The following is a 144,179-nucleotide window of genomic DNA, read 5'->3' on the forward strand; positions in this document are numbered from 1 at the left end:
TATATATATATATATATATATATATATATGGGAAAAGGTACTATGCGCTCGACCTCTCGAGTCCGTCCCATGAGGTCGAGCTGTGTGGGCCCCACTGTGATGCGTTTCGAACATCTACCCCATCAGTCAGATGCACCATTCCAACATGGGCCTAGGTCTCAAAAATCAAGTCAATCAGTGAGTTGTGTGGGCCACACCACATACAGAAGTGGGGAGGGTCCGTGCACCATTAAAACATTCATAATCATTTTTTGGGCCCACTGAGATGTGGTTTGCAAATCCAGCCCATCCATTATGTGTGTCCCACTTGGATGAGGGTTCAGACCAAGTTTCAACAGCATTAAAAACTCAGGTGGGCCCCACAAAGTGCTTTTATATGTTTTAACGATGTCTTTATATGATTTTAGATGGTATGGCCCACCTGAGTTCCGTATACAGCTGATTTTTGGGATATCCCATAATTTAGAGGGGACCCATCAAATGCACGGTGTTGATGGTCGACACGCATCACGGTGGGGCTCACACAGCTCGACCTCACGGGAGCTTATCGTGAGGTCGAGCGCATAGTACCTTTTCCTTTTATATATATATATATATATATATAGGATTTTTGACAATCCAAAATAGAAAAAATTCAGGATGTTACACCTGACTCGATTCGGTTTTGAAATAGGCCTGACCCGAACTCGACCCGACTCGATACCGAGTCCAGCATGCCTAACCTGATCCGAGTCCAGGTCTGTCCTGGATTAATCCAGACTGAATCTGAACCGATCACAAGTACCGATTTGGGTCGAGTCTTAAAATAATATGAGAAAACGGATGGATGGAGTAGATATACAACGCATAGATCAATGTCGCAGCTAATATTCCTTGCTAATCAAGCAGATTTTGTAAATATTTTTTTTATCTTATAAAATTGTCGTGAGATGACATGACCTAATTAAATTTTAGAAGAACGAAATTAGAGGCGAATTAGCTACCGACACGTTGAGTAGCTAGACTCGCTACTGAAGTGACGCCATCAAGTTCTGTGGGGGCCACCATGATGTATGTGTTGTATCCACACTGTACATCCATTTGGAGAGATCATTTTAGGGCATGATCAAGAGAATGAGGTAGATCCAAAGCTGGAGTAAACCCCACCATAGAAAATAGTGAGGAGAGTGACGTCCACCGTTGAAGCCTTCATAAGGTCCACCGTGATTTTTATTTGAGATCTAACATGTTCATAAGTTAACACATATATTAAAGAAGCAGAGACACAAATATCAGCTTAATCTTAAACTTTTGTGGCCCTTAGAAGTTTTTAATGGTGAGCGTACTCTCTTCACTGTTTTCTGTGGTGGGGTCCACTCGAGTTTTGGATCTAATTCATTCTTTAGCTCATGCCCTAAAATGGTCTCTCCAAAGGGATGGACAGTGTGGATACAAAACATACATCATAGTGGGACCGGCATAACTACGTGACGTCACTTTAACAGCGACTCCTACTACTAAACCTGTGCGCTGAATCTCCAAATGAAAACTTAAATAAAAATCACTATAGACCTTAAGTTAACACAAACATTGAAGAAGGGAAAACACAAATATTAGCTTGATGGAAAACTTTTGACCCATAGAAGTTTTTAATGGTGGGCGTGACTCTCTCCACTGTTTTCTATGGTGGCGTCCACTCGAGTTTTGGATCTGATTCATTCTATGGCTCGTGCCCTAAAATGATCTCTCCAAATGGATGGACGGTGTGGATACAAAACATACATCATGGTGGGACCTACATAACTAAGTGACGTCACTTGAGTAGCGAATCTCACTACTCAACCTGTGCGCTGAATCCCCGAATGGAAGGAAGGGGATTACGCAGTGATAAACTCCCTACGTTAGCGTACAGTGTGGATACAAGGTGGGCCCAACTGAGTTTACTCAGTACGGTAAGAGCAAGAGCATACCGTAATCAGTATGCAATCCGATTTCCAAGCGAAACCGTCTAACAGTGTTAGACTTGTCCTGAAATGTAAAAAATTTTAATATATTTAAAAAAAAAACCGGTGACGTGGCACTTATAGTGACGTGGACCAATAATAATATTGGATTCAGCTACTCGCTATTTCCATGAAACAGTGGATTCGCCCTCCCTTTTCCTTATGTCTTCGGCCCAGTTTGTTAAATCTGAAGTTTAAATCCTGAATCTAAAGTCCGAAGCTGAATTTGGAATCTGAAGCCTAAATCTGAAATCTGAAGTCAAAAAACTTGTTTGATAATTATGGTTGTAGTCTGAAAATTAAGTATTGAATTTGAAACAATTTGTTTGTTAACAAACATCTGAAATGTCTGAAATATGTTAATTTAACACATTTGCCCCCATCTCCTATTTGGAAATATTTTACATTATAAAGAAATTATTTTTTATTAAATATTACCATGAGGGGGTAATGAAAATTTCTTTGTTGGATCAAGCACAGCATCCATAAGGACCCTTGAATCATGTGCCACCCCTTCCCATCCAGTTATAACATATGTAAAAATCATATTAAAGTCATATGGTCATAACATTCTTAGCACATTCACCCCTTCCTCTTCCTCTATAAGGTATTTGTTTATCTGTTGGAATAATGTCAAATAAACAGTACAGTGGACCATAGGAGGATTTTAATGGTAGATGTTCAATCCCCAGTGATGTTTATTTGTCATCCAAACTGTGGAAGCATTGATTTCCACCGTTGAAACATTTCTAAGGCCCCCAATGATGTTTATTTGTCATCCAAACTGTTCATAAGATCACGCCGACATGGATGAATGGAAAACACAAATATCATCTTGATCTAAAACTTCCGTGGGCCTCCAAGAACTTTTCAATGGTAGACTTCAATTCACACTATTTCAGGTGGTGTGGTCTACTTAAACTTTGGATATGATTAATTTTTGGTTGAAAGCCCTAAATTTATATGATAAAGCGGATGTACGGAGTTGATACAATGCACGAATGATGGCGGGCCCCACAGAGTTTACTGAGTACGAGTAGCGTACTCCTCGAGTTACTCAGTACGCAATCTGCTTCCGTTTCAAAAGGAGATCAAAGTTACATGGGCCTTACAATAATGTATTAATGTATTTATTGTATTCACATCGTTCATAAAAGTTTTGAGATTATTTTAGAGCGTTTTCCAAAAAATGAATCGTATCCAACACTCAAATGGACCACACCAAAAATAGCAGCGAGATAATGATTTTCACCGTTAAAAAATTCGCAGGCCCCACTATAACGTTTATTTTCCACCTAATTTATTCATAAGGTCAAAAATATCTAGATAAAGAAGAAAAACAAATTTCATATTGATCCAAAACTTTTGTGACCCCAAAAGGGTTTCAATGATAGACGTTCAGTCCCCTACTGCTTTTTGCAGTGTAGTCTAGTTTATCTTTAGATCTGTTTTATTTTTCGGCTCAAGTCTTACGACAAGCTCACAAAATGGATGGACGGTTTGGATATAATAAATACATCATGATGCGACCCACAGAACTTGCTAGAGTCAATGCACCAGCCGATCCACTTCCAATCCCGTCCCTGACTCGAGACGGATTGGCTACTACCCCTGACACCAGCCGGCTGGTGGTCAGTGCTCCGTGGGCCCAACTATGATGTACGTACGTGTTTCATCCATTCCGCTCGTCCATTTTTACATATTATTTTAGTGCTTGATACAAAAATGACAGGGATATAAATCTTAGGTAGGCTATACCACAAGGTAAAGAAATGAATGGATATCCACCATTAAAATTCTTCTAAGGCCCACTGTATTGTTTATTTGTCATCCAATCTGTTGATTAGTTCATAAAGACCCAGTTGAAAGGAAACAATAAATATCAACCTTATTCAAAACTTTTATGGCCCTTAAAACGTTTTTAATGGTCAAAGTTCATTCAACACTGTTTCTTGTAATGTGGTCCACTTGAGATTAATATATAGTTCATTTTTTTTCCTCTTACCATAAAATGATATATAAAAATAGATGAACGGCATAGATGAAACACATAAAATAATATTTAGGCATAAAGAAGTTTCACAAGTTAAAGGTTGATTTTATATTGCCCAAACAATTTAAAAGAAAAAATTGCCCTAGTAACTTGAAAAAAGATACTTTTGGAAGCAAAAATTTTTTGTTTTATGAAAAATCACGGAGCGCATTCCACGTTCCCCATTAAGCCAGACTCCTATCACGGAAAAAATTCAGTAAAAAACCACTTAGCACTTCCATCTAACAATGTATTAACAAACACCACTAAACATAGAAAATTTTCCCCATTCTATGTTAAGTGCAAAAATTCAGCAGCCTTTGTCTCTTTTGATTGAAGTTGATATTAGTGGGAAAAATGTTTTGGTGCAAAACAGAAGTGGAATGTATTTTGGATGCAAAAGTTGTCGGCCCATTGTATTATATAAGTCATATCAATGCCATCCATACATTCTGCCAGCTCATTTTAGGGGATATCATTTTAGGGGATAAGCCCAAAAATGAGAGGCAGATCTAAAGCTCAAGTAAACCACACCGGATGAAATAGTGAGAATTGAACGCCAATTGTTGATAATTGCTTGTCATCACATAAATTTTGAATCAAGCTAACTTACATATTTTTACCTTTTATCTCTATTAGTATGATCTTATGAACATTTTGGATGACAAATAAACATCAGTGTGGGCCCTGTGAAGGTATTGACTTTCAATTGATGGGGTCCGTTAGGACCAATGTTTCATGTGGTGTGGTCCATTTGAATTATGGATTTATCTCATTTTTTTACGGCTACTCTAAAATAAGATTATGAAAAGGATGAACGGCATGGATATAGCATATTCATCATGGGGTGCTTCATATTTTTGTGCGTATAGAAACGCATGGAATCCATTTACCACGTGGGCCGGATTCCTGTGTTCCAATTAATCCATGGGAGATTGTCTACGAATGGATCCCACCCGTTCATTCACCATGCCACGTTCCAATTAATCCACGGGAGATTGTCTACTGATGGATCCCATCCGTTTATTCACCATGCCACGCCTATTCTGTGCCCCGTACCAATTTGGATGTGCATGGATATATCATAGATGACTGATCACGTACAACTGTTTGTAGGTTAACTTCCCCTCCCCAATTTTAACTAAAATTCTGAACGTGTAAAAATTTGGTAAGCACCTTATTACCAATACAACAAGCATTTGTATCAGGGATTAGAGATGTTAAAAGAGTTCGACCTCCTTTTTTTTTCATATTTGTTCCTTCCTTTTCATTATACAAGACGAAATACCTCTCCTTTTCATATTTGTAAATAACACCTTCAATATTTGTACCGAATTTTTTGCTAGTGTTACATGACTACCAAATTACATTTTAGCCAAGTTATTAAGGTTGATACACATGATGTCAGAAATCACATGAGTGGCGTGGCCTAACTTAAATTGAACTATTCATATCACAAGTCCTTATTTAGATATAACTTAAACTAATAATTAGAATAATTTAATTTATTAAATAGCCAATTGATCTTTTTTTTATGGTTAGTGAAAAAAGTGGATAGACTGATGTGAACACCATACCCTATAGACATATGTTATATAGGCTACACATTGCACATCACCAACGTTTCATAACTGACAATGGATACTTCGGTCTTAGTGTGTATGAGTCGTTGAAGGATCATATCCATACCCAACTTCGTGATACAACAAGAAGTTGGGTATTGATCCAATCGAATCTGTAGTGTTTTACTCACATTATTAATTTTGCCATTTTCATTTCTTTATTTCAACCTAGAAAACATTATTATTGGTTGGTTCATGTATAAGACCTTACCACTGTAAAATGCATGTTATCCCACCAAAACCTTTAACAACTTAAAAGTAACGGCATTCGCACATTCTCTCATCATCCACTGGGAGAATTTAACTAGGGAACTCACAAATACATAAAAGGTTGGGTGCTGTTTACAAATATTAGAAGGTGAGGGTCTTTTTTTTTTTTATTGCATAGATAAAACTCCTCTCCTTTTCATATTTGTAAATAACATCTTTAATTTTTGTCTATTGCATGCAAATGCCCAAATTTTCTCTATTATTAAATGAAAGCTTAACTTGTTAGTTAAGATACCAAATTACATTTTACCCCTTAGTTGAAAAAGCTAGTTATTCAGCTAAGTTGTTAAAGACGATACACAAGATAGAAGAAATTGCACAATTGACATTGTCACGATTTGAAGTGAACTATTCATATCACTGGTCCTAATTTATATAAAACTTAAATTCATAATTACAATAATTTAATTTATTAATTAGCCAGTTAATCTACATTTTTTGGATGGCTAGACAGAAAACTGTATGAACCGTTCCTAAATGGTTAAGGAACGGTTTTCAACCGTGGCTAAATAAGGCGTCGCAAAAAAAATTAGCGACGGTTGAAAACCGTCGCAAATTTTCAATTTCCAACCCATTTCTAAATCATAAAAATGAAAAGTTCTTTAGCAACAGGCATATCTAAACATTAAGTGCATCGAGTGAAAAGATTCACATCAAATCAGTTCCTTACACACGGAATAAAAAGTATAAATTGGATGGATGCAACTAAGAATCTGAGATAACAGAAATTGAGAATAAAAGTGCCCCTCCATGATCATGATCATTACAGAGAACAGTGAGGAAAATGTACTGGTAGCTTCACTGTTAAAGAAGACTGACATTGAGGAAGAAAACAATCGAGTAATGTGGAGGAAAAGTTGTCAGTTGTGATGATAATTCCTTGATATGATCCTTTATCACAAACAGTGCTGATGACAATACTGACAAAGTTATTAGTATAAACATATAAATTCAACCTATTTTATTTGGAAAAGAAATTAAACAACATACATATGCAAAGCATAATTTGTGCCCAGGATATTTTATTACTTCAAACTGCTCGCCAAGGCCAGGTATTTAACGCATGTTAGACCACAAAATTATATTCTGTGTTTTCCATGTAGGTCTAACACTAAATCTTACATGACACTAGGCAGAAGGTGACTTTTAACTGTAACTGGTAGAATAAATTTGAGGTACCTTGCACATACAAGGAGTGGCCCCGAAAGGAAGGAATTTTCAACTCTTCTCAAACTAGGATCTTTTGGATTTGCATGAGATATTAACGAACAAACACCCTGAAAATATGCAAATCCACAATCCAAACTCAATTCCAGTTCTATCCTGTAAAGACATATATTCTTAGAAGTAAAAAGGAATACCAGCAAAAAAAAGTAGGAGCTACAACAGGTGTACCCCTGGTGTGAGCCAGCGATAATCAGATGGTTAGGATCATTCAACATGATCAATTTTTGAAAAGGGATAGAAAATAAAAGGTGGGCATCAGCATTCATTGGAGATAGGCACAATGCTTGTATGTCCCCAAACAAGAACTCATGACATATATCACAGAAAATTAAGAAAGTAAATACGGTGAAAGAACCAAAAAAAAGAAAGTAGGATCGTCAATGGCCCTGGTTTGAGATGGGCTAGCAACATCATATTGAATTGTGATGAATCTTTGTTCAACTAAGTATATATGATGGGATTTAGATAATTTGTCTTTTTAAAAATATTTTATTAAAATGGATGGTCAGAATTAGAATAATGAATGATTAAGACTAAATCAAAGTTTGCTTGGAAAAAAGTATATATGCATGTAATGACTTTTTTATGACTGAATGATGAATGGAACTTTAGTTTACTTGTCCTAACTCATTTTATTTCTGTTTCATTTTGGTCTACTGACTTGTTTTGTTGCTAGATGACAAGACAACTATGGCTGTACTTCAATCCCGACATTTGATTAACTAATCTTAGAAGGTATTTACACAATTACCAGAACAATGCCTTCTGGAAATCTAAACATGGCAGACCATAACATAAATGCTTATTATCAAAAGCATAAACAGTCTATGTGATAGATTGTAGAAATTATTATGATCAACAAAGCAGCATTTTGACCCAACCCAAGCTATTACAAATTAAAGAATAATCGTATGATTAGAATAAAGCCAGTCTTTTTTTCACCTCTTAAGCATTTGTCCAAGCAAATGGGTCATGGATTTTCAAACACTTTAATAAGTTCTGCAAGCTCTGCAACTGGAAACATCTGAATTTAAGAAAAAATAAAATAAAATTATATCATAGCAATGCTGAAAATGATATAATTAGTAAAAGGTATCAATCCAAAAATTATAATGAGAGAGAGAGAGAGGAGAAAATGCAGAAGATCAACGGAGAGATAGCACACTCCCTTTTATTATGCGCTGAAGATTTTGGAAATCTGGTGGTCACTGTGCCTCTTCTTGAAGCTCCTAAAGGAAAATCATAAGAGCAAGTTTCCAAATTCAAAATGAACCAGGAGAACTTCAAAGTAGAATTAATGGAGAAGTGCCTCTTCTGTAGGCAATTTAAACTCATCTGATTTGTCTTTGATATTGAGCTGCAATTCTACCTCTGTATCTTTTAGTTCTCTTGCCTTTTCCTTATCAATTGCTCTGGGATATTTGATCCATCCGAATACAAAGTCAGAACCTGAATCTGAATCTTTCTCTACAACGTGAAAGAAAAACCCATAAGAAACAAATTCAAGGAGATATTATACAATTCCACTGGAATAACCAGCATTTCCATATGGGCTAGCATTCCATACTATTTCTTGTGGTGTGGCCACTTGAGTATTTTATCTGCCTCACTTTTTGTCTCACATCAAAAAAGGATACAATGAAACTGATGGACAGAGTGGACGTCATATGGACATCACAGTGGGCCTCATAGAGCTTTCAGTTATGAGAGCCTGAAAGTACTTGTACCATATCCACAATTTGTTCCTCCTGAGGAGCAAGCACCATAACAGGCAAGAAAGACTTGTTGCTTGTGTAACTGTGAACACATTCAATTAGAAATTTCACAGGCATAAAATGTAAATAGATTCAACATTACCAAGCTTGAATTAAAATCCAATCATGCACTAAGCTATAGATATCTTTTTCCCTAAATAAAAGCTTGCATGTATATTAATAGAAGGAGATTTACCACGTAGTGCCCATCCATGTATTCAAGAGTGGCACCAATTGGAACTTGTGAATCATACATTACCAGTCCAACCTGCCATTGATTGTATATTTTACTTAAAATGCTCAATGTGCAGTGACAACTGACAAATGAAAAAGTAAATGAATATCAGGCAATTCTTAACTTTGATCACTTGCTTAATGGGTCTAGATTGACTCCTCTATTTATAAAAACACCAGTCAAATCTTGTCTACGAGTCTGTACAAAAACAGGGGAAAGAAAAGACGTGAAGAAAAGAAATTCCATAAAACATAATCAAACAAATGCATCTTTTAAGCCAACTACAGTGATCTGTCACGAATAATTGTACAGATGCCTCTACTAGGTGACCCACTGATTCAGAGGGGCCACAAAAAAGGAGATTTTCCAACAAGGGCGAGAGCATTACACAAATGAAAATTTCTGTGAACTTCAAAGATCAAAGATCATAAGGGAAGACATAATTCAGTCAGCATTAACAATAAATTCTGCTTACAGAGTTCACCATCTGAAGAGTCATTTGGGTGTAAATCTCATCAATATCTCTCTCTGCCTGTTGTTCCAAGCAATATATGCAGAGAGATTGAGGATAACTTGTGCCTACGAACGCTGCACAAATTTTTAACATGAAAGAGAAAAGTTTGCTGAAAATAAAATTCAGAATTAAATGAAACCAGATAGTTATAAATCCTGAAAAGAAAAAGTAAATTTTGAATAGGATAAGAAACCATAAATAAATGATTATCACCCGAGGGTTTAGAGCAACCCATAATCATTTATTTTGCAATTACAAACCATCTCTTTTAGTTTTAGCATCAGAACACATCATCTATTTATTATGGGGAGAAATTGCAAAGGCAAAAGAGTTAATAATCAAATCAAAATGAAAAAAAAAAAAAAGCATTTCTAGTAAAGGTCAACTCTGGTTCTTGCAACGAACAAATCTTGATTCATTGCCAGTTGCCACCGTCCACTGTACATGTGGCTGTGTGGTCAGTGGATCTAGACTGTCAATGGATCTTGTGGTGTAATGTCAATCAAAGTCTCCATAAGAAGGCCGGACTGATTCACCTCAATTGATGAATTTTGAGGTATAATTATTTTATCGTCTTCAACCTGCAAGCAAAATGGTACCTTAAACAACTTTCAATGAAGTTCAGGAAAAGAAACACTCAAAGCGGTTTCACAAACAATAAGCACTAAAGAAGAAACAGCAAGCACTAAAGAAGAGCAGCCCCCTTCCCAAATAAGAAAGAGATCCTTCATAACCTGCACATCCCACATAACCTGCAAGTTGCTCCAAGCAACACCTTGGGTATCCTTTATCCAAAGGCCTTCAGACAATCCCAATTTGCTGATCAGCCATCTAAACAACAAGCTTCAATGTGATCATTGGACGAGATCTGAAAACAAGGCCTTAAAGCAGCTGCAGCAGCATCTCAGACCACACCCAGGTACAATCCCATCTGGCAGCCTACACATCCCTAGAATGTCGAACCAGCAGAAGCATCATGATCTCTTCTGCACATCCATCAGGATGGTGGAAGAGCACAGGGGAGGCCTACACCACAATAAATCAATCATCCTCCAAACTTATCTCAGCCAGCGTCCCTCCAACTCCAGCAGGCGAGCACATCTCATAGACTTCTAACAGATTAAATGGAGAGCTTGTAAACCATAGAAGAAGGAAGATGACTTCTATCATATCGGCCCCAATCTTGTTGAGCCAAACCCCATGGACTTGCAGCTGCAGCAGATGTCTTTATCATTTTATAATGTTAAATAAAGAAAGAAATATCCAAAACAATCTAAAACGTTCATATTTGCAGCCTTTCTGAATCTTCAAGAGATCTAGAAACAAAATGCTAATCATCTTCCTTTCTGCAATCAGGCATCTTGGAATTTCTTCTTACCATTTCTTGTAGTAAGAAAGAAAATGTCTCCTGTTGTGTTCCAAGCAATCTCGTTTACCTGACAACAAAGCATTTTGTGTCTAAGCAGCAACTAACTTGGAAATAATGAATATCAGTGAGTTCAAAAGACAGGACTTATCCTTGAAAGGCAACGGTAGCAAGAAGAATTCTACAATATGAAGGTGTGCCTTGCAAACTTTTCTGTTATAGAAATGTACACTGTTGAAAACTTTCTGAATCTGACCATGATGTTTACATGTTTCTCAATCTGCACAGACCATGTAAAAGGAATGCTTGTGCAAAAAGAATAAGAAAAACACTTGATTAGATGAGACCTGCCAAGAAGTTCAAACGAAAAGAAAAAAAGAAACAAGTTTTTCACCTTCTGTGCAAGTCCTATCTGATCGAAGTTATTGTGCATATCAATTGACTCCCGCAGCCTCTCATAGTCCTCCTCTTCAACATAGATTTCATTCAAAGCCTCATTTACAACAGCTATGTTGTTGCTCTGGACTGCAATCATGTATGGCTTAAACAAGAAGCAGATGACCAGCCTGAAACCCACAAAGAAGGAATACATAACCAAAATGAATATGGACAATACGAGTGACTATCTTTCTCATGTCAATACAATACCCTTACACTTTCAATGAAAGACAGGTATTGATATGATATGAAAAATACACAAAAATCACTGGGTTCAATAGAGTATTGAAAGTTCATCTCAATGTATGATATGGTGGAAGGATTGATACATGCTTGCTAGCCCTTGGGTAGAAAAGGCATACCTTTGCACAACATCACGTGCCAGGTGACATTTGAAGGGATATCAGATGTCAAAGCTGTCCATCAGGTTGGCCTAAATGCCAAATGTTCTCATCCAACAATCAGAAATGCTCACTGATCACGTTGCCATGGTAGAGATTTCAGTAAAGAATAGTGTAAGTGTCAATTAAAAACAAGAGGAAGCATCCCATGATTGAAAATAATATATATTTTTATTTCTAAAATGGTAGAGATTTCAGTATGTTATAGTACATCCAAAAGGTAAGAAGACAATCTTTTCCAGTCCTTACCATAATTAAGTAGCTTATATGCAAGTTCAATCCATGTAAAATACATTGGAGAGGTTCTACATTGAGTTTTTCATTACTAAACTTGACAGGTTGAGAGAGTTATCTTGTTTCCTTCAAAAAAAAAAAAAGAACAACTAAATTTATGTGCATGTTCAGTACATCTGTGAATTCTTAACTATTTCTTGATTGAAGTAGTCAGAGCAACTACATGTTATGTGCATGCAGCCTTCTTGGAATTTCTCTACTAGGCTGCATGAATTTTGTCAAATGCATGCAAATGCACGCTTGTACTTGAATCAGAAACATCTTTTTGGATTGAAAGTACTAACTTCCGTGTTAATTTAAATTTTTCTTTGTATAAAATCAGCCAATGAGCGACACTCAAGGAATGTTAGAATAATGAAAGGAATAGAAAGCTCGCTTTGATGTGAGCTGAACTGAGTGACAAAGCTGTATATATTTGTCACAAAAAGTTCATGATTGGACTCAAACAGGTCCTCGAGAAGTCAGGATCTCTTCCAGATCAATCAACTCCAATCACCATGGAAGTGGGACGGGCAGAATTTTCATTGAAAAATCAGAAGGGCAGAGCAAACAAATGTGAGATTGAGTTGTTTTGAATCATCCACCACTACATATGTATTATTATTATTAGGAGTTGGTCACTGGCAGCCATAGTAACAAGAACATACTCCAATACAACCGATGGACTGCATGAGTCTACAACAAATATAATGTACTTCTCAAAGAATGATACAATTTTAATACAGCAATGATGTGAATGCGTCCATGCCTCTATAAAGCTCAAGGTAAGACATGATTAACATCCAAATATAATTCTTACAAGATGCAATCAAAGTAACAAAGTGATTATTCACAACAATTATAGATAAGAGATGGACAGGGAATTACCAGTTGCAAACTATACAGCATCTGCAACCAATTCCTCTCCATTGTCTGTGAAAACACGTATGCCATCTTCTGTTTTGATCAACTAAAATCAGAAGCATAGTAGGAACAGGTTGAGTGTTGTCTATTGGGTTAGCAAGATGGTGCAAAGGAACCTGTTCCAGAATAACATGTGCCTTCACCAAGATTATACTAATTTCAACCCCGTTAACATAACCCAACAACACAAAAAAGAGAAAGAACCTCACAAGAATTTTCTAGAGAATCCTCAGAGCCTGTTCAGGTGCTACTTAAACATGAGTTTATTTCATTTTAATTAATTGTAATAATGTATTAGAATCAGATTTTCAAAAATGAGGTTCTGCAAGAGAATGTGGCCCATATTCAAAACATAGAAACAAAAATGAGTCTATGCGAGATTGATTTTTGCACACCACCAGTGCCAATTTTCTTAAACCCCATTTGCACACCACATCTTGAGGAATTTCATCAAACATGTAGATAGCATGAAATTCAACCTGCACTGAATCTTCCCTTCACAAACCCCCACGCTCCAGTTTTTCATTAATTTCACCCTCTTTTTTTCTTGTCTTTTGAGAAGACAACAAAATGTTAATAAGGCTAACAAAAGGGAATAGAATTCCCAATACAAACAGAAATACCCCTGCACGTGCTCTCTCTACAGTTCTGATTCTGTTTCCCCAACAATCACTAACCAAAAGGAAAACAACATTCTCAGAAATCAGAATCCGTGCAAAATCCAATCCAACATAAAAAGGGAAAAAAGAAAAAAAGAAAGAAAAAGAAAACAAGAATCAAGAAAGAAATCTCACCTCTGTAGTACAAGACACGCAAGGATCTATTGTTGAGCCGTATATCTGGATTTGAGGAAGAAACCCTCTGTCGTCGAGCCATATATCTGTCATCGAGCCGTATATCTGTCGTTGATCCAAAAGCCTGGAAGACCAAACAGAGACTGAACAGTGAGATTTGAGTCAAATACCATATGTAGATCAAATGTCGTGTGATTTTTTCTTCAGTCGGTAAATAAACAAATATAAGGTGAGGATGACACCACCAATTGATTATTGAAATTGATAATTTGACCTAAATTTCAATTATTCTATCTATCCAAATACACCAGATGTTGCCTATTCAATCTCTCACACAAAGTCGTAACAAAGCTTTTCTTCAAATCTTTGTCAAGCCCAGTTCGGTGAGTCACAATCACTCCACATACCAAACATATCATGAGATCAAACCAGCCACCCAAGCAATGCACAAAGCAGAAACAGATGCAGCTTAAACAACAACAAAAAGCCGGGAAGATAACAACTATCTAGCAGTGTCATCACATTCTGCAAAAATAGTGGCAAAAAAAAAATCCATGGGTCCAGAGGGGGGCCACAACCCATCAAACAAGTGGTTGACAAAAATAGTTGGGCAAACTAGTGCATGGACTGACCGGCTCTCTAGGCCAGAAAGTGGGGCACGTCGGATCTTCATAAGATGTGCCACTGCATACGAAACAAATGTATGGATATAAATAGAATTGTTTAACCATCAGTCTACTTGTATATAATGGCCCACCTGAAAAGTGAAACTGCCTGATTTTTTAGGTATAACATCTAAGCATTACACCCTAAATTGTAAAGGAAAAAAGTGGGAGCAAACATTATGAGCTTGGTTTTCAATTACAATTTTTATGATAGAAAGTCGTACATGGTACCTTAACCATTCCAGTTCAATTACAATAACAATTACTTGGTTTTCAAATATTTGTTGACTAAAAATTCTGAAATCATTACAAACAAATACCACCAGTGGTGAAACAAAATGGTTTATGAAACAACCAATGATTTTATTTTATTTTTTTAAATAGAAAGATAATAAGTGGATCAGGCTTTTCACAGTAGGATGGCGCAATCATATACATTTCAACTCAAATCCATCGGATCTCAAACCCACAAGACAAATAGGACGATTGGTTATTCTTAAATCCAAATGAAGGGTCCAAGATCCATAAACTAAATCCTTAAAGCCACCACATTGACAACAACAAAATTTTCCAGCAATGCTTCAAAGCAATGAATTATTAAAACTGAGCAAGAAAAATCAGGAATCAAGCCAAAATGAAATCAAATGAAAAAATAACGAAATCATATATGATGCACTGAAATTGCAAATGGCTTAGCATTTATTGCCAAATTGCACATTCATGACTATAAGCATTTGTGGACAACCCACACTCAATGTGCATGGATGATCTATCACAATGTAAGAGTAGCCTGTACTTTGTGCCAGGGTAGTTATACAATGGGCTATACCTGATGAGCAGCTTTGATCATTTACATCTATAAAAACTCTCATTGGTGGACCCTGAGTCTGGTCTGGGGAAAATTGCTTCTTCTTTGAAAAAGGTATATTACATCCAAACATAGATAAAGTAAGACAAATCAAATATTATAGATATCAAGTTACCTCACATCACATGTGACAACAGAGCTTCTCCTATAAATGAAATCAAAAGTAATGTGCTACTATTTGCACTACAACCTGAAAAGTGATGGGCCGAGTTCCAAATAGGACCATTCCAAGGTAGGCTTGGTAAGGTTTGATGGGAATTTACAACACCGGGTAGCTTTTTTAACTTTCCACAAAAATATAACTTACATGACTAGAGAAGATGTAAATTGAAATACGATAGGATTGATACAAATAATAGCACATTGTAGCATGTTGAAAGATAGGTAGCAAAAGCTATAAAATGTCTTTGTGATGCAATTTGAAAACTATGTCATCGAAACATCTCACTGCCATTTATAAAAAAGGTACCATTAGAGGAAAATGGTCTCACGTTCCACCATTCTCCACATCAATCTTATTACTTCACAAGTGTAGGTCATTCTCTCCTGTGCGTAAAACAAAATGTACATTACATGCTAGGATTTGTTTTCTTAAAAACTATAGAATCAGTTGAAGAAACTACTTACTTTAAAACTAGTCAAGGATAAAATAGGAGGAAGAATGAGTTCCTGTCCTTGTGCGAGCATTCCGTGCCAGTGGAGCTGTTGTTTGGAGATCCAGACTATGTTTGATTGGGTCTAATATAGATAGAAGATGCTTGAAACAACTTTTTGATTGAAGCTCCTAATCTGTCGATCAATGTCCCACAAAATATGGGAAAAAAAATAATTCATACATTGTCTGTGAAAATAATGGCATAAATATTGGCAAGGAACTCCTGTTTAGATTTGGTTGAAATGTTACTGACATAAATTTTAGGCCACAACACATATACATTGGGGCCCACCTAGTTAAAGACGTGGAAGACCACATTCATGCACATGTTGTCATTTGTGTGGGAAGACTAGTCATCACCTTTGTGGTATGAACTGAGGCCCTGGGATGTTGATGCAGGAGCCACTACAAGTGCACAAATCCAGGTTTCACAGTTAGGAAACACCTGGATCTTAATAAAAATTAAAGCATACTTACCACTATGATAAACCCAATTTTCTCTGTTGGCATGCATTCAATGCATTTCTGTATTACATGGTTTCCATTTTGATCGTGCACACATTGCATAACATGTCCATCAAGTTGAATTTTGGCCCACAATCCATCCACAATATGGACGTTCTGGATCAAGGAGTATAACCACAGAGAAGAAAGAAAGAAAAGATCTCATCTATACATAAATTCAGACTGTCCAAATTGCTGACCCAGTGGTGGATGAAGCATAACCAACAAAAAAAAAAAAAAAAAAATGTAATGAGAAAATAACATCTGATTTTCACCTTTGAAGTTGGACCACTTACTATCTTACTTCTAGCATCGAGGACAACCAAGCAGCTCCTAGCATCAACAATCCTTTCCAACAGGCACTCCAAAGCAGATGAAGCAACAAGCATAATAAAGCCCTACCTAAACAGAGCAAGGCAAACACCAAATCGTTTTGACATCAGAGGGGCCGCAATGTACATAGAAACTGGACCATCATTGATAGGTGAGTCACTAGGGCATGTTTGGATGATAAGTTACTTATGCCTCAAGTTCCTACTTATGTATCTCATCTATGAGGAATTTCACCAAACGTCTGGTAGGCATCTCCAATTCCTCCACAAACACAATAAAATGAAGAATAGAATAACAAAACATTTCATCTGATCCTTTTATAGAAAATATGGATTTGGAAACATACATTCAAATACAAGTACTCACTCTACATTCAATTGGGAAAAACAACAAACGAAATATGAAGTTTAGGATTTGAGAGGAATGAATTACCTCAAACAAACTAGTATCTCGTGGAGACTCCCTGAAACGCGTGAGCTAGAAAGATAAACCCGACCAACTAAGATAGAGAAATAGAGGGAGAGAGAGAGAGCAGCGTCAATCATAGTGGGGTGTCGAGAGATGGAGAGAAATAGAGAGAGAGAGAGAGAGAGAGAGAGAGAGCAGCGTCGATCATAGTGGGGCGTCGAGAGATGGAAAGAAATAGAGAGAGAGAGAGGAGCGTCGAGAGAGATAGAGGTGTAGAGAGTGAGAAGGTCGAGAGAGAGAGAGAGAGAGAGAGAGAGAGAGAGAGAGAGAGAGAGAGGGAATTTGATGAGTCGCCCTGGAGTACCAATTCGAGCGAGTGGAATTAGAGATGGGCAGTCATGTCAGGAGCTCCGTGGGGCCCATCATGATGGATGTGGTTTATCCATGCCATCCATTCTTTTTAATAGATCATTTTAGAGATAAACCAAAAAAAAAGGTATATTAAAGGCCCAAGTGGACCACACCAAAAGAAGCAATCGTGAAAATAACACCCACCGTTGAAACCTCTCTAGGGGTGACCGTGATGTTTATTTACCATCCAACCTATTCATAAGATTGCTAATTTCAGCTTAATCTGGAATTTCTGTAGTTGCCAGTAAGTTTTTTACAGAGCGTTCAATCTCCACTTTGTGGCCCACCTAAACATTGATTTTGCCTCATTTTTGGGTTCATGCTATAAAATGATCTTAGAAAAGGGATAAATGGTGTGGATAAAATCTTTACATTATGGTGGGACCTATAGAGAGCAGGGGTAGGACGCAATGTGTTGTACTAAGAATTAGGAACAGTTTAAAACCATTCCTAATTAGGAACGGTTTACAACCGTTCCTGAACAAAAAAGCCGTTCCTATTTAGCGATTTTAGTGCAATGAGAGCGAGCAGTGATTTGAACGATGTCCCTAATCCATATACATGTCACACGAGCTCACATTGCATACCATCAAGAGTTAAATAGCAATTTAAACATGCTAACAACTCAAAAGTAAAACCATTTATGTATTTTCACATCATCCTAGGGTAGAATTTCACCAAGGTTTTTACCCTACCAGGGGATTCGCAAATACATGAGGTTGGGAGCTGTTTACAAACATTAAAAACTGAGGGTGCGTTTTTTTTTGTGCGTAAGAAAGCAAGGAATCCACATGAAAAGAACTTTTACAAATAAGATCAAGATTATCCATGCTGGTACAAGCAGCTCTTGTACACGCAACACATGTTACGTTGGTACCGGATACCACTGTAGATTGTTACCCAAGAATCACGTTGGTACGAGACACCACTATGTAGACGATCTTGCCCAAGAATCGGGATGGTTGTGAGCTACAATCTATCAAATAAATATATGGGTGAGAAATACATGGCTGGATTTCTTTTAACCGTCCAATTAACTGCTAAAATCGTCAAGCACCTGCTTGATGGATGATCTACACAGTTGGATGTACCTAATGGACAGATTGGATATTGTATCTACATAGGCCGTGCGAGCAAATGTGGTGTCATGTACAGAGCTGCCATATACACGCGTGTGATGTGTGGTTAGAAAATTCCCCATCGAGCTTGCAGACTTTCAACCGGCGCGGCTTCGGTGGATCCTGGTGGGTGAATCCCTGACTGAGGAGCCCTCTTGATGTATTTACCTTAAATCCATTCCTTCCATCCGTTTTTACAGCTCATTTTAGGTTATGATCCTGAAAATGAAGCAGATCCAAATCTCAGGTGGACCATACTACATGAAACAGTGGTGATTGACCATTAAAAACTTTTTATTGGCCAAAAAAGTTTTCAATCAAGCTAATTGTTGATGCAGTTTTTTGGAAGACACTCTCTCGTCCTTGTACGCCTGCACCGAAAACAAACAAGGAAGACCCTAACTAATGCAAGGGACTCTCCGATGCCAAAGCCAGGAATCCGGGTCTTTGTAGGGATAATATTGCGTGAAGGGTTAAAGGTATAAGAGTCCATGTACCTTTTACCAATGAGGATTCTCTCTATTTATAGTAGAGGGAAGATCACACCGTCTAGCGATCTTTTTTGTTTGACTGGTACATATTGTAATCGAATTAGAACTTCTAATGTGTCAAAGATCTTCCTAATATCCTTGGTTCCCGAGATCCTTGGAATTCTGAACTTATCCCCCGGAATCCTCATAAAGAACTTCAGGTCGTTTCCTTGGACAAGGTTGGACGTCAGTTGGAAGCCGGTAAACTCATCCGACCTATAGATAAGGTTGGACGATAGAGGCAACGGTGCATCAGAGATATGTTAGTCGAGCTAATAGAAGGTCTGCGTCATTCTGATGATAAAACCGACAAAGTATACTTATGATGTCCTTATGATCACTAACTTCAATAACCCTTAGCTTCTTTGCCTTCACGGGAGTTGATAGCTCTACTAAGTTATTCCTCAGGAGAGTCTGTTGAAGGTCGTGCTTACCTATAATGTGCCAACTATGGTCGTGCTGACCTATTGTCGTCCCAACTTTGACCTTAAGTATAAGTCGAATGGCTTGGCTCTTTCCTCACCATCAGCCCATTAGGTCGTGCTGGTTGCCGGTCCGACCTTCTCTCACGGGTCGGCCCAATTTTTCCATAACACTAATATTTGTGTGGTCCCTTCATCCAGGTCCCTGTGACTTTATCAACAGGTTGGATGGTAAATAAACATTCCATTGCCTCAAGATAATTTTAATGGTGGGTATTCAATCACCACTGTTTCCTGTGTTCTAGTCCACCTAAGATTTGGATCTATTTCATTTTGAAACAATGCTATAAAATAATCTGTAAAAAGGGATGGACGGTGGGGATTTAAGGTACATACATCAGGTGCCCCACGGGCAAGGGATCTACCCACCCGGTGGATCCGGGGGTCCACTGGACCGCGCCCACTTTCACTTTCAACTACTGGGAGGTGCGACGGTGGGGATTTAAGGTACATACATCAGGTGCCCCACAGTCAAGGCATCTACCCACCCGGTGGATCCGGGGGTCCACTGGACCGTGCCCACTTTCACTTTCAACTACTGGGAGGTGCAGGAAAAATAAAATAAAATAAGAGAGATTGGAAGAAGAGAGCAGGAAAACATCGAGTCTGTTAGGAAACGGAATGGCTACTCTTCCACCAGCCAATGGCAGATAGTCGGTGCTTTGTGGGCCCCACCATGATGTATATGTTCCATCCATGTCGTACATCTATTTTTCAAGATAATTTTATGGCATAAGCCAAAAATGAGGTATATCCCAATCTCAAGTGGACCACATTACAGGAAACAGTGTTGAATGAACGTCGAACATTAGAAACTTTTTGGGGGCATAAAAGTCTTGGATCAAGCTCATCTTTGTTTTTTTTTTTTCCCCTTCATCTAGGTCTGTATGGCCTAATCAACAGATTGGATGTCAAATAAACAGTACAGCGAACCTTAGGAGGATTTTAATGGTGGATATCCAATCACTATTTTTTCCTGTGGTGTGGTCCACCTGATTTTTATATCCCTCTCGTTTTTGGGATGAAGCCCTAAAATGATCTTTAAAAATGGATGAACGGAATGGATGAAACATATACATCATGGTGGGTCCCACAGAGCACTGACCATCAGCCACGGGGCTGGTGGCAAGGGGAGTAGCCAATCCGTTTCCAATCTGTTATCCTCCGGCAGATCGACTTATGCAAGCGGTGAGCTTTGACCACTAAAAAAGAATGTATCGTGATCAAGGGAAAATGGACGGCAGTCGATATTAGTTGGCTCCTTCTGGTTCCATCGTGTCCTTGTTTTCTCTGATAATGGTGGGACCCACTTGTGAAATGATGGGATCCGCCCGTCAGAATATGGGTCCGCGTTGGTTATAGAAATAATCGAATAACGTCCACTTGTCTGGACTGGACTCCACTCGACACAATGGCAGAACGTTACTGTATGAAGATTTGTACGTATGCACCTACCATGGAAACACGTGGCATATAAGAACGCAATCCAAACTGTCCAAGCTGTGGGTCCTAGAGTACATAGGTCATATCACAAAAATCAGTTTGATTGGACAATCTTAACTTATTAATGGGATTCGTCTTGCTGAATTTGGATTGCTTCCTATTTTCATTTAAACCAACCATTGACTGCTTACCAACTGTGGAACCCTGACCCCGGATTGTCCACTTGCTGCCATGCAGGTCCTATATTCAATGAAGATCCTTATTAGCCGTTGGAACAAATCCATACCGTTTTAATTTTACCATTGCATGATTCTGGTAAAATTTTAGGTAAAAGTTTGAAAAGGCTTCCCCAATCAAGCTCACCCCGCCCTTCATTCAAATTGGGAAGGACAAGAAACTTCCGTGGACTCCTCACATAGAAATCTTGAATCCATAAGAAAAAAAATATATATAAATAATTCTAAAACATTCAAAATAATTTTATTGATACTTGACCAATTTGTATGTGCCCGCTACATCATTAATATAGAAAACAAAAACTAAAATTGATAATTACCAAAAATAATAAATTTCTAACTTTAATAAAAAATTTAATTCTACTAAAACTCTTCTAAAACCTAATTTCTAAAAAAATAAATTTCAAATAAACTTTTGCTAGAAAAGTCCTAATATGATTACAAGTTGTTTCTAAAAAAGAAGAAAAATCTAAAACTCTAAAAATAAAAAAATATTAAAAAATCAGAATTACTAAAAATAAATTCATTTTTCAGCTGAAAGCGCATGTTTTCTGACGAAATAGATAAATGAGACCCACTTTGTGGGTTGGTTCACCTCGGATGGCCCATTTCAATAAAGATTGATAGGTTGTGCGTCCCATAATGATACCCAGATCAAAAGTTATGACCAATTTACAATCCACCTTCTTTTGGCCCAACCTTGCTAGGAATGTATATGTGACATGTTATACATCAACTTTTAAGTGCTTCCAAATAACACATTAAGATGCCATAATTCCCGTGAATACTCAACAAGTGGGCCGCCAAAGATCACGTGGCGTGCATAGGTTATGGTGGCATACAAATGTTCATATGCATCATCGTACCATAACTATCATTCAATGTCTTGTTTCATCATCATTCACTATACCATCACAAGCATGTGTTTTCAACATGCACATGCATGGAATGTGTAGCATAGAAGGATTCACATGCATTATCATTTTTGTGGCCATCATCAATACTATTATCATACACGTCAAAGGTATTGGGCACATGGTCCTCATCACGCATATAGTTTTCTTGCATTCATCATCATCAATTTTGTTATATAATCCAATAAACCAATATCAAGTAATCATGGTGTTCATATACATATCATCATCATGACCACCAACACATGCATTCATTATCATATCATGTTTAATATGTATACTACCATAACTAGTTCATCCACAACCACATTACGTTAAACGTAAGTTACCACTACCAAAACCACCATTAACTAAATCATACCAATCATCATCATGTTGCCACACGTATCTTCTCAACCATCAATAGGTGCATATCGCCCAAGCGTGACCTCCACATTGACCTTGGACTATGTGCAAGGCACACGATCCTATAAGTTAAGCATGACTCCCATTTAGCGAACCGCAATGCCAACTCCAATGGACAAGGCTTCCAACCACTACAAAAAAAATAAGGCAACGCCGACAGCTTTTAGCCATCAGAAAGGAAGGGATTTGGACCCCATAATCGTCGGCACTGGCCGCCGGTAATGCTGACAGGTTTAAACTGTCGGCAAGTTATGCTGATGACCCCTTTGCCGACGGTCTGTCTGACCAACGCTGACAGTTAAAAGCCGTCGGCGTTTCTCAAAAAATAATTCACATTATTTAATACATGCAATCTTTTACTTATGGAAAAATCTTTAACATAAACCTATTTCATATGATTTTACAGAAATTTGTGGTGGAAACCATTCTTAATAGTGTCGTTGATGAAAGGGTTGTGATGCATACCAAAACTATGGCTAGGCTAATGATTGCATATTTCAAAATTTCGTACATTATGCAATATAGCAATTTGGTAGACTTGGGATAGGCAATTCAAATCAAGGGCAAGTAAACATGAGAATTTCCGCTAATTACATTGGAATAATTACTTCAATCTCAACTAACCCAAGCTAGGAACTATGTAGATTTCCCCAAGCTAGGAACTATGCAGATTTCCCCTGTAGGAGACCCGTTATCTACCCAATCTGAGTAGCTGGTTTTGTCTTAGCCTCCCTGACTTCATCCCTCAACTAATTAAAAGCTAACTAGGAGTCCCCATCATAGGAGCCACTCACACAGTGATATGCAATTTCCTGACTCTTGCCCTGGCACCCAAAAGAGGGAGGGATCGATGCTTAATCTCAATCCCCCTTGCAGCTGAACAAACTTTTCAAGAGTGACCCTTCCACCCTCCAATGAGCTTGGAACCATAGCATGCAAGCAAGCATCTGTATTCAATGGATGTCTACTAGAAAGAAGGCTGGTACGGGAGGAAAAAATCATCTCCCAAAGGGGAGCTACCAATCGAGCGAGGTCTGACTCTTTTTCTCACATCATTGCCTAGAGTTCGATTCGAAGGGGCGTCCCTTAGAAGATGCTATGAGCTTAAGAGGCACTGAACATCCCCTATTATGTCTTCCCACAACTTTTTTTTTACACGCGTACACACCCCCACACACTCACGCCATGATGGGCTTTCACCACCTATGGATACTCGAACCCGTGACCGGGTGTTGAAACTCCTGAGAGTCTACCACCTGAGCAAGAGCAAGGATCCATGTCTTCCCACAACCTTAATTGTCTTGCATCCTCGACTATTACCACTACATTGGTAGCCAAAGGAGTAAGGGTTGGGAAATTGCACGAGTCTTTCAACAGCAATCTTCATTTCCCCTTGTGCAGAAAATCCCCTTTCTCCTTTGCTAGAAAATGACCTTCCTCCTTCCATAGGTTTATGGGGCTGGCTCTAACCATTGTTAGCTCTTGGATTCTTAGATTGGAGCTCCTCTGATTGAAGAGTTAGTAGAGGCTTGCTCTAAATCCCTTCAACTCACGAAGCAGGTAGGGGATGCACTTGGGGGTCAACTGGTTGGGCCTTTTCTCTGATGTAACACCTCAGTTCTCGAAACCCAAGTATACTAATCGTTTTTCAAAAACCTGAGTGTTAAAATTTAAAGATAGCCAAAATTTCACGAATATATTTCTTTTTCCTTTTCTTTTCTATTTCAGAGTTTGCTATTTAGCATAATAGAAACAAATCAAACGTAAAAGGAAGTCCAAATGTACATATCCAATTATTCCAACAACTGCCTGAAGGCTTATAAAAACCAATGTCTCAATACTAACAATTACAGGAAACAACAATTCAACATATGACACAAAATAAAAATGCATCCAGGCTTAAGCTGTACAATCTCGTAGCAACTTCTTCTTCTTCTTCCTCTCTTTTCCTTCAATTTTTTTCTTTCATTGATGGGTGACCAATAGCCCTAGACCCGAACTAGACTCATCCCGCTCCCGACCTGACTCGGCAGTAAACTCAGACTGACTCATGACTCGGTCTGAGTCAACTAATGCAGAAGGAAGAAACGACACACCTTTCCTCTCTCTAAGGCTTTCCATTTTTGGAAAGCATAGTCCTAAAAATAGCAATTTTAAAGGCTCTATTAACCTCATTCTAGAGGGTTCAAATCTTAACTAATCAAAGGATTGGTTACATTTTTTGTTGTTTAATATGTGTTGTTTTATGACCATGTAACTGAATCTATCTTGCATGGGTTCGATCAAGTGTCATGGATGCACTTTTAGGACCCTGACCCACCCATCTAACGTCTTAGATCGGCAATCTGCGATCAAACCCGATGGTGGGTGTTTTCGGTCGGATGAAGATGGCACGGTCGTCCATGACGATTTTTTATCCATGGCCCCATCAAATGATATGTTTCTTCTTAACGGGTTGGATGACTCCACTGATCATCGTGGGGCCCACCGTTCATCCCTACATTATACCACAGGTAGTGGGTATCAAAATTCTCAGCCACGACCAATATCTCACACGAGGAAAGATTTCTCGTGGAGCTTTTTATCTGGCGGGAAGGACTGCTGCTTGCCCTAAAATGGGTGCTCCGGATGTGTCGGAAATGCTTCTAGAAGCTTGTAGACGCTCATGATTAATCCTCGCTTTATAATGGAAAGATTCCTTTCGTTTGCTTTTGTAGCCACGAAAACCCTAAGACACGGAATTCATGGAGGGTTGGGATCTCTTGAAATGGATGGTTAGGATGTGGAAAATGTTAGCATGGTAATGAGGAATGGTCGGGGTTTCCATTTTTGAAAAAATGGCCGCACACATCCAATTACACCCACGTTGTGTGTATGTACGGGGTCTAGCACGTGACTTTTTACTCGGATTTTGGGCTGCTTCGGGCGCTCTGTCAGATGGACGGTTTTGATCATTAAGATGATCCGTAGTGGTGGGCCTCAATGAGCTCAAAACGGATGGTGTCCGTTTGCTGGCTGAAATTTCGAAAGGGATGAAGAATCCTCCTTCATTCGGAATTCATTGGGTTAAACCCGGTCTGACTATGGGTTTAGCTCGGTGCTCCGCGGTTGTGCACACACACTCTAGATGTGAGGCTCACTGTGAGGTCTTTGATGAATCCAGTCCATCAATTCGTTTTGCAAGACCACTTAGGACAGGGGATTGAAGATGAGATAAATCCAAAGCTTAGGTGGGCCATACCAATTGATTTATAATTTTTAAGTGTTGATTATGTCAATTCGATGGGCGGATTAATTCCAATCCGACCATCGGAGGTCAAAAGGTCCTACGAGATTATTTGTATATTCAAGATCGTCGTAATATGTTACTATTCAAATATTAATATTTATTTTAATTACTCTTATATAAATTATCTCACTTTTATTTTATATATGCATGTATTTTTAATCGTGTAGCGGGTCCCATTCTGATCTCAATCCATTCATATTCAAAAGGTCTTAGGGGTTGCTCATGTGAAAATCAATGGAAATCTCAATGATTAAATGATTTAATGGTGATGATTAAGTGATGGATTGGTGGATTAAGGGTTGTGGGCCATATATTATTATTTTAGTATTATTATTATTATTATTTGGTATTTAATTATGGATTCTCATTGAGCTGATGGCCAGGTTGCTGTTAAATCTTATTATCAATGGTTATCGACGTCAATAGTCCATTTTATAGTCAATTTTATAATTATTTCTATAATTAGTTGCTCGTATATCTCAATTGAATAGACGATCATAAATATGAACAACTGAATCATTTCAGGATAGATCTGCAATGATCGAGGAGTCCTTTAGAGTATGTAGACGTGCATGATGGATGATTTTAATAATTAGACCCCTCGTCGAATGATGTGAGGTCTTAGTTTAATTACTGATCTCAAATCCAATGATTTATTTTTGACTTCAACATTCAAATCGATCCTAAACCTGAACATCAGGGTTTCCAAGGGTTCTGGCTCAATGTAAAGGAATTCCAATGATTGTTTTCAAACTATGATGGTTCAATGGTTGTCAACAGCTGATCGATAGTTAGATTAAGTATTATGGGCCTGATGGACAATGGATTTGGTGACGTGATGGTCCATCTTGAACATCAACAAATGGATGGCTTGATCCATGGGTGAAGACTACTTCCAACAGTCAAATTTAGGCTAGAATGAAAGTGATCGTCTAAACAAACTATATTTAAGTTACTAAGTTAGGTCTATTTGATAACACCCGAGAACTGAAAAGTACAAGGTGTTACATCTGACCTCCTCTAGTTCCTATAATAGGTAGTGGACCTACTTGGGGATCAGTAGAGGCCGGGCAAGAAAGCCCATAAGAGAAAGAGATTGGTTAGCTGACAGGTGCATTTTTTACAAACACCAATGATGGGGGCTGAAGGCTGGTGAGCTGAGACATGGAAGAAAACATTTGAGGAAGTAAGTTGGGGACCAAATTGGGGATCAGCAGGGGCAGGGCAACAAAGAATAGTAGAGAGAGTGGCTGGTTAGCAAGGGCATTTAGACAAAAAGTCATGATGGCAGGTTGAAGGTTGTTCAACTTGGACATTTAAGCAAACATCTGTCGTGCAATCTTTAATGCCCTTTTCTGATTAAAATAATATCTTCTCCTCCCAATCTCTTGTCGATACTCCCCCCTGAATTGGTGTCTGGCCCTTCTGAACTCCACCTCCTCCCCTTAAATCAATTGCAATTTGCTTAATCTCTGCGAAAACAGGAAAAGAGCTTCCTAAAACCATGAGATTTAGAACCCTATGAACATCGCAGCCCAGACAAAGCTTAACTTTGATTCTCATGAACATTTAGAAAATACCATAATGTGTCCTCGGATCAGTTTCCTCCACTGTCCCAAAGTACTCACCCAGGATTTAGAAAACCAATTCTATCCAACCATGGAATGGAATGCGAAACAATCTCATCCAAACACCCAAACTACCTAGCACAGCCTCTGGGTTCCATGGTTTGACCATATCTAGGCCCATGGCTCGATGCATATCCCTATTTGAAAAGAAATCCAGGTAATCTACTTTAGTTTTGAAAATTAACAGGAAGCGGTTTGGCACTAATGCTACAAATATGGAATCGTGGGTGGTGTCAGTGAGCTGGATGAGGGAGACAAATGTATATGTAGTTGTACCCACTAGCGCCAGTTCCAAATCCTTCAGCTTCCTCCCCACAAATAGCAAATCTATTAGGGTAGTGAAGCCTTTGTCATTTGGTCCATTAGCAAGTTGAATAGAGGCTCCTGTACTTTTTGCTACTTGGATGTTAGAGGACTGCCGAGCGAGGTTTTCAAATTGGCGAGACTGAGATAGCTGGGATTTCTCAGTGGGTGTAGGAACATCGCCCCTCGTAGAACGATTAGGGATAAGAGGTCTTGTTTTTGCATCCTTAACATATACCACTCTGCCATTGATTCTCTTTTTGTCTAGCACACCCTTTGTCGCTCTTGCATCATCTGCATAAAGGAAGTGAAGGAAGGTAAAACCCCGAGGTGGAGAGAAGGTCGGATCCACAAGAATGTGGACATCCACCGCTTTCCCATACCTACCAAAGATTGCAGAAATATCTTCTCTAGAGTTGTATGGAAGATTCCCTACGAAGAGACTAAGCTCTCCCACTCTGGAACCATTTGCATATGCCGATCTTGCTCTTTGAGGTGGAGCTCTACCGCTAGGGTGGCCCCTCATCTAGTAGGAAACCCTAGCATGATTCCTAGCAAGAGATGTTCAGTCTCTTTTGATCAAGAATTGGCAGCCACTAGGAAATTAATATATTCAAGTGAAGTCCAGTTCATGCTAAGACGCACACCCAAACATAGCCGGTTTGGATGCCTATATTTTTTTTAGTTGTAAACACATTACACCGAAAAAGAGTTTCAGGAGTAATCGGTTTATATGCTATTCCGTTTAGCTTTTTAATGGAGACTTTGTGTTTGGCTAGCCTGTAAAGGGTTTATAATAAGCTCAAGCATGCTAGCGATCACCTTGGGCTCGTCCAAGGGCAAAGGATGGTCAAACCTCAGCCTGTCTGAGAAGGAGTGTGGAAAGGGCTCAATCACTTAAAAAATTTCAATAATACCAGAAGGGATGACTCGTACTTAGAAATGATGTTAGGAAAGACAGCAGGCAATAAAGAGAAGGCAACTAGCCGTTGTATGGGACGAATCTCAGATGAAGTACCTGCCAACCCAATCGAGCCTAGAAATACCAGAGGCAGAAAGAGAAGAATAAATATCAGTCAATATGGTTGAGCTTTATATGGGATTTAACTCAGTTGAAAACCAGAATTACTATAAGGCAGGAATGGATGTGGAAGGATCGACCGAATACTTAAGCGATGAGAAGTTCTTGGATGATCTTTTGATTGAAGAATTGCTTGTTAAAGTAAAAACATTAGAACCAACTTCTTTTAAACTGAATGAAGGAATCAACAATGAAGTTATAAATTAACCAAATTTGAAGACACCTAGGGGGACAATGTCCAAATTCGGCCATACAGTTTGGATTGTTCTCACTAATTACATTAAATTGTAATATATTTTTAACACTGCCATTGAGTTTCCAAACTAAACCATCTCAACCAAATAGGATGAAAGGAGATGTGGAAGAGCTAGGCCCTCCATAATCATACAACAAGGTTCCTTTGATTCCTATGAGGAAGCCAAAAAGGTGTCGACCGTGACTGTTGAACCGGGATCCCCTTCTGAAATAATAATTATTGAAAGGTCGACTCCTATAATGACCCAACATTTGAAGTAGTTGTATATCTTATTACACTTGGAAGGTGTCCAATCACTCAGGTTTTGGTTGATTATGGAGCTTCCATTAACATTCTCCTAGCCATACTGATGGCTATATTAGAAAAGACTTAAGCTTACTTTATTCCGACCGATGTCACAATGAGTAATTTTATTGGAGGTGTAACACAAACACATGGTGTTTTATTGGTCGAACCAATGGTGGGAACAAAGAAGGTGTTGGCTATTTTTTTATAGTTGATACTTCATCAAATTATAATGATTTGCTTGGACGAGATTGGATCCCTTCATTCTCATACGTTCACTTCACCAATTCGTGATATTTTGGAATCAAGATAGAGTAAAATTGGTTTTGGCTGATAACAAACCGTTCTTAGCCATGTCAGATGCAACCGAAGCTTATTTCTATGAAAATGAGATCGAATCAATATGATTTATAGGATGAGACAAGAATGGCAAACTAACTGAAATTGATATCAAACTCAACCCTGATAATCTCGTATAGGATATTTCTCCATGATTCAACTAAATGAAGAGTTGTTGAGTACTATAATTCCCCTCTATACAACTATAAGTTGTACGATTGAAGAAATCCCATGATGGACCGATCATCGATCAAGACCGAGTTCACAGTCAAGGCAAGTCATGTAGAAGAGAGTTTGCAAAAGCATAATAATGGATGTTTTGTTGATATAACCGAGATAGTAGTACCAACCGACCATATAGCTAAAGATGGTATGAAAATGAAGGATTTGAAACCAGCCCCAGAGAAATTGGAGGATTCCCAAGCTTAGGTTCAAGATCCTCTAATAAAGGCAAATTTAAGGATGGAACAACATTCCAAGCCTATTTTTATCTATGGATTATTGGATTCTCAAATACAGACCAAACTTATTAACTTAAAGAGTTCACCGATTGCTTTGCTTAAGATTATCATGAGTTACCTGGATTAGACCAAAATCTAGTTAAACATATACATGAACAACCATCTAGGAGGATGACAGCCAAAGTGACACCAAAGATAATGGAAGAAATCGAATGGCTTTTGAAAGAAGGTTTCATTAAACCTATCAAATATTCCGAATAGATTTTGAACATAGTACATGTTATTAAGAAGAACGATAAGCTAAAAGTATGCATTGATTTTCAAATTTTAAATCAAGCTTCACCAAAAGATGAATATCCTATGCCTTTGGTCAATCAGCTAATCGATCAGGCTATTGGATATTAAACAATATCATTTATAAATGTCCATTTAAAATATAATCAAATAAACATTACAGTGGAGGATGTTCCAAAGACAGCCTTCATATGTCTTAGTCCTTTGGGTATGTTTTGTTGGGTTGTAGTGTTATTTCGGCTTAAAATTGTGGGAGCTACTTATCAAAGAGCTATAAACATCATTTTTCATAACATGGTTGGCCAAGTCATGAATATTTATAGCGATAACATGGTGGTCAAATTCGCCAATTTGACCGAACATTTTAACCACTTACAAAAGTCATTTGAAAGAATGGGGATTCATAAGTTAAATATGAACCTGCTTGAATATGATTTTGGTGTATCAGTCAAAAATTTTCTAAGATTCATAGTACGTCAAAGATGAATTGAAATCGATCAGCATAAGGTGCAAGCAATAATAGAAGCTCGGCCACTAAGAACTAAAACTGAGTTACAAAGGCTTTTTGGCATTGTTAACTTTATGCTGCAATTTATTTCTAACTGTACTGAAAAATATAATGCATTTTCTTCTTTGTTAAAGCTGAAATAAGGAGATGAGTTCCAATGGGAGGCAGAGCATCAGTTAGCTTTTGATAGCACTAAAGATTATTCATTTAGGCCACCAGTGTTAATGCCGGTAGTAAATGGTCGACCGCTCAAGTTGTATATCATGGCTTCTATAAAGTTAGTCAGAGCTTTATTAGTACAAGACGTCGATGACCGAAAAGAGCATGCAGTCTATTATCTTAGTTGAACACTATTAGATGTCGAGAGACAATATTCTGTCATAGAAAGTTTGTTTTTCATTATACTTCACAACTACAAAATTATGATATTATTTGTTGGCCAAAATAGTCAATGTCATTGTAGTAACTGATTTAATAAAGTATATATTAAATCGATCAATTCTGAATGGCCAAATTGGTAAATGGATTCATGCATTATCTGAGTTTGATTTAGTTTATGTGCCACAAAGGGTTGTAAAGGGACATGTTATAGCAAATTTTCTAGTTGATCATCCTTCAGACATAGAAAATCAGTTGCCCTTGGAAATTTAGATTTATATGTGATCTATCGATCACCTTGGAGACAATATTTAATGGTTCGAAGACCAACAAAGGATCAGGAGTGGAGATTGTCCTGATCGATCCAGCTGGTAAAGAATAAGAGTTTATATTTCAAATTGAGTTCGATTATGCTAATAATGTAGCCAAATACAAGGCCTTAATAATTAGTCTTGAGATATTGCTGATCTAAGAGAAAAAGAAGTATTGGTTATGGGCGATTCCTTATTAATGATAAATCAATTAATTAGTTTGTTTAGTTGTACAAGTGCAACTTTATAGTCATATCATCTTTTGGTGACAACATTGCTAAGTGAATTCAATGGGGTCAAGTTTAAACATATAACTCAAGAAAATAATAATGATATAAATGAAATGGCACAGTTAGCGTCGAGGCTTCAAATTGCCTAAGGATTTAAAGAAAGAACGGTGACCATTCAAAGAAAGTCATACCCTCAATTTTTCAAAGAGAATCTACTGACAAAATTTGCTAAGTCAAAGTAAATAATGATGACTAGAGAGCTCTAATCATAGAATATCTCCGGTCTTCACAAACAAAGGTTGGACGAGACATTAGGAGAACCGTTGTGAATAATGTGTTGATCGATAAGGAACTATATCGGAAAGGGACCGATGGAGTATTGTTGTGATGTTTGAGTAAAAAGGAGTTTGTGTTGGTTGTGGGAGAGGTGCATGAAGGAATTTGTGGAGCACATCAATTCAGAAGAAAATTGAGGCTTACTCTTTGATGCTATAGATATTTTTGGTTGAGCATCTGTACCGATTGTAACCAATATACTAAAGGGTGTGAAGCATGTTAAAAAGATAGGCTAATACAGCATGTGCCCACGACCGAATTACATCCTATTGTCAACTTTGGCTATTTTGAGAATGGGCCATTGATTTGATTGAGAAAATTTACCCATCGTCATCTAAGGGGCACAATTTTTGGCGACCAATTACTCACCAAATGGGTAAAAGCAAACCCTATATTAGGAACAGATCATAAAAAGAAAATTATTGAGTTTATCGAGTGTCACGCCCCGAACAAGGAAACCGGGCTCACAAAATTCCCGATCGCCGAATCCGGCGCCGACAGCCTCCGTAGAACCCCATTTTCGGATTCCGGCACCCATTCACCAGGTTCCGATCCTGGGATACTACAAGGAGGATTTCAAGTCATCAGTCTGATTCATAATGAGCATAATAAAAGCATAACCCACAATCAATAACCACAAGAACACCACCACAAAATCCACTATGATCAAAAACTTTTTAGTACAATGCGACTGAAAGGGAAAAATATAATGTAATAAAAGAAACAAAACTCCAGAAGCTCGGCTGCACGCTCCAACTACAGCGAGACTATGGCTGGGACTGCGTCCTGGCATCACCTGCACGCATCAATCGTGCATAAGCTTATGGAAAGCTTAGAGGGTGGTGTAAGTATGTACGCAATATAAGCGTGCTCAAAATGCAAGGTCAGAGTAATGCGAAAATCATGGTAATGAGCACATGAATGCAATCAGCCGTACCAAGGCTATGCGGTGCAATATATGAATGCCATCGGCCATAATACGGCCATGCGATGCGAGATACAACTCAAGCATGCCAATCCTCATCATGTATCAGTACAGTTCTCATTCTGGATAATCACCGGGGTTCAATACACTCCAAATGGCACTGTCGCTCTCCTAGCCGCACAGTCCAAGTGAGCGTAAGAAACCTCACTATCCGCCTGACCAATAGTCTGCCAATACCTATCCGGCACGTCGATAGCGGACCCATTCGCGAGCTGGTCAAACTCAGCCTAGTAGTGCCCCCTACCCTCGGGCGAGTAAGGCCACACCCCTTTCCAACCGACCACGACACAGTGGGAGACGCGGCCTCCTGGTATTCGGTCCTCGTGCGCTCATATATCCACTCGGTCTCGACATTGGAGTCATCCTCTGGTACCATCGGGTTTAGGAATTTTCACCCAGGGACGTCTATGGCGCCCGTATGCTAGAACCAAATATTTCCGGTATCCAACCCAGCCATCCACGATGTGTCTATGGAGGCTATGGCCCTGATGTCGCTAGGGCATACAGTAACTACAATCACACAAATGCAAGTGCATGAGTCACACTATCAGTCATGCAACAGTCCTGTGTATACCATGCACTTATATGAGGCAACTCCGCCTATCAGGGAGCCCATAAACAGTCTATCCAAAGGTATATGCTATGATCGGTCATCCTCACATCAGGCATACATATGGTGCGAATGATCATGAATCATGGATCTATACTAAACATGTATAAAGAGATGGGCTCTAGATATAATGGAGATGGGCCTAGACGGCCTACTTACCACAAGTTTGGGCCTATCAGTGGGCCTTAGGGAGAGCTATAATGCGGACATTTAACCAACATTATCAATGTGGACGTCAAACCAACATCGCTCCCAAGGAATGGCCTTCCATGAATCACATATTGTAATGGGCCTTTTGTACATCTAATTGGGCTTTGACCCAAGGACCCATATACATCAAATGGGCTACATAACATGAGCCCCATATCTATATCAAGGTGGGCCTCAATGGGCCTCATAATATGGACCTGATACAAATCAAGGTGGGCCTCAACAAGGACCACTAATGCATGAAGATGGGCCTCCATAATGGGCCTTAAATTATCTCCAAAAACAGTTGGACAGTGGGATGAAACACATACATTATGATGGAGCCCACACTAATAGAGGGCGTGATTTACAATACATACATAGGCGGGTCCTAAGTAGGACTCACCATAATGCTTGTTCTCCACCCATCCTAGGGCCCAATATAATGTTTATTTTCCACCCAACTTAGGGCCCATTATAATGTTTATTTTCCAACCAACTGTTCATATGGTCATGTGGACCAGGGTAGGGCCCACTGTAGTATTTATTTATCATCCAATCTAACCCTAAGGTCACATGGGTTTGGATAGGGCCCACTAATGTTTATTTTTCATACAAAATGGGCCACTGCAATGTTTGTTTTCCCATACAACCTGTTGATAGATTGTGTGGACCAGGGGCCCACTGAAATGTTTATTTGTGCCCAACCTGTTCACGGGGCCATGCAGCCAGGGAGGGGCCCACCCAAATGATTATTTTACATCTGACCTATTGATCGGGTCGCGCGGGCAGGGAGCCCACCAAAAATGCATTAACCTTTTCATAGGGCCACCCGAATGGGGGTGGACGTGGGGCCCATCAAAATGTGGTTCACAAATCCAGCCCATCCATTATGTGTGTCCCACAATTTTAAGGGTCCAAATCAAGTTTCATTTGCATCCAAAACTCAGGTAGGCCCCACCAATGATTTTATATGTTTTAGGCATGACTTCACATGATTTTAAATGATGTGGCCCACTGGAGTTCCATATACAGCTGAATTTTGGCGTGGACGGCTGAAATGTGGGGACCCATCAAATGTACGGTTTGGATGGGAGAAATGCATCGAGGTGGGGCCCACAGCTGGGGCCGTGAGCCCCAGCCAGTCCGTCCGTCCGCCGTCGAGCGCAGGCAGCGCTCTGGCGCTCTGACAAGCAGCAGCATGCGCTGCTTCTTCTTTCCTTTTTGTTTTTTTTTTTTTTTTGAAAAGCAATTTTTTTTACAGATTTTCATAGTCGGGGCCCGCATCCACAAGATCCACTCCAGCCATGGGTCTCTGTGGCTTGATACAAGCCCATAGAGTCCAATATTGAGCTATTTTTGATATACAGGGGCGTCAGGGAGTAAACCGAAGGTAGGAACACTGTTTCCTGTGGTATGGCCCGCCAAGGAAGGGGATCAACTTCATTTTTCGGCTCAACGCCTAAAATGAGATGGGGAACAACATGGACGACTTGGATTTTACATATACATCAAGGTGGGGCCTGCATGAGTGGCCCACCACTCCCTTCTCTTTTTTTTTTTTTTTTATAAGGTACTGTTTGCAACGTCCAGCATCCAGGGACACTGGACGATTTACAACTCTCATCATTGTGGTGGGTCCCACGTAGACATGGCCCACCACTGTATATGCATATACTTATAATATATCTTATATTATATATATAAAATACATATTATATTATATATATTATTATATATTATATAAAATATACACATATAAACATATACATATATATACATATATATATAAAGATGCATTGGACCCATCCAAACAGTGGATGGTGTGGATCATCACCTGTAATAGAGTGGGCCACACCGTCTGATGTAGATGGACGAAGTAGATGTAACACATATTGGTGGGATCCACACCATTATAAAGAAAGAGAGAAAGAGAGAGATAGAGAGAGACATACGGTGTGATAGAGGAACCCCGCCACTATGGGCCCTCTTGATTAAATCACATACATCCAAATGGGTCCCCACCGACAAGTGGGCCCTAAAATTAAAAAAAAAAATGACAAATCACCCACCTTATCTTCCTTCTCCTTGCTCCCTTGGACTCCTTAGCTCCTTACCTTCACTTTTAATGGAGGTTGATGAAAGATGAATGGTTGAGATTGGAGATGAGAGGGTGGGCCACACTTGAAGTTGAGAGAGTGTGTTGGATGAGTGAAATTTCTCATGGGATTTGGAAAAATTGCTAGAGAATGAGAGGAAGAGATAGAAATAATGGATGGAGGGATGGGTGGAGTGATGGTTGTGAGAAAGGAGTGATGAGAGGTATGGTTTAGTTTGAAATTGGTGGAGAAGAGAGATGGTTGTGGTTGAAAATGAGAAAAAGAGAAATGGTGAGGTGGAAAGATGGTGGACTTTTGGAAAAAGAGGGAATGGGTGAAGTACCTTGAGGTATGGTTGCATTAAATGTTGATTGATGGGACTTATTGTGTAGAGATTCCCTCAAAATCCGCAACGCGCGGTGTTTCTTCGGAATAAACGCTGATCGGCATCTTCTTACCTGGGTATCGGTTCGGTGCGCAAGTCACGGCATTGGAACCGCGGCGACGACGCGATCGCCAAGACATAAGTTTCGGATCGAGCCGACGTCGGTGCGCGGGACCTGGCTTAGGATCGTGCGCAAACACCGGATATGGTATGAAGGTTGCCGGAATTTGACCGGAAGGACCGCGGAAGCTAACGGAACAGTACGGATTAGGACACGGGTCTTACATCGAGACTCATATAATTTATCAGTTTGGAATTCCTATATCAATTACTGTGGACCGAGGAGTAACATTTTCATCCAAGCAGGTAAAGGCAATGGCCGGTCAATATAAAATTAGGCCGATGCACTCATCACCATGCTATGCTCAAGTTAACGGTCAAGTCGAGGTTAGTAACAAGATCATCAAGAATATCTTATGGAAAATGATTAATGGGAATCCCAAATAATGTCACATTAAGTTGTCAAAAGCTCTTTGGGATTATTGCAACTCATTTCGAACAAGCACGGGGATGAGTCCATTCAGATTAGTATATGAACATGATGTTGTATTACTATTAGAAGTAATTGTACCATCATTACAGGTAACCTATCAAGCTAACTTGACCCCGACCGTGTTCACAGAGGCTATGCCGGTTGAACTCAAGGACTTAGACAAAATTCGGTTAAGAGTCTTAAATTCCATCATGACAAATAAGGCTAGAGTCGCTCAAGCATACAATAAAAAGGTGAAAAAGAAAGCTTTTGGTGAAGGAAATATAGTTTGAAAAGTGATATTGCCTCTCAGGACTAAACACGCTGAATTTCATAAATAGTTACCTACATGGGATGGATCATATACAATGATAAAAGTTCTTGATGAATGAGCTTATATCCTTCATGATATCAATGGAAAGATAACAAAAAATTTGATAAATGGTCGATTTCTAAAAGCATATCATCTCGGTATATGAGAGATATAAAAGATCAGGCTAAGCAATGGTTAAAATAATCATAAATGATGTGCAGAGACCAAAATCGGTCAAAAGACAAAAGTAAGCAAAAATATAAATATTATATTATAAGGCCCAGATTAGCAAAATGTGACCGACTAGACGATTACATATTTATTTATATTTTTTGGAAAAAAAAGCAAAGAGAATGGTAAGGGCTCAGCCAGAATATGATCTAGGCATAACAGCCTTCATCTCATCAAATTTTTCGGCAGCACGTTCTTTGATTAGTTCAGTTGTTTTCCTTTGAGCCTCGCAGGACTGTCCGCTTTCCAGAACTCAGTTAAGAAAGAGCAGGACTTAGTCAATATGGTGACCAATCATGTCAGATTTGCGCTTAACCTCTCTCTTCTGTTCGCTACTCCCATGTGACCAAGCCTGTTAAAGATCGATCTGAGAATTGATGAAGTTCATAAGAGTCTGGGAGTAGTGCGGCGCCTTTCGGGTAGATTTGCTCGGTCTCCTGGAGATCGTCATTAATTTCTCTACGTTGAACCTGTGGAGTTCTCAGCATCACTTTGTTGAAATAATGTTGTTGAGTCCAGTGCATACGGTTGGACCAAGCTCAATCGTATTGATAAGAGAGAATGACCATTTCCCTGTGAATGGCAATACACGCATCTACATGAGCATCAAGAGTTTCCCAGTCTTTCTCGCCAATAAAGAATGCATCGCTGATGCTCTAAAGTTTAGTCAAGGGAACATCATCCCTGGAAGTGATCTGAAGGTCGCGAACAAATGGATATATATCATACTGAAGGATCAAGTGAGTGAAAGCTTCAGTATCCAAGGCAAGGATTTCCTTTAAGAACCTTTGCACCCAATCGATAGTAGATATGAGTGTAGCAATCATTGAAAAAAGAAAGTAACGAGTTTTTTAAGATATGAAGAAAGGAAATTTGAGTGCATAAGGGAACAAGCACTAGAGAATTCTTTATATGGGCACTCAAAATGAATATTTACTCCTGAAGATGAGGCATTGTGATGGTTGAAGTGCCTCATTAATTACATAAAATGTTCCCTATGAAGAGGGAAAGAACGAGCGCACGACTTCTCATGAATGTGTCATATCATTAATGTAGTTATGCTATGCAGAGAAAAAGCTAAGTATTTGAGATAATACAAGACATATATAAAGAAAATATTCTGGTCAATTGTATTAAAGATAGAAAAATTATAGACTAATAGTAAACAAGTCTAAAGCAATCAGAATTCAAAAGATGAAAAGGAGGCAATCGCTTTTTGAAGCTTTAATCATCTGTCTTCTTGTTGAAGGAGAGCAACTCTAGTTTGAGCTTCTAAGCGTGCTATTTTACCAACTAGTGAAGTGTGCTCTTGCATATAAGTGCCCAGTTGATTAATTTTAACCTAACAACTATATTTGCACTCGATCAGAGATTTTCATCTTCTTTCAACAATCTCAGTCTATCCTCCATGGCCTATATCTGAGCCTTCATATTGATCAAGGTTGCGTCTGACTCCTTCAGGTTGTTGTATACAACAACAAGTTTTTCTCTACTAGTTGCAATCTCAGTCATTCTAAGGGAGATGGTTGAATGCTTAGCTTGAAGCCTATCGACCACAACAATGGTATCTTGATGCTCATGGATCAAGCTCAGAAATTCATAAAGTGTAGGAAGTTTGGCCGACAACGACTCATTCGATCAAGTAAGAGTTTGATACTAACGAATTAGGAAGTTAACTCTCACGATTGGTCGCTAGTGAAATTTTGGTGGGGTTGACAACAAAAGCTAGAGCTCGGTTGGAATGAGGAAAATGTGGAGGATTAGAATGATATGGCTAAGATTGAAATTGCACATGGTAGGCTAATGGGCTATGCGAGCAAAAGTTTGGCGAAGCTATATAATGAAAGTTATGTCCTATAGGGGTTGATTCTGACCAATTAAAATTTATTCATATTAAATATATAATTTCTTACTTAAACTAATGTGTTAATTTAAACTAAATAAAGTAATTAACTCTAAGGCTTCGAAGCTAATAGTGAGTTCAATTACATAGACTACAAATCATATTTTAATGAAGCAATTAGTCTATATATAATAGTGTACATGTGTGTATAGGATGTACTAGCTATCAAATCCTAACATTCATATAATCATGCATATATATAATTCATCAACCAATCACATAAGCATAATTAAACAAGTTTTCAAAGGACAATCACAAATATAAGCATGTATAGTGGTTCAGTTTTCCTACTCCATTCCCGACAGACGCACTCAACCTATGAGTGTATCGGATTTCATTATCGCATGTTTTAAATCAGGCTCACCTCTAACCTTTACAGCTCTATACAAGGACATACCTAGCATACACTCCCTCTAGAGGCTCCCGTAAGAGACTTGAGTTGGTTTTTCATCAACTAACTAATAAAATCGGTCATAATCTAAGGAATTACATTTACTCCTGACGAAGGCTCCCACGAAGACTAACACGTACACACCCGTGTCCGGTGAATTCGACCCTACACAGGAGCATAGTCATACACAAGAACCTATCGAATTTGGGTCACGAACTCTTACAAGGAAGGAGTGTATATCGACTCTTACAATTTCACAACTTGTCGGATTGAGCCCCTTTTGTAGCGCTTTCTCGAATTACTTGATCAATGCTCTCACATGCTCCAATAAGCTCCCCTGATCATTGATGTTGATGCATTATTATTGCTTCAGCTCCACGATCAAACACCATGCATACAATACTCCTTTAAGGTGACCAAGGTGATAGGAAGTAGATGAATCTTCTACAACTAATGATAGGATTGGGTTCCTAGTAGGGATTTATACATATGACCATCTTAAAGGTTACTTAGACAAAGGATATACTTATTGGGTTCTTTCATAAATGGACCATTTGAATGCTCATAAAGTAATGAACCACTTGGAGAGGGCATAGATCTCAATGGGTGAGGGCCTATAAGGATTTAGAAGTAATGAGACACTCTAGGGTCTTTTTCTCACTCCAAATCATCATCACCACAAAGATTCAGTTGCTAGATTTATAGAAAAAGGCTCCAACGAATTTATAATGGCTAGTCTTCGATCAGACCAAATAGGGCTTCGATCGCACCAAATTAGATAAGAAAAGCCGTTTGATAGATTTTGGCACCTTCGGTCGGACTGAATATGGTCTTCAGTTGGACCGAACATGGTCTTTGGTCGGACTAAATGTGGCATTTAGTTGTAGCCAAATTAACATGTTTGTTGTCCTAGCACATTGTCAAGTTTTCACCGATTTTGGTCAAAATGAAGGTGGATTCGGTGGGATCAAAGGTTTCTAAAATTATGCGATTTGTTTTCTAGCAATTTGGGATCTCTAAAGCCAATCTAAGCAATTTTAATTCGAGCTCCTAAGGCTTTGGATAATTAAATAAGGTTTTCCTATTAGGAATGGATCATCTAAAGGTTCAAGGGTTATTTTGGGTCAAGGTTTAGGGTCACCAAGGCACCTAATATACATGTTCTTTTGTAACAACTCACATCTGAAATTCCTAAACTTTAACTTACCATGTAGAACAACACTACCAACCTTTACAAGAAGTAAATCAAACAAATAGGCCCATCTAAACGATAAACCCATCCGATCTTGAACCAAAGACAAATAGTAAACTCCTAGCACTAACGAACGGTCCAGATCTTACTGATCGTGGTGTGGGTCCCACTTTTGACATCGTGCATGAGCACGATATCATGCACTCCCGCAGTGCATGGGACCATTGCTTGGTCAAAATCGGGGCTGACCCGATAGAAGATAGAAAAAAGCAGGAAATTCTTCATGCTTTCTCGTGTTCGGTATTTCAAACGAACCAACTTCGTTCATCAATCCGTAATGGCCCACCTCCAGTTGTCATCTCTATGATCAAGACTGTCCATTGAGATCGGGGTGGCCCACCGACCATAACCATGTCCGAATTATACGTAGTATTACCCGCGCATGTACACAATCGTCCACCCTGATCAGTAATGCAAATGCTCTCATTGCATGTTGAAATCCACATCACCCAGAACCACATTAGCGGCACCTCGCTAGTAAGTCTGTTTGCTCAAGATACTCGAAGCTCTCCCACACATCACGCCATAGTCCACATCACACCTACGGTTTCCGAAATAAGCTACCTATCCGGCAAAAGGTGGAAGGAATAAACATCGTTTTTAACAAAATCTGATCTCAACCACTCAACTTCTAGAAGGATCGCTCAAGCAATCCTGGACATCGGCCTTAGGGCTCTTTAAAAATCCCATAGCTAGCCGAGAAATCAAGGATAATCTGACGAGATAACAGATCGACGCACACTGCCTCCATGCGGCTAATTGTGCTTGATCCTCAGTCCTCTGTCACTATTCAGTCGACCCCAAATGCATCTCAAGGGTCATCCGGACCGTCCTAATGGCCCTGATCATTGAATTAACCAAACGTTGTAAAACTACCATGGCCGATGGGTCATCTTCCTCAATCTGACCGTTGGTAGCGCATTCCAAAAGGGGAGTCCTTCCTTTAATCCGAGACGTTCATCATGTGACCCACCCCATCTAATGCCATCAAGGACGACTGTATAGACCCATGCACATGATTCGACAATTACAAGGACCTAATGATGGGTTTTCTCGGCATCAAACAGACGCTAATCTCTACAATTAGCGGTAGAAATATCTACAAGTAAAAAGGCTATAAGTATATGTTAGGGCGTTTATCAAGGAAGAGAGAGAGAGAGAGAGAGAGAGAGAGAGAGTAAGAGAGAGAGTAACTCGGCTCAGGCAAAGCAAGTCAGGGGCAGGTCCGACTCATCTCCCTGTAGAGAGGGAGAGAGAGAGAGAGAGAGAGAGAGTAGGAAGGAGAGAAAGATAGAGAAAAGAGGAGAGAAAGAAGGCCAGCTGCTGTCGCCACTCAACTCAGCCTCTCTAAACGAGCGAGTTAGCATCATGTCTAACCCGTTTGTTTGCTGAGGAGAAGATAGAGAGAGAGAGAAAGAGTGTGTGTGTGTGTGTGTAGAGGAGGAGAGAGTGCAGGTCTGAGGGAGAGTGCTACAGGCGCAGACCCGACTCGGTCCGCACCAGCTGAATCAACTCCGTGCCGATCACTGCTTCTTCCTCATCCTGCTTCCGTCCGACAACCCTTGTGGTTGGGACCGTGTCAAATCAACTCAAATCGCCCTGATCCGATCAACTCAACCTGATTTAAAAAAAAAAAAAAACTCTAGACGAGTGAAATTCACAAACCAAGTCCCGTTCGTGAGCTCAGTTCGGTCAGACTCATTGTGAGTCACACCCCAACTTCCTTCACCATCAGCGCAGGTATCATCGACAGACCCATTTCTTTTTAAATTAATTCCATCAGTTTGTGGTAATACGACACTCAACTCGTTCACGAGTTATCTCGGCAAATACCCAACTGAGTCAAGCATGTGTCATCTCCAAGAAACCACGTTTGAAATTGGCCAATAAGGCCCTTGGAGATATCACTGATCCCTTGAGTTAATTAACCCAGGGACCGAGTGCATACATCCCAACCGTCCCCTCATTTCTATGTTCGGTGCCTAGACCGAGTTAACTCAATGATAACGCGTCGAAATGATGCATCCAGGACTACATCTAACTAGCTACACGAAGAGGTAATCACACCTCATCCTAACTCCTCCAACGGCCAAGAGCAATCACCACTCAAGTATAGAATCAACACCTGCTCCCTAATTTTAAATCTCTCTCAACTCAGCTACAAGTTGACCCACTCGGTCCCTTACATATGTTGAATCTAATCCAATCTTAGCTGGACATTAAGGACTCTTGCTGGAAACCTGAAGCATCACTACAGATCTGGGACCCCGGTCGTCGACTACCATAACAGGTAACAACAACTGATATCCTTGAAAGATACTTTTCATCAATCAATTTCAAATCAAGTAAGTGAAAGCAACCTCAAAACAACCATAATCCATACATGAACTAGAATGGAAATTGATTCTTAATTCAGTGATTTAGGAACTCATAAGCTCAATTGGAGAAAATTCAAATCAAGAGAGACATTCATTCAAGGTGAGGGATATCCCACATGGCTTCCTCATTTCATTAAATTCTAAGATAACGTTAAGCTTAAAAATGTAGAGATATTATAATTGTGTAAATGTTGATTTTACTCCCTTTAATCTTGAATTGATATCACTAATCATGTGAGAATGTTTATACCTTGTTGCTCTAATTCATCTTATAGAAGTTTGTATCATACTCTTTATGCCACATTTGGAATTGCCTAGTTATATGTACACATCTACTAATTATATTAAGAAGTAGGGAACCTTGTTTCCATTCAAATGGTAAATTACTCCATAACTCATTATATATGCTAGACTCATTCTAACTTAAATCTAAGGTGCATGAAGTCTTAGAATAGTAAACTATTTCTTTTATTCCAATTTGGTTATGTTGAACATGAGTTAATACACAATTTCCATTTACTCAAGTCCTATATGTAACGATTATGTGATTAGGATTTAGTCTTACATTCTCTAAGATTTTTCTAGTAATTGCTCAATTTTGAGCATAGTTCTACTTGTAATGACAGGAGTCATGATGCTTTAACTCATTCTCAAGTTGTCCAATGAAGACTAGGTGTGGAATGTCACCTTTTGTGAGATGTAGAATGAACTTGTCTCTAATTTAATTATACTTGATATGTCACATTTATGGGCCCTCATTTGGATCTAGAGAAAGGACAAAAAAAAAGGGACTTATGTTGAGCTCATGCTTGGATGTTTGATATTTTATTAAAAGACCGCAAGCTTTGATAATGTCTATGAGAGAAATCTTGTTAATCATATGGATTATACATGAGTATCATGGTGCATGACATCCACACATGACATATGAGCTTTTCCGAGTGCTCAATGTAAGCCACAATCTGGTCAATTTACTGAAAGTTTCTATTACTTCAATTAACTCATAGAACATGTGCATTTGTGCCACTTTAGGCGCTCTTTCTTTACATGAGGCTTTTTCGGGATTAAACACTCCTCGGGCGTACCCCATGTATTTTTCCAGGAAGTCCTTGGGCACACTCACTTGCATGGTCTTTTTCAGGTAGCTAGTTCTCCTTGGGCATACCTTTGAGTACTTTTTCAAGTGACTAGTTTTCCTTGGGCAACCCTTTATTTTGACAACTGGATGTGCATCCCCAGATCTGTGACTTGAGCATACATTCATACATCCATACATTTACATACAAGTTCATATTATCCTCATTATGATTAAATATATTTGGTTTAGACTATTTTGAAATGATATGATATGCATGAATCCTTGTGGGAAATTTCTACTGAGTTTTCACTCGCCCAATCATGCGGTTGCAACAAATAGATACAAGTATGATGGCGGAAGGTGGCACATATTGTAACGCCCTGAAAATTGGGGGTCGAGCAGGAGCCCAACTCCCGAGTTCCAACGCATCACTTATGCAACATAGAAAGTGATGATTTAATGTTGTCCATATTAGTGCATTAGACAGTGGGATTATACCAAAACAGCATATCACACTCCAGAGACAATTAAATTCGCAAGTGGAAGACCGTGATAGATATATATAAAGCATATAAGTGGTAGTGCGTCTCCGGAGTATAATCACGTTCCAGGTTAAACAGTTACATGTATCATTTCAAATTACAAAATATCAAAAGGTGTAGGTCCATCTACATCATGAAATCCATGTAGCCCCGACGATCAGAATACGGCCTACATGAACCCACCTGAATACTGCATATACGAGAACTCTTCCTCATCAACATCAAAATCAAGCTCCGCTTAATAAGCCATGCTGTCATCTGCAACTAAGATAGGGTCTGGTTGGTGTTTTAAAACACCGTCCCAGAACGTGGGAGTAAGTGATCAACTCAGTGGAACTATAAGGCAAAAGTTAACATGTTATCAATTTAGTCAAGCAGTAATGATAACGTAGTATAGCAATTATGTCATATATTACTCTTGTTAATGCAAGCATGGTATATGATAATGATGCATGTCCTCGCCTACACTCCCTCAGCGACTTCATCTCATGTTCGCACATGGCATCCTCCCGAAACGTGCACTTCCTCGCCAAAGCAACGCAATGCGGTGCATGATCATATTAGCCAATACTTAATTAAGCATATTCATACAGCAGGATTGGGAAGCTAAGGCACCTCCCTTTATATCATTTACCCAAACAAGGATCTATCTAGGGTCATCAATCCTAGTTAAATCACATACAATAGCAATTTTAGGTCGCTACGGAGAGGCTCGCACCATCAGCGTAAGCTTAATTTATACTCAAAGTTACTACGGATAGGCTCGTCGCCTTAATGTAGTCCTAGTGTATACTCGAAGTCACTATGGGCTCATCACCTGATTGTAGACTGACAACTCGAATACAGTGTCCCATACCACTGTATTCGGCTCATGAGTTTGGGTTGCTCACTGGTCACTATGGGGAGGCTCATCGCCCCAGCATAGGCCTACAGCTCAACCACGGTGTCCCATACCACCATGCCCGGCTTATGAGTCTTAGCAGATCAAGGTACTAAGGTTAAACGAGTTTTTCACTGGTGAGTTTGGAACCTTAGATTCAAGCAGTAGCGTCCATACATGGTGAACATACATTGGGCCAATCAGGTTACTTGACAAGCTCGAATGGTACGAGCATATATTGAATTAGTTGACAGGGAGCGCATATGCACCCCTCGTGGCCTAACCACTGTCGATAATCATCATACGACTCGGATTCATCGGGCGTATTCGTCGTGGCTAAGCAGTACGGCCACCGATCGTAAACCATTACCGATTGTCTGGACTACATCGTAGCCCCAATCACACTCCAACCAATAGCATTCACATGTGATAATCTAAGATAGCATGTGACAACCAAATCTAAACATAAATCTCATTTGAGCATTCCAATAAACACATACTACACATCTCATCATACATAGGCATTTCATTTATAAATCACATAGTAGTAAGATAGGTTACATGAAGGAAACTATAGCTATAAATAAGGGAGTTGAGAATCCTATCTCAACACCCTCATTAAACATATTACATCAAGCATTTTCTCGTTCAGGCATTTTATCAAACACTTAGACTACACACAGTATATACATGTAATAAATTAGTTAAAACACATATTATAACAAATCCTTTCACTAAGGAGCTGCCACGCATACAACAATCATGTATTTACAACCAATAATCATGGCAAGCACAAATCATAATTACATACTCATTTAGACATTTCAATAAACACATGGAATGCATTTAAAAGAAATATAGTTTATATATATGTGTAATATACGGAAAACGTCGTATCTAAGCATATGTGATAACAATCAAGTCAGACATAAATCATTACTGACATTGAAAGCCTTGAAAACCATAACCTAAACGTTTATAGTCTGCACCTTACGCCGGTAGACTCATAACGAACTTAGTTCGAACACTAACTCGTTGTCTATGGCACAATGACAACCTATAGTATGAAATAAGTTAGCTATTTCATCACATACTCTATTTGGATCCCTAAAACAGATTAGGGTTAGGATTTCTTACCCAAAAATGAAATCAGAATCGCCGGAATAGCGATACGGTAATGGTGGTTAAGCACGTGGAATGGTAGAGAAGAATCCTAGGAATAATCCCCCACACTCTCACTCACTTTCTCTCTCTTTTCTTCTCTTTCTTCTCTCTTCTCTCTCTAGGGTTTGCAAATTCGTATGTGAAGGGAGAGAGAGGGTTTAAGGCCCTTATATAGGCCCAAAACTGAACTCAATGGCCCCAGTGCCATGGTATACTTAGGTTATAACCAAGTAATGGTCGTTTCGGTCCAATGGAGCGCATATGGAGGCCCCTTTTCTTCGTACGGTCCGAAGTAAGTTCTCTGACATTAGACCAGGTCAAGTTAAGTTTTCGGTCCGTCCGGATTTATAGATCAACCGTGGCGAACCAATTTCAGTTCAACGGTCACCGGTACTCGATCAGGGCCACAAGTGCACTTACATGTGTTAGAAATTTTTCCTGATCCAAGGGTGTAGTTGTGTCAAAATCTGACGGTCTAAATCCTTAGATTTGGACTGCAAGCGAACGACTTAATTCACTTAAGTTTCAGTTCGCTTTCTAAAAGTATTCGCGTTTCTCACACACTTCACTCCGAGCTCAAGTTGTGCGTTGTGCGTTTCGAGATACTATTAGGACTTGATTTTTGAGATGGTCGTCAAGCCTAATAAGGCGGTCATAACCGTATAGTTTCGCGGTCATCGGACTTTCGACGCGCTGTCTAGGTCTGATATGAAGTTTCAATGTGCTCTCGAGAGCAACTGGGTTTAGAGGTTGATCCTAGATTTCAGGATAATATAGCGTAAATGACTCTACAAGTTTTGGGTCTTACAGATCGTATTTAAAGTGATAAGTGCCAATTTTACAAGTAATCTAGTTTAACACTTAGTTAATTCTCATCTAATTTATAAAGGATTTGGTCCTTAGTGATTTCTGCCTGAGTTGGTACTCGAGTCTTTGTACGGATTTTTCGAGACGTTACACATATGATGGGACTCATGGTACAGCTGAGGAGTATGGTGAGGAGGAACGATACGATGATGTAGTCAAGCCGCTGGAGCTCCACTAAAGACTTAGGATTTACTGCTTTACATTACAGACTCTATAGTTGTTTATCTTTGAGTGTTGTAATTAAATCCTCTTCTGAGGAATCTCACTTTACTTCCTTACTTCCACTCACGTATGATGAACTATTTTTATTAGTTTATACAGTAGTTACCTTTTGATGTTATGAAGTTTGTTAAGAAGTAGATGTATAATAGTTTCATTTTATGACATAACCCTCGGGTTCTCATACTCGAGCGGTCATCCTCAGGTTATGAGAATCAGGGTGTTACATCTTTGCTCCTTGATGTTCCACGTCCATTTTTGTCTTTGGTCTTCAGCTTTTAAGGGCTCAACCGACTCCCTGATATAATGACTCACGTGATTGACAAACAACATGCAAAAATCAGTGCACAAATAAAGATTATGATCGTTTAATCTTTCATTTTCACTTATTATTTATTGAAAATCATATTGAAATGGGAATCTGTCTCTTATACGCCTCTTCCATCTCCCAAGAATATTTTAAAGGTGGAATACCAGGCTAGAATTTGGTTTTATAATATTTTTCAAAGTCTATGACAGCTTTGGTCGAAGAAGAAATACCTGGTGCAGATTGACCAAACGTTGCAAGCAGCGTTGGAGGGAGGACCTATAAGAGGCTCGAGCTCAGAAATCCTCAAAATGGCTTGAGGAGTTGTAGGTGTTGAGATTGAAGTAGTTGTCGGAACCACTTTTGTTGAACCTGCCACCATGGTCTTTTAACGCTTCAATTCAGGTTGAGCTGGCTCGATCCCTCTTATTAATGAGAAAGAAGGCTCAATTGTCTTTATTGGTGTTGAGGATTGGACGGTCGACGTGGTCAAGGTTTTCTTCTTTCGTCATGTTTTCCTCTAAGTACGAGACATAGCTGATTGAGGAGCAATTGAGTTTTTAATGTTGTTCACAACTGTTCACCCAAGTATAGGGTTGCGATGTAGTAATAATCTCGGTAAGACCGAGTTCAAATCCACAGGGACTAAACCTTGTATGTAAACTGAAAGTAACCAGAACTAGAACTATAAGAAGATGAAATCTAAATCAAGTGAATACGAGGGAATAATGGTGAAATAGTAAACTAAAACTTGTAGAATTCAAAAGTGGGAAAATAAAGCTTCAGAGGATCCACTTGTATAGATCAGAGAGATCTACGCTTGATTCATGAACTCAACTGAACTTCGAGTCTCATCTTCATCAAGTTGGAAGATACATTACTAAAGCTCAATCTGAACTTCCTTTGATCTAGTTTTCAAAGAGATGAAAGGTATGAGAATTAGAGTTGATTCCATCACAAAACTATGCCCATGAGACAAAGCAAACAACAGAATTAAACCAATCCACAACCAGTCAGAAAGATGTATGAATGTTAGAAAGGATTTCATCATCCAACCATGTTCAAAGGGCAATGGTGAACAACAGAGCTTCCTAACATCACAATCAAAATAATGGAAAGGGAATACTTAAAGCCATCGTAGATCTATTGTAATTTAAGTCACAACAAATCATTAAAAACTGTAACTATTCCTATTAATCAAACTAGAATCATCATCAGTTCATAACATGAATCAAGGCCATGTGGTTATTCTCATCATGCCACAAGCTTCACCTCTTAGCCCTAGCTAAGAGGTTTAGCCCAACATGATAGGACTAGATCTCTCAAATATCATAATTAAAAATTAAAAATAAAAAAATAAAAAAAATAAAAAAAATAAAAAACTAATAATACTGTCTCTTTCTCTCTCTCTCTTTCACTGACGTCCCAGGACTTGGATCCCCTCCTCTTTCTTCCTCTCTCTCTTTTATATCTGTTAGGAGGTCGGTCTGTTGGGTGTAGAGGCGATGGAGAATTCTCTTTATGCAACAGGGAGGTCAGCTGTACTCCTTTCGCAGTCTTCTCGCAATAAATAGCTTGCGTTGGGCTTAGATATTCGCACACAAGTGCGTTCTTTTTGTAAAGAGAAAACGTCCCTACGGATGGTTTTCAACGGCCTACACGATGGACGGTCTGGATCGTCAAATATATCAGAGGAGGTGGACCACAAAATCCCGGACCTTCTAGTTTTCACGGACGCAGGCCCTGTGCGCTCTACGCTGAGCTCTCAGTGGGGCCCACTCTGAACTTTTTTTATAAATCCACACCTTCCACTGGATTATACTCGAAAAACCAGTCGGGTATGGTCTGTTTTGGCTCTAATTCGGTGTGGCCCAAGAGACTTGTGCTTCTACCGTTCGTCCTACGTTTAGACGGTTGAGATCCGTTCTCTGCTATTGCAACACCCTGAAAATCGGGGGTCGCGCATACACTCGACTCCCGAGTTCCCGAGTGTCACTTATAACCGATTTTTCTTAATATGCATTTAATCGGGTTAAATGCGCAGCCTGGAGTTCTTAGAACATGAAGCACAAATGCACCTGTCGACTGAAATGAAAGAGAACTAGCATATGTATATATATACACATATACATGACCAAAAAATAAAGGGGCGCACATGTCGTCACCCAATAAAATCATAAAAGAATAATATGTCCAGAAAGAATAGAACTGAGCCCTTTGCGCAGCGATCCAGCGTGCCATCTACAGGTCCGAAGAGGGCCCGTGCATCGGCTGGAAGTAAGAGAACTCGTCCTCCTCCACGAGGCTCGCGTCGTCAGGCTTCACGAAATCTGTATCACCTGCATCTATGAACGGGTCTGGTTGGTGTTTTAAAACACCGTCCCAGAGTGGGAGTGAGTGATCAACTCAGTGGGTGCTATTAATCTTAAGTTATAACAAGCATCAATTATAATAAAAATTTAATGAAAAGTAATCAATCATAAACATCTATCTAGTCTTGTTAATGTGCATGCATGCAGGATGATATGATGTATGCCCTCGCCACAACACTCCCTCGTGCGACACCATCTAACGATCACCAATGCCAACACTCCCTCAGTGCGACCTCGACTGCCGAGTCGCCAACCTAGCTAATGTCATGCAATGATGATGTTAACCGGGTTCTTAGTTAAGTCCATTCATCCAGTAGATTTGAAAATCTGATACACCCCACGTATCAAATACCCTGAACTAGTTGCGAGGCCAAGACTCCCCAATGTGTGAGGCCGAGACCCCGCGATCCTTGACCTCATCGGATTTTCCCCATCCCCGACTTCAAGAATATGGGGGGTGCTGAATGTGGAGTCGCTTGCAGTCACTACGGGGAGGCGTGTCACCCTACCATAGGCCGACGGCTCGGACACAGTGTCTCATTCCACCATGTCCGGCTCTCGAGACTATGGATCAATATTTCATCCGGTATCAATGGGCTACAACGGTAGTAGGGTGTTCCAGTTTCCATACATATGTGAGCAAACAAGGTTAACAAACCAAGTGAATCAGCCAGTGGACTAAATCGCACGAGCCCAGGCAAGTATGTGGCAGAACGACATCGGGTACAAGCGACCCATGTAGCCTAACTACTACCGCCCACACGTACTCGCCCAAACCCATGGGTTTAGCCTCAAGGTGGTCCTACCAACGAAACCACCTTCACTCTCCTCATGTTCCTGACCAACCCAAGGGTAGGAATAGTGACTCATAGCATGCTAACTACCAATGTAACATCAAGCATATTCAACACCATGTTCTCATGTTGCTCAACATACAATTCAAATTTCTCTAGCAAGCAAACTATTAATATCATGAATAAGGTGTATGTGTGTGGTGTGGGTTGGTGAGGAATTTAAGCACTTCCTTCACCTCAAGGGATCAAATACATGAGAGCAAATGAATCATACACAATATAAAGTAACACATATAAGAAAAAAAGAAATCACCCAAACATGAGCATATAATCATCCATACACTAGATCATGAGAGAAGCAAGATTAACATCAAAGAGAAATAAACATGCAATTCATACAATCCCAACAACGTGTCATCCCTAGGTTCCTTTAGATTCTTCCATACAACATACTAAGCAAACAAAATCATTAAACTCCAACTATAATTGGTGCTAGGCCACCTAAGGATAATAGTCTGCACCTATGGATCGTTGAGATCTTGGAAAACGACCTAGAAACGCCAAACTCGATGTTGATCGGCCGGAATCCTAAGACAATGCACTTGCATATTAGGATTTCATACAAATTCTAGCTCAACACAAAAGATTACAAAAAAGATGGGTGCTTACCTCTCCAATCGGATGAAAACCACTTGTATTTATGGATGTGGGATTTCTTAAGCAAAGGGAAGAGGGGTTTCTAGATCTCACCTCTCTTGGGCCCACCTTTCTCTCCTTTCTTCCTTCTCTCCTTCTCTCTTTCTCCTCTTTTCTCCTCTTTTCTCCTCTTTCTCTCTTTCTCTCTTTCTTTTCTCTAGGGCAAATTCGTATGGGGAGAGGGGTGCCCCAAATGAGGCCCTTTTATAATGCCAGATTTGGTGACAATAGCCCCGAGTGTTGGGTTTTTACTATACTAGACCTATGAGAGGGTCTTTCTAGTCTCTAGGGCCCACTATGAGGTGTACAAGTCAATATACAACATAGGATAGCTAACCCTAATGATGATCTATGTATGGATATGATCGGCCCGCTATTTGGATGCGCCGATCGATAAATATGATAATAAGTCTGTTCAACGGTCACCGATGATCGATCGGGGCTGCGGCTATACGGATATGAGCAGGAAAATATCTTTACTCCATGGGTAAAGTTTGGTCGCAAACCGACGGTTCGAAATCCTTAACTTTGCATAAGAGTGGACGACTCAATTCACTTAAGTTCCAACTCATTCCTTTAGGGTATTTGCACTTCTCATGTACTCGTCCTTTGGCTCAAGTTGACCAGTTCTGGGCAGTACACAGGTCCGACTCTCGCGATGAACGTCAAGCCCAGTGAGACGGACATTATTCTATAGTTTTGGAACTAGTGGTCCACCAACGAGCGGTCTAGAGCTTGTTTGGATAACCGGGGCAGTTCTAGTGGCCCTCTGACCATAAAAATTATAGGATAGGTGCTCCATGGCCCGATGAAGGGCCATTCAAAATTTGGGGATGATCAGATATGGGGTTTGGTCGCACAGGTCTGATTCGTGATCAACGGTCACCGTGCCACGATCGGGACCCAGATTTTGTGGGAGGGCGTAGAAAAATACATTAGACCCTCATCATAAATTATGAAGAAATTTGACGGCTGAAATGTCTTACATCTCAGTTTTATTTACCCGTGTCAGATTCCAATTCTGGCATTGGTGGGGCGCATCTGGTAAGTGCCAGATTCCACTTCTGGGTGTCCACTGGGTCCGTGGTCCACGTTGGTCCCCAAGCTCAGTGAGATCTATGCTCCCTTGAATTTTTATAATTTTCTGACCTTTCCATGTCGCGGTATAGCCCGCACGGGCTGTCGCTAGCTGTTAACGGCCATCTGGCTTGGAGGCCCTCACCAGGTTCTATCAGGACCCATCTGATCTATTCAATTGGGCTAATCTTGGTCTAATTTATTTGTGATACCTCACTACGAGTGGCTTAAATGAACGGTCTTGTGGCAAATCTTACGTGGACGCCTTAGGACACTGTTCTGGTTGGGCGGGACATTACACTACACCTAATGTTCAAGTGATCGGGCGGATTCATTGGCTTCCTACGACTGATTAATCAGACTGGTGCGATTCTTTACTGGTACCACCCCTGTATACACTGGCATTGAGTGCTAATGGTTATTAAGTAATATTTAGGTTAATTAAATAAAATAAAAAAATAAAAATTGATGGATTTTTAAAAATTCAAAACAGTGAAAATTCAGGATGTTACAGCTATCTTTCGAAATACCTCCACATAGACCTGAGCGATAGGGGCCATTTTAGTCTCATAGACGGTCCAGATCTGACTTTTGATGCATGGTAGTGGCCCACAAGAACCCAACCGATTGCTCTGTTCACAGTAGGGGCGGACGTTTTGCCTTTTTAGAAACAAGTCGGGTCAACACACACTGACCGACTTGTTTTATTCGGTGCACGGCTGGTGTGCATGCACTATGTGTACGCCCAGCCCCATGTGGGGTCCACTGTAATGTTCATGAGACATTCATTCCATTCATTCACTTCGCCACCTATTTTGAAGGGTTGAGATCAATTTTGAAGCATATCCAGGTATCAGGGGGGCCTCCAAATCAGAGATTCATGAACTGATCTATCCATTGGCCCACTTTCATAAGGATCCAATGGCTGAAATTCTACCTGTACGGTTAATTTATGGTCCTCAGGCCATGAATCAAGTTTCAAGCTGAAAGAATGGTGGAAACCCTGTGATCTTGCATTCTGGACGATTTTCAGGCCCGTTTAACATGAATGACCTGATTTTCTCGAATCTTTGGCATGTAATTTCTTCGATTTTGATCCCCTGGGGTCCGTCCGTTGCCTTGGTGACTTCAGAGCATCAAATCCACGCTTTTAGTACCCTTTTTCAGTCTACGCTCGTAAATACACATTGCATCACAAACATAATTAAAATAGGGTGTTAAATGGTATCATGCTCGTAGAATTAGGTAATAAATGGGGTCTAATATGCAATAATTGACCCTCAACAACAAACTCAAGTGCAGGGTCGCGATGTAGTAATAACTTGGTGAGAACGAGGTCAAATCCACAGGGAATGGGGAACACAGTCTACAACTAATCTAAGTCTAACTTGATTGGTCTGTGTTTTTAATTCAACGATTTAGAAAAAGGATTTGAAATAATAAAGATAAAAGACTAAGTATCCAGGAATCCACCTATAACAATCTTAATATTAATTTACTTGATTCAATGATAACTCGATTGGAATCGAAGTCATATCATATCCAATCGGATAATGGAACAATTAAAGCATAATCTAAACTTTTCATTAGTAGTTCCTAAATATCCATCTAATTGCAATGATCGTAGGGAATTCAATCATCCACCATGCCTATGGATGATGGTGAACAACGACTTTTATAGATCACACAATTACAAAGCTAATAAGATCATATTAAAAGCTTTCATAGCACCTACTATAATTTCAGTAATAATAAATCATAGAAAACTAGAAATATATCTTTATTTAAACTAAAACTTAATGGAAGTTCAACATAAACTTAAATTAAAGCAAACTAAACATTAAAATAAACTACAGGTTTCATCCCTTAGCCTTAGCAGTCGGAGAAGACTAACATCCTAAAAGAAAAATAAAAGAAAAACTAGAAAAATCTACTAGAACCCGTGAAGAAATTGAAGTAAAAGAACGTTGTCGGTGTTCCACAAAGGCCTTCTCTCCCTTTCCAAACCCTAGAAGATACTTTGGAACATCCTAGGGACTCTTATTTATAGTTGTGGAACTCCAACTTTCACATTGACTTGAAGATTTTGCAAACTGACCTTAGGTTTACACACTTCATTACGCTTCAGTCGGACCGAAGTCACATATGAAAAATGTAACACCCCGAACTTTTCAATACTGAGTATTGAAAGTTCTCGAGTGTTACCATGAATTTTAACTTAGTATGTACATATATACAATACAAATATAGCTATTATAGCCTTACATTTATTCTCCAACATAAATTCGACCGTTGGGAATAATCTCCATCCATAGATCAAGCCATCCAATTGTTGATTTTAAGATAGCACCATCGTATATCTAAATATCCGCACCTGTCCATTATAACCAACCACTCAGTCGAATATTCACTGCTAGATAAAGACACATGACCATCCACTTTGATTTTGGACTACCCGACTATAGTAAACTAACTACTTGATTTGTACATCCACTCATATGCATATCAAATTGAGATTCTGATCCATTCATCTTGTTCACCACCTGTGAATATGCTTGAACCAACATCAAAACTACAATCAGAGAAAATTACATATGTGAGCAAATCACTTATATCTAATGGTATACATGTTCTACCTCTTGATCACTCAAAAAACCCACTTGTGTTGATCCGTTTACAAAACTAATCATATAATCACCTAGATATATAACTAGAATGCTAACCATCAAGTTTTCTTATTTTTAACATGTCATTTGACCATTCATCATATTTGGATCCGCCAAACGGGCCATCTAAATATTATGATAAATCGGTCATTACGAATATCTTAGAGTGTATGCCAAGACTACTGAATAACTTTTCAATTAGATGTATATAATGTTGTATTAAACCTCGGAGTAGTATAATCCTTTTAAAAGGTATCTTGGTCATCTTTAAGCAATCAATGCCCAAACTAAGGTGTTAGGAAGAGCGTTTAAAATAAAAAATAGTGGTGAAGTTTCGTCACATTTGGACAGTGCAATTAGGAGATACCAATGGTAGAAGTTACAACAATGGAAAAGGGCAAATTTGTAATTATAAAGCTATTAGTTTTCATGGAGGTTTTTGCGTGTGAAATCACGTTTTTGCAATGTGTGGCCCACCTAGGACTTAGATTTGTCTCATATTTGGGCCCATAGCCAAATATGATCTTGCAAACACGATGAATGGAGTCGATTTCTCACCAAACATCATGTTGGACCCCACCTTTGTTCCAGTCATGTCTCTCCAAGCTAACAACACATTCCGCACCTAGTTTGTGTTCAAAACAGAGTTTCTATTCAAAATGAAACTGCCTCCGTCTCTTCCTCCCAAAGCAAACACGTCCCAAGTAGGATTACCATCATCACATCTCAGCACTCCGTATGGGATGATCTCCACCAGGTAGTGATCCCATCTGAATCACAGTACAACTAGAGGCAGCACCTATGTGCAAATTTTTAGTTTACCATCAATTTAATTCAAAAAAAAAAACTTGGAAGATGAGTTAGAAAACTTATCCAGACCGTTCAACACGTAGCCCCGACGTCTGGGAAGGTCTTTGAATCCAAATCGGATTGTGGAAGGGATAGAAAATCAAGGAAGGAGTCGATTTTCTCGGAAGTTTTGTGACATGCAACTTTTGCACAAAAACGCTTGCACATGAACCCACCAACTCAGGGGACCTGAGGCTTGGCTTTGAATGTCTAGTGAGCATGGTATCATTCATCTAAACCATCCCCGATGTTCGAATCGAAGGGAAACCCCAAAGATCCAAAATTTTCCATTAGAGTAGAAGGCATCTTCCTCATTTAAACGTTAGTCGTTAACCATTGTGTTAGGACCATTCCAGGATCAAAACCATTCACCTGATGGTCCACCCAAACGTGTTATACCCTTCGAAAGATTGGAAAGAGATGAAGCAGAGATCTGGACCGTAGTAGCAAGATCAAACAATGTTTCATGTAGCTGTGCAACCAGTTTTTTGCACGACATAACCCAGCGTTTCAAGGTTACGCAAGAACAATCTGGAAACTCTATAGCTGTATAAATACCTTCTCTGACATTGTGGAACGTCCACAACAGATCCAGGAAAAAGAGAGAGAAACTATCATGCACCAAACTCGGAAATCGGGCTCACAAAATTCTCGATCGCCGAATCTGGCACCAACAGCCTCCATAGTGTCCCATTCTCGAATCCCAGCACTCACATGCCCGATTCCGATCCTGAGATCCTACAAGGAGATTTTCAGTATGATTTTTTTTTATAATGGAGCATAACCACAAGTATAACCAAGTCATGAAGGCGACATCATCATCACATATCCACTAATATAATCATTTGAGTACAATGCTGAAAGGAAAATACATAAATCAAAAATCAAGCTCCATAAGACCGTTATACGCTACAAGCTCAACACTGCTGCAACCTAACATCACCTACACACATCTATTGTGTATAAGCTTATAGAAAGCTTAGAGGGTGGTGTAAGCGTGTGCACAAGATAAGTGTCAAGTATACCATAAAGCCCATAAATCATACAAAATCAGAATAAGCGAAATACTGACAAGATCATGAATCATACGATATCAGAGTAAGCGAAAATATACTGGTAAGTCCATGAGTGCTATTAATCGTACCAAGGCTATGCGATGCAAAACATAATAAGACAATAATAAATGCTAAGGATGCAAATGCAATATGCAAACCCTGACAGCCACGAATACCATCAACCTCATCTAGGCCATATAAGTGCAAAAATATAGTAACACAAAATATTAAGTACTGCGGATGCAATGTAATATGCGGTGCAAATGAAATGACCATGCTAGATGTGAAGTCGGGTGATAGTACGTAGCATCGCAGGCTACGGGGTCCACCACAAGGGACTTCTATCCAAACCAGTTCCATACCTAAATTTGGATAGTCCAACTCAATGTGGTAAACTCTTGATCTCAGGTTAGTCGCGCGCCCAACCGAAATCATGGCCATGCGATGGTACACGTAACAAATAATTACGCACCACCAGCCCGAGTGGATAGTGAATGAATAAATGAATGAATATACAATTCCTGCTCAATAAGCCCACATATCAGTACGGTTGCTCTCTAGGAAAATCACCGGGGTCTATTACACTCGACATCGACTGCCTCTTCCCTAGCTGCACAGCCCAGCGAGCGGAATAGACCTCACTATCCGCCTGACCAGTAGTCTGCCAATACCTACCCGGCTCGTCGATAGCGGGCCCATTTACGAGCTGGTCATACTCAGCCTAGCTTATAGCCCCCACACCCCCTCCCAACCGACCACGACACAGTGGGAGACGTGGCCTACTGGTATTCGGCATTCGGGTGCTCATGTTCCACTCGGTCTAGACGTTGGGGCACCTCCTGTCCTTAGAGATTCTGGAATTTTCACCCAAGGACATCCTAAGTGCCCACAGTGCTAGAACAAAGTATTTTCGGTGTCCCATTTAGCCATCCACGATGTGCCTGTCGAGGCTACGGCCCTGATGTCGCTAGTGCGTACAATGATCAAGTCACACATATGCGAGATGCATGATTCATACCGTACAATCATGTAGCAATCTCGCGCGTACCATGCGCTCATATGGGGCGCTCCGTCTCATAAGGAGTCCCATAAATGTCTCAGCCCAACGGCTTATGCTATGATCAAACATCCCTCATATCAAGCATACATATGATGTGTATGACATGATGCATGGAATTATACTAAGCAAGTTATAAAGTGATGAACTATCCTCGCAACGAAGATGGGCCTAGACGGCCTACACATACAAGTATGGGCCTATTAATGGGCCTTAAGGAGAGCGATAATGCGAACATTTAACCAACATCATCCTTACAATGTGGACGTCAAACTAACATTGTTCCCCAGGCATGGCCTGCCATAAACATCATTACGTAAACCATGATGGAATCACATTACAATGGGCCTTATGTACATCCCATTGGGCCTCGACCCATGGGCCTCCAATACATCAAATGGGCCTCATAAATATTAAGGTGGGCCTCCTCAAATGGGCCTTAACCCATGGGCTCCAAATACATCACAATGGGCTTCAACCCATGGGCCCTAATACATCACAATGGGCCTTCACCCATGGGCCCCAAAATACATGATAGGTAGGCTCTGCACCTAGGCCTCAAAATGTGCAACAGGTGGGCCCCGCTCATGGGTCAAAGATACATCCTGATGAGTCACATGTATATCAAAGTGGGCTCCTCGATTGGGCCACAAAAATACATCAAAGTGGGCCTGACGGATGGGCCATAAAGTACATCAAGGTGGGCCTCACAGATGGCCACAAAACGCATCAAAGTGGCCTTAATGGATGATCATATCACGGAGTGGCCCACCGTGATGTGTTTAAGATCCAACCAATTCATAAGTTAACATAGAGCTAGATGAAGTGGAAGCAAAATATAAGCTTAATTGGAAGCTAATGTGGCTCCTAAGAAGTTTGAACGGTGGATGTCACTGTCCCCACTATTTTCAATGGTGGGGTCCACTTGAACCTTAGATCTGGCTCATTCTTAGTCTCAAGCCATAGAACGATCTCTAAAAATAGTTGGAAGGTTTGGATACAACCCATGCATCATGGTGGGTCCCATAGGGATGGACGGCATAGATGAAGTACGCACCTGATCATGGTCGAGTCCACACTAATGGAAGGTGTGGATTACAAAACATACATCAGTGGTCCCACGTGGGGCCCACCATAACATGTATCTACCATCCAATTTGTTTAATAAGGTCACACAAACCAAAAATAAATAACAAATAAATATTATATTTATCCAAAACTTGTGGAACTAGGGAGGTTCCAATGGCGGGCGTCCAATCCTCCACTGCTTTTGCTGTGTGGTCCACTTGATAGGAAAATCTGCCTCATTAGTCTCAAGTCTTAAGGCTAGCCCGCCAACTGGATGGACGGTTTGGATGTAATACAGATACCAAGCGTGGGGTCCACTACTGTCCAGGCAAATGGTTGGATGGCATAAATGAAACAAATACATCGTGGCTGGGACCCACGGTCCCTGGTTAGCGCAGGATGCTGCACCACAGTTGAGGGCTTTACCCTCCATAACATTCATAATTGTACGTTGGGCCCACCAATCTTAGTTCGCAGATCCAACCCATCCATTATGTGTGTCCCACTAGATTAAGGGGTCAAACAAAATTTCAAGTGCATCCAAACCTCAGGTGGACCCCAGCGAATGCTTTAATATGGTTTAACATATATTCACATGATTGAAGATGGTGTGGGACACTTAAGATCTGTATATGGCTGATTTTTGGAGTGACCCGCTGTTTAAAGGGGACCCAACAAATGCACGGTGGGGATGTTCAAGATACATTACAGTGGGGCCCATGCATGGGAACCCCTGCCTCTTCGTCCACGGCGTAGCAGCATCCTGCGCTATTGACGCTGCAGCAGCAGGCACTGCTGCCTATGCATTTTTTGAAAACTTGATTTTTCTGAGGTTTTTCTCAGGTGGGGCCCGCATCAGCAAAATTCACCCCAGCCATTGCATTTCCTGACTCAAGTTCGACCAAACGAGTCCAATATTCAGCGTGTTTTAGCTCAAAGTGGGTCCTAGTCGATTTTTAATGGTAAAAATCAATATTTTCTATGCTATGGCCCACCAGAAAAATCGAATTTGCCCCACTTTTCGGCTCAACACCTAAAATGGTATGGGGAAAAGGATGGACAGCATGGATTGAATTTATACATCAAGGTGGGGCTTACACAAGCGGCCCACCTAAATAGCTTGTGGAGCCAAGCTAATATTTGTATTTTCCATTTCACGAACGCTGGACGATTTGTCCTCAACAAATACATTTAAGATGGGCCCCACCTATGGACGTAAGCCACCACGAAACAGGGTTGGATGGCGTGGGTAATACATACATCAAGATGGGGTTCATCTGGGTGGGCCACACGGCCACATCATCTCACCACAAAACAATGAAAAAGGGAGGGAGAGAGAGAAAGAAGAGGGACATGTGCGATGGAGGGACCCCGGCACTATGGTCCCTCCTTTGCATAATTTAAAACATACATCAAGTGGGTCCCATTGCATGTGGGCCCACTAAGTCAAAGATCAATGGTGGAGATCCCTTCTCCACCAAGATGGAAGGTCTAGATAACCTCTTTTTAAGCTAGAAAATAAACATCATGATGGGGTCCATGGAGAATGGCCCCATCATGGAATGATCATGAAGATCAAGGTAGGCCATCGGCCACATCTTAAGGTCCAAAGAGAGATTCATACCATCGATCGGTAGGCCTCACTTGGCCCATCATCAAAACAATGAAATCTAGCCTATGGAAGCACCCACCGTTCGATCTTCTTGGTCCGTTGGAACACCGGTCTCCTTATGTCTCACTTTGATGGTGGAAGATGAGAAATGAATGGCTAGGATGAAAGATTTTAGGAGAGGAAGTGGGCCATACAAACTTACTTTTCTCTCACTTGAAAAACCATGGACGTCCACACTCTTTTTCTCATTTGTTGCTTGGAAAATGGTGTAGAGAAAGAGAGAGAATGAGATGTAAGGAGAGAGAGTGATGGGTGATGGAGTGATGGATGTGAGGTGATGGTGTACTTGACTAACATGGGTGTGTAAGAGAGAGGGTGAGAAAGAGTTGACTTTGGGGTTACTTGACTTGAGGAGAAAGAAAACATTAATTGATTGATTAATTTGAGTGATTGATTGATTGATGGGACATGTTGTAGAGATTCTCTTGGGATTGCAAACGCGCGGCATTTTCTTCGAAATAATCATCTCCCACATCTCCCTGCCAGGGTATCGGATCGTATGTAAGATGTAGCGTTGGAACCGCGGCGACGGTGCGGTCGCAATGATACAAGTCTCGGATTAAGCCGACTCAAATCTACAGGATATGACTTAGGGTCGTGCGCAAACGTTGATCATAGGTCGCAGGTTGCCGAAATTCGACGGAAAGGATCGTGGGAGTTGATGGAACAATATGGATTAGGATACGGGTCTTACAAAAATGAGAGAGAAAACGAGAGGAGGAGGAAAGAGCTGGTCCTGCTAAACCAAGTCGACTCAGTTAGGTCCAGTTAAGTGAAAATTCTGGATTTTCTAGATCCAATGCTTGGCCTTCCAAAGAAAGGAAGAAGAAGAAGAAGAAGAAGAAGAAGAAGAAGAGAGAGAGAGAGAGAGAGAGAGAGAGAGAGACGATTTACTTAGGAGGAACGCGGGTGTTGTGCAAAGGATGACTCACTGAGTCATTAGCTCGAGTCCAGGATCGAACCAAGTTCAATATTCTCATAGAGAATTGAGTCCACTCAACAGAGATGTTCACTGAGTTACAATGTTGGCTGGCTAAGAATAAATGTCGAATAAGGTGAATTGCTTGTTTACTTAATAGCTTGAATTCAAGTTTCTCTTAAATAAGTTAATCGGTTAACCCCTAGACCTAGGCCTAGGCACAACCCTAGATTGAATCTTAACCTTACAAAATTATGTGATTAGGATTTTTTTTTAAAAAAAAGATTTGGAGTATGTATAAACACCTAGCCTCAGTTGGGAAATGATTTGACTCCAAAGGTGAGGATTTTTCCTTTAAATTTTATGATAATTTGATTTGATTATTTTATTCTTACTGCTTCGAGTTTTATTATTGTGAATTGTCACCTTATGAATGATTGTTACATAATTTAAATTATCACATTATTACGCAAGTGTGGTGTTGGAATTCTCACTCTTAGTGATCGATATATCACCGTGGACGTAATGCGTTTTGGGTAGTGACCCTTTTGGTCGACACATAATTCTATGAATTTTTTTATAGTTATGTACAAATCGATGTAAGTAATCCGCAATACGTGTTACATCACTTCCGAGATTGGATATCGTAAATAGTCACTTTATAAACAAATCGTGTCACATAATTCATCTGATCCGTGTGTTGTGCCGCCTTGAGGTGTTCATATAAATCCACGTTAACATTGGCCACGCCGACAAATCTCCGTGGTATAGAATGCAGGATGAGCTGGATACCTTTAAACTACTTTCCACATTATGATGATCACTGAGTATGATGGACCGCACATACTTTGCTAGGCATGCATTCCATATAGAATGTTTGTGCATACCGATACCACTTGTATTTGTGGAGAATGAAATGTATCGGGACCCTTTTGTTATTCTTATGAATCACTTGAATCATTGTAAACTTTAAAGGATAACCACCACTATGAGTAGGGCATTGATCCTCTCCAACCACAGAGATGTTGCAGATGAATTATAGGTTGATGTAATGGGTTACAACCATTCTGTGAAAGACAGGTTAGAACAGAGAAGAAGAATAGTACACGATTAGTTTTATTTATTTTACACTGCAAACTTTGATAATGTAATAAGCTCCCATTAAGAGGGCATTTGATGATTTGTTGAATTCTTTTATTCTAATGGAATAATAAATACAATTGATTTTACTCTCATGAGTGGTTACCTTCGTGAATGTAACTGGATATGATTTGGAAAAAAAATGTATGCGATTTTGAAGCATCCAATTTTTACATTATTAACACCCGAAATTATCGGGCATGAGTATACACTCGGGCCACGAAAACTCGGGGCATTACAAAAAAATTGTGAAGAATCTGTCAAATTTAAGTGAGACTAAAATTGGCTTCAGTCAGACTGAATTAAGGCTGAAAATCTCATTTTCTCATTGGATTGTTTTACATGATTTCGGTCAGACCGAAGTTGGCTTCGGTTAAACTGAAGTCTGTTTCGGGACTTTTCTTTTTTAGACTCAAAATTCCATAATATGATTTTTCTAGCCAATTTTTCGAATTCCTTTTCTTCACTTCAAATATTTGATTCACATTGTTTCTCGCTTAGTTTCCTTGAATCTTTAACCTATAAATTCTTCATTAATGACTTCCAAATCTCTAAATCTTCATTATCTTCTTTTGAACTCTAAATTTATCCTTTTAAGCGCATATTCATCATAGGCCTCCGAATCACCTCGCATGACAAAAACATATATAATTAAATTAAATTATCAATTAAATGTCAGGAAAACTAATGTAATTAAGGGTTAAATGTGCAATATTTGAGTCTCAACAAGTGTCTTCTTTATTTACCTTCTTATTCTTAATTATAGGTTTCTCTACTTTAAAGGAAGCAGAAAGCCGGCCGATGATCAATTCGTGACCCGTTAATCAATGTCCTATAGTAGTTTTTTTCACCAGGAGTGGAATGACACTAGATGTTATGGATAGTTGGTGAAGAGGAGAAGCATGAAAGAAGAGCTTACAGAATCAAACCCTCCGTGAAGAATCTGAAAGGTGATGACCGAGTCTGCAACTAGTCGATGAGTCGAAGGTTGGTTGCAAGTTCGATGAATGAATGGAAAGGGGATGCCTTAAGCCAAGCCGAATTGATGAGCAAAAAGATTATGGCAATATTGTTCGATGCTGCATTGACATTACCACCGGTATCTATTATGTAATCATATGGTAGGTTTTTGCATATCAGATAGCTTTTCCAAGCCGCATCCCTGAGGCTTGTCATCTCGGTGTCGATCGACTTATAATCTTCATTAAACTAAGTTGGACTGAATTCTTTGTCTTTAAAGGGACAAAAAGAATGGTTGGACTTATCAAGGGTGATAGAAGGGGGAAAAAACTCATATATTCAGTAAAAGAATAATCGATTTTGGGGCAAAGGATGTTGTTGTGACTGAGGAGATAAATTGTACATAAGTTGGAAAAGATTTAACGAATTTTACTCCGAAATACTCGTAAAACCACATCTAGACAAGCCAGATAGGCCCGCCAAAGTGGTAATTAAAATCCCTTTATAGTTGTTTCAAACATGCTCTAGTGAAGGTGGTCGAACACGAAGGGGGCGAGGGCAAGCTAACGTCCTTGAGCGAGCGCCTCGACTAGATAAATGTATTCCTTAGTGATTTGCAAGGCACTCACGTATAATAGGAATCGGTAAATCCACTTCTGAAGGAAACTCATGTGTTCTTGCTCATCCACTTTATCTTGAGATTTGCATTGTATGACCATGAAGGTGAAATATGTCTTGTTGCTCTTGTCCAAAAGAGTGAAGGAATGTTGATTCTTCAAAGTGAAGTTTGGATAGATAGGCTCCCCAAAGGACAAAAGATGGGTGATGCACATACATCTATGATTATTGGATCCATGAGGCCGCATTCAAAATGGAATGTATTGGTCGACTAACTCCAGAAAGTTGACACCACTGCAAAAAAGGTGTTGCCTGGATATTTGTACAAAGAAAGTTTGATGCATTCATAAATTCATGCCTGCCTCCATGTGTGTATATGTTGTGCTTCAACGCGTTTGAACTAGTCGGCCCAACCATTCATTAGTTTTGACCATGCTCGTAGAGATTTAAACACGTTGGAAGGATCTGAAAATTTATCAGATTAAACCAGAAGAACTTCATTGAGACTTTTCAGGACACTTGGTTTTATCTCATGAAGTTGCTTGTGACTACAGTATGAAAGGCTGGACTTAGTGTCAACAATGCCTTATTTGGTTTGACCGGAGTGTTGAATAGGAGGTAATTGGCTACTCCTAGTGACAAGACATCCAAATCTTGAAAAATCTGGAGCAAAAGAAAAAGATAATACAATCATGATGATTTAGAAGATAAAAATGGAAAAGAGTGTTTAACGCAATAGAGAAGATGCAAAGGGTAAAGAAAGTCACGAAACAACAATTTTGAGAGAAAGAACCTAACCCTTTAATTATCATTGTTCGTTACAAATTTTTAAAAGTGGTGAAGTAAAAAACTTATTTCTTAAAATATTATATCACGGACATTCATATTTGACACGTGCTTATTTGGTTGTTTAAGGTGAAAGCTGATCGATTTAGATGAGGCCGCATTGGATTCCGCATCCGGCGCACGTGACATCAAATAAATCGAAGTGCCGACACACAGCGGCCGAATTCTCCGTCCGAGAGGACAACAGGTGGCCCCCGCTGTGAGTGCTGCTGTACCGTCTTGGTTGATGCTGCGGCGCACTTAATCTGCGCAAATCACATTTCGCGCCTGTGCAAACACGTGGTGAATGTACCCGTGCAAAACAGATCGGCAGGTGTCACTGGCCAACATCAGCTGGGACAGCCATCCCGTGAGAGAAAAAGCTATGTCGGGCCACGGTGATACGTGTGACATCCAGTCCGTCCATCATTGATGTAGCCCAAACAAAGGCCGATCCAAAACCCAACTGGGCCCTCCCACAGGTAAAAGTGGAGATTGGATACTTACCATTGAAGTTTTTTTAAGCCCTTCATCATGATGTGACTCACCATATGAAGGGGTTGGATGTAAATATACTGTAGGCCGTACGAAGGTTTTGATGGTGGATGCCCAATCTGTCACCGTTCCTTGTGGTGTCACCCACTTGGGTTTCCTGTTTAATTTTCCATACATATGTAAATAAATCCCACGTGAGCAAGGGGTCATTACTCCACCTGTTTGAAAATGCACCTGCATATCTGTCTGGATTTTCAAAATGATGGATTTAAATGTGTGGGGCCATCTGCAATCAAACATTCGGTAACAATGCCCTGGTTATCAAAGGAAATCATGATTACCCACCTATACTGTATTTACGGAGGGTTTGAAAAATCAAAAACGCCCAAATCAGCCTGATTTAACATGATCTAGCGCAAACCATTGACATTGACGAAAGAGATGTTACACATTTAAGTGGGCCCTACATAGACTATTGCTGTGCGGGTACGAAATTCTGACACGATTAGCTACTGAACACTTTAGCAGCGATATTGCTGCTGAAGTGATGTGGTCGCGCATCATTGGTGCAAAAGTCGGTGCTCACTTGAAAGTACTCGATGCTCTCCTCTGCCGCAAAATATAAATGCCGTGACCGCCGGCCCTTTTATTTTTAAAAGCAGATGGCATGCTGAGTAACTCAGTATGCAGCATACCTATTAGACATTTTAAGAGAATGGGACTAAAAAAGCATATACAAATCTATAGCGCACCACATCCTAAGAAACAGTTTAAATTGAATGTCTACCAATGAAAAATTCTTGAGGCCCAAGAAAGTTTTGGATCAAGTGGATATTTATGATATCCTTTAAACCATGTCTGTGTGATCTTTTGAACAAGTTGGATGACAAAAAAACATAGTTGTGGGCCCTAAAAAGATTACAACAGTGGAAATTGTTATTCCTACTGTTTCCTGTGGTATGGTCCACTTGAGCTTTGGATATACTTCGCTTTTGGGCTTAACCCCTCCAGTCAACTGTTAAAATGGATGGACGGCGTGGATAAACCACATACATTTGGGATGGAGCCAACAAAGTTCACTCAGTATAATAAAAGCCTACCAAGAAACTCAATATGTAATCCAATTTCTTCATTTTCCCTCAGCAGCATGGCTTCTTTCTTCTCTGTATTTTCCTGCTTGCAGCACATAGTAAAACCTAACTCTCTTTTCTTTTTCTTTTTTACCCAAATCTTTAAGAGCTAGGATTTTCTTGTGATGATTAGGATCATAATTTTCTAGTACTTTCAATTTGTTCTATTTGAGATTTAAATTTCAAGTGGATATATGATTTAGAAGCTAGCTAGGGAACGTCATAGGTAATCAGCCACATCTGTCCTCAACTTATGAAAGGAACCTTGTTCTATTTTTCTATTGATGGACAAACCAAAAATGTAACTGTAGGTTACATCATCAAGAGAAATACTGAAGCTCGCAGGGAAGAGAGAGAGAGAATGGTGTAAAAGGAAAAGTAAAGAAAATAAAAAATTTCCGTGGTCGAGTACAAACGCGGCCAGTAAACAATGGTTTTTTTTTTTTAGCCTCAACTTCCGGGTTGCTAATCCACGTCCACGAAATTCCCATGCCAGATCAACGAGGCTTTTCACAGCACCCATGGCTATGAGTCATAGCGAACCAATACGGCATGTCAGTTCATTCACGTGCACATATGTGTGTGATCCATCATCATCGCATCTGATTCATCACACTTATGCCACGTGGGTAAGGGTGCCGTGTATCTAGTTCATTCACGTGCACGTATGTGTGTGATCCATCGTCATCACATCTGATTCATCACACTTATGCGACGTGGGCAAGGGTGCCGTGTATCTTGGATGTGGATTTCCTGCGAAAGCCTTCCACATGAAGTTCATAAGCAAGGCTGCTGGTGGGTACCACCGTGATGTTTGTGATAAATTCACTTTATCCATTCATTTTGGGAGATCATTTTAATACTTATGGGCAAAAATAAAGTGTATCCAAAATTCAAGTGGCCCTTAGGAGAGGAAACATGTAGATCCAGTGACCGCTGTTGAAACATTTTTATGGTCACATGGTTTAATATCAGAATAAGTTTCCAGTGTTTTCACTTCGGCTAAACAGTTTGGTTGGTATATAAATATTAAGGTAGATCCCAGCAAGGTTTCAAATATAGGAAATTCTTTTCCTAGTTATCCCTCTCGTCCGACCCATTTGAGACTTGATCCACCTCCTTTTCAGTAGCATGACCTGAGATGAGCTCCCACAGCAGATGGACGGTATGAATTTCTCGTCTCTAAGGTTCTTGATCGCGAGTAGGGATTGGCTACTTCCCTGCCCATATCCAATGGGTAGTGGTCGGTGCTCTGTGAGCCCCACCATGATGTATATGTTTCATCCATGCCGTCTATCTATTTTTATAGATCATTTTATGGTTTGAATCCAAAAATAAAATATATTCAATTCTCAAGTGGACCACATTATAGGAAATAGTGTTGATTTAACATAGACCATTAAAAACTTTTCGGAGGCCATAAAAGTTTTGGATTAAGCTGATCTTTGTTTTTACCCTTAATATAGGTCTGTATGACCTAATCAACAGATTGGATGTCAAACAAACAGTAGAGTGGCCCTTACGAGGATTTTAATGGTGGATATCCAATCACTATTGTTTTCCTGTGTTGTGGTCCACCTTAAATTTATATCCTCCTAATTTTTGGCCTAAAATGACGTGTTAAAATGGATGAACATCATGGATAAAATACATACTTCATAGTCGGCCCGACAAGCAGCGACCACTACCATCGGGCTGGTGGCAGGGGAGTAGCCAATCCGTTTCCCAAAATCGCCTCACATGATTCACTGACACTGACTACGACAACTCCCGCCCCGTTGGTTGGATCGCGCCAAGGGCTTCCAATTGTCGGCACTTCCATCTCCACGCCGTTGGAAGGAAGAGAATCCGTTCACGGAAATTCGATCAAACCAATGGCTCATCTTCACCTCCATATAATTACACAACCATCCCTCATGCCTTCCATCTTTTGCTCAAATGCCCACCAAAAACCCTAATCTGCTTTCTCTCTTCTTCTCCCTCATCATGGCAGCAGCCACCGGTCTCTGCCCTGATTCCGGCCCTGTAAAACCCTCCACGCCTCTAATTTCCTTCCTCGAACGCTTACAGGCGACCGCCCTCCGGACGCTGGGTCCGACCGGCTTTGATCCGAAGCTCTACGTTGATCTGCCACTGAAATTTGATCTGGCCACCACCGAAGCTGCATTCTCGAAGCTTCCGCGATCGGAGAACGGATCGGTCTCGGTTAGGTACCTGGAAGGGTTTCTTGGGAAGTATATGGGCGTGGCCGGGAGCGATCTGGTGGCGGCGGAGCCGGGGGATTTTGTTCCAGTGCCGGAGGGGTTCTTGCCGAAGGTGGAGAGTCCGGAGGTACGGGCATGGGCTTTGGAGGTGCATTCTTTGTGGAAGAATTTGAGTAGGAAGGTTTCGGAGGAGATTCTGGAGAAGAGGGATTTGCATACTCTGCTTCCACTGCCTGAGCGGGTCATTATTCCAGGGTCACGTTTTCGAGAGGTTTATTACTGGGATTCTTACTGGGTTATCAGGTTAGCTGTTGCTTCTTGAATTGAATTTCACTTTTCTCTTTCAATTCTAGTTGTATTATTTGTTTCTTGATGCAATTGGTGTATCGTACTGAGAGTTAAATACGCTCTTCACCGAGTTCACACACAGCATCCAAGCCATGCGCCATGTGGGGGCCACCTTCAAGATGATGTGGCTTAAAATATGGCAAGTTAACGCATTAAATGGGCCACACCTGTTAACACTGAATGCATCGCTGCGATCTGACCGCGGACTTGAAAAGCCACCTACAGACGCTTTACGCCCAATCCAGACAATGTTTGCATCCTCTGTCTTACTGCGGCTGCTGGCATCAAGTTTACCCGGCAGAACCCATATTGAGCAACTTGACATTGCTCGACGGGTAAAAACCCCCTGAGATTAGAATGCTGATTCGCCAGGCAAATGGAATTCATTATGTAGTAAGGGCTTTGCAAGTGAAGGAAAGGAAACGAGAGCGAGTGAAGTGCATAACGTAACGGGCAGGTGGGTTTTTTTACTGTTTATTGTTTCTTACATGTGTGGTCCACCTGATGAGTGGACCAGCTTGAATTTAGGTCAGGTTATGTACCTGGTGGGACCCACCTAATGCATGGGCTGGATGTTCCATCGGTGCTTTGGGTTGGAACATGGGTCATGTGTTGAGGTGCATGTGGGCCTTCATGGTCAATTTCATGTAAAGCTGCAAGAAAAAAAAACGGGGTCTAAATTGCTGCAAATACTGAAAGAATCTCAGGCCTGTTTGGTAGACGCCTAAAATTGAGTTAATCTCATTTTAATTAATCGTAATTGTGTATTAGAGATCATGATTATTGGTTATCAAGATTATTTTTAATCATTTCCTTAAAGAAATATGTTCTCTAATATATAGATTAAATAAAATAAGATGAAATCAAAGTGGCATGCAATTAAGAGGAATGATCTGATGCATCTGTGCAACATTATATTATGATGTTGACCATCCTACCATGCATGTTGATGGTATTGTTCACCCAATGAACTCCATTGCCCAAAATAACTCTGATCAAACAAACCAATCGAGTCAAATTTCCACAGCTGAATGAGGTCCATTTCCTTTATAAAAATAAAAATAAAAAATCCTTAAGACTTCCATTTATTGGTTCTTAATCTGACAGTTAGAATCATAAATCCAAATGTGGGGAGTCTGGATCACCATGGTTAGAATTCAGATTGATCAAGGCACAGGCTAGCCCAGTGGATTTAGTGCAAAGCTTCTTGTTCCGCTAGATGCTTGTATTTCTTGTTTCCTAGAGGTTTTTCTAAGTCCCTCTATGTGAATTGTATTATATGGTTGTTACTGCTTCTTGCAGAGTTTTAAAGGCGGAAGCATGCTATTGCTCCTTCGATTTTGTGATCATTTGCATGGTCATGGCTCCGTCATTTGGATCTATTAGTTCTCATAGTTTTCTTCCATAGTGTTCATGGCATTGGGAGAGGCTTCCAGTCTTTCTTTTACTTTTGGTATTGTTTGGGACCTAGTTGTTTTTCTTTTACTTTCAAGGCTATTTGTGACTCACTTTGTGTGAGTCTGAGAAACATCCATGGATTCTCAATTGAGGAGGTTCAGATTATTAGTACTAATGCTGTAAAAGACATGCCGGACGAAGACCCTGACCATGAGCCATCATGTCCAAAGACCCAGCAGAGGAAGCAGCTGTTGAGGACAAGCACCTGTATATTCTTTTGCGAAAAACCCAAGGTCTCTTGCTGAGTAGTTGCCAAAGCGGCTCCAATGGGGTTCATCTTGGATTTAGCCATGCTTTGGCGGCATCGCCAGTTACTCAAAGAGGCTCAACTAAAAAGGCGTTCGCAGTTTTGTATCAAGCAGAATCTGAGTGCATTTCTTGAGATCTTATCCCGCGATTCCTCCCTCATCAGCATGACATTTTCCATCTTTAACTAAAGTGTTTATGGTGCCATATAAAGCCCTGCATTTGGCTATTTCAACCCACTAGACATGAGCGAGAGAGCCCCTAAGAATGATGACTGATCCTTGTAAATAACATTTGGCCCACGAATGACTAGATTAGTGTTTTTTTTTTTTTCTTTCTTTCTTTCTTTCTTTCTTTTAATTGCTGTGCCTCGCAAATATTAACTTATCTGAAAACTTCTTTCAGGTGACCTCCTGACCATTATCATTTGGAATCTCTAGTTTCTGTCATATATATTTTTTAAATTTTTTTTCTTTTTCGAGAATGTTTTTGCTCGTGTTTCCCTTACATTCTTTGGAAACTTGATATTCTGGTTTTCTAGGGGCTTGCTAGCGAGCAAAATGTATGACACTGCCAAAGCGATTGTGAATAACCTTATCTCACTCTTAGATGAGTATGGCTATGTCTTGAACGGTGCAAGGACCTATTACACTAATAGGAGGTAATGGTTCTTCTTTTATACTTATTTGTTGTTTCATTCTTCTATTTCTAGTCTTAAACAAATACTTTTAGAATTTGACACATAACATTCCTGTCTAACTCAACTAATAGTTTCTTTTAGATGTTCTTGGATTGTTGATACTGTTTTGTGCTTGATCTCAAAGAATTTGAGTAGGGTTAAATGATCAAATATTTTTAGAATCAGATTCACTGTGATATAATAATCACGGGTGGACATGTATTATTTAAGGAAAATGTGTCTGTGTTTGTGCAACTTATATACATCTATATTGATTCTTCTACTATGATACACTTTAATAAGTAAAAAATAGTTTTAAATGAGAGATTCAGATGTTTCACTTTTCTTCATTATAGTTCATTAATTAGTATTAAGTGAGAAGTTTGCATCCATAATAAGGCCTATAATTTAGTAGTTACGATTCGTGACTCCATTATGTTATGTTTGTTGTGTACTATCTTTGTTCAATAGCCACAGGCCAACAGTCCATCTCCGACAAATTTTTCATTTTTTCTGTTGATCCTTTTCCCATATATTGAGTACATGCAAAGCAGTGTTCAGATTGTCAGCGATATTATTGATATTATTGCTGATAATATCAGTATCAGAAAATCTGCATGCATGGATGGATGGATGGATGGTTGGTTGGATGGTTAGACATGTATATATGCATGGATGAAAGAATGGTTGGATGGATGGTTGGCATGTATGCACATGTATGTATGTATGTCCACATTAATAGTTGGATTGGATGGTTGGATAGTTAGACATGTATATATGAATCGATAGATGGTTGGATGGATAATTAGACATGTATATATGTGTGTAGTGTTTGTAGTATTAGTACTGTTAGAAGTTTCGCTGGCTAGGGATACAGTAACAAGTATCAATATTGCTGATAGTATCATTGATTCTCGAAAATTTATCGCTTATTGAGGGAAACATGGGAAAAATGCTGGAAATTTTTAGTGAAACTTTAGGAGATGCTAATATATATAGGAAATTGAAAAAAGCAAAAAAAAAAAGACACTGCAAAAAGGATGCATGCATAATAGGGACTCATTTGGATCATAAGTTACTTTACATAAGTCACTTATACCTTAAGTAGCTTATCTTGGTTTCTACTTATTTAGCAGATAAGTATGTTTGGCAAACAACATACTTATCAGCCAAAAAGTAACTATGTCTGGTTTCCAACATCACATAAGTATTTATCTCTCAATTTATTTTTTTTGGTCCACCCCTTAATATCCACACCATCCATCATGTGGGGCCAACCTTTGATGTGGATTGTTCATTATATTGTGCCCACCTTGCCCCTATCTTCAATGTGAACCGTCTATCGTGCAGGTCCTACTTTCGATCTGGACCATCCACCTTGCGAAGCCCACCTTCAATGTGGGCTATCCATCATGTGGGGGTCTCCCTTGGATGTGGGTCGTCCATCATTTTGGACATTGAATGTGGGTCGACCATCATGCGGGGCCCACTTTAATGTGGATCATCCATCATACGAGACTCAACTTTGAAGTGGGTCTTCCATTATGCACGGCCCGCCTTGGATGTGGGTCATTCGTCGTTACAGGCCGACCTTTGATGTAACTGTCCACATGTATGGCCCACCTTAATATAGGTCAGCCATCATTTGGGGCCCACCATCAATGTTATTGTTCATTGTGTGAGGCCCACCTTTAATATCCACTACCCATCATGTGGAGGAGCCCTCCTTTGATGTGGACCGTCCATCATGCGGGCCCCACCTTTAATGTGGGGCTTGCCTTGGATGTGGATCATTTATCATTAGGGGTTGACCTTTGATGTGGACCGTGCATTATGTGGGCCTACTTTGATGTGGGTCATCCATCATGCGGGTTCCACCTTCACTGTCTGCTGCCCATCTTCTGGAACCCACCTTTGATCTAGACCGTACATCCTATGAGCCCCACCTTCGATCTGGGTCATCCATCATGGATGTGGGTCATTCGTCATTAGGTGTTAACCTTTGATGTGGACCACCCATTATGTGGGGCCCACCTTGATGTGGGTCATCCATTGTGTGGGGCCGACCATCAATGTTATTGTCCATCATATGGGGCCCACCTTCAATGTTCACTGCCCATCATTATGTGGAGCCCACCTTTGATGCGGACCATCCATCATGTGGCTACACCTTCAATGTGGGTCATCCATCATGCGAGGTCATTCATCATTAGGAGCCAACCTTTACTCTGGACCATCCATTATGTGGGGCTCACCTTATTGTGGGTCATCCATCATATGGCACCCACCATCAATGTCCACTACCTATTTTGTAGATCAGACCTTTAATATGGGCCATCTATTGTGTGGGCCCCACCTTCAATGTGGTTTGTCCATCATATGGGGCTGTCCTTGGATGTGGGTCATTCATCATTAGGGGCCGACCTTTAATGTGGACCACCCATTATATGAGGCCCACCTTGATGTGGGTCATCCATTATGTGGACCCACCATCAATGCTAGTTGTCCATCATGTGGGACCACCTTCAATGTCCATTGCTCATCATGTGAAGCACATCTTTAATGTTGACCATCCAATGTGAGCCATCCATCATGCAGGGCCACCTTTGATATGGACCATTCATTATGGAGAGAGATATGAGAGAGAGAGACAGTTAGAAAAGTAAAAAGTTAAAAAGCAGGATTTTTTTACCAATGGCTAAAAGTAAGGTGTTAAGTTACTTTTGAAATGGTGCCTACCAAACTATACTTAAAAATTTAACTTTTTGGCTGCCATAAGTTTTTTTTTTTTTTTTTAAAAAGGTTAGTTAAGAAAATGTTACTTATGGGGTGGTATTGCAAGCCCTGAGTTTCCATTTAATAGGGGCTTAAAAGCATGTGTTGTCATAAAAAATAAGTACAATAGTAACCAAAATGAGTTTATATACTACAAATGCATGTACTATACAATAATTAAGACAAAAAAAAAAAAAAAAAAAGTAAATGAACTAAAAACATGCCTATTTTACCATCCTTCATATCCACATAGAATTACATGGTGGCCCATAGTTGACATCTCGATCCCTACTTTGTCTATCGTAATACTATTATTCAATGTACTTACAATACTATGCTTAGGTTGTCGTTTGCTCGTGCCAAAGGAGGTTCTCTCTCTCTCTCTCTCTCTCTCTCTCTCTCTCTCTCTCTCTCTCTCTCGTATCTTTGATACTCATCCTCTCTGAATTGTATGAGTATTCCTAGACATGAGTACTGTGTGATGCACATTGCACATCAACTGTGGCTAAGTAAGGTCTTGAGGGTACCTCCAACTCTGATTCCTGGATAATATTGGGCCTAATGATATGATGGCTACCTCGCATATTCCTCTCTATATACATAACTAGAAGAGCTATCCATCAGTTGTGCATATCAGTACGTGGACAAGTATGACTGAATGTCAATGTCTTCATGACCAACTGTGATATCTTTCATATGCATATGGTGTAATAGAAGAGGAGCTCCTCTACTCTGAACTGATATCCATGGATGACAAGTTATGTACAAAAGACTCCTTGATATATGCTACTTTCTTCTTCTGAAGTTGGAAATTTTTATTGGGCGGTGCTCCTCTTGGCGAGGATGGTGGACAAGATCCATCTTTTTTTGCCCTGAGTGGCATGGTCAAAGTAGGCCTCCTTAGTGAACTAGCCAATAGGTTGCTAATTTTGACATGTTGTGTACCCCCACCTATATTGGTGCTAGTGCAACCACCCCCCCCCCCCCCCCGGCTCTGTTCTTGCTTAGGCTCCTTAATAGTTGGGTGAACTAAAGGAGTGGTTCTATACCCTCAACCCTAAACCCTAAAAAATATAAAATTTCTGTATATAATTAAAAGAAATACAGCAGAGGTAACTAAAACTATTAAGCATATGCAAAGGAAACAGAAGATGATAACAAGCATAGAGTTTAGTGGATTAGAGAATAAAATCGAAAGAGATCAATTGAGAGCAAGTCCATAGGTTCAAGCGCACAGCTAAGTATTGCTTTGGTTTATTAGGGTCCACTGCTGCTTTCGCATATAATTATGTATATTGCTTCCAGGCTAAATACGCCTGTTGTCGTAAGGACTCATCTTCCTTGCCAAGTGTCTTGAGGTTCACTGTTGTTTCCCCTTCTATCTTATACGGGTTTTAACAAAACTTTCATGGCAGTTCACTATGGCCTTATGGCAGGGGGCTTGCTACGATTCGGATGCAGATATTTGTAAAATACAACAAAAAGACAGCGAAAGATATTCTATATAAACCGATTAATACATAACTGATATGTTATCCCCTTTGGACTAAAAGAGATTAGCCGACCATACCTTAATCTTTATTGTCTTAGAATTCTTTCTCGTTTCTACTTCTCTTGTACCTTACACAACTAAGGACTTCCTTCTTATATAGACTATGGACTTAAAAATTACAAAAGCAAAATGAACTTTGAACATCAATCTTACAAAAACAAAATGAACTAAAAGATAAATTACAAGACTATCATGTCCTGTAATGATGGAATCGAGTAGCGCCATTGTAATATTTTATTCTAAAGTATAGCTTCGACTGTAGCGCTTTGGTCAGGAGGTACGGTTATAGGATTCTCTCTTTTGCTTTAAGCTGCTGCTTCTCTTCTTTTGATGCTCTTAGTTGCTGGTTGAGGTACTTTTACTGTTGCTGTTTTGGCTTTTTCTTGCTTCGAAGTTGCTGATAACCTGCTACGAATCTTTGACGAATCTTTGTCAGATCTTAGTGATGCTCATGTCGGACTTCTTGTCGTCTTCTTCATTTGTCTCTTTAAGCTGATTTGATAGGTTTTCTTCTTGCTCGAAGTATACGCCCTTGCCATCCGGTGCCTGGAAGACATCGGGAATGATTTTTCTAAACTTCTGTTTAGTGCTTTCGTCTATAAGGGTTAGTATCCTTGTTTCTAGCATAGTAGCTTCGAGGCGGAGTTCGATTAGTGTTTCTTTGCTTTTTTCAAGCGTGCCGTTGTAAGTTTCGACCGCCTGGATTAAGTAATCTTCCGTATGGTATAAAGTATACCATCGTTCTCTATCATCTGGGAGAAGTTGGACGATTTCACTTATGAATAACGCTTTGTGCTTTACTAGGTCAAGAGGTTCTAGCTTTACTTGGCTTTTGTTTTCTCGGACTACGCGATGATCGCGATCACTTAGGCCGATTAGATAGAATCCTTTACAATATTCTTCTTGTCTGATGACCCAAAGATAAATAAAGAAAGGAGTGAAATCTTTCATACTTCGCCGTATGATCTTTTGGACCCCCTCAAGGAGATAAGAGATTTCGTCTATAGAATTTACACGAATGAGCCCTATCAGTCTGTGCTTGGTTAACAGCTTCGCTTCTTCTGTATTTTTTGTTGTTATAAAGATGTAGCCTGTAGGGAGGTAAGGAAGAATGCATTGGATGAGGGCTATGCTTTGAAGTTCTCCATGGCACGGCTTATTGGCTAAGGGTAGTACTTTACTTTTTTCTCCGCTATTTCTTCCTCAAAGAATGCAGTGTTCCCATGAGGGGTTCCGATTATTACAGAGAACTGTGTTCTTTTATAGATAAGGACCGCTGGACGAGTTGCTGATTGTGCTACAGTGATATAGCTTGCTGGTGATGGTAGGTTAGACTGTTTAATCCATGCCGATAGCTGCTCATTTCTTATTCTCAATTCTTTGCAATATCTGATAACTGAGAAGATGTTTTGTTTGAAATCTACCATGCACCCTTTGAAGGCGTTATGCCAAAGGGCATCTGCTATAGTTTGCTCTTCATTGCTAAAATGTCCTCGAAATGGTACTAGATCAGGAAGCTGGTGTTCTTGAGCGTATATCGGATAATATAACCCTCCGAGCCTTCAGTTTATTCATCTCTGGGTCATTAGACAAGAAGAATACTGTAAAGGATTCTATCTAATCTGCCTAAGTGATCGTGATCATCAAGTAGTGTAAGAAAACAAAAGCCAAGCAAAGCTAGAACCTCTTGACCTAGTAAAGTACAGAGCGTTACTCATAAGTGAAATCATCCAACTTCTCCTGGATGATAGAGAACGATGGTATACTTTATACCATACAGAAGATTACTTAATCCAGGTGGCCAAAACTTACAACGACATGCTTGAAAAAAGAAAAGAAACATTAATCAAACTCCGCCTTGAAGCAACTATGCTAGAAACAGGGATACTAAACCTCGTAGACGAAAGCACTGAACAGAAGCTTAGAGAAATCCTTTCCGACGTCTTCCAGTCACCGGACGGCAAGGGCGTACACTTCGAGCAAGAAGAAAACCTATCAAATCAGCCTGAAGAAACAAATGAAGAAGTCCGACATGAGCATCACCAGGATCTGACAGAGATTCGCCAAAGATTCGTAGCAGGTTATCAGCAAATTCGAAGCAAGAAAATGCCAAAACAACAACAATAAAAGCACCTCAACCAGCAACTAAAAGCATCAAAAGAAGAGAAGCAGCAGCTTAAAGCAAATGAGAAAATCCCAAAATAGTACCTCCTGACCAAAGCACTGTAGTCAAAGCTATACTTTAGATTAAATATTACAATGGCGCTGCTCGACTCCATCATTACAGGACACGATAGCCTTGTCATTTATCTTTTCGTTCATTTTGCTTTTGTAAGTTTGAAGTCCAAAGTTCATTTTGCTTTTGTAATTTTTGAGTCTGTAGTCTATATAAGAAGAAAGTCCTTAGTTGTGTAAGGTACGAGAGAAGTAGAAAGGAGAAAGAATTCTAAGGCAAGAAGGATCAAGGTATGGTCGACTAATCTCTTTTAGTCCCAAGGGGATAGCATATCAATTATGTATTAATCGGTTTATATAGAATATCTTTTGTTGTATTTTACGAATATCTGCATCCAAATCGTAGCAAGCCCCCTGCCATAAGGCTATAGTGAACTGCCATAAAGGTTTTGTTAAAACCCATATGAGATAGAAAGGGAAACAACAGTGAACCTCAAGACACTTGGCAAGGAAGACGAGTCCTTATGACAGCAAGCGTATTTAGCCCGGAAGCAATATACATAATTATATGCGGAGGCAATAGTGGACCCTAATAAACCAAAGCAATACTTAGTGGTGCGCTTAAACCTATGGACTGGCTCCAACACCACAACCCCCCCCCCCCCCGGAAGTAGCCTCCATCCCCTTCCTCACTACCACTGTTAAGTGGGGGTAAAGTCTCATCACCATCGCTCCCTCTCCATCCCCATTAGGACATACCGGATTCCTCATCGAAACATCAAAGGAGTCTGCCTCAGCTCGCTACTCGCTAACTACGTGGTCGATGTCAATACTAAGAGATGTCACTCCATCAGGTACCTTTGGAGTAGGGCCTCCCTCGGCATCATCTTTAGCTGGCTTGACCCACTCTTAAAGTGGGTCCCAAGCATCATCACTGAATTGTGTCATCGTCTTTAGCTGGCTTGACCCACTCTTAAAGTGGGTCCCAAGCATCATCACTGAACTGTGCCATCGTACTTATGGACAACAAGTTGAGTTGGTCTTGATATCGCTGTATGCCTCAATCTGCCCATAGCTACCTCTCTTTCAACTTCATATTATAATGGCAGTATACGAGCTTTTGCAGCTTTTCATATCTTAATATGTTCCTCTTATTAATATGTATGAGCGACCTCATGCCCCAATTCTTCTTGCATGGCAAAGAAGATATTGTGTGGGCGAGAACAAGGATGGCTAATAACTGTAGTTGCCTTCGTACATATCCCACCACTCGCCAACATATCCGTTAGAAGTATGTTTTAGTTTAAACGGGGAATGCGGATATTTAATTATAAATCATACTACTAAAGTAAATAAAATAATAAATATACTCAATGACATCATCGTTTCTCTCGATGCTTTTGTTAGTGCAACCGATAATGCAACCCTAGCATCCGCTAAAACGCGGCAAGTATAAAGACAAATTCACAAATCACCACTATTAATCATGCATATTTGTAAAGACTATAAGAAAGTGAACATATTTTACCATTACGAAAATTTGCTCGATTTGCATTATCTGGTTCCCAAAATATGTTTTTTTCCTTTGAGTTGGGGAATAACATTTCATAGACCTGGTGGATGGCCATTGTCAATTGATGATTCTCCCATAGCCAAAATCTATAGTAGAACTTGGGGTTTTGGTAGTATACTGAACCCAAATAATATTTGCTCATTTGCACTAATATATAAACAAAAGTAATACTTAAAGTGTAAGCGCAAGTGCAAGTAGCAAAAATAAAGCAAAATGTAACAAACTTACCTGCTTGGTGGAGTGGATGCTCAAAGATCCTGATCCATTTATCATTGATGCTCTGGAGCACCCATAAATGTGAATTAGGTGATACAACCCATATCCTCTCTCTTATTAATCTCATAAGCTCGTACATGCACCCCATCGAAGGCCATGCCTCATTATCTACGATCCTGAGGGATGTAGGATGATGGAAACTATCCTAGGATGCAAGATGAGAGATCAATTACACATTAATTTCAGCAATCAACATATAAAATCAAGCATATCCATATAATAGATTCGGAAATTCAGTTTTATAATAAAAGGATCCTAGGTTATCACATACGCGTTGCATGAAAATATAAAATAGTTCAAGAATGGCCCACTTGGAAGTAGGAACTTCCAATCTAGCGTAGGTAGTGCAACAATCACATTGATAGATAACGATGCAAGCAAAATTCTGGTTTGGGGAAAGTTTCACCAAAAAAAAAATCAGATTTTCATTAGGGTTTTGGATTCATGAGTGGGTAGTGCAACAACCATGTGGATAGATAATGATGCAAGCAAAATTCGGATTTGGAGAAAGTTTCACAAAAAAAAGTCATATTTTCATTAGGGTTTTAGATTCATGGATGGAGATTTATGAATGGGCTTTTTAGGGATTTGAATAATCTAGGGATTAAGGGGGTTTAAAGGGAAATCAAAGAGGGAAAATGCAAATGAGGGTCCACACGTGGCTGCCCGTACGGACGCACATGCGTGCGTGTGCATGTGCGGGTCCATTCGTGGATAGGTAAAAGAAAAGAGAAAGGGTGGATTGGATAGGGTTTTGATGGGTTAAGAAGGTTGTAAGCGAATGGGAAGGATGAAGACAAGACAAGAAGAAGAATACCTTTTAGAGAAGAGAGAGGAATGATGCACATTGGAGAATCCATCACTGAATAAGCCTCTACCCTTCCACAATTCAATTGGATTAGAGGATTTCTCACAAACCCTAAAAAAAATAAGGAAGAAAATTCCCTCACACAAGAGAGCTTCTCTCTTCTTTTTTATTCTCAAATTCTCCACTAGGGTTGAATGTCCACCTCCCCTGTGCTTTTGAAATGAAAATTCAAAATAATTACAATTATGTGACTCACTTTAGTGAAATGACCTATCATCCAAAATAAGGAAACTAAAACACTTATTATCAATATAAACCATCCAATAAATTCTAAAAAAAATTTAAAAAAAAAAAAAAAAACATAAAGGAAGTAAGATCAGAGTCCAATGGGTCCAGATCTAAAAGATTTGGTGGCCCGATAGCTTGATTGACAAGATCCAACGGTCGGATTGACACAAAATAAAAATCCAACGATAGGAAAATCAAGTCCGGCCCAAGGACCAGGAAATCAAGCCCGGCATATTTATCGTGTGAGTGTCCCTCCACCCTTGTCTAGTATGTTCCCGTGCAGAGTTTCACCCAGCACGTACGAGGGAGTGTTAAAGTCCATTGATATACATTGATACGCCATCCTCTAATGGCTCGAGCTTTTAGAGCAAGTGATTGTTTCGCAAATTGCTTGTTTCTACTCCTATTGTCACTATTTATTTTTTATCAACATATAAATATAAGTATTGAGTTTCCTATATGTTAATATATGCAATGAGCTTTATTTTGATTAAGATATTGGGAATCCACTCAAGATCTTAAAATTATTACAAAATTTTGTACATGCAAACTTTCAAAGCAGGGGTGGTGAGCAGTTTGTGTTGAGGTGGCATTTTCAGACTTGGTGGTAGTTTGAAGTGTCCATTCCTTACAAAATTATTTATTACTTTTAAGGTGTTGTCTTGTTAGAGTATAACTAAGGATACATAAGAAGCAAAATGTTGGAATTACAGTATTCCTTCCTTGTCCTTATAACTTGCATTGACAGCCATAAAATGATACATCATCAGATAATTTCTTCAGATACTCCCATTAGGCAGATCATTAAGTTTCCAAGTTGATTGTCTCTATTAAAATTTAGATGACTTCTTTGAAGCGACTTGTAGACAAGAAAAGTTGAGGAATTTCAAAGTCATGCACTAACATCCTATTGTGCCAAGATTTTGATGGCTAATATTTATAATCGGCAACATCATATATAGTGTCTCCAGGCTCATAATGGATCAAACTATTCCTTGACATTATGTAGTGGTCACTACGTGCTGCATGTATTGTTGTAAATACTTTAAATTTCCTATGTTTACAGCCACTTATATGATTGAAGTTTGAGCTACGGGCATTGTGGAATTTTCTGCAGCCAACCACCGCTCCTTAGTTCAATGATATCAGAGATATATAAGAAGACAGGCGATGTGGCACTCGTAAAAAGAGCATTGCCATCACTACTCAAGGAACACCACTTCTGGAATTCAGGTATTATGGACACTATATCAACTTTGATTGTTTCTTCCATGTTCTATGATCGGACTTCCGGGCTTACCTGTTATTCTCATTTATTGATGCTTGGACTCATGACTTAAATCTTAACATATGTTATTTTTGTAGGAATTCATAAAGTGAACCTACAGGATGCTGAAGGATGCAATCACTCTATGAGTCGATATTATGCAATGTGGAACAAACCAAGGCCAGAATCTGCAACTATTGTATATCCTGCCTTCCAAACTGTTGAACTTAGTGCACTACGCATGTTGTGTGCAAGATCAGAAAACAAATGACATATATTGTTAAGTCGATGCTTGATTCAAAATTCACAGGATGAAGCATTTGCTTCCAGACTTTCAAGTGCTTCGGAAAAGGAACATCTTTATCGTCAACTGGCTTCAACTGCTGAATCTGGATGGGATTTCAGTTCACGGTGGATGAGGTAGCATTTTTCTGTGTTATTTACTCTTCTTGAGTTGCATGTTCTTTAGTTTTCTAGTCTTCTTGATTAGATGGGCGCTAGTTAACTAAAGTTTTGATCTCTGAAAGTAAGTGCAGTCAACATGTATAGGTGCTCCAACTGATCAATGCATCAGACAGACAGACACGTTTCTGATAATACCTGCATTTGATTCTCATTAACAACGTAATGGATGGGCATTTTCACACTGGGCTCAAGTGGGGTGGCCTGTGGGATGCAGGGGCACACTCGGGTGGGCGGCCTGTGTGAGGCCGGTGGCTCGTGTGAAGCAGGTGGTTCGTGTGAAGCAGAACCCATGTGAAGTGGGGCCCATGAGGGTGGTTCGGCCAAGGTCATAACCCATGGGATGTGGGGCCTGGGCTATGAGATAAATGGATTGATTTGTCATGCTCTATCAGTTCGAGCTTTTAGAGCAAATGGTTAATTGTCCTGCATCAAAGTGGTATCAAAGCGGGAGGTCTCGTGTTCAAGATTCATGAAATTGACAAAAGTTGATGTGGGAGCTAATAGTATACAAGTCGTTATGATCCCTTATTTGCTCACCTCTATAGTTCCCCAAGTCAAATTAACTGCCTTAGAAGACTGAATAATGCAAATAGTAGCATTTGAATGCTTGTCTGAGATTCTGACTAGAATTTTGATGGGGATATCGGAGCCAACACAGCTTATCTTGGCTCCATTATGTTTTTTGTTCACAATGGCAATCACTTTATGTGCAGGAACTCACCTGACATTACAACATTGGCCACAACTTCAATTATTCCTGTGGACCTGAATGCATACATACTTAAGGTATGGTTGATAGAACTTTATTATAAAGACTTAATTGTAATACCACCTTCACCAACAGATTGGTTGTGCAGGTGTGACAATTCTTGAAGCAATTTCAAACTTCATGTTTTGCTGTTTGGTAGCTTTGCTTTTGATATCTTATGTTTAAAAAAAAAAATCATTTTTCCCTTGATATCTTTGTTTTGCTTCAAAAATTAGTTTTTGCTTGTCATTTTATACTGCCAGTTGATCAGTTTTGTTATTTCAGGGAAAATACAGAAATTTTCACAAGTCTACCAATGTTTTATCTAAATGTTACAAATATTCCTAGCATTTTTTGGAAAAGGGTCCCTCTTTAGGAAGATCATTGATACTTTAGTGAAGTCATTTATCACATCCTATTTTAGGGTTGTTAGCAGTCTGTCGAAGCCCAGCCTGTAAATAAAACCTAGGCCCAAGCCTGGCCCAGGCCTTATTGGATCAAAATAGACAGGCCTGAGCCAGGCCCACCTTATTAAAGGCAAGCCTGAGCCCGAGCGTTGGAAGCCCCGAGCCTGGAAATATTTTAAGAGGAATCATCAGGATGAGAGAAGGGGGGGAAGGTTTGTGTAACTAAAATTAGAAGTGCCATTTATTGCTACTATTTTAACACATCTTAATTGTCGGACGGGCCTATAGGCTGGGAAACATGGCCCAAGCCCAGCCTTACTAACAACAGGACTATGGGCTTTGTAACATGGACCATGCCAAACTGATTAATAAATGGACTTGTTTCAGTCATGGGCCTGATCGACAAGCCCAAACCAGACCCTTGAGGGACTACTCCCCAAGGCAGTAAGGACTGATGGATCAACCCAGGCCATTGACAGCCTTACCCATTTTAGTTCCAGCTTGTAATGATGCTCTTTAGGTTCGAGGGAAAGATGATATGATAGAAAGTTAATGTGTTTATTTGAAAATGATTGTTAATGTAGTCGTTTGCACAGATGGAGCTTGACACAACCTTCTTTGCAAGAATCATTGGGAAGCCTTACCCATTTTAGTTCCAGCTTGGATGATGCTCTTTAGGTGTAAGGGAAAGATGACATGATAGAAAGTCAATGTGTTTGTTTGAAAATAATTGTTAATGTATTTGTTTGCACAGATGGAGCTTGACATGGCCTTCTTTGCAAGAGTCGTTGGGGAGAACTCCATTGCTGAAAAGTTCTCAGCAGCTTCGAAAGCTCGGCATGCGTCGATGAACTCCATCTTTTGGAATGCCGAGATGAAACAATGGCTTGATTACTGGGTTGGGAATGACAGTGAATGCAAGGTGATCTATACATAGGATTTGATCAAGCTTTCCTATTGAAATTTACAAACCTTGCAATTTTCTGATTCCTTTCATTTCGCCAGGAAACTCACAGGTGGGAAGGGCATAATCAAAATCAAAACATTTTTGCATCAAACTTCATTCCTTTGTGGATTGACTTATTTAGCTCAGGTATGCAATTGTGTATCTTCACTCAGAGGTGTTATGGGATGCAGACTCTTCAGATTTTGCATTTTGATTGTCATAACAAACCAAAATCAGACCCAAATCATTACTGATGTTTTGGACTTCCACCTACCAAATAAACACGCAACTTATTTCTGAAATCTCCAAACCACTGCAGAGTACCACAATTCTGTTAGCTATTTGATGGCAAGTGAAAACTCAGATTTGTGTTCTCTGTTCTCCAGCATCACAGGTAGTTTATTGAAAACCTCCATGAATGAAAGGGCCATATTTCAAAGAAAACCTCCAAAAATGAAAGTAATAAAGGTGTGGCACCCCATTTTGGAAGCACACCAATAGCATTTACCACTATTCAATGGCCAGTAAGTGACACTGTTAAGAAACAACACGTTCAAGAAAATGCTTTTGTCCAGAGGAGGCATGTTCACTTGCCTTTTCCTATCAAACTAGCTCAAGACGGCAAGTGAGCTAAATACAGAACTTAGTTAAATTTGCCACTCAATGGCCATTTCTGCCATTGGCCGTTCTACTCAAAACTTCCAAATGCACCCATAAATCATGAAACATTGGCAATTTCTGCAATTTTGTACGAGTGTTTTGGTAACTTGTTTCCCATTTGAAATGGTCAAGAAGACGGCCATTTTGAATTATAGCAGAGCCCAACATTTTTGAGAAAAGCATTTCCATGATGGCCTCAGGCAATCTGCAGCCTAACACTGAATGCCTTTTGTACTTCATTTAAATAATGACTCCAGAAAGCAACAAAGATTGTGGCACCGAGTCAAGCACTGAGCTGCCTTCATCGCTTCTATGAGCTTTCATCTTTTTTATATGTTTATTGATGTTACCAGCAGAGAGAATTGTGTGTTAGTTGTAGTTTTCGCGGCATCTTCAAGGAATCAAAGAAGCAAACATTAGAGCACCTAAATTGTATAGTTAAACAATTTAAATATTGCAAAATTTTATGTTGATAACAAATTATATATTTAAATATGGAAAATAGTGAGCTATTTGTTATAGGTATTAGTTGATGTATTGTACTATCAATGCGTCATTTTTGTTAAACACCAGACAAGAAAAGTATGCCACAGATTACAAATTATTTTTTGTTCCTCAGAAAATAAGGGAAAATTCAAAATAGACTTTCAAAAATTCAAATTTGAAATGCGCCTTGCACACTTCAAAATTTGATTTTAAAAGTCCTTTTTGAAATGCATGTTAAGATTGCTCTCCAAAATGGACTAACAAGCACACATGTGAGAGGCAATCTTGACATGGATTTCAAAATGAGCTTCCAAAAATTCAAATTTTGAAATACTTATAGATTATAGCTAATTGTCTATAAAAGATGGAAAGTAATGTGTGAATCGACTCTTGATGCTCCTTGGCAACATTTGAACCTGTGCTTAGAAACAATTGTCAGATCGATGCCTAACATTTTTGCAAAATTGAACTGTCAAGTTCTCGTGTTCCAAGCTACTGAAAATACATGTACAGAAATTATGTGATATAAAAAATGACTTTATCAATATCTGTTAAGATGGTGCCGTCGTGACGAAAGTTGTCGAAGGTCTCCAAAGCTCTGGCCTGCTTCAAGCTGCTGGAATCGCGACGTCGTTATCAAATTCAGGACAACAATGGTAAGTGGCACTATGTTCAGCCATGACCAGTGTTCGTAATATCGATACTATTGGCTGATATTATCGTTATCGCTAGCTAGTGATACGAAACTCAATAAACTCGCTCAGAAATGAAAAAAAAAAAAGGGAAGAAATTTTGTGTATCGTGCGATACATCACAGGATATTTCAAAATATCATGCGATACGCCTATATATCGCAAGATATCGTGAAATATTGTGCGATACTGATGAAAAAGCAGGCATCATTTTCGGCGATACGAGGCAAAATTCTCACTACTACCGCACAAATTCGAATATATATATATATATATATATAAAATCTCTCTACCTCAAAGATTTGTATTAGGTAATCACCTTCAACCGAATTTGGTGGGCCAAACGTCGAGCTGGATCAAGTAAAAAAACCTTAAAACCCTTTTTTTTCTTCAGGAGAGAAATTCTTTAGAAAAAATCATATTCTTGCCAAGGTTATGGGGTTTTTGGGAGGGATTTGGAAAAGGGATGGAATTTGGGCGAGATTTTTGGGCTTTCGAACGGATTCGAAATCGCAAGACCTTCCAAAGCTTGCGGAGAAGAAGACGAGGCCGAAGGTTTCGTCGGCTCGCTCTCTCCTTAACTAAGGAGTGGATTCGATGCAACTCAGGTGTATTTAAAACGGTACAACACTTACAGTGGGGCCCACCTTGATGTATATGTTTTATATCCATTCTATCCATATGTTTTTAGGTATCAATTTAGGTCATGGGACAAATAATGAGGTAGATCCAAAGCTCAAGTGGTTCCTATTACAGAAACACAGAAGTTTTCAATCACGTTGATATTTGTGCGTTTCCTTAGTCCATATCTTCCTATACTCATGAACAACTTAGATTGCAAATAAATATTATGATGGACCCTAGGAAGATTTCAAGTTTCAACGATGGCTGGATTGTCCCCGTTGTTTTCTGTGGTGGGGTCCGCTTGAGCTTTTGATCAGCCTCGTTCTTTGGTTGATGCCCTAAAATGATATATCCAAATGGATGGATAGTGCGGATACAACACATGCATCATGGTGTGGCCCATAGTCAAGGTCCCCCACTCACATCGCTCGTCCGTTTGCAGCGGACTGAGAGCCGATTAGTTGTTACCCCGGGAACAACTTCATGGGTGTTACCCTAACCTTGTGGGGCCCATCTTGATGTATTTTTTATATATCCATGCCATCTATCTATTTTTACATCTCATTTTAGGACGTGATACCAATACCTAAGAAGATCCAAATCTCAGATGGACCATACCACTAGAAACGGTGATGAATGATCATTAAAAACTGTTCGTGGGCCACAAAAGTTTTGGATCAAGCTTATCTTTTTATTTTCCCTTCATCCAGATCTTCTTGACATTATCAACATGTTCGATTGCAAATAAAAATTACCAAAACGTTACGATGGTCTCTTTGGAATTTTTAATGGTGGGACACTCAATCACCATTGTTTCCAGTGGTATGGTCCACCTGAGATTTGGTTCTACATAATTTTTGGAACCCCATCCTCAAATGGGTTGGAGAAAAAGATGGACGGCGTGGATATACAAAAATATTGCCCATGTGGGCGACACAATAAGGGTAACACCTACTAAGCTTTTCCTGTGTTACACCTAATTCACTCCCCCGTGTACCGGGGGACTGCCCCAACTCGGGTGGGACGTGGATTTCGGAGTTCCTGCATTGGGAACCTAAGTGGGGCCCACTGTGATTTTTGTGATGAATCCACCCTGTCCATCCGTTTTGCGTGATCATTTTAGGACGTGGCCAAAATTGAGACTGATCTAAGAGTCAAGTGGGCCATACGAGAGGGAAAACTGGGGAAAGAAATTCTTACCATTGAAACCTTTATGGGCTCCAACTTGATATTTATATGACATCCAAACCGTTTATAAGGTCATTCTCACTAGGATAAACTGAAAACACTAAAAGCTTAGCCTAATATAAAACTTTTGTGGCCATACGAATGGCTTAATGGTAGTTGCTCAATTTTCGTTGTTTTCTCTCGTATGGCCCATTTGGCTCTTAGATCAGACTCAGTTTTGGCTGCATGTCCTAAAATGATCAAGCCAAACGTATGGATGAGGTGGATTCATCAAAAAAATCATGGTGGGCCAGCACGGGAACTTCCAGGGAAAGGATTTCGCGGTAAATTTGCGTCCACTCTGGGCCCTGTTTTGGTGGATCCTCGGATCCACTCGGTGGATCCCTAATTATGGGGCCCACCGTAATGTATGCGCTTTACATCCACACTATCCATCCATTTTGAAAGCTCATTTTCGGGCATGATAAAAAAAAATAAAATGAAGCAGGTCCAAGTCTTAGGTGGACCACAACACAGGTAACAGTAGTAATTGAATCCACACTACTAAAACTTCATGGGGTCCACTAGAATTTTTATTCACCATCCAACCTGTTGGTAAGGTCACAAAGACCTGGATGAAGAGACCACACAAATATCAGCTTGATCCAAAGCTTTAATTGCTTCTTCTTCTTCTTCTTTTTTCAATCAGATAGCGCATAGCTTAGGACACTACAAAGGAAACCTATTATGGGTACTTCTTTTTTGAGATTTTATGATTTAAAAGTGTGTTAAGGTCTTTTTTAATAATCCCTGAAGTCTCATTGAAAAATTCAACCATTTTCCCATTGTTTCCCCATGTTTCCCAAAAAGTGCGATAAAGCGATGCAAACGATATAACCCGTGCGATAACCGATACGTATCTGTATCGATCCCAAGGTTGCAATACATTGCGCGATATCAATATTTCGAACACTGGCCATGACTGAGTTTTAACTTCTTCAAAGTGCTTAAGAAGATGGAGAGGAAAGGAAGAACAACATCCTCTCTCTTTTTTCTTTTTTTTTTCTTTGTTTTGTTTCTGTTATGAAAAAAGTGGAAGAAATTATTTTTTGTTTCCATTGAACAGGGACTTTCCAAATGGTTGGCCTCCATTGCAGCATATGATTGTTGAAGGTCTGGCAAAATCTGGATTAAAAGAAGCAAAGACATTGGCGGAAGATATTGTTGTGAGGTGGATCCAAACAAATTATGCTGCTTACAAGAATACTGGCAAAATGCATGAGAAATATGATGTGGAGGTTTGTGGAGGGACTGGAGGGGGTGGTGAATACGTGCCTCAGGTAAGGACTATATTCACATGACTATCTCTAAACACTACTCTTCTTTCAAAACAAGTTTAACAAAACCTAGGAAGTATTTCCAAAGGCTCTCCTATTGGGGTTTGGTTATTGAAAATCTGGTTCTATATAACTCATGCCATTTTGCCAAAATTAAAAAGAATAATACACCAAGTGATCACTGTTATGAGATGTCTTAAATCTGTGCATGCAGTAAATTAAAAGTTATTCCTAACTCCCTAATCTCAACACAAATATAAGGTATACAAAAAATAACAAGCATGTAAACAATCTAAACAACTAAACTATTCCGTGGCCCATGAGGATCCACGATCAAGATGTCCGATGATGATGATCCAATAGTCCGATCATCATGTCCACCTAATCCAACGGTCCGATGTGTTCATCAAGCTCCTATATGCAGCCCACATGCATCTTCCCAGTGTGGGGTCTTCAAAGATGCACGAACATGCATGTGAGGTCTTCAACGTTGCTAGGAATGTGAATTGGACCAAGTGGGCCCCATGTAATGGTCGTCTAGTAATAAGTAGACTAGCTCAGCTCTCCTCTGGTATGGTGCTTGGATGTCCTCATCACATCAAAGTCTGCTCGATGGCATCGAGATGTCATCAACAGACCTGTTGATTTACAGATTTAAGACATCAATCAACAGAATGTTGCGAAACTTTGCTCTGCCTGAACTGAGGAGATTCCCTTCAAACGCCCAATGTCAAGTGCAAAAAACCTCTCTTAAGTGGGTCTTGCCACCTTTTTTATGGGATTAGTTCATTATACTTCCATGCCATAGCTTCTTTTTGTATACCAAAAGAGGTATTCTTAGCCCACATGCACCTCTACACATGGCCAAGCCGGCACTTGTGCATCACATCCAAGCAATGCATCAGGCAGAATAGGGCCCACTTTGTAGATTATGTGACCCTAAAATAGACTGGTTTGAATGTGAACCTTTGGCAGTATCTTTCCACACATGGTTGACCTGCCTGGCCAGTTGACAAGCCTGAGTTCATATCCAAGGTGGGATGTGTGGCTCAGCTAGGTCATGTTCTAAACGTGCACCGCTGGTAGAGATGCATGTGGATTGATTGCAAAGTCTAGCCAGGTTTCTTGGCCAAAACTATTTGACAGAAAGTGTGGTTTTTGTTGTTGTCAGCCTGTGAAATAGAAATTCGATGGTGTAACATTTTTCTACTGCTAGGAAATCCAGGATGTTGTGTCCATTTCATAGAAACAGATTTCTTTATTGTTATCAGGAGAGTGCTTCTGTTAGCCTTTTGCCTGTACCCATCAAATTGTTTCTACTGAAACATTTTTATTTTATTTTATTTTATGTTACATCATGGTGCAGACGGGCTTTGGCTGGTCAAATGGAGTGGTGTTGGCATTCTTGGACGAGTTCGGGTGGCCTCGAGACCGAAAAATTGACTGCCAGTGAGCTGAAGTTTTCTAATGAGCATGGATCTGATAGCTTATTAGTAAATTCATGCCCCTTATAGCTTGGCAACAAGTTACCTGTCATTGCCATTACTGTTTGCTGCTCTCCCAGACCTCATTTTTCATACCCGCTCATATGGGATGGCCGCAGAGTAGATGAAATAAACCATTGTGAGAGGAAATGTAACTTGTAATTGATTTGAGTTCATCATTTAAGCTTATCCCAGCTAATTGGGGTTGATCCATGCCACTCTATCACTTCAATTAGACCATGAGTCATTAAGTCTTTGTTGTATTTTGTTTCAAAATTTATGTTTTAAAAAAAATGGAGGAATTTTAAATATTTTGGTTTCCTGTTTGAAATTTTTGTTGCTTTTGAGTTGTGGGTTTAGTCCCATGTTGGATTTGCTTAAGAAAGTTTTCTTATATATAAGATAAACTTTTTGCCTTGGGGTACGTGAATTTACCAAATCAGCCAGATGCACCATTCGATGGTGTGCCTCGGGCTTAAAAATCAAGCCAATGCATGACTTGGGTGGGCCACACCACATGCAACAGTTGAGAGGGATTACCCTCCTATTAAAGCATACATAATCATTTATTGGGCTCAAGTAGATTTGGTTCACAAATTCAGCCCATCCATCGTGGGTGTCCCACTTGGATGAGGGGTTAGACTAAGTTTCATTCGCATCCAAAACTCAGGTGGGCCCAACAAAGTGCTTTTATATGTTTTAGGCATGTCATCACATGGTTTATATGGTATGGCCCACCTGAATTCCATATACGGCTGATTTTTGGGATGTCCCGTAACCTAAAGGGGACCCATCAAATGCACAGTGTTGATGTTTGACACACATCATGGTGGGTCCCACATGGCTCGACAGCTCGACCTCGTGTGTGTGTGTGTGTGTGTGTGTGTGTGGAAATGATACTATAAGGTCGAGCACATAGAACTATAACATACGGTCGAGTCGTGTCTTAGTGTGAGCCGTTGGATGATAAACATTCAAAATGCACGAGAAGATGCCACAACCTCTCGGGAAAGCTTAATGTGATAGGAAGTTAGTTAGGGCCCACCATCATGTTGTGAGAAATCTACACTGTCCATCTGTTTTTTAATTTCCCGTTAGGGCATGAGACAAAAAGTGGGCAGATCCGAAAATCACGTCGGCTTCACGATAGGAAATAGTGAGGAATGGATGTCTACTGGTGAACATTGGTGGGTTACATAAGTTTTGGATTGAACTAATATTTTTGTATTTTCAGTTCATCCTAGTAAGAATGACCCGCTAATATTTTTGTATTTTCAATTAATCCTAGTAAGAATGACTCTGTGAACAGTATAGATGGCATATAAGAATAATGGTAGACCTTAGGAAGGTTTCAACAGTAGGCATTTAACTACTCGCATTTTCCTATTTTGTGGCCCAGTTGAATTATAGATATACCTCATTATTTTTCCCATGTCCTAACATGACCAGAAAAAATGAATGAACATGGTGGATTTCTCATATACATTATAATGGGCCCACCTATCTGTAACACCCCGACTTTTCAGGATTCGAGTATATGACCCGTGTCCCAAAAGCCTGAGTGTTAACTTTAAAGGATGATCAAATTTGAGTGTACTTTTTTTAAACTATCAGAGTAGGTAAATGAGCTTAGTGTCAACAAATCGACATAAACGAAAATTTCATTATCGTTCAAATATACAAGAAGCTGCCCATAATGACTTATATAAACCAATGTCTCTGAATTTAAACAAGTACAAGATTTACATGATCTAATACATGAAGAATAACAGAAAGCATATAAACATAAGCCGTGAGATCACGCAGCTCCTCCAAGCAAATACAGACATGCATCCCTGGCGATCGTACCCTACTCATCAAGTCTGAACAAGCATATTACTTAAGTTACCTATATTACCTATACGGTTGTATATTTGATGGATGAGTGGCCAACTCAGTGTGAATTCCCCTCAAGATTACACACCGCCGCATTAGGTAAAAAATAGTATAAAACATCCAGACAACTAAAACAGAGTAAATGCAGTCTTATTAGATGCATAGATGCATGAATGCAATCATGAACCCGGAAAAAACATCCAGATGGTCTGTGTCCCGGGAAAAACATCCAGACGGGCTGTGGGGTCGTCACCCAAGGATGTGACTGGTCATCAGCACAACACTCGGCGTAATTGCATGGGCATGAAGATCCAAGTCATCATCATAAATCGAATGGCTGGTCATAAGTGCAACATTTAGCGTAATCGTAAGACAGAGTGATCCAATCCATCGTAATATACTATGCATGCATGATTAGCCAAGTCATTATTAGTCCATTTACAACCAGCTAATTTAGATAAGCTCAAAGGTCATTACGGGGAGCACATGGCCCAACGTAGGCCGACAGTTCGGGTATAGTGTCCAATTACCACCATCCCCGGCCTATGAGGCTACCATCTTAGGATGTTTAATAGAAACCCGTCGACTAGTGGTCAATCATATTACAGTATGTGGGGCTTACCATCGCATGGTTGCACGGTATAAAACATCAAACTCATGTAGGGAAAATACCAGAACAAAGCCACATAAGGCAATATCAAACAAGCCACATATTGCAATTTTCAAAATAGGCCTCATAGGGCGAGTGTCAAAACGAGACCATCCTTGAAAACCATTAGACACAACAACCCTAGGTGGTAGGCCCACATCCATGATCCATTTAAACTATCACTCAATAACTACTAAGCTGAGGGTCCATTTTAATCACAACCAGTCGGGTTACATCCCAAGTATGGGTATACATTTATAAGTGGGGATTTCCCACTAATGTACCAGTTTAAAGTCCATAAGCAATATACAAATAATGAACAAATATACAGGATGAACATTAAGCATGTAATATAGAAATTCAATTTCAACAATTAACACATGTGCTTATAGAATAGAGATATCAATTATAAATTGAAATAAAAACTATAACTTAAGCTAATGGAAAAATGGAAAGCTCAAGGGGAAGAATCATCACCTTATGTTTTGAATCGCCTTCTAGTGTCACTAAGTGCTTCCGCCCTTAGAATTGTATCCTACCACAAATCAAGAACTTGTACAATTAGGTCTAAGTTCTAATCACTACCTAGGGTTTAAGATCATAACCTAGGATTATCCTTTAGGGTCTTAGTGTAGAATTAGGGTTTTCATTATAAGGTTTAGTCTTAAACTTAGATTTTAGGATTTGAATCTCAAGTTATTATTAATATTAATATTATTATTTTTATTGTACAACGGATCAAGTAATATTCATAATAGGAGTATTAATCCATCAATGTTAGTAATGATGGTTCACAAGTTTATTTTTTTAAAAAAAAATATATATGTAACAACAATATCTAATGTTCTTATAATAACTAATAATCTATTAAATAGTAGAGGTGATAAAATAGAATGTTTACTATTGATAATACAATAATGACTTATTATATTAACAAGTATTATACTAATCCTATGATAACTATTTTCAAATGCTAATAGTTAATAATAGCGAGTCTAGCCACGATACTAAACACTATGATCCACCATGAGTTATGAAAATGTACAATTAGCTCAAACCTAACACATTATCCGTGCTCAAGGTATTGACATAGAGCTTAGATTTCTTAGCTTTTAGGATTTTATCCTAGGTTTTTAGGATTTGAACCCTAGGATGGTATATTATTAATTATGATAACTAATATCATTATATTGTAATTTACCTTAGCTAACACGGTAAAAATCACAATAATATCCATAACACTAACTAATACATTGTAATATTGATTATAATTTCTAGTCAGTGTCATTAAGATGACATTAGTTGTTATAATAGATAGAAAATAATGGCGATATAATTAAAATCAAAATGACTGATGATGAATCTGGAAATAAATGGAAATCCTAACCTTGTTGACTCAGTTTCGAGTCGAGTTGACTCGGCTCGACGCAATCACACTTCTTCCTCCTTTCTCTTTTCTTTTTCCCTTTCTTTTCTTTCTTTTCTTCCTCCCTTTCACTCCCTCTCTTTCTTCACCTGCTGGAATGTCCAGCAAGACATGGACCCGGTCCAAACCCAACTTGACCCAGCCAAGCTCGGTTTCAGCCGAGTTGACTCGGCAGCAACCCTGTCTCAACCCCTCTCTCTTTTGTCTCTCTCTTCTTTCTTTTTCTACTTCACCCAGGCCTACACACCGGCAAGTTTACTGGACCAAACTAGGCCCAGTCTGATCTGTACAAGCTGAACCAGTGAGTCAGTCAGTCGCACCAGCGAGTCACGGACCGCTGACTCGGCCACGATTCGGGTTCCCAACTCGAATCCACTCCCCCTCCTTCTCATTCTTCCCCTCCTCATCTTCTTCCTTTCTATCAAATACGTCCAGCAAATCTGGACTCGACCCAGCCACGACCCGAGCTCGACATGAACAGCCCCTACAATCTCCTCCTTTCTTCCCTCTCCCATTTCCTTTCTCTCTAATCCTTTCTTTCTTCCCTTTTCTCTTTTCTTTCTTTCTTTCTTCACCTCGTCTTAGCCTTCCTCCCTTTCATATGCTGGAACTCCAGCAAGGACTGAAGCAGACCCTAACCAAGCCCAACTCGGTTGGCCTGTCCCAGCAACCAGGGCGGGTGCACCCGTGACTCGGTTGGGCTGAGAACGGTGCAACACGCACACAAACACGCACACACACTCTCTCTCAAACCCTCTCTCACATTCACTTTCGGTCGTGACCAGCGGGCATCCAAACTGATCAGATCTTGCCCCATTCGAGGCAACTGGTGCGGCTCGAACAGGGAAGAAGAAGACGGCCATTAATGGCGTTTTGCATAACATGACTCCTTCCCCCAATCCAACCCTTTAGGAAGGTTTATATAGGCCCTAGGAAGCTTTTAGCCAAGGATTCTCGAAGCTTGGGAGAGATTTGGGTGATGGGTTCTAATGGAGAAGGGAAATGGCTGATTACGAGCTGCGGCAAGGGCGTGGGAGAGAGACCCATTGTAACACCATTTTCTGGTCTTAAATCAAGCCCTAAGCTCTCCCAGGGCCGTTGGATGAGGACTGGATGACACGGATTGAATACTGCCATTCGGTTTTCTCAAAACCGTGGGAAGGAATGAAAACCGGTCGTGGTTTTCCTTGCTGAGGTGGAAACCGAGTTTGGACGGTTGAGATGCCCTCAAACGGACGTCTGGGATAAGAGGAACCCTCTTCACTCGGATCGTCGAGCTGGCAATAGGGGAGACAGTTTCCATTTCTGGAAACGTTGTATTTATAGGCTTCGTTTGGGTCGGTGCTTGTGTGCATGAAGGTGTACTTTAATAGGCGAGGACACCTAAGGTTTGTTTAGGGTCATCATCTGGCCATGATGAACGGTCCTGATCATTGATAGGGTCCCTCGGGGTGGGCCACAACACGTCCCAAACGGACGACATCCGTCTGCTGTGAAAAACAAAGGGAGAGAGAGAATTCTCTCTCATTTAAGGAAATGGCGGGTCAGCGCCGTGTTGACCAGGCTGACGGTCCCGTGCACGTCAAGTGCTTTAACACAGGTGTATATTCACACCAATGTGGGGCCCACCGTAATGTTTGTGGGAAATCCACTCCGTCCATTCACTTCAAAGGTCCAAATAAGGGCCTCTGACCGAAGATCAGTCAGATCCAAAGCTTAGGTGGGCCATGCGAATTGATTGGAGGGTTCAGTCATGGGTCTACCTTGATCTGAGGGTTGGATTATTTTGAAATCGGACGTCAACGGCTAAAAGGGTCATAGGGACCACTTGAGCTAGAAATCGGTGGCCAGCTTATGCATTATATGACCTATAATGCTCTTATAATATTAAATACTATGTTATAATGCTTTTATTATTATTGTTATTATTATTATTATTATTATTATTATTATTATTTCCTTTATATATTTTGTCATATATAATTTATATTAATGATGTTGTAAGTATATGCATATAATATGGATTATAGTTACGTATCATTTTAATGTGAACTTTTAAATATTTATAAAATATATAAATAATATTTCATAGTATATATATTTAGGTTGTATTATTTTTTGTATTCATATTAAATTAAATTAACTGGTAACACTCGAGTACTGGAAAGTACGAGGTGTTACACTATCTGTGTAGATAAAAATTCCTTCCCACACAATTCAGAGGATAGGCTTCCTGCGAGCTGACTATTCAATTACCACTGTTTCGGATAGTATGGTTTACCTTAGAATTGGATCTTCTTTATTTTTGGAATGATGACCTAAAATTGTCTTCCAAAACAGATGGGCCATGTGGGTACACAATATGTAGATCAAGTTGGGGCCTACGATGAGGGACGCACTGTCCTAGGTTAGGCGGAGGCCGCACCTAATTTGCTCCCTTCCGCGGGGCGCGGATAAGCTACTGACAGGTTGAGTAGGGAGACTAGCTACCGAAGTGACATCACCACGCTGCATGGGCCCCACCATCCACACCTTCCATCCATTTGGAGAGATCATTTTAGGGCAATATCCAAAGAACGAGTTAAATCCAAAGCTCCAGTGCATCCCAGCACAGAAAACAGTGGGACAATGACGCCCACCATTAAAAACTTCTAGAGGCCACAAAAGTTTTAGATCAAGCTAATATTTGTGTTTTCTCTTATTTCATGTCTTTTATTAACTTTTGAGCAAGTTGAATTTCAAATAAACATTATGGTAGGCCTTAGGATAGTTTCAATGGTGGGAATCACTCTCCCCACTGTTTTCTGTGGTGGGGTCCACTATAGCTTTTTAATAGCCTCATTCTTTCGCCCATGCCCTAAAATGATATCTAAAAATGGATGGACAGTATGGATATAACACATACATCATAGTGGAACCCATGTAACTTGGTGACGTCACTTCAACAGCCAACTCGCTACTCAACCTGTCAGTATCTAATACGCGTCCCCTTCAGCGTGGGAAGTGGAAAGGCTGGTGTGCCACACGCCACCGACCGTGTTGCCGTTGCTAAGTTCCGTAGCCCCACCATGATATAAGTATTATATCTACACCGTCCATCCATTTGGAAAAATCATTTTAGGACATAAGCACAAAAATTAAGCAGATCCAAAGCTCAAGTGGACCATAATATAGAAAGTAGTAGGGATTGAACACTTACCATTGAAAACTTCTTGGGGCCACAAAAGTTTTGGATCAAGATGATATTTGTTTGGTCCCTTCATCCAGTTCTGTGTGACGTTATGGACATGTTGGATGTAAAATAAACATTATGATGGGCCGTAGAAAGGCTTTAACAATGGGCATCATTGTCCCTACTTTATGTGTTGTGGTCCACTTGAGTTTTGGATCTGCCTAAGTTTTATAGTAAAGCCTTAAAATGATATCTCAAAATAGATAGACGATATGGATATAACACATATATCATAGAAGACCCCACACAATTAGTGACGGCAGTGCACCCTAAGATTGTATAACTCCGATTTATCCAATTTTGCCCTTTTTTTTCCAGGATGGCATCTCCCCTATACATTTTGAAAATTTATCATCCAGGTTGCACTAAGACACGACTCGATTGTATGTTATGGTTCTATATGCTCGACCTTATAGTACCATTTCCCACACACACATGTGTGTGTGTGTAGAGTAATGGTCTCCTACGCACTGTACCGCATGGAGTTTATATGCGAGCCTTCATATAGGCCGTAAGTTGAGGAGAACGGGTGGAATTCAACTTCATTGAGAGAGAGTCTTTAAAAAAAAAAAAGACGCTCTCCTACACTCACCGGGAGAAATTTAGACTTGCAAGAGAATTTCATGCGAAAGCCTTTCGCATGAAGATCATGCAAAAGGATTCTGTGTGGGGGCCTATTATGATGTTTGTGATAAATCCAACCTGTCCATCCATTTTTCAAAATCATTTTAGGACATGCAACCAAAAATGAGGAGGTTCCAAAAATTAAATGAGCCATATGAGAGGAAATAGTGGGAATTTAGTGACCACCATTGAAATTTAAGGTGTTAAGACCATAATTGAAGCACATACACAGATCAATTGGATCGTACCCTTTATAGGCCCCATAGTGATATTTATTTGTCATCCAACATGTTCATAAGACTATACGGACATGGATGAAGGTAAAACACAAATATAAGCTTGATCCAAAACTTATGTGGCTTGCAAGAATTTTTCAGCGGTAGATGTTCAATTCAACTGTTTCCAGTGGTGTGGTCAATTTGAACATTTAATATTCCTGATTTTTTGTGTCAATCCCTAAAATTATCTAGTAAAATGAATGGACAGAGAGGATAAAATACATAAATCATGGTGGACCCCACGGAGTTTACTTAGTACGCAAGTTTGGATCCTCTGTTGGCCGAAAGCAAGACTCTCTGGGCGCAGATTAGATACAGGTTGAGTAGCGAGACTTGCTACTGAAGTGACGTCATCAATTTCTATGGGCCCCACCATAATGTATGTTTTGTATCCACGTCTTTCATCCATTTGGAGAGATCATTTTAGGGTAATATCCAAAGAATGAGTTAAATCCAAATCTCCAATGGACCCCAGCACAGAAAACAGTGGGGATAACAACACCCACCATTAAAAACTTCTAAAGGCCACGGAAGTTTTAGATCAAGCTAATATTTATGTTTTCCCTTCTTTCATGTATTTTTTAACTTTTGAACAGTTTAGATTTCAAATAAACATTATGGTTGGCCTTAGGATTGTTTTAATGGTGGGAATCACTTCCCCACTGTTTTCTATGGTGGGTCCACTAAAGCTTTTTATTTGCCTCATTCTTTGGCTTATGCCCTAAAATGATATCTCAAAATAGATAGCCGGTGTGGATACAACACATACATCATAATAGGGCTTACAGAACTTGGTGACATCACTTTAGTAGCAGACTCACTACTCAACCTGTCAGTATCTAATCCGTGTCCGGACTTTCTTGCTTTTTTCCTCGTTTGCTGAATAGTGATTGGTCCATCTCAATCACCGATGCAATTACACAATCATACGGTCTAATTAAATTACAATAATACGTGAACAGGGGATCTGTATGGGGAAGCGGATTGGCTGGTGCACGTCACACAAGCTATATAACAGCTGTATCAGCGTCAGCAAATTCTGTGCATCATATTATGAGGTATATGTTATATCCAAACCGTCCAACCATTTTTCGAGCTTGTCTTAAAGCTTGCAACTAAAAATAAGACAGATCTAACTATAAGGCAGACCACACTGCAAAAAGCAGTGGGAGATTGAACATATACCATTGAAACCATTTTTGGGGTCACAGAAGTTTTGGATCAATATGATTTTTGGGGTCACAGAAGTTTTGGATCAATATGATTTTTTTTCCTCTTTATTTAGGTCTTTGTAACCTTATTATCAGATTGGATGGAAAATAAACGTTGTGGTAGGCCCTATGAATTGTTTAACGGTGAAAATCATGATCTCTGCTGCTATTTGTGGTGTGGTCCATATGATCTTTGAATATGATTCATTTTTTGGATAATGCTCTAAAATGCTCTCTAAAAATAGATGAACGGTGTAGATATAATACATACATCACTGTGAGGCCATGTAACTTTGATCTCCTTTGAACCGTTAGTACAACTCAAGAGTTGGAGGAGTGTCAGTGCTCGTCTTCGAGCTACACGGACCTACAGTAGCTATATAGCGGGTGTGTGGTACACCAGCCAATCCGCTTCCGTGAATCCGGAGGTTTTTGTACCATTGTCCCCTGTTTTCATGGTGGTGGGCCCAAAATATTGTGTAGAATGTTCTCAATTAGGGCTACACAGACTATCTAAATTGTGGGGTACATGACAGATGACACAAATCTAAGAGAAAACCCTTGTTAGATGGACACATCACATTTAACAACATCCAAAGCTCCTAATCGAGCTTAAACTGGTAACATTGTCACCAATGTGGCATCATTTAGCTTAAAACATGCGTGGGCTTCATATTTTTAGCCGGCGGCTGGTTTTACTTAGCACTGGCAAAGGTTGGCCCCAAGTACCGGCTATGTCCAGTTTTGATTTTTGTTGTAGTGAAAACTCAAATCTTACAATGCCTGAAAGCAACTTATGAAAAAAAATAAAAAACTCAAATCCTCCGATAGGCTCATATCAAAGTTACATGGGCCCCACAGTGATTTATTTATTATATACACACACTGTTCATCCATTTTTCGAGATCAATTTAGAGCATTAAACAAAAAATGAATCATATCCAAGGCTTAAATGGACCACACCAAAAATAGCAGAGAGGACAATGATTTTTACCGTTAAAAAATTCGTAGGGCCCACCATAACTTTTATTTTCCATCCAATCTGTTTATAAGATCACAAATACATAGATCTAGAGGAAAAACAAATTTCATATTGATCAGAAACTTCTGTGACCCCCAAAAGGGTTTCAATGGTAGACGTTCAATCCCCAACTGCTTTTTGCAGTGTGGTCCACTTGATCTTTATATCCATCTTATTTTTCGGCTCAACCCTTAAGACGGGCTTGCCAAATGGATGGATGTTTTGGATATAACACATACCTCATGATGGGACCCACAGAACTTGCTGATGTAAATAAACCAGCTATATAGCTCGTGTTACGTACACCAGCCAATACGCTTCCGTTTCGGAGAGGGACGCGGATGTATGCTGATTTCCTTCTAAAGCCTTAGCGGGGAGTTCATGTGCTGGGATGCTAGGTGGGGTCCACCGTGATGCTTTTGATGAATCCATCCCGTTCATCCGTTTTCCAAGCTCGTTTTATGACATGCTACCGAAAATGATATGAATTCAAAAGTCAAATGGGTCATACAAGAGGGAAAACTAGGGAAAGAGTTTTCTACCGTTGAAACTTTCCTAGGCTCCATCTTGTTTTTTATATGCCATCCAAACGGTTTATAAGATCATTCCCACTAGGATGAAGTGAAAAAAATAAAAAAATTAGCATGATAAGAAACTTTCGTGGCCTTAAAAATATTTCAACGGTGGTAACTGAATCAAAAATGTTTCCTCTCATGCGGCACACTTGAGTTTTGTATCCATCTAATTTTCTATAGCATGTCCTAAAATGATCTTAGAAAACGGATGAACGGGGTGGATTTATGATAAACATCAAGGTGGGGCCCACCTACATCCCATCGAAGGAACTTCGGCTTTCGCAGGAAATCTCCGTCGGACGCGGATTAGCTAATGAGAGGTCTAGTTGAGTAGCTGAAGTGACATCACCAAGTTCGGTGGGTCCCACCATGATGTATGTATTATATCCACACCATCCATCCATTTTGAGAGATCATATTATGGCATTATCCAAAGAATGAGACAGATCAAAAGCTCTAGTGGACCCCACCACATAAAAAAAGTGGGGAGAGTGATGCCCACGGTTAAAAACTTTTAAAGACCACAAAAGTTTTCGATCAAGCTGATGTTAGCGTTTTCTCTTCTTTCATGTCTTCGTTAACACAATGCTATATGACAAATTTAAGGTCTGATCATCAAATGGGCTAGGAGACCGCACGTTGTGAAGAATATGTCACACGTGTAAGCTATTTAAGCTGCTCAACAGCTGACTCCTGCATCATTATATGATATGATGAAGGAAGCTGTTGTATGTGTACAAAATAAATGGGCGGATAAGAGAAACAGAACAACTATCTAATATAAAAGTGGCCCGTCTCATGATCTTATATAACTGATCTTTGAGAAAAGGCATCTCATGATTTTATATAACTGATCTTTGAGAAAAGGCAATGGTAGAGCGGGGTCTCTGTGTGTGTGAAGGTGGATAGAAGGGGCCTAAGAACCTGACCTCCATGAGAAGGAAGAAAATTGCGGTGAACCTCCTCATTCTTGGTGGCATGTCCTAAAATGATTTTGGAAAATGGATGGACGGGTTGGATTTATCACAAACATCATAATAGGCCCCACAAAGAATCCTTTCACATGATCTTCATGCGAAAGGCTTTCACGGGAAATCCTCTTACAATTCCAAATTTCTCTCTGTGAGTGTAGGAGAGTCTTTTTTTGAAGACTCTTTTTCGATGAAGTTGAATCCCACCCGTTATGCATATAAACTCCTTACGGTACAGTGCGCAGGAGACCATTACTCATATGTGTGTGTGCGCGCACATATATAAATTCTTTTGAAAAACCAACGTAGGTGGGGTTCACAAAGGAGATCCACTCTCTTCATTAGATTATTAGATTATGCACCTCATACTGGGCCGAACTTTGGATCACACTAATCTTTATATCTTTCATTCATATTTATAAGCTCTTATCAATAAGATTGATGAAAAATAAATGTCATAGTGGGCCATGCATGGTGGCTCATATTATGATAGCATGTAGTGCATGCTATCTCATAACATGGCCCACTTGTGGACCCACACTGGTCCATCAAAGCCAAAAATAAAGAAAGTAAAAGGGAAAGAAAACAGGAAATTTCTGAATGGCCCTGCCGCTATGGGGCTTACATGCATGAATCATACATACATTAAAGTGGACCACACACTAACCACATTGGACAATGTAGACATGCGGGCCACACCTTCTAGCAAAATAGAAGGATATCATGGATATCAACATATACGTCAAGATGGGGTCCATTTGGTGTGCTTGATATCAAGACAGCGGGTAAATGACCCGTGCACTCACATCAACGGTTGAATTGGAGGTGGGGTGCACATGAACGGTTGGGATCGTCTCTCCTTCTCCCTAATCTCATCTAACTCTCACTCAACTTCTTCTCTTAACTTCTCTTTTTCATTTTCTTTTATTTATTTAGTTTCTTCTCTCGAGGGTTTTTTACCTGTAAGGATGAAGAGGGGATGGGTGAGATGGTTAAATAGGCAAGTGAGGAGATAGGACATTATGTTTGTCGTTGAAAAGAGGGGAAGAAGGCATGGGAGAGGGATGGCTTCAGTATGGGTTGATAGCAATGGGTGTTGATGCGTTTCATTTTGGTTATGAAAGGAATGGAATACTATTCCCAATATTTCATACCAAGTAGGCCCCACACCGCGTATGCGCACACGTACGATGTGTGCCACGCTTGATTCTGATGGGGCGCATAGCTTTCGATCCAGCCATCGCAATGGGACATTCTGCACCGTGATGGAATCCCAGCATCCATACAGTTGATAGAGTATAGGTCTCGAGTCATTAGGGTACTAAAAATAGGGTCTGGATCAAAGCTTGTTGATTTGGTTCATATGGGATGTGCTGACTCCGAAAATTAAGTGTATAGATGGTCTTCACATATTCAGTCTTAATTAGTTCATCTTGATCCTTGGAATTGAAATTGTGCTGGATGGGTCACAATGCGTCTAAGTGTAGAAGTATGGTGGAGCTAGAGAATGTAGGCTAAGGCCCCGTTTGTTAAATCTGAGGTCTAAAGCCTGAATCTGAAATCTGAAGCTGAATCTGAAATCTGAAGCCTGAATCTGAAATCTGAAGTCAAAAAACTTGTTTGGTAATTATGGCTGAAGTCTGAAAATTAAGTACTGAATTTGAAACAATCTATTTGTTAACAAACATTTGAAATGTCTGAAATATGTTAATTTGACACATTTGCCCCTATCTCCTGTTTGGAAATGTTTTACACCTGATGCAAATTTCCTGCCAACTTTGATCTCCTTTAAACCATTCATACAACTCAGAGCTCAATGATCGTCAGCGTTATATAGCTACTGTTTCCTCTCGTGTAGCCCACTTGAGTCTTGGATCCACCTCTTTTTTGTCGCTTGTACTAAAATTAGCTTGCAAAACAAATGAACGGAGTATATTTCCTAAAAATATGGTGGTGGGCTCCACCCAGCATCCTTGCACTGGAACTTCCTGCGAACAGCTTTCGCAGGAAATCCACGTCCATCCAATCCGCGCCCGGTGTACCACACGGAAAATTGATTGATTCCTTCGTGTGGACTTGAGTCCTAAGCTCATGGGCTGGACTTGAACTATGCCCTAACCCAGTGCAACAAGCACTCGATCGGTGCACTCCGCTACAGACCTGAATCACCAAATCAAGACAGAACCTCTCTAGTGAGCCATAGATGAAGAACTGCACCAATTTCAAGGTTTAATAGCTGTGAATTAGAAGCCTAACATTCGTTGGTCTACTCCTATTTCTATCATTTCATTCAAATTGGGCCTGTTGTTGGCATTAAAGCCAATAAAAGTCCACGTTTGAAAATCCTAACACTTCAATTAGAGGGCATCAACCAATCAGTCACAAAACAAATTAATCAACGGTCCATACCCAACAGGGAAATTGATGGAGATCCAATGAACATGATACCCAACAGGGAAATTAATCAGTTACACGCCATCCATACCGTTCATAACGTTATTCCTACTGGAATGAACTGAAAACACAAATATTAGCATGATTCAAAACTTCAGTGGCCCCACGAATATTTCAACTATGGACGTTTAGTTATCACGTTTTCGGCCCACCTGAGCATTGGATACGATTCATCTTTGGCCTCATGTTCTAAAATGAACTCACAAAACGGATGGACGGTGAGGATTTCTCACAAACATCCCAGTGGCCCCACCTGCGTTCCCAGCGCAGGACCTTCCCGCGGAAGGCTTTCGCAGGGGATCCGCGTCCTAGACTGGACGGAAACAAATTGGCTACTCCCCCAGCCACCATGGTCGATGCTCTATTAGCCCCTCCATGATTATGTGTTTCATCCATTCCGTTCATCCATTTTTACAAATCATTCTAGTGATTCAACCCAAAAATTAGAGGGATATAAATCTCAGGTGGACCACACCATAGGAAAACAATAATGATTAGATATGCATCATTAAAATCCTCCTAAGGCCCACTGTCCTGTTTATTTGAAATCCAATCTTTTTATTAGGTCATACAGGCCCAGATGAAGGGAAAAAACAAAGATCAGCTTGATACAAAATTTTTATGGCCCCCAAAAGGTTTTTAATGGTCGACGCTCATTCAACACTGTTTCCTGTAATGTGGCCCACTTGAGATTTTGATATACCTAATTTTTTGTCCCGTACCATGAAATGATCTGAAAAAATAGATGGATGGCATGGATGAAACACATACATCATGGTAGGGCCCACAGAGCACCGACCATAGCCACTCCGGTGGCAGTGGGAGTAGCCACTGGCCGGTGTCGTGTTTAACGAGGACGCAGACTACTGCGTACTGCCCTCGCCCGTCCCTGGCTCCGAACGAGCAGTCTATGGGCGGGCCCATCGTGATGTATATGTACATCCAAACCATAAATCCCTTTTCTCAGATTATTTTAAGACATGAACACAAAAATGAGGTAGATTCAACGCTCAAGTGGACCACACCAAATAATAATCTTGTTTGCATTAAAATGCACCACTTGCATTAAATGCAAGAGTCATCTGTGATGTGGTCCATTTGATTGTTGGATTTACCTCATTTTTGTTTTGATGCCTTAAAATAATATGAGAAAAGGGATAGAGGGTTTGGATGTACAGATACATCACGGTGGGCCCACCCACAGAACTGCCCGTTCGGAGCTAGGGGGGGGGGGGGGGGGGGGTATTACACAAACTGCGTCTCTTGTACGAACGGTTCAAAGAGATCGAAGTTACATGGCCCACTGTGATGTTTTTTTACCATCCAACCTATTCATTAGGTCACGTAGACGTGGATGATGTGAAAACACAAATATCTGCTTGATCTGAAACTTCTCCAACTCTCAAGAAGTTTTTAACGGTGGACATTCAATCCCCACCTTATGGTCCAATTAATCATTGGACCTGCTTCTTTTATTGGATCACATCTAAAATTATCTGAAAAAGTTGATGGATAGTGTGGATCAAACACATAAATCCTGGTGGGGCATAAAGAAGTTTCACAGGTTAAAGGTTGATTTTGTATAGCGCAAACAAATGGAAAGAAAAAATTTCCGTAGTAACTTGAAAAGGGGTACTTTTGGAAGCAATAAATTTTTGTTTTATGAAAAATCACGGAGCGCATTCCGCGTTCACCATTAAGCCAAACTCCTATCACGAAAAGAATTCAGTGAAAAACCACTTAGCGCTTTCCGTCTTCGGCGTTAACAATGCATTAACAAACACCACTAAACACGAAAAATTTTCCCCATTCCACGTTAAGTGCAAAAATTCAGCATTAACAAACACAGCCTAAGTCCTAGAGGGGATGACTAGGACTAATTAAAAATTATACCTATTAAAAATAACAATGTCTATCTTAAACTAATTTACCAATTAAACTAAGACAATGTAAACATAAGGCTTCCAAGCCATTAGATGGTCCAATCACATAGGCAACAAAGAATTTACAAGTCAAGCAACTAGCTTATAGAGATAATGTATATGAGTGTGTGGGATGTGATTCTTATCAATCCTTAACATTCATCTAATCATGCATCATAATTAAACATTTAAACACAAGCATAATTAAATAAATGCACAAATAACAATTACAAATAGAATCATATATAGTGGTTCAGCTACGTACCTACTCCACTCCTAGTGTACCAGATTTCACTATTAAAGGTTTTAAATTAGGTTCACCTCAAACCTACAGCCCCACATAAGGACTCTAATGTTTATGCCCTACACAAGAGCAAGGGTCCTATCAAAGCACCCAACACTTTATGTCCTACACAAGAGCAAAGATCCTACACAAGAACCTGAACATTTAAGCCTTACACAAGAGCCAAGGTCCTACACAAGAACCTAGGTTTATGCCCTACACAAGAACAAGGGTCTTACACAAGAACCCAGCATGTATTCTCCCTCCTGAGGCCTATGAAAAGGACTTAAGTTGGTTTTTCCTTCGGCTAACCAACAACCTAGGTCCTACGTAAGAACCACGAATTTAAGTCATACAGGCCAATATCCTACACAAGAACCTAGGGTGAGTTTGGAACACAAACTCTTGCTCTCCAACCTACACAAGGAAGGAGTACAAACTTAGACTCATACTTAATGACACTTGTCAGATTGAGTCCATTTTGCTTCTCCATCTTGGGTCACTTGATTTTCGTTCTCCCAAGCTTCAATCAACTCCCCCGATCACGTTGCTATTGCGTCGCCATGGCTTCAACTCCATGATCACTACCTTGCTTGTGATGCTCCTTTGAGATGCCCAAGGTGATAAGAGTGGGTTGAATCTCCTACAACTAGTGGGTAGTTATTTATCCTAGGGGATTCAACTAGATGGGCTCCTATAAGACTTTAGAAAATGGAGGAGCTCAAGCACATCTCCAATGGTGAGGTTGGAATCCCCATTAAAGTTGAAATCTCAAGGGAGATTGCTTGAAACTCATAAGAATAGAGGCATAGGGTGAGGAATTTGCCTATGGGATCACCTTACCTCTGGTTGCTCCAAAAACCCATACTAAAGCCCAAGAACCGAATGCCCTTTATAAACAGTTCGAGCTCTAACTGTAAAAAAAGGGTAAAAAATGGTTTGTCGATGCCATCAAGGATTCCTTCGATTCCATCGAGGGGCTCCCCGATGTCATCGAGATTTCCAGTTAAAAATCATGTTTGCTTGCTGGACAATTCTAGACTCATTTCAATTGCATCGATACGATCTTCGATTGCATTGAAAATTATACTTCGATGTTATTGAGAGAATCAAGTGAAAATCCAAAAACCTTACTAGACAATCTAGATCTTAAATCTATACTATCGATGACATCAATTGAGAGTCAGGAATGTCTAGCAACCAAACTGGATTTTCAACTGGAAATCTTGATGCCATCGAAGACTTGTTCGATGGAAGCTTGATGTCATCAAATATGTTTTTTGGGCTATCTTTTACACATCAGATTCGCACATATTCTAGCCTTATTTATCATGGTTTTTTGGTCTCCTAAGGCTAAGAGATTATCAAATTTATATTCCTACTTAGGACAAGATCATTTAGAGGTTATATAGTTGTTTTGGTCAAGGGTTAGGGTCGCAAAAGCATCTCTTTTATTTGTTTATGTTCCTTGATGCTTTTACTCTGCTTGTGTCTTCGGTCTTCACTTTCCAAAAGCTCAACCGACTACGGACACAATGAATCACGTGATTGACAAACCAGGGTATAAAAATGAGTGCACTAATAGGGATCATAAGGCATTCAGTACTTCGAATCAAGCCACATTCGGCTTTAACAACTTGGCTCGCATGCATGACTGAATTTGATTGAATTATATGCATTTAAACATACTATAATTTGTGTACTTTACTCGTATGTCACCCATGTAATTCTAAGTTTACCCATATCATCCATCAATTTCTATCAGAGTCTGAAAGTTTTTGTCATGCTTCACATGCATGCACTTAGAAATTGTACAGACAACGTCAACTTAAAATAAACCCTCCAAATCATCGATCGTCATTAAAACGTCTAAGATGAAAATGACCAATGGTCATGAGAAAATGTCCACCAATCGGATAGGTTAAAACCTTAAGTCACTCGTAAATTAATGATGGTGTCCTATTTCATTGACCTCCAAAGAGTTGGATGGTTTAATGTGAGTTACATATATCCCACATGCACAATTTTCAAAGAATCTGTATCAACCATCACACTTCATCGGACTAATAAATAAATGGTGCAACATAAATAGTAGGGGTGCCAATAGGTCGGGCTCGGGCCTTAAAAATCAAAATTTGAATAGGGCTGACCTGATGGCCCAGCCAAAACAGTTTAAAATTTAGGTCGAGACCTACCCCACGCCCGATCCATTGACGACTCTAGTAAATACGGTTGTCAATGGGTTGGGCTGGCCAAATGGGCTTTCGAGCATGACCCGTCTTCGGCCAAGCTTAGGCAGTAGCATGAGGCTCAAGGGTTGGGTTCAGGCTTTAAAACATGAGCCTGTTTATTAATTGGGTAGGGCTTAGACGTAACCATCCAAAAGCCCATTAGCCCTGCCCCGCCCGAGATTTTTTAATAATTTTCAATTTTTTATTAAAACTTTTCCCTCCTAAAGATTGTTAATCCAACCCGTTCGAGATCTCACGCGATGAAGTGGGATCGACACCCTAATCGTACAAAAGAGCGAAATGCGCGAGCTTTCTGAAAGCTGGATTGAGAGCTCTTACTTCCCATTAAATGTCGTAAATCCCAAAACACTAGGAAGGAAGATAGACTGAAATCTCTTTCTCTCTTTCTCTGGTATCTCAGGTTAGATCACGCCTTAGAAATCGGATTGCATATTGAGTACGCTTTTATTGTACTGAGTAAACTCTATTGGGCCTACTATTAATGTATGCGGTTTATCTATGTCGTCCATCTATTTTTCTAGCTTATTTTAGGGTTTAGCCCAAACTTGAAGCATATCCAAAGTTTAGGTGGACTACACACAGGAAATAGTGGGATTAATGATATCCACCGTTGAAACCTTCTTATAGCCCATAGTGGTGTTTATTTATCATTCAACCTATTAATGATATCAAACTGTTATACTCTGAATTTCAGGGATTGAGCACACACTCAATCTCCGATATTCCAGATGTGAACTTTTGCTTTGTGAAAGCTTAATTACTATGTACAACTATATTAGCATCCAAACAATTATATGTTCTAAGTTAAGTAATATATAAAAGTTTAAATATAAGTGTAATCAAGTCAATAACTAAAATATACACACATCCATCCAATCAACAGAGTCCACTCAGCTAGGAACTCCAATATACAAATAAAAAAGAATAGAAAATATAAAGTGTAAAGTCTCTGCCTAACACTCTCAAAAACAATATTCTGGCGATGAAACGTGTCAACATACGCCTGCCCATCTGAGACCTCGGTGGTACCTGCATCGATAATATCGTTTGGTTGATATTTTAAAACACCATCCCGTGGGAGTGAGTGATCTAATCAGTAGTTCCATTTTTCCAAGTTACATATGTTATCAACACAACATTTAATGATAGCAAAATAAAACAAACAAAATCATAAATTGGTTTATTAAGTGCATGGATAACATGATATACGGACGCATATCTCGGGAATAACAACAACTGTAATACTTCTCGTCGACACAATCATCCATAAAATATCCATCATGTTGTAATGTAACCCAACATGGGAATAACAACAACTGTAATACTTCTCATCGACACAATCATCCATAAAATATCCATCATGTTGTAATGTAACCCAACATCGTCAATACCACCCTCCATAAAAATATCTATCATATTATGATGTGGCTCATGACCATCATTACCAATAGATACCATGATATATATGATTAACCAAGTCTTTATTGATATCAATTTGAACAACATATTAGCGAAGTTAGAATGCCGCTATTATATCACGAGTCACTAGCCAGATCACATGGTTTGTTACGGTGCGTAGTAGCTCCTCACCAGTGTCCCTTGATCTAATTTATGGTTTCTCACCCTAATATCCAAAGTATATGATCATTCCAATGGTGAGGGTTCTTCATCTTCACCCTAAGGACAATTTCAAAAAGGTAAGGGCCTGTTAGTCAAGTATTACATGTGGAGAAGGCTTGTCACATAATTTTTGTCTCCAAGATGGTAGACCAAACCCAAGTATCAAACATAGAGGGGGTTCATCACCTAATTTTTTTCGCTAAGATAATAGACACATTACCTCCATTGGTGCTCAAAGGTTGCTACAGGAAGGCTCGTCACCCTAACATAAGCCGACAACTCAGACATGGTGCACATACCACCATGATTGGCTCTAAGTCTTTATAAGATTATAACACACCAATGGTTATGAATGGACTCAATTCAATGGTAACCAAGGTATTTTAGATTACAAAGAGTATGATTTAACAATAACATACTGTCAATTAGTCCTACATTATATTGGTCCAATCGACTACGAAGAACCCAATTGAAACCGGCATTGGGTGTAAAGCATCTCACATAGTTCCAACTATTTTCGATCATCCATGTTCAACATTAGTCGACTGTATAAGCCTGGGATAGATAACTCAAAGCAGGCATTCCACTTAAACATTTTACAGCACTTGATCCACCACAAGAACAATTTTGATTATCAAATACATAATAAAAATTTCAAAGCAAATTAATACCACACTAGGATATATCAATAGAACACTTATCCGAATCAGTGCAATCTAATGTATTTCAATACAATCCAACATATATCAATACCATAAATTTATATCACATCGTGGTATGTCAATAGAATACATGTATGAATTAGTACAATTTAATGTATATTAATATAATCTAACGTACATCAACATCACTTATTAATTGACATAAAAGAGTTCCATTAGTAGAAATTTTACATTGATTAAGCATTTTATCAAAACATGTTAGCTACCAACATGAAGTAACATTATGGATGTAATAATAAAGCAATTCAAGCACAAATAACATATAAAATTCTAACAACAATAAAAAATTATTATCTAATGATGTTAATGGTTGATAAAAGGAAACCTAGAAGAAATGGTCCACACCTTAGTAGGGTTTCACGCGACCTATTCACACTTAGGGTTAGGATTTTTGGAGAAAAGTACATATTCCTAATCAACCAAAAGAACTTATGTGAGAACTCATAGAATCCAACACTAAAAGATTTAATCGAAAGGTTGGAGGCATTTCTTATCTCCAATTACAAGTGAGGGAAAGACTAGGTGGAGGAAACAGAAGCTAGGGTTTAATCAAAGGGAATTTGACGAGGGCAAGCATCAAGAAACCCTTCAATATATTTCTCTCTTTCTTTCTTTCTTTCTCTCCTTGCTAGGGCAAATTCATATTGAAAGATGGAGAGCCAAAAATGGTGGTATATATAGTGCCAGATGTAGTTTGTTTGGCTCTAGAGGCAAGGTTATTTGTTATAACTCTATAGGAGGTTAATTCTAGTTGTTAGAGTGATGTTCAGGTCGATTTACGACATGAGATAGTTGCCCTAAGTAGTGATCTACACATGCAAGGCTTCAATTGCCCTGTAAATCAAGTACACCAATTAACGGTTATGATAAGAGATCAATTCAACGATCACCAATCGTCGATCAGGGTCGCGGCTATATGGATATGTGCAGAATATTAACTTAGGTTAGTGTCATTTAATTTGATCGTGATCTAACGGTTTGAAAGTCACAACTTTAGTAAAGATCGGACATGGACAATTTGCTTAAGTTCCTAACAATTCTCTAAGGCATTCGCACATCTCGTGCGTTCACCTTACGAGCCCGAGGTTAACGATTCAGTGCGTAATCTCAGTTGTCTATTTTGTAATGGACATCAAACCTACTAAGATAAACATTTTTTTTTATAGTTTTGAGCAGTCTATGGCTTGTTTGGGCACTTTGGCCACATCTAGAGTTATTTAGGGAATGTGATTCTGTAGATCTTGGCACTAGGTTTATATATCACATTGTTAGGCACAAGATATAGGTGATTGAGAGTATTAATTAACTCTTTAAGGGTGTTTAATCAAATTAGTATAGTTCTCATATTGCAAGGGTAATTTAGTTAATTCAATTCATGGGATTTGGATAATCAAGATCTAAGCCATTTGTTACGTTTGTCTTAGGTCGGTCTTTACTTGGTCTTCAGTTATTCTTCTGTTTAATCGATGGTTGGTTTCTTGGATCTCGACCGTCGATTCATAGGTCTATAGGCTAGGTTAAAGATTTGGGTGATCGAGTGGTGAATTGACACATTAGGTGTCATGGACCTAATTCTTGGTAGATCTGATGATTCGGTCTCGAGTTCAATTATGAAAGGTTTGATTAGTCTACCAAAGTAATCTATGAAGTTTTATTAAGTTCAGATTTTCAGAACTAATGTTCCAGGGATATTTCTTTTAAGTGTTTTGAGTTTTAATTTGGGTATGCGCAAATATGTTTACCTAATTAATTAAAAAAAATTCTAGTGACACCCAAATACATTAAATACCCGATTATTGAAAAATCTGGCATGTTATACAAACAAACATGAATGAAGAGAAAAAAACAAAAACAAATATTAGCTTAATCCAAAAACTCCTGAGGCCTCGAAGAATTTTTCAACGGTATATGTTCAATTTACAATGTTTCCTGTGGTGTGGTCCACTTGAGCTCTAGATAGACTTCATTTTTGGGCTCAAGCCATAAAATTATTTGATAAAATGAATGGAAGGAGTGGATAAAATACATAAATCACAATGTACCCCATAAAGTCTACTCATTACACTTAGCTTGTTACCATACCCCTTCCCACTCGTAGAATGCAAGGATAAAAGAACGTACGGATACTGCTGTATTGGTGGTGGGACTAAAATCGTGTACATTGTTGGGTTTAAATAGTTCATAAAAATGCATGAGTCTATGAGACCCAACATGTTTTACATGTAAAATCCACTTCATCTATTAGCTTTCATACTCGATATTACTTCCTTATTTCAAAACTCAACTAGATACATAACTTAAATGGGCCATATAACATGCAATAATGTAGTGGGATGCCGACCGTAGCTTTGTGTGTTGGGCTACCATGGCTTGTAACTTTCATCAAAATCCATTAATTAGGTAAATTCACCCTGATAAAGACAAAATTATAACGATAAGCTTAAAAATTAACTCAGGCTGGCTACACCCTTTAAACTTAGTGGTTTGGTGGCGATTTTGCATTATTCCATTGGTGTGGACCATATGAATTCTTAATCTGGATTATCTTCTGTATACGTTGTTAAACTGTTAAAGCAATGGTTCTCACCTGATGGGCGGAGTGGATTTTCATATAATATGATGGGTCCCGTAGAGGAGGGGTGTTTTACGCGCTACGTTATACGATTCCGGTCGTTGGTGGTGGTAACTCAGCCAAAGGTCGAAGAGAGAGAGAGTGTGAGAGGGGATGGGGCAATTCGTGCCAAGCAAGGTCATGCTGCATTAACACACATGTTTGTAATGTTTAGGTGGAGGTGGGCAAGATGGTGGTGAGTGCTTTCTGGCCGTATATTTGAAAAGGTTTACTGGCTAACTTCATCAATCGAGATGTGTATCTGTATATTGGACGTTACCATATTTTTATCTTACACGTGTCTTCACTTGGTGAGTGGACTAGTTTGAGATTTAGGTAGAGGCTTGCTCGGACACAATCCCCTACCCATCCCTGGCCTGGAACGGGCAGTTCTGTTGGTGAGCCCATGGTGATGTATCTATTTCCTTTTTCATATCATTTCAAGGTAGAAGTACAGAAATGAGGTAGATACATATCATTTCAAGGTAGAAGTACATAAATGAGGTAGATACAACGCTCAAATGGACAACGCCCCATGCATGACTTTTGCATTCAATGCAACTGGCATTTAATGCTCTGTGCATTTAATGCAAACCAAGTTTATTATTTAGTGCGGTTCACTTAATGGTTAGATTTACTTCATTTTTGCGCACGTACATTGAAATGATGCGAAAAAATGAACAGACAACATGGATAAAAAGATACTTAACAGTAGGCCTGCTGATAGAACTGCATGTTCGGGGCTAAAGACAGGCAGGGTAGGACATAATCCGCATCCGACTTACTCTCGGTGTGTCATGCATGATGAGCAGACCATTTGTTATATATGTGTAAGTTTAAGGCGCATGTGCTGCGATTCACTTGTTCCATCCCTTAGGCGAGAATTGCCATTATTGATGCAGAAATTTGGGTTACCTTCTCTCCACCTTCGGGTACCTACACAGTGAATGGATAAAGGAGGCCCTGGCGATGCCTAAGTCAGGTGAGGAATCTAGATTTGGTCCTAAAATGGGTTTTAGAAGGCCCAGGCCAAGCAGAACATTTGGGGTGGGCTAAACAGCCATCCCAAGGAATAGTGTACCAACCTGGCCTTCCTCCCGAGCCTTAGCTAGGATTTCCCTTTACATTGTGCAGATTGCCGTCCTCCTAAGCCGAGGTCATGTCTGAGGCCGAGCAAGACGTGTTCCTTTCTTTGGTCTTTCTCTGTCTTGTTCTTTAGTGTTAGGGTTCTTCTGCAAGCCTGCAAGCCTCCTGAGCAGGGCGTGATTAACCTCATGCGGGATCATACCTAGGGAGGTGTACCGTTCTGGTGGAGCTCTGCACTATCCAGATGCGAGTGTTACTTTGACCGTTCAGGGTCATCTTCGTCCTGAGTGGCACTGGTCGGTTACGCGACTCATCATGAGCATTTGAGCCAACCTTGCATTTATGTCCAACTCATTTAAACCCATAACAAAAGCCCTCTACTTCTGAGCTGACCGAGGTGAGCTTAGGAAGTAAGTCGGTGTGATGAGGTTGGACATGGAGAAGGTCTAGTCAATTCGTCATTAATGTGGAGATAGGCTGCGGGCGCAGAGATCGAGGGGGATATGCAATCATGGTACGACCCGTTTAATGGGTCATGCGTTGGCAGAGCCCCTTTTCGCTCTCCAACTTATGAGGTGTGGACATGTGGTGATGCTTGGGGAACTGCATTATTGGGGGAGTAGGGGACTTCCATGTGTTCGCGCGTGCGTGTCGAGGAGGCTCCTTGGCTGCCGCATTTAATGTGGGTGATCATTTCTTCCTATAAAAAGGGAGAAGGCTCCTGTGTTCGAAGTCATTTGTTCCTGCCGCCCTCTCACACTCCGGGTCTTGGCAATTTCTGGTAAGTCGGAAATCATCTTCTCGAGTGCTTTTAGCTTCTTCTCTCCCTCCATTTTTTTATACAGATCTTGACTAGCAATGTCCGATATTTCGAATCAAGGGCCCGAGATCTACGCATTTTAGTGAGATTTGGACCCGGAGAGTGTAGATTCTAGGTTGAGGGCTTCATCCGATCTTCCATCTCCAGTAACTTTGGGCCACAGTCGGGCAATGGAGCCTGTTTTCCCAGAGAGAGAGGTTGCTCAGGCCTCGAATGAGCAGTTAATCGACACTGGTCCTGCTGGGTCAATATTGAGAGAGGCCAATCTAGCCTGAATTAGGTCTGAGTTCCAGATCTCGGACTCAGTGGGGCTCAAAGTTCCCAACCTTGGCGAGGTTCCTGGTGACCCCCGCGAGGGTGAGGTAGCCATTTACTTGGTCGCCTTGCAGTGTGGGCTCCGCCTTCCTCTCCATCGAATCGTGTGGGAGACCACCTCTCGCCTAGGGCTGGCTCCTGGGCAGATCATCTCGAATTCCTGGATGGCATTGCTCGGGACTTATATCCTTTGGTTCTAGCTCGGGAACCAGGAGCTAATGGTCGAGGAGTTTATGTACTTGTACAAGCTCAAAGCTCATCCGAGGGAGTTGAGTTGGTACTACTTCTTAGAGTAGGTGAGGAAGGGTAAGGCCATCATTGCTAGCAATCCATCTTCTAATAAAAGTTTGAAGAACAAGTGGTTCTGGGCGTCCGGAGAGTGGGAGGCGCCTGTTGTTGAGCTGGCTCGACTACGAGCTTGGGTCCCCACCAAGTTTAGTACTCCAGATCGAACATTGCCTAGGCATAGGACTTGGGATTGTTTTCTTTATATGTCTATAGTTGAATTCACTAACCACTTCGGTTGCTTTTACAGGCTTTCCCAAGACCTAACCTGATCTTTCCAACCCGGAGCTCAAGCAGGTGAACAAGGCAAAGGTGACAAAGGAGGAATTCTGCCTTTGGACCGCACTGATCACTCCGGACCTTCTTCTTCGGTCCGAAATTTACATACCCGCTTCCTTCGCTGCTTCCAGTAGGTAACGTATTGGAGATGTGTCAATGCTGTTAAGTTTTTTTATTTTTTTATTTTTTATAACCTCGGGTATTCTGTCATGCATATATGGTTGAGCCGTCGAGGTCTCGTAAAAGGGTTCATCCTCTCCCTGTCATTGAAATGGTCGGATGAAAAATGACCATTTGAACAAAGGTGGTCATTCTTCCGACCATATTGGCTAGAGCCTCTGCTGCGACAGAGGTGAGATCGGAGCTCGGTGCCGAGGGGACTTCGACAGAGCGATCGCTCCCAGCTGCATTAGGGGAAGGAGCGTGAGATGCTCTGATTTCGAATGCCCCTCCACAATAGGCAACTGTGGAGGTAGTTGATCTAGAGGGGGCCTCTTTAACTCGAGAGGTTCGAGTGGTTGAGGAGGCTCCGGTTTAAGCGGCCGAGGGACCTCGGCTCGTGGCCGCCCAGGCCTGTGCCAAGAGGGATGACACTTTGGGACTGCGGGTGGTCGAAGAGGGTGATTCCTCGAGCCTACGAGCGACCAAGGTTGGGGGATCATGTGCTCTTCCCCCCAGTCATCACATGGGCAGCCTAGTCAATTGGGCAGCCATGCATGCTCCAGAGGACCAGATTGCCGACCTAGTCAATACTCACCCGAAGATTCTTATGAATGAGGTGGCGGTGTTTTGTTATAAGTTATGCCTTCTTCTTTATTGTTGTTTTTGTCTGTTTTATGAATAATTTCTAATCATGTTTTCTTCATTTCAGCTCGTCCTCACCCTTCTAACCACTCGCTAAAAAATGAGGCAGGTGGCAAATGAGTGCGAGTAAGTAGAGGAGGAGCTCCAGGGCAAGGCCACTGCGGTTGAGGCCCTTCGACGTGCTCTGGAGTTGGCTGGGGGAGGAGCACAGCGCTCTAACGATCCAGCTGAGTAAGGCCCGACAGAAGGAGAGCTTGGCGTTGGCCAAGCTGGAAGGGGTAAGGTCACTTCTTTCTACAGTTAAGAAGGAGCGATCCGAAGTGGCGGCTGAAGCCGTGATGTTGAAAGTCGAGGCCACAGACTTGAAGGCTAAGGTCGCGGGCTTGAAGGTCGAGCTGGTGAGGGAGAAGGAGAATGCATTGATCAAGTTGACCGAAGTCAAGGCTTCGTGGGCTACTCAGTCGTCAAAGGCCAAGGCGGTCATCCCAACGATCAAGGCCGCAACTGTAGAAGAATACAAAGCCTCGAACGAACGAGCCAACGAGGTGGAGGTGATCTATAACTGCGGCTATGAACGTTGCGTAGAGGATGTCAGGGGCCTGTACCCTGATATGAACCTTGACAGCCTTGGTGACAAAGTGCAAGCAAGCCCTGCGCCGGTGGAGCCCACATCGGCTAATGCTGAAGCCAAGCAGCAGCCCTCCTCTCGAACCAATTGAGCCTTCCTGTCCCCCTTATACCTATACCCTTTTTAAAAAAAAAAAAAAAAACACCCATTGTATATGAATGAAAACATGTTTTGCTCTGCGGTGACCATTGTGCATGGAGTTTTCTAAATAGTCGTTTGTTGGCCATGGCAATAGGCCGAGCATACTAGCCGAGTAGAATAGCTAGGACAAGCTTTCAAGCTCTTCCTTTTGTTAAGGGAGTTATGCCCATGTAGGATAGGTAGGCGAACCACAATCATCCCTTTATAGGGGGCCGAGAAGTTTGCTTAGGTGGATTATTTTCTACTATATTAAGGGGTCCTCACTGTGGATGGCACAATTTGAGTAGAGTTATTAATTAGTGGTCTAACCTCTTCTTTAAGAATCGGACGACTGGTGAGGACTATTTTCCCCTTGTACTAAGGGGAGTCCTTAGTAGGTCTTACAGTAAAACTGATTAGTAGTCTGACCTCTTCTTTAATGGTCGGACTTATCAGTGAGGAGGTCTCTTTTTTATCTTTTTAAGGGATGTCCTCAGTGAACTATGCAGATTGGAGGCTGTAGACAACGAGTATAATTCAAAATTATCAGATCTTGGAATTTTTGTTGCAGATTCTGAACAAGACATGTAGGTTCCGAATTGAACTTTGGTCGGTTCTCAGTGGTAGTGGATCTTCAGATGCTTGGCGTTCCATGAATGTGCCAGGGGTCGCATTTACAAATCTTCGAGTCAATAGGTCCCAGGTTGGGCTGTGCTTGTCACTTTGTAGGGTCCTTCCCAATTCGGCCATAGGGTTCCCAAACCATGCTCCTTAGTGTTTTGGAAGGTTCGGTGGAGGACCAAATCTTCAGCTTGGAACCTTCTCGTCCCCACTCTAAATTTGTAGAATATGGTGACCTGATGTTGCCGAGCTGCGACCTTGAGTTGGGCCTACTCCCTTTTTTCTTCAAACATATCGAAGTCCAACGTCATCTGCTTGACATTTTTTATTTTGGCTGTAGGAATGAGTCTGAGTGGTAGGGAGCCCAATCTCTACTGAGACAACGACCTCAGTTCCGAAAGCCAGGGAGAAGGGATTTCTCCTACGGTTGTCCGGGCAATGGTCCAATATGCTCAGAGGACATGGGGGAGCTCCTCGACCCAGGCTCCGTTAGCTTTCTCGAGCTTGGTTTGGAGGTGGTTGTTAATGATCTTGTTGACCACCTCGACCTGACCGTTAGATTAAGGATGTCGAGGTGATGAGTAGACATTTTGAATTCCATGGTTCTCACACATACATCAAAATCGATTGTTGTTGAACTGTTTCCTGTTGTTTGAGACGATCATATGCGGAATCACGTACTGACATATAATGCTTTTCAGACAAAGTCCGTAATTTTCTGCTCGATAATGGTGGCCAAAGGCTGGACCTAGGCCCATTTAGTGAAGTAATCGATCGCGACAACCGTGAATTTGGTTTGGCCTCCACCAGTTGGCAGAGGGCCAATGATGTCTATTCCCCATTGTGCAAAGGGCCATGGCCCGATCATTGGAGTCAGTTGATGAGGTATTGCTATGAATCTCTAACATTTGTTGCACCTTTGGGTGTATTACTTGGTAGCTTTCTGGATGGTAAGCCAAAAGTAGCCTTGTCGGATGATCTTGTGGGCGAGGGCATGGTTGCCGGAGTGATTACCGCAGATACCTACATGTATCTCTCTCAAGACGTACTTGGCCTCTTCAGGTCAAAGGCATCTGAGGTAGGATAGAATCCATTTTTGTACAAAGTGTCCCCGACCATAGTGTACTAGGCCAACCTGGATCAGAGTCTGTGTGCATCGAGTCGGTCTTCAGGCAACTTCTCTTCCTAAAGGTAATAGATTATTAGGTTCATCCAGCACGACGTTGAATCCACCGGAAGAATCTTATTCAAACTGGAACCGCTGATGCTTGGCTCAACAAGAAACTTGATTGGGATCGACTTTGGGATGTCGTCTTCACCCGTTGTTGCTAGCTTTGCTAGTGTATCCACTTTGGAGTTTTCCACCTTGGGTATCAGGCTGATGTCGCACTTGGAGAATTTGCTAATGAGTTCTCGGGCCCTTTGTAAATAGGCGATCATTCTCTCTTTCTTGGCCTGGTACTCGTTTGCTATTTTGTTAACGACTAGCTGTGAATCACTGTGGACTTTCAAGTTCTGAGCTCCCATTGTCGCTGCTAACCTAAGTCTAGTGAATAAGGCTTCGTATTTTGTTGCATTGTTCGATGTTTGAAATCCAAATCTTAAAGCATATTATGTGCAGGTCTGATCAGGAGCCTCTAAAAGTACCCCGACCTCGTTGCCTTTAGAATTGGATGAACCATCGACGTACAGTGTCTAGGTCAGCAAGTCTGGCTCGACCACCTGACTTATAGGTTAATCGGTCTTGCTGCTTAGACTAGTTTCCATGTCGTTTCTACATGTAAGCTCGACAATAAAATCAACCACAACTTGGCCTTTGATGGCGGATTGGGGCTGATATTTAACGTCGAACTTGCCGAGCTCGATCGCCCATTTCGTGAGTCTTCCCGACACTTCAGGTTTTTGGAGTACCTGGTGGAGGGGTTGGTTGGTCGGGACTATGATAGTATAGACCTGGAAATAAGGTCAGAGAAAGTGGGATGAGATGATTAGAGCTAGAGTGAGCTTCTCAATGTCTGGATACTTGGACTCGATTGGGACCAGGGCTTTGATGACATAGTACACTAGTAGTTGTTTCCCTACTTGCTCCCTGATGAGGGCCAAGCTCACCGTTGCTGTTGAAACTGCTAAGTATAGAAGGAGTGGTTCTCCTCGCTCGGGCTTTGAAAGTCGTGGTGGTAAACCCAAGTACTACTTGAGTTGTTGGAAGGTCATCTCATAGTTCTCGATCCACTCTATCTTATGTTTTCCTTTCAGCTGTTTGAAGAAGAGGAGACACTTATCGGTGGCTCGAGAGATGAACCATTTGAGGGCGGCTATTCTCCCTATGAGGCACTAAATTTTCTTTGTTGTCCTGGGTGAGCTCATGTCTAGCAGAGCTCGAATCTTCTCAGGGTTTGCCTCAATCCCCCTTTGGTTGACTAGGAACCAATGAATTTTCTCAAGCTGACGCTGAAGGCACATTTACTCAGATTCAGCTTCATTGGATATTTTCATAGTATTGTGAACACTTTCTCAAGGTCGGCGATGTGTTCTGGAGCTTTGATGCTTTTGACGAGCATGTCATTGACATAAACTTCCATGGAGCGTCGAATCTATTCGGCAAATAATTTGTTGACAAGTCGCTAGTATGTGGCTCCAACGTTTTTAAACTCGAAGTGCATGACCTTGTAGTAGTAGAGTCCTTTGTCGGTGACAAAGGTCATCTTCTGCTTGTCGTAGGGATGCATGGCGATTTGATTATATCCCGAGTAAGCATCCATGAAGCTTAGGAGTTCATGCCCGGCAGTGTTGTTGACCAGCTGGTCGATCCGTGGGAGGAGAAAACTGTCCGTGGGGCAGGCTTTGTTCATGTCAGTGTAATTGACACAAACCCACCACTTTCTATTGGATTTTTTCACCAAAATGACGTTGGCGATCCAGTCTAGATAGTAGATTTCTTTGATGAAACCCGCTTCGAGGAGTTTGCCGACCTCTTCCCCGATGATGGCATACCGCTCTAGCTCGAATGCTCGTCGCTTTTGTCTCACTGGTTGGTGGTGGGGGTCAATGTTCAATTTATGAACCATTACTTTTGGGTTGATGTCAGGCATATCCTAATGAGACCAGACAAACACGTTGGTGTACCGTCGGAGGAGATCCATGATCTCATCCAGCAAGGCTGGAGTTAACGATGAGCCGACCTGTACTATTCAGGTCGAGTCAGATTTGTTGAGCGGGATGATCACGAGGTCTTCCATCGGGCATCCTCTTTCGATCGAGTCCTCCTGAGGATCAAGGGAGGTTGATGGCCATTGCATGATGCTATGTTCTTAGTGCCATGGAATAACATTGACAAGCTTCTTACTAATCTCCTTTAACTAGTCCGGCCCCGTGCTCGGTCAAGAACTTCATCGCGAGATGGTTTGTTGATTCCACTGCTCGTAGAGTGCTGAGAGAAGGTCGTCCGAGGATGATGTTGTAGACGGAGGGGCAATCGACTATAAAAAGTTGATCATAGTCGTTGTATGGTTTTGCCATTCTGCCGCTATGACTGGAAGCTGTATGGATCCCTCGGAGGTGACTTTATCCCCAATAAATTTGAACAATGAGAATTTTAACATGTCAGAGTTAGGATTTTGTTGAAGGCTTTGACGAAAGGATGTCGGCAGAGCTACCGGTGTCCACAATATTCGAAACACTTTACGGTTGACTATAGTTATAGTCACCACTAGTGCGTTATTATGGGGGTGGTGGACGCCTTGTGCGTCCTCTTCGGTGAAGGTCAGCTCATAAGATGCTACTTTCTGTTCCTTTGGAGGCCTACTGGTGACATGGATTTGATGCTCCGAGTTGCAGTGACTGATACCTCGAGCATGAGCTCTTCATGCTCGATTTGAGTCTCCTCCCCCGGCGGGTCCGCCGAAGATGGTGTGGATTTTCCTGGTGGCTTCATTTTTCATGGGGCTGCTCGTTCTTCTGATCTGCCCGCTCCTCTCTCCTGTTGACATATTCTCATAAGTGTCTGTTGCAGATGAGGGCTTCGATCTCATCTTTTAAATCAAAGCAGTCGTTGGTTGAATGGTCATGGTCACGATGGAAGTGGCAGTACTTCCGCTTGTCCCCCTTGTCGGCATCAGATTTCATCTTGTTTAACCATTTGAGGGTTCGTTTGTCCCGAACTTTCATGAGAACCTATTCGGGCGTCGTATAGAGGAGGGTGTACGAGCTGAACCTGCTCTCAGGCTGTTTTGCTTGGGCGCTGACTTCTAGTTGACTCGTTGTCCTTTTCTCCATTTGTTACTGGCCAAGGCTTGTGCTTCCTTGGGTTGTTTTTCTTTGATTAACCTTCACTTGTTCCGAGCAACTTTTCGCGAGTTGAAAAGCTCCTTAGCATGGGAGTACTTTTGAGCTCGATTAAGGAGATCGGCTAATGTTGTCGGTGGCTTCTTGTCAAGTGAGAAGAGGAATCTCCCCTCCCTCAGGCATCCCATCATGGTGGCCAAGGCTATCTGGCCTTCTATTTGCATTGCCTCTAGGTTGAAGCTTTTAATGTAGTATTTCAATAGCTCATCTTCTTTTCTGGATGATGGTGTGGATGTGAGTAGTCAGTTTGAGCCTTTCATTTCCTCCGATGAAGTTGGTGATGAATGCTTTGCCGAGCTGTGTGAACTAATTGATCGACTGTGGCTTCAATTGTTGGAACCATTTCTGAGCTACTCCTGTTAGGGTTAGAAAAAACGCCCAGCACATGACAGCGGTTGACACGCCATGAAGTTTCATCAAAGCCCCAAAAGATTTCAGGTGTTTGGCTAGGTCAGTGGTTCCGGAGTATGATGGGAGTTGGACATGCATAATGCTAGCTGTGGATGGGGGCTCAGTTTCTTCCAATAGTGCTTCTATCGAGTTCAGAGCATGCATGCGGTAAGCCTGTCGCATGTTGCCGATCTGTCACGATGGTTCATTGAGCTCGGCCTCCCAGGGATCTTTGTTTTCAGCTATCGCCTTGACTTCGGCTTCGGGAGCTTTCAGTCACCTCTTCTTCTCTAACTCAAGATGTAAGTCAGAGGCAGCCATCGTGGCTATGCCTAAAGCATGGGAGGGCACTCGTCTCGGTGCTTTGCTGACCTATCTGTTCCCCCAAGAGCCGACGGATACTTGAGACGGTGCAGAGACTTCTGTGGCTTCTTGGGCGACAACTTCCTCAGCCCCCTGATTGGGGGGAGGGATTTGTCACTCCAGCAATTGCTTTATTTGATCAAGATTGCTAGTTAAGGCTTCGACTCGATGTTCAAGAGAGATGATCTGGCCTCCCCAATTTTGGGACCGCTGTGTCTGGCCTACGGGCGTGGAATCAGCCTGAAGTTGGGAAGATGAGTCCCGGTGGTCTACAGACTGCTCCGGTGAGACAGGGCCGGGCACAACGGTAGTGGTCTAAGCTTTCTTTCTCCCTTTCGACATTGTCGTGCTCTCGTGGATGATGAGAACGGCTTTCGAAGTCGTTCCCACAGACGGTGCCAAACCGTTAATGCAGAAATTCGGGTGACCTTCCCTAGACCTTCGGGGTACCTGCAAAGTGAATGAATAAAGGAGACCTTGGCTAGCACAAGGGACCCTCCGATGCCTAAGTCAGGTGAGGAATCTGGGTATAGTTGTAAAATGGGTTTTAGGCTTGAAATTGTGTGTACCTCTCACCATTAGGGATGCTCCCATTTATAAGTGAAGGAGTGGGTGGTGTTGTAGATTGTAATCTTCCTGTTTAGTAGGAGTGTATTGTAGAAGGATTCAGTTCCCTGACATGTTGCGGATGTCATCTGAGATCTTTGGCTGAGATCTCGGACTAATCTTTTTAATATTGATCTGAGTAGTTAGAATTAGAGGTAGTATGCGATAGATGGCCAAGGCCGAGTAGAACGTTCGGGGTGGGCCAAGCAGCCGTCCCGAGGAATAGCATACTGACCTGGCCTTCCTCCCGAGCCATAGCTGGGTTTTCCCTTTACATTGGGCAGATTTTCGTCCTCCTAAGCCGAGGTCATGTCCAAGGCCTAATAGGACGTGTTCCTTTATTTGGTCTTTCTCCATCTTGTTCTTCAGTGTTAGGGTTCTTCTGCAAGCATCCCGAGTAGGGCATGATTAATCTCATGTGGGATCATGCCTCGAGAGGTGTACCATTCTGGTGGAGCTCTGCACTATCTAGAGGCGAGTGTTACTTTGACCGTTTAGGGTGGTCTTGGTCCTAAGTGGCACTAGTCGGCTATGCAACTCATCATGGATATCTGAGCCGACCTTGCATTTATGTCCAACTCATTTAAACCCATGACAACCATGATACCTTTAGCCAAACAATGTCATGAGAGAGAGAGAGAGAGCTTTCAAGGGTGATTTACGCGAGTTGTGGGATTTGGGGGTGTTCGCTAATAACCACACCGCCAATGAAGTCCCTTACATCGTCTCCTCAACTTTCAACAGGAGATGTCCCTGGTCTCTCTCTCTCTCTCTCTCTCTCTCTCTCTCTCTCTCTCTCTTGGGAATAGAGCTAGGCATCGAGTCGAGTCGGACTAAGTTAGGGTTGACTCGACTTGATCCGATTTTGGAATAGGCCTGACTTGAACTCGATCCGACTCAATACCGAGTCCAGCATGCCTGACTTAATCCGAGTTTGGTCTGGCCTGGACATATTCGGACCGAGTTTGATCTGGTCAGAGGTACTGAGTCGGGTCGAGTTGGCACCGAGTCAGATTGAAAGATGAAGGAGGGAGAGATCGAGAGATTAGAGAGGAGAGAGAGGAGGAGGAGGAGGAGGAGGCTGATGGTGGTGGGTGGTTGCCGAGCTTGGAAGATGAGGAGGATGAGGGATGGAGAGAGAGAGAGAGAGAGAGAGAGAGAGAGAGAGAGAGAGAGAGGTCGGCCTTGGAAGATGAGGAGGACGAGGGAGAGAGAGAGAGATTTTGGGATCGGGTCGGGATAGGGTGCGGTGGGTAGGGTTAGAGAGTCGGGTTTCAAATCAAGTCGGGTCTAACCAGATCGAGTTTCGGGTCGAGATACTAGGTAACTCGAACTTGACTTCGTTTGAGTTCGGATTGGGTGAAGCCTACTCGGTTTGGACAGATTCACACGTTTGGTTTGGGTCGAGTCGGATGAGCCAAATCGAGTTGTTCGGTGCCCACCTCTACTTGGAAATGGCTAGTTGGGGCTTGGACTTGGGCTGGGCCTGCATATGTTTTACAAGCTAGGTTCAAGCCGGACTATTTTTGCCTGTCATGGGCTTGGGCTGGAGTTGGGCATAGTTTTAAACACTCGGGCTGGGTTTGGACAAAGCTTGGCCCGGCCCTAATCCGGCCCTTTCACACCCCAAAATATAAAGGGCATTCTCGTCATATTGAGAAACCAAGGGTGTTTAAGTAAATTAACATGATATACAAGACATTTAAGTAATTGAACACTGTATATAACATAAACCCCTAGGGTTGCGCAGGTCGCTCCAGAGGCCATCGCATTTCCTCCCAAAACCCTAGGAAAGCAGGAAACCCTCTCTCCCCAAAGGAGCACCACTTTGGAGATTGTTCTTCCTCTCCGTTGCAGGTAAAAATCTCTTCAGATTCCTATTCACGTCTTCTCGAATTCCTAGTAGAAATCGCATTTTATCCGGATCGCGATTCTTCTAGTTTTGAGTTGTAAAACCTGATTTCGTCCCATTTACGTTTTCCTTTCTTTTCGACTCCTTTCCATTTCTGTAGCTTATATACGATCCTGTTCTGATTCCCCTAGGATTCGAAGCTTGTAGGAAAGGTGTAACGATGAGGTAACATCTTCTTTTTTACTCTATTTATTATTTCCAATTTTTTATTATTATTTATTTATTTATTTTTATTTTTATTTTTTGCGTTGATGATATTTTGGTGTTTGAGATCATGGATCAAATCTCTCTAATCTGTTTCTTCGATTAATTGTTCAGCATTTTTTTCATATAGTCATGTACAACTGGGGCCCATGGTTTAGTGATCCAAGCCGTTTATATCATGTGTTTCGTAGTGTATGCCACACGCACCAGGAATCTCCAAGTTTGAAGATCACATCCGTGGCTTTTTTAATTAGTTGAATGCAGACTATTGTAGTATTTTCTTTTTCAACGGTGGATTTGCAGGCCACTGGTTTAATGTTTGGGTTTTTCCCATATGGGAGGTTTTTGGTGTGTGGGCCATCCTAACTTTGCTATGGAGCCATCACATTGAAGATTTGGGTCACTGGAGCATGGCTCGTACTCAAACTGAGAAGTCAAGTAATATATGTATTCTCAGTTGAGAGTTGTATGAATCCTTTTGTGTATTTGTTCTGATTATGCTTCTTGGACTGCCTTAACTTTATTAGTCTATATGTTATCACAATTTAGGACTGCTTCTGTTATTATTATCGTCGATATGTTGGGTTTTATTGTTACAATTACCTATTGATCGTTTTGAAATTGCACTTATTATGATGTCATGGTTTTTTAGTGTGTATTGTCACAATCACCCATTGAGTGTGTTTGTAAAGGAACATAGACTTTATGTAGGGCTGTGGGTTTTTCACTCTATTGTGAAGTTGACTTTTGCTGTATGCATTCCAACAGTTCATAAACATTGTAATGTGCCCTGAGAGGTTTTGATGCAATGACTGGCGGAGAGGTTCTATGATTTCACCGTCGTTGTATGATTACCGAGTTGGACCTTTTAATAGAAATAAATGTGTCCCACATTTTATCATTTCCCTCTATCCTTATTGGATGATAGTTTGGTTTCCAGATTGCTGGATGAGATTTGCTCTCTCCTAACCTCCTTTATCGAAGTTTGAGGATTGAAGCTACAATGATGTAGGACAGATTAAGGGGATGTTCCAAAATTTAGGTTTTTAGGTTAGATGAGATTTTGGAACTAGTCAAATAAAAGTGAAGAGAGATTTACATGGTGGTTGGTAGATAAAAAAAAAAGAAAAGAATAAAGAAGAGGATAGCAGATTGAGTCACACATTTGGAATTAGTCTTCAGCGTCTCTAACCTTAGACATTTAATTCAATATCAGAGTCACACCAGTTAAACATAGACATCTTATCTCTGAAAGATGTGATGAGTCACACCATTGAGGAAGCAAGCAAGTGTTGGAATTTTTGTTATATTTATTCATACTTAAAAGGGAGCTGGTATATGGCTTTATTTAGAAGAAGAAACTTGCTAAAGAAGCCAAGGTATTCCGTAATGGTAACAGTGACCGTAATGGCCACTACCGTTACCTTTACGATATGGGTTGTAATGGCTGTCACGGCCCCCCATGACAGCCATTATGGTCTCTTTTCTTTTTTCTTGAAAAAAAAAATGAAAAACCATAACGGGTTGTTATGGGGGCTGTAATGGCCTTTATGGGTCATTTTTCCACAATGGCCATTATGGCCTTAACGACTCTGTAACCTGTTACACCATTACCTTGACGTAATGGCCATAACGGCCATTATAGCATACTATGAAAGAAGCTCCATACACAATTACTCCATTTTCCTATACAGTTGACACAATTTCCAAAAAAACAAAGCACACTTTCCAGTTGATTTTTCTGGTGGAAATTCACTTTCATAAGTTCCCATGCATTGCATCTTTCTCAAGCTAACACCCTCTATAGTGACTTCCTTTCTTTAGTAAATATCTTTGTCCCTAGGCAATTGGGCCTGAAAGCTAGTTACGAGCTTGTGCTTGGGATTGGGTAATGGCCTGGTAAGTTTGAGACTGTTGCTATCAACACCCACAAGCTTGAAAGTATTTGGCTGTGTCAAGTTGGAAGCTTGTCATCTAGCATAGATGTCCAGGTTGAGTCGCTGGAAACAGCTGTTGAGATCCATGTTGCAACCAGACATCTTTATCCCTTCATGTATGACTGGGAATTTTTTTTACCAACAATGTTGTGTAGAAGCAATTGGTCATCAAGCACGTCCCCGATCTCGATGTCATTTAGTTAGGCATTTGAGGTAGTTGAATAGCATGCTCTTCCATCCCTCATCTGCATGATGTCCAAAATAAGCAGTGAGGTCTGTGATTTTGAAAATAGGGTTGAAGTGCTTTTGGTGGAAGTTATAGCAAATATGCACTTTTCTCTACTTTCCTGAGAATGCAAATGATGCCAGCCTTTTCCGAATGAGTATTGTTGTATGTTCTCACTGGAAATCTCTTAAGCTTTAAGTGAACCATTATCATGTCACTTGAATTTAGTAGATCAATGATGAGCATGGTTTTGAAAATCAGTTATGCTATAGCGATATCATAACCATATCAGCCATGCTCTTTATGTGATACAGGGGTGAACCTTTTAGTTTCAAAAAAGAAGGGGAGCCATACTTGTACCGTATAAACCAATACAGGCTTATACACTCCATATTATTGGCATCTATATGGGTTGATACAGCCATGATGAAGGACCCAATTTCAAAAAAAAAAAAAAAAGAAACTTGTCCAAAACAAATTCACTTATTTTTTCATTTCAACCATGGAGGAAGCTTAAACTCATTTTCTACTAGAGCTAGGCTTATTTTGGGGATCAAAATACAAGTTTTTAGTGAAATTCAATGAAATAAATCTGAATGAACCATTTTGGGGAAATCGGAAGGGAAAAACTATCAGTTTCATTTCTTTCATCTTCTTTTTGTTGTATTTCGGTATAATGGGTCATAATCAAGGTATTCCATAACAGTAATGGTGGCCGTAACGGCCAGTGTCGCTATCATTACGATACGGACTGTGACGGCTGTTATGGCATTTTATTTTATTTTTTTGAAAAAACATGTTTCGGGACCATTACAGGACTGCTACAGGCAGTTTTTTCTGTAACAGCTGTTATGGGCCTGTACGTGTAACGGTCATGGTAACGGTCGTTACGTAACCATTTTTTAATACCTTGGTCATAATCTATAAAACCATGCTTGAATTGTGTTTGACTAGTGCCTATTTGCCTTTAAAAAAAGACTAGGGCCTATTTGGTTGACTTTCAGCAGGTCAAGCTGATGGACAACATTCTCATCAAAGAATGATCTGACATACCATTACATGCCATATTAAAAACATTAAAAAAAACTTAGATTATGATGTTTTATGTTTTCACCTATTTTCCTGATTTTTTTTCAAAATTTTTTGACCAAAGAAAATTCCGGCTGATGTAGGCCCATGTCATCTGATACGCCCCATGTTGTTCGATACGGTTTGATATGCCCCATATCATATCGTTTTTGGGCCTGGACAACATCTGATCAATACCATTATTTAATATGCTGAGCATCAACGTTGTTACTCGTTTGAGTAGGTGCAGGTAAAGGAATCAAATTGATTGGTATCCTAGGTTTGATCCCCTTGGCAATCCCAAACCTCTTACAGTTACAAAGCTATCATGGGCAAACTCCTCCGGAGGAAAAATACGACTTTGTGTGGAGACATGATCTCCTACTAAGCACCAAAGAAGATTTCCCATGCCTCAGCTCTCACTGCTTTTGTCTGGCCATCAGTTCGTGGATGATAGGCATTGGTGTATGATAGGTTTGTACCCATTTTTGTCCATAAAGTCCTCTAGAAATAGCTTACAAATTTCAGGTCCTGATTAGATACTAATACCTGGAATGAAATTAGCCATCTTTGAGAATTAATCCACAATGGATATGGAATCAAATCCTTATTATTACCACACAAAAAATCCTTGTTGAGTCTTTGGTATGCAAAAGATGAACCTTGCACAGATCCTCATTGGTGCTTCTGGAATGGGTAAAGTGGTATAAATTCTAGCATTTTGCTTCCGCACTTTCCTCAGTTGATATGCGCGATTTCAGATATCTTGTTTTATTCTAGGCTAGGAAAGATGATCCACCTTCACAAGACTTGCAAGTCTTGACTTGACCAAAGTCTCCGCAAGACTTTTTTTAATGCAATCCCTAGATGATATGATCACATAGGGGCTGTTTGGATTTGGGCAAAGACGTGTCCCCACTAGTAGCCATGGACAACCATACATGTTCATGTTTTTGTCAAACCCCATATGCATGGGAACCAACACAATTTTGGACAAATAGCATTGGATGTGTGACTGTGAAACCACAGATGGGGTCTTTGGTAGTGAGGTGGTTAACCCCTATAAGAGGGGTGCTGAAACTAATAAAATTTCCTCCCATATCAAGCTTTTGACTAGATCAAAGAAACCATCGGACTATGTTTAGAGATTCAATGCTCTGATTCCTTGTTGATAAAAGGGATGTCTTTCAATTACAAATTTGCAATGCCACTTCTGCCATCATGCAATGTGCTGCTATCTAAATATGCCATCCACAGATCCCTAAAACATGTTTGGACAGCTGAGGAAAGCACCCACAGAAGTTCCCAATTATGAGTCACTGATTGAAGTTCATGAACATGCTTTGATTCCTTAGTTGGTCAAAGGGATGCCTCTAAATTGCAAATTTGCAATGCTATCTCTGCCATTATTTCAACTACTTCAATATGTTCTGTTTGCCCGTATGAGTGGCATATCATTTCTCTATCAGATGCCTTTGGGCTGCTGCCACATTCTGAAACTGCATTCAATATATGGTATCGGGATTGTTTAGGTACTTGCAATTCGATATGCTTCCAACCATGGGAAACTCATTCTAAGTACTTGTTCGATCTGAGACCTTCTCTTGCAGCTGTATTTTATACGGGTCTTTTCTGCAAAGGCTTTTCCTTGTATTTAGAACTTTACTGCTTGAGAGGATGTTATGCATGATAGGTGTAGTGTGAATGTATCTATGTAGTATGTGCTTATGTTGAAAATGTAAAAATCCACATATTGGTTACTGCACTGATAACTATACACTTTTAGGTTTGCTATGTCCATGTTATAAGTATGGCATTTTATTTTGTCCTTGGCTGCAGTAAGCTTCAGAGTGATGCCTTGAGGGAGGCTATCAGCCAGGTTGTTGGTGATGCCAAGGAGAAGAACCGCAAGTTTACGGAGACCATTGAGCTCCAAATTGGGCTGAAGAACTATGACCCGCAGAAGGACAAGCGTTTCAGTGGCTCTGTGAAGTTGCCTCATATTCCCCGCCCTAAAATGAAAGTCTGCATGCTTGGGGATGCACAGCATGTTGAAGAGGTGAATAACATATCTATAGTCATTCCCAAGTTTTGCGTCTTTCATATTTTAGTCATCTAGATGAAATGTACGAGATTTGACAGAGAATTTGCTTGGCCCAACAAACTGTCCGCACATGGCCTACTTTTTGGCGTTCTACTTAATTCCTATGGTGGGCCCCATGGGGGTATAGGAGACACTTAAAATGTCCTCCATTGGATGATAGGGCTCTCCTGTTAAATGTGAAACATATGGTGTGGTTGTCCATTTTCATTGGATGCCTAGTGGTCATCTTATATGGGAGATGACTTTGGCATGGCCCATGAGTGATGGAGTCGACTGATGGACAGCTTAGATCATCCACCATTGGTATTGTTGCTAGGTCTGAGCAAAAATAAAATAAAAATTGCTGATCATCAGATACTCTGTTCTTTTCTTATATGGTGAACTGCAGGCAGAGAAGATAGGGTTAGATTACATGGATGTGGAAGGGTTGAAGAAGATGAACAAAAATAAAAAGTTGGTGAAGAAGCTTGCAAAGAAATACCATGCCTTCCTTGCTTCCGAGGCCATTATCAAGCAGATTCCGAGGCTTCTTGGCCCAGGTCTCAACAAGGCAGGTAAGTTTCCAACTCTAGTTTCCCACCAGGAGTCCTTGGAATCAAAGGTAAACGAGACCAAAGCAATGGTCAAGTTCCAGCTCAAGAAGGTCCTCTGCATGGGGGTTGCTGTGGGGAACTGCGGCATGGAGGAGAAGCAAGTTTTCCAAAATGTGCAGCTCAGCGTCAATTTCCTTGTCTCACTATTGAAGAAGAACTGGCAGAATGTAAGTACCCATTTCAGCTCAAGCAGATTCTGGACGTAACTTGTAGGCTCATACAAGATCAGTATTTTAAGTTGGGATGATGCCCTTTCCCTTTTCTAACCATGGCATTTTTAAAATCTTGAGCCCCAAGTGTTTGCTCCAATCATACTCTTGCTATACATCCCAATGTGACACGTGAGGTCCTGGCTGTTCATTAGTTTGGCGTGTTTTTTACATTGGATGTGGAATGTGGTCCATCCCTTCGTAATTTAGTGATTCTTGTGTACACATGTAGTGCACCTGATTTTTGGGCATGCACAGTGGGCCAACATGATGACTAGCCTGGATCACATGCGTTGGCCACATTTGCAAATGTGCAACAGAACTTGAAAGTCTCTTCAGTGGCCTTTCAAATATCTCGTCCATTTGGTACGATTGGGCTCTTGAGCCAGAATGCCTATGTGCATCCTGGGTGTTTTTTTGGAGAAATGATTGATATTGGTGTGGTGGTGGAATCAGGTGCGGTGCTTGTATCTGAAGAGTACAATGGGAAAGACATACAGAGTCTTCTGAAAGCTCAACATCAGTTGTTGGTATCGTTGTAGTAATGGTGCAAGTGAGAACAACGTGGTGCACTCATTTCCAGTAAGGCACCTTTTTGGATGCTTCCCCCTTTCTTTTCTCTGCTTCAGAGCAGGGCAGTTTTATTTTGCGGTTCTTGTTTGGTGGTGGTTTTAGTTTTAAAATGGGAGTTATATGTTGAGGTGAATTCATGTTTGCGAAGCAGAATTTTTGACAATTTTGATATTTTATTTCGAGCTGGTTCTGGTTTTTGGAGTGTTGCAGGTGTACTGTAGAAAATTAGCCCCTACCCCACTTCCTTGCTTGATCTTATTATGAAGGTGGCAGGTAGACTGGGCGAGGCAAGTTGAGGCCTAGGGGTGCAACTTGGGTAGGTTGGGTCAGGTTAAGGGTCAACCCAAGCTCAACGTAACCTCAATAGGACCCAACCTGCAACCCGCAATCCCACCAGACCTGATATTACCAAACCGAAGTCTTCTATGCGACCCATAACCGACCCAATTACATGTGATATTCCTAACCTAACCTAACCCAACCCAACCTGAATTTTGCTCAATCCATGCCCAACCCAATTTCAAATTGGGTTGGTGTTTATCAACCTGAACCCAAGGACCTTGACAACCCAACCCAACCCAACCCAACCCAACCAACCTGATTGGTTTGAGTCAGTTAGGTTTGGGTTGACCTGAACCCAAGTTTGCAGCCTTAGCTGGCTGGGCCAGCTGACTAGGGACCAGTTTGCCCTTTTTGCAACGCCAACATCGTATGGGTGGAATGATTCTCATGGGTCCTGCAGACTAGCCTTGTACCTGTTAGGCATATCTAATTATCGTATAATCATCATATTATTCCTGTGTAATTAATTTGTAAAATCGATGGTTAAAAATAGGAAAAAAAGAGTCTGGCAGAAGTCCAAAGTGCCCAAGTTCCTGGATTGCCTGGATCGCTTAGTCCATGTAGGTTGGATCTCAAAAAACCATCATGGTAGCCCCTAGGAAGGTTTCAACGGTGGGCATAGCTGTCCCCACTGTTTTCTGTGGTGGCGTCCACTTGAGCTTTGGATCTGCCAAAGAATCTCTCCAAATGGATGGACGGTGTGGATACAACACGCAGTATGATGAGCTCCACAGAATTTGGTGACGTCTTGCTACTGACGCCGTTAGTAGCTACTCCGCGTACCACCCCTTCCCTCTTTTCCCTCTATTCATTAATTGTTCACTTGAAAAGTATGGGGTTGATCTAGGCTATGTTTCAGGAGTTATGTAAGAAAATCCAAAAAAGGACGGATATGGTATGTAAGAAAACCCAAAAAAGGACGGATGTGGAATGTTTGCAGCCATCCATTTGGTTGTACACTGGCATACTCAATTTCTCTCTCTCTCGATCACGTAATGACGGATCAAATCCGATCCTAACGGATGACTGATGATTTCAGATAGATCACTGGGCCCACACAAGCTCAACTGGGTTTTAGATCGAAAGTTAATCAAATTCTACGGTGGTAGGTTCTCGACGGCAATTTAAGGGGCGTTAATGGCATATCCTTAACCGATCAAGTTTTCTTTGATTCGACCGTGATGGACGGCTCAGATTAGTCCAAGGAAACTTTCAGATGTGAGATATTGATGGTCTACATGAGTTTGATCGATGGGGCCAACCGTGATGTTGGTGAGGAATCTATTCCGTCCCTTCATTTCGCCGGATGGAGCTAGGGTATGGGTTACAGTACAAGGCAGATGCAAAGCTTAAGTGGGGTCATTGTTGACATTGTTGTACTCTATTTCTGTTCGTCCCAACTAGAGCCAAATTTGTGAAGATACAGTATTTAACTGACATCTACCAAGCCATGCCACATCATCCATAAAATAATAGTGGCCGAGAACACTCGGTTGAGTCAGCAAGTAACTAAGAAGAAAAAGCTCACGTGGATCATTAGTGCTGAAATAGTTATAGCAACTGTTAAAATGTGAGAAGTATCTAGATGGTCAGATTAAGATTATAAACAACAAATGAATTAAGATGTCTCATGTCAACCAAACTAAACTAAATCTATCTTTCAATTAAATTTATCAGTCATTTGCATTCCTTAATTTAATCATTACCTTTATTTGCTATTTACATTCATTAATGGAATCCGTAATAGTAATTAAGTAGTTATTAACTTTAGCTGTAATTTGAGTCTACACTCATACGTTGAATTCAATTCAAGTATCAAGTAAAGTTTTCTATTCAGAGAGGTGTTCTATAGCTATTCTCTGTGGCCAATTGTAAGAGTTTCTTTTTTATTTTATCTGTACCGAATAGAAAAATTACTTTTAAACAGAAAGCAGAAGTGTAATCCATTTTCAAAGGACGAACCTCACTCTCTGATAATAGCCTAATCATTTTAAGCAACATTGTACAAATGGCTAAATATGCGACCGATCTTATCTGATCACAGTCATATACAATCGATTTTCGATGTATATGCCAATCTTAACACTTGGAGTCATAGTTGTTTGGTTTGAATTGAGCCGTACATTTAATTCTGAAACGCTAGGACAATCAGGTGACCGAGATTAAAATATCAACAACACCCAAGATAAGAACTTGAACGAGGAAACACATACCATTGAAACTTTCTTATGGTTCGCCTGATGAATGGTTTGAATTGGCGAGGACAATGTTTTGCAGAATCCACTCTCCATCAAGTCCACTACGTCAAGTTTGAGTGAAAGCTCGAAAACTAGATAAATCTGAATCTCAGGTGAGCTGCAAGGCAGGAAACAGTGGAGGCCTCTGGGGTCCACCAGTGGATGGATTGGATCAATAGGTGGGTCCCACTGGTGATGCACGGATGGGGGTAAGGAGGGAAAGGAGAGGAGAGACATGAGGGGGTGGGTTCTCCCCATTTGCAAATTTATATTTATTTAAATTTTTTTTTTTTTTTTGGCAGAGGTGGCAGTGGACCCCGCCATGATGTTTATGAGGAATCTATTTTGTCCATTTGTTTGCCTGGATTGAGCTAGGGTATGGGTTATAGTATGAGGCAAATCCAAAGCTTAAGCATGCCACATGACAAGACCTTGAATGGGGAAATGCATACCATTAAAACTTTCCTAGTGTTCACCTGATGAATGGTTTGAATTGGTAAGAAAAATGATTGGCTTAGGGTTCAGATGGTTCAAGGAATGATTCACATTAGTTGTTTTCAATTCGAGCATATAAAAGGAACTGATTCTAAAATGAACGGTCTGATGATTATAAGACTAAAACGAGTGGTCCATGGGGTTCCTTGCTATGCCTGGGCACAGATGTATTGATAGCCATTAAAATCGAAGAATGTTTATAAATGAAGCATGATCATGATGAACAGTTATAATCTGGATGATCAGACAGAGACAAATTTTTATCAATTTAATGACGATGGAATGGTTTATATTTAAATCGAACAATCGGATAGCTTAATAGATCCATGATGAGTGTTTTCAACGATTTAGATTGATGATATATCGAGTGTGAGATAATAGAAAGGCTCAGGATATATAATAAGAATGTATGTGCATGTACTTATAAATCAAGTCGTTGGATGGCATCTTGATGGATAAATAGACACATATAATAGTGGTAGATAAGATAAACGGTCAGAATCATAAATGGATATATACACAAGCTGATGAGATGATCCCAAAGTTAGTTTATCATAATAGGACCCTCTAAAGGTGAGATGAATGGTCGGATGTCTCACTCTAATTATGTGTGACTCGATGGTTGATTTGATAATTAACTAAGTATATGTAGATATATTGGGTCTTGAAGGTCGTTACAAAGTATGTATGAGTCTAAATGTGTATACGTGTACATAAGTCCAAGTGTCATTTTCATAAAGGTACGAATTCAAATTGAAGTGTATACTATAGTATGCACTAATGTGATTATATGACCATGAAAATTTTTGGAGTATTACATCCAAGGTACATATGGGTCATACATGATCATGTTTTATAAGTAGAGTTGGGTAGAACCTGACTCGACTCGGCGGATCCGACTCGTTCAACTCGTTTGGATCCGACTTGACCCGAACCGAATGCCAGAGTCGGGCTCGGATCGAATAGACCCACCCAGATCCGAATCCCGACTGAGTCGAGTTCGGGTTACATAGTAACCCGACCTAACTCGATCCGAAATTCGATTTGGTCGGATTCAATCTGATCCGAAACCCGACTCGAACCGAAATTGGGTACCTATAAAAACAAATTTTATTTTTATGTACTTTTACTTCACCTCTTCTATCCTAACCCAACTCGCACCGCGCCGAACTCGATCGAAACCCAAACCTAGGCAGGCCAGTAGCCAAACCCAATCGGGACCCTAAACCTCCTCTCTCTCTCTCTCTCTCTCTCTCTCTCTCCACCCGTCCGCACAGGCAACAACCCTGGTACGACCACCCGTCCTCACAACGATTTCAGGTAATTTTATTTTATTTTTATTTTAATTGGATGGTTGTGGTTTATCCGGGCCCATCCCGTTTGCTATGGTGCGGCTGACCTTGCTCATGCCGGGTGTGGTGCGCCTCGATCTAGTTGAGCTTTTGACCCGATCCGAACCATAGCCAACTCGATCCGACTTGGTATCTCTGACCGAGTTAAACTTGGTTCGGATCAACCCAGCCAAGATCCAGTTCAGATCTAGTCAAGCCCACTGGACTCGGTCCTGAATCGAATCAAGCTCGGGTCAGGGGTTTCACAATACCGGATCGAGTTGAGTTGGACCTAACTTGGTCCGACTCGACTCGATGCCCACCTCTATTTACAAGTACACATTACATGGTAACTTAGGTCCGACTCGACTCGATGCCCACCTCTATTTACAAGTACACATTACATGGTAACGTGGTTTCCCAACCCACATTATAAGCACAGTTGCATCCCGTCCACGTTAAGCTCATCATTCATGAGATTCATCCCAAAGTGATGAGATAAAACACCAATGCATATGGCGTGATGATCTATCAATGCAACTGTCCATCTAATCGCCTATCATGGATGCTAGTGATATAGATCTGGACCATCTGAATTGCGCAAATCTTGTACAGTTTTGGACCGTTCTTTTGGACACCTTTTGTGGAGATCAAATCGTCCATATTGATCACTTGTTATACAGACTGGGCCGACCATATATAAAGAATGAAGGTCATGATCTGGGTGGTCCATCAATAAACACTAACTATGTATGATCTGGGTTCCGATTTGGGCTTTGTTTACTAGAATCAAGCTAAGTTCTTCGGGTATGATTTCGGATTTTTGAGCCTGACTTTTGGATGATAGGACTGACCATTCGGTTCTGGGCCCAACTATTGGGTTATAAGCTTGGGCTTTAGGAATGGGCATTGGGCTTTAGGCAGCTTCGACCTGGCCAATTTTGTTTTAGGGATCCTTTTTTTTTTTCCTGATTTTGAGCTTAGCCATTGAGATCTAGCCTGGCATTGAATTTGGGCAAGTATTTGGGGTTGGATATACCTGTAAACACCCCCACTCAGGGCAGACAATTTGATCAAAGCACAATGGGATCCCTAAAAACTATCCCAATCCAGGGCCCATTAGCTCGAGGACCATAATAAAGTGGAAAGAAAGGGATCAAATGTGAGCCAACACCCCACCTAGGTCCTCATGAAAAAGAGGCCCATCCACGTGGATTCCCGCAAAATTTCTTTGGGGGGTGGGGGTGGGGTGGGGTGGGGGTAGCAGCTTCCACCTCGGAAGCCAGCTTAGTGTGAAATGACCCATTTATCTCTACTCTTGTCTAAAATTATGTTTATTGCCACCCGACCCAATCATCCACAATGCGCCATGTAGCATAGCCATACCCTCAGCCAATCACAATCTTTAAAGCCCTCTTTAGCACCCTAACCTCCCAGAATTTATAGAAATGCCACCCCTAGCACACCTATAATTACTTCATCTGACTTAACTTCCACCATCACTTACAATTACCAAGAGAACCTTAAGAAGGAGAAGAGTGAGAGAAGGAGAGTGGGATCTAGTGCATCTGTTCATCAAGTAAAGAAAAGAGTGAAAGGAGAGGAGCCTTCTATCCAATCTACTTCAATCGATACTTGCGATAACTCGTTCACCCACTAATGTAATATCCCAAAAATTTCCAAACTCAGTGTCGGTACACAAGTGTTCATCCTAGGTCGCATTCGAATTTGAAACCATACTTTTTAGAGAATGACACTTAGACTTGCACACTTGCGCCAACCTATAATCTTGATCGCTGAATTTATCAATTAAGACCACAAACTCAGGAATGCATCCTCATAGATCTGCTGATTGAAGAGCCAAAACCACCCACCATCAGAATCATCTCAGCAATAACAACACTTAAAACTACTTCCCTTGTCTTCCTGTGTTAGAAATGATCAAGCACAATAAACATGTGCTCCATAAACACGGGATTGATTTCCCTGTCCCTGGGCCGCCGGCCCTTGTGGGAGAATATATTACGGAGGCATAATTGCAGCTCTCGAGATTCGAACAGAGGACTATCCTCTCTGCTACCATATTAGATAACCACTCTCTAAAAGCTCAAGCCCTCGGAGGATGACTTATCAATGTATATCAAGGGACTCTAACAGATGGCATGTAACACAGATCAACATCTAACTACATGTTTTCGATCTTTAGCAAACAAGGCATATGTATTGTCTCAGCACTTGAAAATGTATGGTAGCACGTGTGGCACACTCAAAAGCAGTTGGAAGATGAATGGTGGTACATGTAGAGTGCTTGATAACATATGATAGCACATGCTTTGCATATGTAGTTTAGAAAAATACAGTATATTTGAAATACTTGAAGATGGATGGTCGCACTCATAAAAGATTGGCACATGTGTATCTTAAGAAAAGTCTGACATATATCATTAGCAAGGGCAATGTAAAATTGTCAAGAATAAAATGGTTTAAAAAATTAGACAATTTCTCCTACTAAAAATAAAAAATAAAAAATACCGAACATACTAGGGACAAAGTCATTGTTTTCACCAAGCGGACCCTAAAACCCCAAAATAGTAATCAAATGGTAAAAATCAAGAAGCCAATGGATTGGAACAAGCAAGGAATTTGTTCTCGATTTTCTTTTCGTTTTTGTACAGAGAAGTAATGAACAAACTTTAGTTATCCAAGAGTCAAAATGATCAACCCGATGGATTGGAACTGGACATGCAAAAGGAAAGGATGAGGAATTCACACCATGATGGATGATATTTATTGCAGCAACAATTGCCGGAGAAAGTGCTTTCTATATTTTGATTTTTGAGCACCAGATGCAGCCATTCTGTGCTGGTCTTCCATGATGTCACATGCCCAATGCAGTGTAAGTACTTAAAAGAGTTGCAGAAGTTCAATTTGCTTTTGGTACAAGGAACTCCCGTCTTTAAAGGAACATGTCTGGTGCACCCTTTCATTTCTTTAGGAATCCAACATGCTTTCTCTTACCGCCTCCGCTCCTTTTGCTGTTTGCCCAAAAGGGGGAATAGAAAAGGAGGAAAATGAAATGCTTTGAATAGAGATGATATCAAGAGTCCTACAACTAGGCCAATACTTGCAAGAAAATCACAACACAGTAGTAGCTTCCTCTTCTTTTCTTTTTTTTCTTTTTTTTTTTTCATTTGGTAGATAAATTACAGTTACAAATACTAATTCATAACACCTCTCCAAGTTAAGAAAGACATCCCTCCTTTCAAAACTGGCCCCACCGTGGACACAATAAGAGCACTACAGCATTGCACATCCATCAGTAAGACAAATCAGGCGAGCCACAAATCATCGAGATACGTTTGCAGGTATATGATGATAATAAACATCAACATCCAAAAGTGGTAGAAATGAGTGAGATCGCCTGAAGATGAAACATCACCTGTTCCAAAAGAGTGACAACCAGTGTAGAAGATTCCAGCTGCTCCAACATTGACCCCCCATGAGGGATGCTGGTGGGGCCCATCACAAGACCAATCATGGGTACAATTACAGTCACAACTCAATCATGCAAGCCAACATTTCCTCACCACGAAATTGCCATGGAAAAATCTCCACCACTAGCTCCCTCCCCAATCCATTTCTTTTTTTTAAGGGTTATGGAGGCCCCCCCACTCA

The 144,179-nt window shown here is 40.4% G+C and overlaps 5 protein-coding genes across 7 annotated transcripts in view; 2 read left to right on the forward strand and 3 right to left on the reverse strand.

Moving 5' to 3' along the window:
* Positions 1–10,970: 10,970 nt before the first annotated feature.
* LOC131249920 (clathrin heavy chain 1-like) lies at positions 10,971–11,620 on the reverse strand. The gene is made up of 2 exons (XM_058250655.1): positions 11,397–11,620; positions 10,971–11,072 (listed from the first exon to the last, which is right to left on the reverse strand). The coding sequence occupies exons 1-2, from the start codon at positions 11,592–11,594 to the stop codon at positions 10,989–10,991; spliced, it is 282 nt and encodes a 93-aa protein (XP_058106638.1). The 5' UTR covers positions 11,595–11,620; the 3' UTR covers positions 10,971–10,988.
* A 58,324-nt stretch (positions 11,621–69,944) lies between these two features.
* LOC131248543 (probable trehalase) lies at positions 69,945–93,097 on the forward strand. 2 transcript variants are annotated; one of them, XM_058248863.1, is made up of 11 exons: positions 69,948–70,728; positions 73,019–73,138; positions 83,721–83,836; positions 83,969–84,069; positions 84,181–84,290; positions 85,049–85,121; positions 86,245–86,412; positions 86,496–86,583; positions 88,139–88,238; positions 91,192–91,405; positions 92,769–93,097. In XM_058248863.1, exons 1-11 carry the CDS (start codon positions 70,160–70,162, stop codon positions 92,853–92,855), a joined length of 1,746 nt encoding a protein of 581 aa, XP_058104846.1. In that variant the 5' UTR covers positions 69,948–70,159; the 3' UTR covers positions 92,856–93,097. The 2 variants fall into 2 exon arrangements, with proteins under 2 accessions (XP_058104847.1, XP_058104846.1); XM_058248864.1 differs by lacking the exons at positions 88,139–88,238; positions 91,192–91,405 and having other exon boundaries at positions 69,945–70,728.
* Positions 93,098–123,304: 30,207 nt separating this feature from the next.
* LOC131249561 (uncharacterized) lies at positions 123,305–124,638 on the reverse strand. Its single transcript, XM_058250366.1, has 2 exons — positions 124,237–124,638; positions 123,305–123,523 (listed from the first exon to the last, which is right to left on the reverse strand). Exons 1-2 carry the CDS (start codon positions 124,636–124,638, stop codon positions 123,305–123,307), a joined length of 621 nt encoding a protein of 206 aa, XP_058106349.1.
* Positions 124,639–128,994: 4,356 nt separating this feature from the next.
* LOC131248544 (large ribosomal subunit protein uL1) lies at positions 128,995–136,300 on the forward strand. 2 transcript variants are annotated; one of them, XM_058248866.1, is made up of 5 exons: positions 128,995–129,130; positions 129,317–129,350; positions 134,460–134,679; positions 135,113–135,484; positions 135,983–136,300. In XM_058248866.1, the coding sequence occupies exons 2-5, from the start codon at positions 129,346–129,348 to the stop codon at positions 136,034–136,036; spliced, it is 651 nt and encodes a 216-aa protein (XP_058104849.1). In that variant the 5' UTR covers positions 128,995–129,130; positions 129,317–129,345; the 3' UTR covers positions 136,037–136,300. The 2 variants fall into 2 exon arrangements, with proteins under 2 accessions (XP_058104849.1, XP_058104850.1); XM_058248867.1 differs by having other exon boundaries at positions 129,009–129,130; positions 129,286–129,350.
* Positions 136,301–143,663: 7,363 nt separating this feature from the next.
* LOC131248545 (uncharacterized) overlaps positions 143,664–144,179 on the reverse strand; it is a 7,759-nt gene continuing 7,243 nt past the window's right edge. Inside the window, exon 8 of the mRNA XM_058248868.1 lies at positions 143,664–144,179. This exon is cut by the window's right edge and continues 1,131 nt beyond it. The gene's annotated coding sequence lies outside the window, so the exon portion shown is untranslated.

This window comes from Magnolia sinica, chromosome 6 (genome assembly GCF_029962835.1).
Source record: "Magnolia sinica isolate HGM2019 chromosome 6, MsV1, whole genome shotgun sequence".
Lineage (NCBI taxonomy): Eukaryota > Viridiplantae > Streptophyta > Magnoliopsida > Magnoliales > Magnoliaceae > Magnolia > Magnolia sinica.

Bases quoted from the DNA above. Each gene is read 5' to 3' on its own strand.
- LOC131249920 (XM_058250655.1), bottom strand. From the start codon at position 11,594: ATGTATTCCTTCTTTGTGGGTTTCAGGCTGGTCATCTGCTTCTTGTTT. The intron at 11,073-11,396 runs GTGAAAAACTTG...CTTTGTTGTCAG, and splicing joins AGATAGGACTTGCACAGAAG to GTAAACGAGATTGCTTGGAA.
- LOC131248543 (XM_058248863.1), top strand. From the start codon at position 70,160: ATGCCCACCAAAAACCCTAATCTGCTTTCTCTCTTCTTCTCCCTCATC. The intron at 73,139-83,720 runs GTAATGGTTCTT...AATTTTCTGCAG, and splicing joins ACCTATTACACTAATAGGAG to CCAACCACCGCTCCTTAGTT. The intron at 84,291-85,048 runs GTAGCATTTTTC...CTTTATGTGCAG, and splicing joins TTCAGTTCACGGTGGATGAG to GAACTCACCTGACATTACAA.
- LOC131249561 (XM_058250366.1), bottom strand. From the start codon at position 124,638: ATGGTTCATAAATTGAACATTGACCCCCACCACCAACCAGTGAGACAA. The intron at 123,524-124,236 runs GTCATGCACTTC...CCTTATTTCCAG, and splicing joins AAGGACTCTACTACTACAAG to GTCTATACTATCATAGTCCC.
- LOC131248544 (XM_058248866.1), top strand. The intron at 134,680-135,112 runs GTGAATAACATA...GGTGAACTGCAG, and splicing joins ATGCACAGCATGTTGAAGAG to GCAGAGAAGATAGGGTTAGA. The intron at 135,485-135,982 runs GTAAGTACCCAT...TGGTGGAATCAG, and splicing joins TGAAGAAGAACTGGCAGAAT to GTGCGGTGCTTGTATCTGAA.